The 141999-nt window shown below is 50.8% G+C and overlaps 3 protein-coding genes, 1 long non-coding RNA gene and 1 pseudogene across 7 annotated transcripts; 4 read left to right on the top strand and 1 right to left on the bottom strand.

The window, feature by feature from the left end:
• Positions 1-39096: 39096 nt before the first annotated feature.
• On the top strand, positions 39097-92859 carry LOC122467219 (neuroendocrine secretory protein 55). Its single transcript, XM_043553575.1, has 2 exons — positions 39097-40337; positions 92805-92859. Exon 1 carries the CDS (start codon positions 39546-39548, stop codon positions 40293-40295), a length of 750 nt encoding a protein of 249 aa, XP_043409510.1. The 5' UTR covers positions 39097-39545; the 3' UTR covers positions 40296-40337; positions 92805-92859.
• Positions 41149-50536, bottom strand: LOC122467220. Its single transcript, XR_006292861.1, has 4 exons — positions 49835-50536; positions 48081-48261; positions 43659-43741; positions 41149-41310 (listed from the first exon to the last, which is right to left on the bottom strand). It is a non-coding gene; the product is annotated as an uncharacterized LOC122467220 (long non-coding RNA).
• LOC122467217 (protein ALEX-like) lies at positions 52613-100412 on the top strand (the record flags this gene model as incomplete). Its single annotated transcript, XM_043553569.1, has 3 exons — positions 52613-54487; positions 92805-92877; positions 100374-100412. A coding segment is annotated over one exon (1875 nt), but the record flags the coding sequence as incomplete, so codon positions are not given.
• On the top strand, positions 88831-107741 carry LOC122467218 (guanine nucleotide-binding protein G(s) subunit alpha). 4 transcript variants are annotated; one of them, XM_043553572.1, is made up of 13 exons: positions 88831-89040; positions 92805-92877; positions 96040-96084; positions 100377-100431; positions 100522-100641; positions 102532-102629; positions 105786-105840; positions 105974-106047; positions 106164-106222; positions 106329-106449; positions 106596-106726; positions 107042-107109; positions 107336-107741. In XM_043553572.1, exons 1-13 carry the CDS (start codon positions 88902-88904, stop codon positions 107480-107482), a joined length of 1185 nt encoding a protein of 394 aa, XP_043409507.1. In that variant the 5' UTR covers positions 88831-88901; the 3' UTR covers positions 107483-107741. The 4 variants fall into 4 exon arrangements, with proteins under 4 accessions (XP_043409507.1, XP_043409509.1, XP_043409506.1 ...); XM_043553571.1 differs by having other exon boundaries at positions 88848-89040; positions 100374-100431; XM_043553574.1 differs by lacking the exon at positions 96040-96084.
• A 1590-nt stretch (positions 107742-109331) lies between these two features.
• On the top strand, positions 109332-117518 carry LOC122466901 (annotated as a pseudogene).
• The last annotated feature ends 24481 nt before the right edge of the window (positions 117519-141999 follow it).

Raw genomic sequence — 141999 nt, 5'->3', positions numbered from 1 at the left:
TTTCTGGCCTTCCGCAAGTTTGCAAAAGCTGGCGTGTGTTTTGCTCTGACGCCACATTGCAGTTTGGGACGCTCAATTTGCCTTTGGAAGTACTTGACGTGGATTGACGATTTCGGAAAATGTGAAGCCGAAAACACAGATAGACGCACCCGGGTTGTTCCAAACAAACTTCACAGTTGTCCAATAACTGAGCCAAGTGTTAGTTTTAAAATGTTCATTTTAATGAAGTAAAATGAAACATCTGTTCTTCAGTCGCATGAGCCACATTTCAAGTGCTCACAAGCCACACGTGGCTGGTGGCGGCTGATGGGACGGATAAAGAGCGGCTGCTCCAACATCACAGGGAGTTCTGCTCACTGGGCGGAGCTGCTCTAGAACAGTGGGGGGGGGGGGGCTGTGTAGATGCGGACAGGCCTGTGCCACCAGTTCCACGATCCAGACAGAATTTCAGAGCAGGGACTCTGGGGACAGCCATGCACCCAGTTCTGGCCCTGCGCCTCCCATCAAAGCAGCCTACCCTCCTCGCTCCCCTGGGGCTCCCCTGGAGTTCCCTGGGGCTCCTGTTCAACCCAGTGAACAGCTATAATTCCTTACCGTTTCTTGCACAATAAACTGAAACTTGCCTCTTTGTACCTTACACCTTCCCACCTTCCTTCTGTTCCCTGGAACTGAGTAGAGTAGAGACAAGCTCACTGCCTCAGACGCACCACAAGCCTTCAAACATTCCAAAGCACCTATCGCATCTCCTTAATCTTCTCATCCTGTATTCTAAACCATCACACCCTCTCTGGTTAGTGCCATGGGAGGAGAAACCTAGTAATCAACTGTCAGTCATTCACACTTTAGTGAGAATTTGCTCATCAGCTTGCTTTCCTCTGTAGGAGCAGGCGGTTCCACGACTCAGGGGACAACTTACCCATGGGGTAAGGCCATGGGGGGCCCAGCGTTAGAGCAGGAGGACCAATGTATAGTAAGACAGCTACGGAATTAGAAGGTTCACAATCTCTGGCCATTTGAGGCCTGGATGGAGTGGAGCTTCCAGAACTCTGTATGGTTGGTTCCGATGAGTGCAATCATTCCCAGCAGGCTGCATCCCAGAAAGCCAACCGGGAAGCCACAAGATGCTGCCACGGAGGCCCCACATGTGGCCCCTTTAGCTTAGCCTTCTCTGCTCCAACCAGCCCTTTGCTTGGAGGGTAGAGCACCAGACTCGGAGCGGGGCATGAAGACAGTCAAGGGCATGCCACGGGCCCTCCCCTGCCGCTGCCTCAGACCAAACCCTTCTTAGATGGCCTTTCTTCCCTCCTATGCCCCCAGGGTCAACGGCAGGGGCTTCCCACGTGCATTCCCACGGCCCCCTGCCCTTTCCCTGCTGTGGTAATGTGACACCATCCAGCTACTCATCTGTCTCCCCTGTCAGACACTGAGACCCCATCTGTCTCGGTTATTGTCCTCGGTGCCCGCCGCCTAATTGTTCGTCAGTTTCCCCGCAGAAGGGCATCGGAAGCCAGTCTGCGGGTAGAAAACCCGAAAGGAGGCTATGTCTTTCCCGCTCGTCCCTCTTTCCCCTGGGCCAGTGTCTGCAGTATCATCAGATCTTAATTAAGGCTCGTTGAACGAATGACATGACATGACAGCAGGTGAACCAGAAATGGAGGCAGGCGGGGACGCCGGTCCTGTGTGGACACAGAGCCACAAGTCTCCGTCAGCCCAGTGCCCCTCTGGGATCCCTCCCAGGGACGGATGGCCCAGGTGGGTTCAAGCACACCCCCCCCCAGCCTGCATCAACTGGGGGGGTTATAAGATTCTAAACTGGGGACATGTCAGGTAACTGGGCAGGTAGGGTTCATCTGTCCAAAGAGAGGTCTGCCTTTTGCCCAGGCTTCTGGGAGGAGGCCTCTAAGCCTTAGGAATGTCCTGCCTGATAGGGTGTCTTTGTTTACCTGGGGGCCTTGGGCCACACCAGGCAGTCTGTGCCGACAACATGATTTAGTGTGGGCGCCTTGGGCCACCCAGTATCAGCCTGACCTCTAGAGTGCCTGGAGACCGAGGTCAGCCAATGGGCCGTCAATCATGTCCACATGACCAAGCTCCTCCAAATACCCTGAGCGTTGGAGGCGTGGGGGGGCACCCGAGTGGGCAGGGCTCGTGCATGTGGGGATAGGAGCGGGCGCTGTCCGTGGTCCCAGCGGAGAGCCCCGCTGAGGCTCCTGCCCCTTTGCCATCCCGGCCCTGCCCCTTTGCCGAACCACCTGTGCCTCTTTCAAGGGGATAAACCAAGAGCGTGAGGTTAAAGGCTTGCTGAGTTCTGACAGGACTTCTAGCAGATGATTGAACTTGGAGGTGGCCTTGTGGAGCCCTCTAGTATAGTGCGGTGACTTTGCACAAATTCACTGTCCGTCTGGGCCTATGTTTCCACCTCGAACCGAGGAGACGGGCAAAGAGTTTCTCTGGTCCTTCCAGGGGTACCTGCATTGAGAGCACGTGTGTGCACGCACACGCGTGTGTTTGAGAGGCAGGGATGAAGGGCTCGCCATGGAACCCAGGCACCGGTGGGCCTGCCCCCAGTGTGCCCCCTAAGTCTGTGCCCCAGAGAGTGGGCACAGCCACAGCTGACTCCGAGCCACATGTGCAGGGCTGGCTTCTACCGAGCAGCTATTTGGGCCTGGCCTCGTCCAGGTGACATTGCTGCCCACAGGACCCACGCTCTCCGGGCCGGGGAGGTCCTGAGGCCTGTCTGGAAGAGGAAGAGGCTGTGGTCCCAGGGGGGGCCTCACCAGCTTGGGACTCAGCCTGGAGGTGACAGGGCCACCCAGGAGCGGGAGACACATGACACCTTGTGTCCACCCAGCTGAGCCTGAGGGGAGGGGTGTGCAGCGAGTGTGGGGAGTGTCCGGCCTGGTGCCCGCCCCTCCCACCCACCCTCCCCACCTTCTAGATCTTTCCTCGCATCTCAGAAGGGCCAACCACCATTCCGCCTGCCCTGGGGGCTGTCTCCTCAACTCCTTCCTCACATCACTGAGCCTCTATCTCCTCCACAGAGGGGGGGACGTGACGGAACCTTCCTCCTGTGGGAGGGGCGGGAATCTCATCTCAAGATTAGCATTATCGACCTATTATTACTGCCAGCGTGACTATCAGACTACTTTGTGCTAAGTACGGCGAACCGGCCCAGCATGTGGCCAAGAGCCGGGCCCCCGGTGTCCGCGTGTTGAACTCCCAACTCCGCCATTTATCAGCCGTGGGACAGGTGAGCTACCTGCTCCATGTGCGCGGCACCTTCCTCATCTCGAGGGCTGTTGTGAGATTCAACGGGTGAACGTATGTGGATTCATTTGTTATGTGGATCACGTGGACGGGGCCACAGCCCAGTGGGTGCTGGCCGCGTGTTTTCTGTGTCGTGGCCGTCCCCCGCTGACCCTTCGGCAGCCCTTCTCTGTCCTCTGTTAGAGCCTCTGTGCCTCGGCTGTCTGCCCGCTGTCCACCCTGGGGGTCTGCTCCATCGCGGGTCCGGCCTCTGCAGGGGAGAGACCAGCCCTCGCGCTGCCCTGTGCGCAGGGGCCTCACCTCCGTGTTGGCATCCGAAGGCTCCTCGGTAAACGGGGGCCAGAGGATCTGAATTTACCCCCAAACGCTACCCCCCCCCACTCCCTGGGCCACGTCGCCTAATGACTCCACGATGCTCGATGACCCCCTCCCAAATGGCGCCTGCAGAAGAGGCAGCAGCCAAGGCCAAGGGCGGGTCGAGGGCAGGGCTGCTGCTTCCCCTTCAGTGCTGGCGCTCGGCAGACACAAGGGCACTGTTGGAACAAAAGCAGGTTGCACGGAGCAGTAGGGGCGTGATGTGAGCTCTGTCTCAGGTCCAAGTCGAGAGGGGCGGGAGGTGCCGCAGCAGGGAGGGGAGAGGGGCTGAGGTGGCCCTGGGCAGATGGGGTCCCAGGGACACGGACAGCTCCTCCGGGAGAAGAGCTGGGCTCTGAGGACCCCAGTGAGTAGCGTCCCAGACAGAAGCAGCCGCAGAGACACGTTGCTCAGCACCTGGAGAGGAAAGCACTGGAAGGGCAGCGTAGGGGCCCAAGGGCACAGAGACCGAGGCCTTTCTCTTCCTAAGCGTTCACAAGCCTTGGGCTTTAAGATCACACACGTGCGGGGGGCCTGGGTGGCTCAGTCGGTTGACCGTCCGACTTCAGTCAGGTCATGATCTCGCGGTCTGTGGGTTCGAGCCCCGCGTCGGGCCGTGTGCTGACAGCTCAGAGCCTGGAGACTGCTTCGGATTCTGTGTCTCCCTCTCTCTCTGCCCCTCCCCCACTCACACTCTGTCTCTCTCTCAAAAAGAAATAAATGTAAAAAAAAAATTTTTTTTTAAAAAAGATCACATGCATGCATTACTTTGCTGAAAAAGAAAACGTTGGAGCAGTACTCCACTTCCTTCTGGAATGGCTTATGCCAGGTTTGTCTGTAGGTCGCGATGGTGAAGCCGTCAAGTGGGAGGGGCTCGGCAGCTAAAGGGCACCAGGTGGAAGGACGTCTATGTCCATCAGGACACGGAGAGGCCAGCACCGCAGATGTGCTCGGACGGACGCAGGCCTCGGCACAGGCAAGAAGGACACATAGGACGTCGGCCCCTCACAGTTTGCGGCTGGCGGCCGGCGGCCAGATCGCGGGTACTTTGCCTTCATTTCTAAGGACTTCGCTTCTTCCAATGAGCATGGATTTCTATTATAATCGCAAGAGTTTATGCCATAAAAATATGTAAAAATCGATGTTGAGAGAATAAATGTAACTTCACATTCTTGCTAAACCACTACACCGCTCAAGAAACCCGGGAGGGAGGAGCGGGGAGGGGGGGGGGTGGGAAACAAAGGAGGGAAGGGGGGTCTGCTAGGGAGCAAGAGTGGGGCCAGGAGAAGGGGACCCTCACCAGCTGGCCATCTCACTCTTCTGGTCATGGACTTTCACGTAACATAGAATTTCTGATGTATGGAATTTGAAATGCATAGAATTTGAGATGCATGGAAGTTCAGATAACAAAGATAATTGTTTTAGGACAATTCTGTCCCACAAAATATTTGGGACAGACTTATACTCTCAAAGTGTCCGTTGTTCCTCTGAAACCCCAGTGTGACCAGGGGTTCAGTGTTTGAGTTTGCTTACTGGCAGCCCTGTGTTGGGGAGACCTGGGCCCCTTTGAGAGCTTGATAGAAGCCGTGGTCCTTCTGGAAAAGTGCCCTGACCCCACTCTGCAAACAATTCCAGGGAAGTCATGGAACCCTCTGAATGTCTATCCCTGGGTTTAGCCCGGGGCTCGGCAAACTTCTTCCGCAAAGGTCCGGGTAGTAAATGTCTTTAACAAAGGCAGCCACGGGCAATACACACACACAGGCTGTACCACCAGTAAAACGTTACGGGAAAGTCACATTTCAGTTCCCATAAATAATTTCCGCGTGTCAAGGAAAATCTTCTTCTGATTCTTTTTTTTTTTCAAACCATTTAAAAATGTAACCACCGTCCCTAGCTGGGCGGGTCATAGTGTGCCCATGACTGCTCTCAAGCTCCCAGCGGGGTCTCCTCTTGCTCCCCATACACTCCTTCTCCCCATTCCTGCTGCAGCCCCCTTAGGACGAGGCGTGAACAGTTTGGGTGCTGGGGTTTTTTTTTTGAGAAAATGGTTGTCAGGGAAGGAAGGAGGGCAGGTCCCCATCTTTCTCTGATGACCGAACGACAGATGCACCCTCAGCCTTGGGCCTCCAGCATCAGTGCTATAGAGGAGGAAGGCAGAAGTGGTCTTCACCATTGAGTGGCCCTTCGCAGCTGGCGGGAGAGGACACGGGTGTCCCGTGTGGCTCATAGGACGTTCTTGGTGCTTCCTGGAAGGAGGAAGGGGCAGAGACAGATGGCCAGGGGGTCCGGCGCCATGGCAGGTCACAGGCAACTCTCCTTCTGATGCCAGACCCTGCCCTCGGCACTAGCTGGGTCCCTGGGGACACGCCTCCAACTGGGTGGTGGCTTTCTTGGGGTGTCCAGGAGGACAGATTAAGTGGGCCACCTCTTCTGCCTCTTTCTTGCCACTCAGCTGTCCTTGAGATGTTTGCTGACTGGCCGCCCTTCTGGTAGAACACACCAGCCACCGGCCATCCAGCCCGCTGTGTCAGACCCAAGGCTGGGGCCGTGTTGGAGCTGTGGCACAGGTGCCCCACACCCACACAAGGGGTGCGACGTCCCAATTCAGGGGGAAACACAGACTAGCTTGGCAAAGGGCCAGCGGGAGTAGCATGGCCTCTTTCAAGTTCGGTGCACCTCCGGGGGGAAGGAGGGTCAGAAAGGGACAGGGAGTGAGGTTCTCACGAGGCTGGACGCCCTGAATTCAAAGGGCGGTGTGTGCCGCAGGACCTGGTTTACCCCCGTGTCCCGGGGGCCTGGACTGCTGCTGACCCAGGGGAGGTGCTCAGCACATGTTGGTTGAATGAATACACGACATCATCGGCTCCAACATTCTGTCCTTGGCTGTGTTGCCCTTAGAAAGTCTAAAAGCTCTTCCTGGGGTGCCTGGTTGGCTCAGTTGGTTAAGCTTCCATGAGCTCTAGCCCTGAGTTGGGCTCTGTGCTGTGTGGAGCCTGCTTGGGATTCTCTCTCTCTCTCTCTCTCTCTCTCTCTCTCTCTCCCCAAAGAAATAAGCTTTAAAAAATAAATAAATAAATGCTCTTCCTTTCACAAGACTTCGCCTTGGAAGGTGGTTCCCTTCTAAAGCCCTTTCTGGGTAAGATACAAAGTGGCTATTTCCCCTCTAATTATTCTTTTTTTTTTTTTTTTTTTCACTGCCCTATCAAATCCCATATCTGGAGACCAATCTCTCAGTGTGTTCATTGCCTGGACCGGAGTATCGGCGCAGCACCTGGAAATGGCCCGTATTTACGTCTCCCCTATAAACTACAAAAGGTTTTTTCCACACAGGATGTTTCCGCCCTCCTCCGCCAGCTCTGGAAAACCAAGGCTCTGCGAAGTATTTCACGTCGACCCCAAGGAAGACACAGAGGACACTTTGGCTCAAGCCAACAAGTGAGAAGAGGCTAGCTTTGCCTTGCTTTGTTTTGAAGGCTGCACGACGGAATCTACAACTTCGGCGTATGTTTTTGTTCACTCCCCCAAATCCCCCGGAAGGAGGCGTTCCGCGTGGGGTTGGCCGACCCGGAGGGATGGGGAATAGTGGAATCCATTACACCCGAATCACACAGCTGGAGGAATGAAAAGCGAGCCCGGCCCGAAGTACCCTGGGTAGCCAGGCAGGAGAATGAGTGGCGAACAGATGTGCTGAAATTTCATTAAAGAGGGTCTTGAAAATCAACCTGTCAGGATTAGACGCTTGTTCTTTCCGAGTGATTTTTGAATTTTCAGGGGTTTTTCTTTCCCCCCCGAAAGGAAATAATTCTATAGGTTCTTCTCCCCAATCAGTGGCCTGCCTTTGAAATTAACCATTTGTCTGGCTTTCACTCTGATTGGGATCATGTTCCTCCTCAGTCTCTCTGAAGTGCTATTTTTCTGGGTGTTACTCGCTTAGCCACACACAATGTAACTTCGAACGGTGATGGAAAAAAAATTGGCATTGCCAGTGAACGGGAAAGAATGCATCTGATTTCAAAACGTGTACTTAAGAAAGAAAAAGTGCAACCAAATTGATTCTCCCAAAAGGGACAACTTTATTTATGATTCTTTGGAGGAAGGAAATATGAAGATCCAGGCACAGGAAGGGGAAAAAAAAAAAAAAAGCATCTTGAGGATTTAATATAGCTTGGATTAATCAAAGCGCCTGCTTTTAAGCTGTGTGCCCCCACAGAGGAGTGAATTAATGAGCAATTTATGCAATGAATATATTTTTTTCTTTAATTATCTAGGTATTTCAGACGAGCGTGCTTCTTCTGACTTGAATTCTCCAGATACTTCTCTGAAATTTTAGCTTCACTTTGCATGGATAATTACCGCCTCCAGCTGTTCGGAGAGCAAATCTCAAGGAAGTGGAAACCTCTCCCAACCCCGACCCTCATGCAAATCAAGTGGGTTTGCTCGCCAGTCATCCTCAACTGTAGCCTGAATCCTTTTGAATGAAGAATCCATTTTGGAATTATCTGTAGGCCAGTGTCTCCTAGGTCGGCTTGGGGGAGAGGGGTTTTTTAAATGAGAACGCGGATCCGGGACCCCGACCCTGGAGAGTCGGAACCAGCAGGTCTGGGGTGGGGCCCAGGAGCCTGTACTTTTTTTAAAGGTCCGTGAACAGCGAGGCTAAGCCCCCCCCCCCTCCCCGCTCTCCCCACTCACGCCCGTTCAGTTAGGCAGGTTAGCCAGACGTTAGCAGGTTGGACGGCCTGCCCAGGGTCACCTCCAGACCCACGGCTGAACCCCAAAGGCTGAAATTACGGGAGCAGTGAGAAGCCGGACTTTCCTTTCTGGCAGCACAATCCAGACCCCCAAGAAATGTGGGGGGGGGCCCTGGAGACAAGTCAACTTTGAGGTCTGTGTTGCTTCACAGGCCCCTGACCAGGCTGGCCCCAGCTCTCAGGTTCCATGATTGTCCCCGCTTCCAGGAAATGGGGAGGGGACAGGGGACACTGGGTGGGTGGAACCCAGGCTGTGGCCTGCAGCACGTCAAGGTCAGTCTTATCTCCCCCCTGCAGCTTTACCAAAATGGACAGTCAGGTTTCCAGAAACAATAGGTGGGCACCACCAAGAAGCCGGGAGCAATCGAAAGCTCTGGGCGGCAGATATCTGTTGGTGGTTGCCCCTTCCGCTCACGAAAACAATCCTGGATCTTACCTGAGTGTGGGGGCAGGGCAGCGGGACTCCGACAGGGGGTGGGGGGGTGGGAGGGGGGCCAGAGGTCGCATCTGAAGCCAGGGCCTCCAGGCCACCCAGCCGGCCACCCTGGTGTGGGTTTCGGGCACTCTGGTCTTTGGACGGCCCCTGCCCGTCCTCTCCCGGGCCCGTCCCCGACCAACACCTCTTCTGAAGCCACAGGAGGGGACTCGGGGACCTGACCACCAGGGCAAGATGGGTGGAAAGACTGGATCCCTTTGGGGCCCTTCTCCCCTCTTGCCCAGCCCCTCTGGGTCTGAGGAGTCAGGACGTTCCAACAGGATCCCAGGTTCACGCCTTCCCACCGCACCCCCCCACTTGGGAGTAAAGGAGGGAGCCTGCTTCTGATGCAGGCTGCGACAGCCCCACGGCGGCATCTCATCTCCCCCACGAGAACTTTCGGGAAGCAGAAACCTCAAGTTCAGGAAAGTACGAGAGTGGCCTCGCTTCCGGCCACCCCTCCCCTTTGCCACATTTCCATTAGCACCAAAATCACAGCCTCCAGGGCCTCGGAGGCTTCCCGGCTTGGATAATTGTTTCCTCATCTCCATTCACATTCACCTGCAACCTGCATTAGACCCTGCTGTATAAAACGGCGTCTTTGGGTACGCACGGCCAACTGAGTCCGGTGCCTGCCTCCCGGACCTCCACCCCGTGCCCATTCCTTCCTGTGTGTGCTGGGCCCACGCCATTGTGACAGGGGGCCTGAGGAAGGCGGCCTCATAGCCTCCCTGAGAATACGCTCCTGCTGCCTCGATGTCCCCACGTAGACAGGTGCTGATCTGGGTTAAGAATCGCCATCTTCTTACCTTTCCCAAGCTCGGGCCTAATCAAAGTTGGACAGAAGGGTTCACTAGGCTTTCTAGGAGAAAATAACAACGCGGGAGGTGTGTGAGGTCTCTGGCACAGGAACCCAGGAGATAACCAGTCCCAAATAGCAGGCACCCTGGGTAGAGAGCTAGGGACCTGTGAAATACCGCCTCTGTGCAGCTGTGGCTACACCCAGGCCCTCAGCCTACTCTGCTAGGATTCTCTTTGCCCCAGCCAGGAGCAATCATCATGCCCTTCTCCACCGGAGCCGCTGCCGTGCGTTTCTGACACGTAATTCAGAGGTCACTTTTGGTTAAGTGCCCCATAAAGCAGTATCCCATCTCATCTATCAGCCAGTTTTAGACCATACATCTTCTGAGGGGAGTTTTATCCCAGGACCCATTTCTGGTGCTGTCTGCAACGTATCTGAGATGGGCTGCAGGCAGGGGTTGATCCAGCCAAACCGCGGGGTTCATCAGGCTTCCCTTATCAGCTTAGGAATCGCGGCACTTCGGGCATTAGTTGACCCTGGAGAACGTGAACAACGCATCCCACAAATAGGAAGTACACATAAAGACACATCTGTACCTTATCAAACGTAATAACAGAAACTCTCACCAGCTTGCTTGGGGAACTGGGGACCACGGAGGCAAGAGCCCACGACCAGACGGTGTTGGTGGATGTGTTACAGTGTGGAAGGCACCAAAGTAATACAGAATATTAGCAACACACACACACACACACACACACACAAAATCCTTAGAAAACTATCGCACATTTTGGCAAAATTCCGAGGTCCAGAGAGGGGCCTGGATCTCCCCAAGGCGACACGCTTGAGCCCCTCATAGCAATTCCCTATGCCTTCCCCCTGATGTGTTTTTCAGAACAAATTAGCACGGTGTGTGGTTGGCTTGTGTTTTCTCGTAAAGGAAATGTAATTTTATATATTTATTTCTGAGCGCTTATTCCTGGTTCAAAAACCAAAACATACAAAAGGGCGTGCAAGGGAGGCGTCCTGTGGCCTCTCTCTCTCTCTCTCTCTGGCCTCCCCATCCCCCTCCTGGGAGCCAGCCAGCCTAGGGACACACTAGGTATATACAAGCTGATGCATACGTGTATATTTTTTCCTTTTTTTTATAAACACAGATGGTAGCATGCACTATAAACATTGTTCCCCCGCCGTGGCTTCAACAATGTGGTGACGCATCTCCTCTCGCTGCACAATGAGCCTCCGGGTTCTGTTTTTAGTGCCACACGGTAACTCCGTTGCAAGGAAGGAACGGGGCTTATTTAACCAGCCGTCCGCGGCAGGCATCTACGTTGTTACCAGTCTGTTTCTATTACCAACCACTCGGCAATGAATAAACCTGTGTATTCATCATCCCCGGCCCCATACAGGACATCGGAAGGATAAATTCCTGGCAGTGCAATTAGCAAGGGTTTTAGAATGCTGTTCACATGTGTTTGTGATGTTCCTGTCCCAAGGGGATGGAGGTCTGGGCCAAGAAGGTCAACGTCAGGGGACATGAGCTCCAAAGAGTTGCCTTCTATTTTCTCTGCTTCAAGAAAATGCCTCTCCCCCGTCTCGATCTTTGGGAAAACAAAACAACCCAAAAAACAAAAACCGGTAATTCAGCTGAGCTGCACACCCCCTGCCTGGGTTCTCCGTGAATTATGGATTTTTAAAAAGATGGGAAGGGCGGTGAGATATTGAATTTCCAAACTGGTTTTATCTTACTTCACTGGAAGTTCACCTGCCCCGGCGGCTGCTTGAGGCGCTGGCGTGCGAAGCGGCATCCGGGGCACGTCCCCGGGCCTCCTCGCCATCGGCCGGTGGGTTTATGCGCTCCTGAGAAACACGAGCTCTCCGTGCTTCCTGCTGACGGGGCCGCTGGGGCACACAGCCTGCCTTCGTGTCGCTGTTTGTAGGAAAACAGGAGGCCCCGCCTCAGGCCCCACCACCGCCTAGTGGGAGCTGGAGTTGCCCAAAAGACCCAGGGGCTCCTGGACCCCCCGGGGTCCTGCTGTCGCGAGGTGCTGTCCTGGGCCGGGTAGCCACAAAGGAAACACTTCAAAATATATATACATTTTTTTAACGTTTATTCATTTTTGAGAGACAAAGTGTGAGCGGGGAAGGGGCAGAGAGAGGGAGACCCAGGATCCGAAGCGGGCTCCAGGCTCCAAGCCATCCGCACAGAGCTCGACGTGGGGCCCGAACTCACGAAGCGCGAGATCGTGACCTGAGCCGAAGTCAGACGCTCAACCGACTGAGCCACCCAGGCGCCCCTCAAAGGGAACACTTTTGAAGATGGAAAACATGGGCAGTGACTCAGAAATGCAGCAGGTCTGCGCCCCGATTCAGAAGCCGGAACCATCTCTAGGAGGCCGTCACGTTAAGCCACCAAGCATGTCCACGCAGGGGTTCTGCGCAGCCCACGGTCTTGAGACTCACGCACTGGGCCATTTGGCCTTGACCGGAGACGTTTCGGGTCGTCAAGACTTGGGGGGAGGAGGGGAGCTGTTAGCGTCCTGTTGGGTAGAGGCCAGAGAAGCTCTATACACCCTACAATGCCCCCCCCCAACAGAGAATTACCCCGCCCCAATTACCAATAGTGCCTTGCTTGAGAAAGCTAGCCTCACCCCGGCACTGAGACGAAATCAAGATGGTCGGGGGACCAAATGCTATCTTTGAAAGGTGGAAGCATCTGGTCCTCTCCCCTGAGGGCGGGAGGCATCCTGGACCCACCAGAAGGCCCCCACCGAGCACCCCCACCCCCATCTCCTAAATGTCTGTGCTGCGAAAAACATACACATCAGCTCAGAGGGGAAATATATGAGAGAAACAGTATCTCCGTATTCTTAACAATTTTTCTCCTCTGAGCTCAGAGAGCTTTTCCAGGACAACGTTACTTTATATTCCTATAATATAATGCAAGAAAGATTGCTCTTCTCACTTTCCAGATAGACATATTTTCCAGAGAGCTGTTCCTGACAGCTAGTTAGTGGGAGAACTGCATCAGAATCGATAAGTCCTGAATCCCCTTTTTTTTTTATTTTTACAAAATGAAAACAGCCCTTCTTTTTCCGATTATAAAAATGATACATGCACATTGTTCCTTAAAAAATTCAAACAGTACAGAAAAACATAAGGAAGAAAAATAAAAAATTACCCAAATCCTTTCACCAAGAGATAAACAAACGTAGACATTCTGATACTTATCTTTCCAGCCCTGTCTGCGGGAGGGTGTGCCTGCATTTTACACACATCATTTCTCCTGTTCCAGGCTGCCTCCACCTGCCACTGACATTCTGGGCTGGATCATTCCCTGCCGTGAGGCCGTCCTGGGCACTGAAGGGTGTTCACCGGCATCCCCGGCCTCTACCCATTAGATGCTAAGAGCATCTCCCCACCCCTGAACTGTGAGAGCCAGAATGTCCCCAGACATGGCCCAATGTCCCTGGGGCGGGGGAGGGGGGGGCAAGGCTGAGCCTAGTTGAGAATCCCTGAGATAAACGGTATCATGCACCTACAGCTCTGTGTATACCCAGTGTTTGGAGGGAGAGAAAAAAGGTTATGACTTTTGTGTCCTTTGGTATTTAGCATTAAAGGGGTGGGGGGTGGGGGAGGTCTGGACCAGCCTGATATTTACGAGGTCAGGGCTTCAGGTAGATTACTTGACTTCTCCCGGCCTCCCTTTTTGTCGTCTACAGAAACAGCGATAGGGCGCCTGTGTCAGGAATGACCCCAAGGTTCCATCCAAAGTTGTCCTTTGGGTGGTCTCGCTGTGTACCTAGCTCTGTGCATCCTGCGGCAGGAACACCCCCCCCCCCACCTCCCCCGGACCGGAAGGAGGTTGGCCCCTTCCCAGGGAGGACAGGCCGGCTGCAGGGTGATTTATTCCAGGCACCGAGGCAAGAGGGGCAGCAGGTGCCTGGTGCAGACAGTGTCGTGAGCTTCTGTTTGTGGGCTTTGTTTTTAATTCAATTCTTTTGGAAAACAGATAAGCACACGTCTGCTTCAATCTACTGTGCTAGGTTTTTTCTTCTCTTGTAAACTTTGGTTTCTTTTGAGCTTTAGATATTAAAAAAAAAAAAAAGACAAATGTATGAGATCAGTTGGAGGTTTAAGCAAATTGGTTTATTCCACTGCCGGGGGAATTGGGGTGGATGAGTCACAGTCCTCCGCTAGTCGGATTTTTACAGAGTAGCGTATGGTTTCAACGCTGGTGAAAAGCCTCTGGGTCCTTGCTCTCCCCGCCCCCACGCATGCCCTTCCCCCACCTCTGCGCGCACTCCCCTCCCCTCGTCCTGGAAATGCAGAGCCCAGCACTGGGCGGTCAGGGCCATGTCTGCAGACGGAAGCGCCCCTCCCCCCCTCACCCATCCCAGCGGGATTTGGCTGAGCCGCTGACTGCTTCACAGAATGACCCCCACTCCTTCAAACATCAGTGCAACCCCCTGGCCTCAGGATAACAAGCACAATTCTTTCCAGGGCCCACAAGCCCTGCCTGGACTCCTCTTTCCCCCCTGCTCACCTGGCCTTCCTTGGGTCCTGCCTGCTCCCTCGGTCCCCTCCCACAGGGCCTTTGCACATGCAGTCCCGCCTCTTTGCCTGGTAATGCCTCCCTGTCCTTTGGGCCTCAGCCCCACGTGGCGTCCTCTGGGAAGGAAGGGACCAGCCCCTCTGTTGCACATCGTTGTTGGTGGCGATCTGACATGTGCTTCTGTGTTTATCCAATGAGTCCTGTTGGGCCACAAGCGCTTTGAGGGCGGAGGCCCTAATTTTGCTCAGTACTGTATTGCCAGTGTCAGTGTTTCACACAACGCTGGGCACAGTCAGTGAGCATTTGAAGGAAGGCAGGCAGGACGAAGGGAAGGCGGGAGGGGAGACCCCTCCATCTTTAAAAGCGTCATTTTTTTTTCTCTTACCTTTAACATCCCAACCTTCCACATTCAAGTGGCTCACGAATATCTTCGCTCTCTGCCTGACCCCTCCACCCCTCCTGGGGGCCCGAGGTGAACATCTCCCATGTGGGCTGGTGGGGGGGGGGGCACGTCCATTAAGCCACCTGCGATGGCCGTCCGCCATCCAGCACGTGGGAGGAGGAACAAGTCAGCGTGTCCCCGGCACGAGGGACCGAATGGCCCGCTCCAGCCTTTCCGAGGGGCCGTCCCCCACCCGTAATGGAGAAATTATGTGAGGCGTAATTTATAGTAAAAATCAAATGAACGTTAATTCTGGTGAGTCACCCATGCAGAAAGGGCACCCGGTGGCTGTGGACATGGGCTGCGGCTGAGGACAGCTAACTGTTTAATCAAAGGCAGAGAGGACCACAGTGTACGTTGTGGTGCCTGAAGTTTGGGCTGGCGGGTGGGTGCTGCTGTCCGAGCCCCTTTCAGAACTCTTCCCAGAAGGAAGCTGGGCCTCAGGAAAGCGGTGGGCGGGGGGGGGGGGGGTGGTGCCCCCCACAAGCTCCCCAGTCTGGGTAGTGGACGGCAGGCACCGCCCTCACAGCCCCGGCCCGGGCCACAGGCATCACAGCTCGTTGTGAAGGACCAGGCCGCAGATGGCTCCCCGTTCGCAGGGGAGTGCGAATGCCCAGGACGCGGGCACGTTCTCTTTCTGAGAAGATGGCATCGGTCCCAATTCACCTCGGATTATGAGAACATCTTGCCTTTTGAGAAAGTGAACCACGTCAGGGGAGTATGGAGAGATAATGTGGGGGCAGACGGGGCCTCCCCTGTATCTCCTTCTGCCCACAGAGCGCCCTGGGTTTTCTTCAACTTCTGCAAGCCACTGCCAGCGGCTGGGCAGGCCGGGCCCCACGGACACTCAGGGCCACGGGGACAGGGAGGCTCTGGAACCAGCAGTTCCAGTCCGAGGAGGCCTGGGCCTTTCACCCGAGCGGGGTGTCCCGGGTGCACACACTGGGAGCGGGGGCTCTTCCGGGGCAAGAAAGCCCAGCCGCCCTCCTGGGCCCTGCCTCCGTCCCAACACTGCCCCTCTGGCCCACACCCTGTGTGGTCACAGCCAGGGCCCCGGGCGCCTCCCAGACACCAACTCTCCTGCCTCACCGTGCGTCCCGCCCGCCAACCTCCTCCCTCCCGTCCATCTCACCCACATGAGGGTGAACCTGGACACTGGCCAGGACGGGGACGACCCCGGCAGGCAGAGGGGAGCAGCCCCCACCATGCAGCCTGCATTCAGGCAGAAGAGGAACCGCATACATCGTAAACACGCACATGCTGGGAGTCACGGCACAGAGAGAAGATCGGGATGGGGGGTGGGGGTGGGGGGGATCCAGGGCCCATGTGGGCGTGCGGTCAGGGCGCATTTGGCCTCAGTTCTCCGTGTAGCCCAGAGCTGCATACAGGAGGGCCTGGGGCCTTGCTTTCTGTTTCTCGGCGGCTGGGCCACACACACCTGTATTTTATTTATTTACTTTTTTTAATTTTTTTTTTTCTCAACGTTTATTTATTTTTGGGGGGACAGAGAGAGCCAGAGCATGAACGGGGGAGGGGCAGAGAGAGAGGGAGACACAGAATCGGAAACTCACGCCTGTATTTTAAATAAACTTTCGGTGCGCCTGGGTGGCTCAGTCCATTAAGCATCTGACTTCCACTCAGGTCATGATCCCGTGGTTCGTAGGTTCGAGCCCCGCGTTGGGCTCTGTGCTGACGGCTCGGAGCCTGGAGCCTGCTTCGGATTCTGTGTCTCCCTCTCTCTCTGCCCCTCCCCTACTTGTGCATGCCCTCTCTCTCTCTCAAAAGTGAATAAACGTTTTTAAAAAGTAAGTAGGTTTTTAATTACATTTACAATTAATTAATTAATTTACAATTAATTAGATTTACAAAAAAGTTATGAAGATGGGGCAGAGTTTCTGTGTGCTCAGCACCCGGTTTCTACTACCGTTATGCTGCTGTGGTCATTCGTCACAATTCATGAACCAACATTGACACGTTATTAACTGATCTCAACTCCACGTGTTATTCGGAACATGGGTGGTTTTTACCGAATGCCCTTTTTTTCTGTTCCAGGATCCCACCCGGGACACGTTACACGCAGCTGTTACGTCTCCTCTTGGCTGGGAGTGTCTCAGATTTCTCCGGTTTTTGATGACCTTGACCATTTTGAAGGGTGCTGGTAGGTATTCTATAAAATGTCCCTGATGTTTGGTTGACGCTCGTATTGGGGTGACGGATGTGGGAGGAAGCTCACAGACGTGAAGGTCTTCTTGTCCTGTCTGGGGCTGTGCGGGCAACGGGACTGTCACAGACCACGTGAGCCTTGGCCCCGGCGGGTGTGTGGTGCCCACTGTGGCCAAGGTTCTACTCTGCAGACTAAAGGGACGTATAGTTACGTCCCCGCTTCTTGAGGGGCATTTGCCTGAATTCTTTGGAATTCTCCACACAAGGGATTGGTCTCTCGCACCCATTTCTCTGGTTTCCGTTATTGACAACCGTGTAGACTCATGCATATTTATAGTATACACCGGGATCATAATCCAGGGCTAGCTTGTGAGTCAGACTCTGCCCCTCGGGGCGACTGGGAGCACTTCCGGGGGCTCCCGTGTCCTTTGCCGTGCCGCCATTTTGGTTTTGGAGCACTTCCTCGCCTTCCTGCCGCGACACTCTCCCCGGCTCGTCCGCAGCCCTTGCCTCAGCAGGCCCAGCAACAAGCTCTCGTTAACAAGAAGCCACAAGGGCATGTGGGGGAAACGCAGGTGGTCAAGGCTTCTACTGGACAAAGGCGTCAGAGACCAAAGTCTGAGGGTGGGACACGCCTGCTGCTGGGGGAGTTGTCCTAGGGCTTCCAGGGCCCCGAACAGAGAGCTAAGGAGCCGTGTATGCGCACTTGCCCACGATGCCCACTGACCCGGAGCTACTCCTTGAACACCGAGCGGCCGCACTGGTGTGGGCAGGGCGGGGGCGGGGAGGATGCCGGCTGTGCCACCGTCTGGGTGCAGGGGAACACTCAGAAGCGGAGGGGGCCGGAGCTGGACCAGGACGCCCTGTACACACACCCCCAGACCGTCTCCAAAGCCACTGGCTTAGAGCCCTCCCTGTGGCACATGCTATCTGGTGGCAAAGGCCCCGTTCTTCCCTCCCTCCCTCCCTCCCGTCTCCGGGGGGCCTCCCACGGCGCCCTGGGCCTCCTCATCCCATTTGCCTAGGCCCCCTTCTCTGCCTGGTACCTCACTGGCGGGGGCCACCCAAGCCTGGCTGTTATAACCGGGGGTGGGGGGCAGAGCGGCCCAGGGGCCGAGTCTGTCACTAGAACACCCCCCCCCCCCCATTCCACGCTGATGCACACCTCGCGCCTCCCTGCAGAGCTGGGCTCCAGGGTGTCCTCAAGCCCAGAGGACTCCACATCGGCTCTGCTGTGATGGGGATGGGTGTCAGCTTCTCAAGGAGGTCTGTTCACCAGAACGCACTTCATCTACCGGGAAGGAGGCATCTGACTCCCAGCACGCTCTGGGCCACCTCTCACTCCCATGCCTGTCCCACGCCCAGAGTGTCCCCTCAACTGTCAGGAAGCCACTCTGCACTCGGGATCTTCTTCAGTTGCCTTTTTCATCTTTCTGCTCTGTCCATCCATCCGTCCAGCCAGCAATTATATCACCTAAATGCCTGCTCTGTTCCAAGTATGTGAGAAAGACAGGCCCTGCCCGTTGGGGTTCGGCCGGCCGGGGAAGCCAGGCGTTAGGAGGATAAGTTTTAAGTTCCACATTCTGGCAAATGCCATGGAGGCAAAGAGCAAACTGTAATGGGAGAAGATGGGCGGGGGGGGGGGGGGGGGGGGACCTGGTTTGGCCTGGGTGGAGGCAGGACATCGTGCTTCCCGAGAAGCCCCCCAGCAGCAACCAAGGGAAACTGAGGAAGGCAGGTGAGCCACAGCCCCGCGCCTGCCTCTAGGACACCAGCAGGTGCAGAGCAGAGCTCTGTGGAGAACGGACACAGAGAAGGATGTTCATCCTACTCATTCTCAAACATCTACTTTTTTGATCATTTTTTTAAAAATGTTTATTTATTTTTGAGACAGAGAGAGACAGAGCATCAGCAGGGCAGGGACAGAGACAGAGAGGGAGAGAGAGAATCCCAAGCAGGCTCTGTGCTGTCAGTGCTGAGCCCAAAGCGGGGTCTGATCTCACAAACTGAGATCATGACCTGAGCCGAAGTTGGACACTTAACCGACTGGGCCCCCCGGGCGCCCTTCAGTTTCACACATTGATTAGGCACCTACTGCATACCACGGGAGGAGACCAAGCTGGAGAACATAATAATCCTCAGGGCAGCTACAGCCCTCATCCTGCAAGCTCACAGACTCTATGAGGTGGGAGCATACACATTACTGGCAAAGGGACAGAGACGACAGGGGCTGTGATGCCAGTGACAGCTGGATGGCAGGGGGTGCTCCCTGCAGGCGGGAAGCCAGGGTGAGAGGGAGGCAGAACCCAAGGAGAGGGGGAGCAGGCCCAGGTCCAGGTCTTGAGGCAGCTGGGGCCAAACGGCATGTGGGGCATGTGGGGGAAACGCAGGTGGTCAAGGCCAAGCTCAGAGCGGGGTTGTATTCCAAGTAGCCACCGGAGGCTTGGAGCAGAACAACAACATGGTCAGTGGCCTCTGGCCACCACGTGGGGGACCCGCCAGTGGAGTTGGGCCTCTGTGGGGGGGGGGAGGGGGGACAGGCAGACGGCGTGGCCTTTCCCTTGTATGGCTCCCCGTGTCTCGCCTCCTGACCGCACAGCCCGTGGGTGCAGCACTCCTCCGAGCCTTTCAGGAAAGCCTCCACCCAACCCTCTGAATTGAGCACAACAGGATTGGGGGGGGCCCTCCGGAAGGACCCGCATCATCGCCTCCCACCCAGGGCTGTGCCTCACACACCCTTCCCTGACTTCATGACGTGGCCCCGGGGGCTCCTGCCGCCCCTCCTCCCGACCCTGCCCCACGTCGGAACCTAGGGTGCTCCCAGATGGACAAAGATGTCACAGGACTCCGGCGGCCCCTCTCTGCACCCCAAGGGCTTACGCGACCCATAAGCCAAAGACCCGCGTGACATCTTTCCTCGTGGACCCCATTCAAACACGCACACAGGGACCTGCCTTCCAGCCGGCTTCCCTTCCCGGTTCAAAGGCAGCGCTGTTTACTTTGAAGAAACGGCCTTCGAACGTGGGTTTGCCGGGGCCTTGGTGGCAGGCTCCGAGCACCACGGAAAAGAACTTCATCACAGCTCTGTCGTGGCCTCACGCGCTGACAGCCGGCCTCAACATTTCATCTTCTGAAGGCTTCTCCCAGAAGGTTCTGTCGCTACCTTGGTTTGAGTGGCAGCCACGCGCCATGGTGCTGTTGTGCATGGGGCCCCAGGAGAAGAGTCTGTGAATGATTGCCTAACTCGAGTGCTACGATGATGGGGGGCCCCCGCCCAGTTCTGAACAAAAGCTGCAAATCAGAAAGGGGCTGTCAGCTGGCTCCTGAGCCGAGCACGAGGCTGGTCCTTCTCAGCCATGGGAGACCGCGGGAGCGCCGCCTGCCTTCTGCCCTCGGCCTGCACCCTCTCGTGTCCTCCTCTGGGGCCAACAGCCTCCGGAGGTTCTGGCCCGACGGCGCTGGCGGATGAGAAACACCAGCGGGAGTGGACATGTCGCCTGGAATGTTCGCCGTGGCGCAGAGCAGACAGAAAATTCTGAATGTGGCCAGAGCTGGAAGAGGACATCCCCGCGTGGCCAGGAGAGGGGCCCTGTCAGGGGCTTGGGGCTCCCGAGTTCTCCTCCCGGGGGTGGGGGGGGGAATTGGGGGAGGGCAGAAGACTACAAACCTAACCGCCTGGCGCCCCAGACGAGCAGGGAGTGGGCAGCAAGCCCGTGGCTACCTCAACCAAGGTCACTGCATTCCACATTTATTATGCAGCAGTACAAAGTGTTTGCTCTATACGTGTTCCGTTATTTTTTTTTTAACAACAGATGGTCTGGAGGTTCCCGCTTTCACCTGATACAGCTCAGCGGTAACCCGGCAGGGTAAAAGTCCTCTCAGCTCAGGTGCTGTTGGGCGGGGGGGGGGGGGGGGGGGGGGGGGGGTGCGGGGAGCCGCCACCGTGAATTAATCTTCAAGAAGCCTGGGGGTGAACCCAAAGTAAGCTCGGGCAAGGTGTTTGGGAGGGGCCCCCTTGCTGGGCCGTTCCTCAAAGCTAAATAGGACTCAATTCCCAAGTGACATCTGCAGACAATGAGGCACAGAAACCCTTCCGAACAATGGTTCTGGTAAGAGGCGAAGGCTGATCTCACCTCGTTTGTACAGACCCGTGTCTCTTAGCAAAACCTCGTTTCAGAGCAAAGGTTAAACTCCCATCGAGAAGAGGCTGAAGCTTCAAGGAGCATCGACACACAGTGCTGCCAGAGCTTTAGCGGGGACACGGCTGCTGGAGGCTCCGAGGACACCCGAGAACAAAGAGGCTGGGGACGGAAAGGATGAGAAGAGGGGGAAGGAAGGGTTAACAGGACGAACAAACCAGACACACACACACACGTGCACACACACGACGACACCCCACGGCCACACTCGGGTGGCTCTTCAGCTTGATGTCTCTCTTCCAAAGAACAGCCATCAGCGCAACCCCTATTGAGGGGCCATCTTCGGACTGTTGTCTGTTGTGGACTTGAGAGAAGCAGTAATGGTTCTGGAAGTGTGGCCCCTCTTCTGATGAGAGAGACCCGGCGCTTAATGAGATCGCCTGGGAGTCACGATCTCCAAGGCCTTCTGGTGGGACCTTGGGCCAATCGCCGGCTCAGAGTTGACTTCAGAGCCTTGGTCGGTAAGAGCAGACCACAAGAAGTCAAGCTCACGGAAGCCTTTAGGAAGGAGACAGAACCACGGCGGTCCCGATGACGCCGCAGAGCAGGGACAGAGGCTGGGGAACAGAGGGAATGAGGCGGTTGGACCTGGGGCCTCATGCACCGCGAAATGACTGCGCTGGTGGAAACCCATCATCTCCGGACCCAACTGTCATTCCGGAAAGCCACGCAGGTGCCATCACTTACCCGAGACCACACGGCCAGGTCCAGAGCAGGTCCTGGAAGCGTCCAGGGCCAAGGGGACCACAGGAACCCCTACCCAGGGATTCTCCTGAGAAAGGGGCATCGAAAGCCCCGTCAACATCACCACTGCAGCTGCGCCACCTAGTGGTGAGGGACTGGGGCACTTTGTGCCACCCCCTGAGCCCCCAGAAACGTCCCTCACCCAAAGAGAGGACAAGGGCGGGGCTGCAGGAGAACCTAGGGGTGTCCACAAGACCCCTTCACGGTGCACCCACAGGGAGCACGGGCCACCCACACACCCAATCCAGCTGCCCATTTTCATCATGGGCCTGAGGAGGGGCTTCAGGCACAGACCTCTCAAGGCTCACTGTCCGCCAGAAAGTTACAATCAGAAAACTCCTATGACACCGTATCAACAGGTCCTACTGCTCCCTTCCAGAAGTGCTGGTGAGAGGGAAGGCACTGCTGGAAATCGGGTCACCACACGCACACTGGTGTCCGTCCGGCCTGTGGCTGGTCTTCCTAACCACGACTTCCCCCCCTACCACCCACACCCATCGGCTCTCCAAGGCTGCCTTGCCCTGAGGCCATGTCCGCTCCAGGCTGGAAGGAACCAGAGAGAGAGAGAGAGAGAGAGGCCTCAGAGAGAAAGCCTTCCCCAGATTGGGCCACCTCAGGAAGCAGGCCCCAGCTAACCCAGCTCAGACCCTGGTCAAATTAGAGTGACCTTTGACCTGTGGCACATCCACAGGCCGGGGCCGCGAGCCTTCCAAACGCATCGCAAACATACTCATCATGACCACTGGCGGGTCCAGCCGGGCCTCCTCGAGACCGGCTGGTCTCCTAGCCACTCCTCTGCCTCTGCCGACCCCTCTTCCATGGGGTAGCAGAAAAAAGCATTAGAAGATGTGGATTCAGACCACGGCTTAGACTCCTCGGCACTCCACACGCCCTCACCCACCCCCGCTCGTCTCCCTCTCAACTCCTGCAGCCGGGCTGGCGTCCCTCTGTCCCTGGAGCCCATGGCCCGCTCTCCGCGACCCAGGGCCTACCCCCAACTTGCTCCAGGGAGGGCTCCTGCCTCAGCCCAATCGTCATCCCAGACTCCTCCCTGGAGCACCCCCATATCTCCCAAGCAGCATTCAAAGGCAGTGGTTTAGAAGGTGGACTCTGGAGTTCAGACCCAGACTCTACTACTGTCTGGCTGGATGGCCTTGCACAAGTTATTTGACCTCCCTGAACCCCAGGTTCCCTGTAAAATCGCCGTGAAGATGAAATCAACGTATTTCCCAAACATCTGGGAAAGAGGAAGTCCAGCGAAGGAGCAGACAGACCAGGAGGAAGGTCTTCTCCGAGTCTGAGCCTGGCTGTGTGTACACAGGGAAGACTCCTCAGAAGAGGAGCGTCCCCCAAGCCCTCATACAGGTTGCCCCAGAGGCCCAGCTGGGTCACTGGTGCCACGGGGTCTTCCCAGGGGCCTGGACAAGGAAGAGGGAGTCTGAACCGCACAGGACAAGCAAGAGATTCTGCGCAGCAACAGGGATGAACTTGAGGGCCCCAAGACCCCTCCCCCCCCCGCCACCGAACACCCCCTTAGCCTTCCTTCCCGGTGCTAAGAAGCCACATCCAGGTTCCAGACCCACCCTGGCCCCCTCGAGCCTTCCCAAGCCCCATCCTCGTGACTGAGAGGCCCAGGGCCACAAGGGCGTTGGCATTGCCACAGTAACTGCCCTAACCCTGTTGTGTTTCTGCTCAGGTTACTAAGGGGCCACGGGGAGAAAAGCGGGCAGCGAGCTGCCTCCGGGGGCCTGGCAGGGGCCTTGGTGAAAGCCCGCCGCCCCTTCCTTTGCTTCCCCCGTCCCAGGCCGGGCCACCCAGCGCTCTTCCATGAGCCCAGGTCTCCCAAGACCAATGTCAGGGCAAAGTCAAGGAGGCCCCAGCCAGCAAGTCAGTGGCTAATTCTGATGGTCCTCGCCCCTTCTGAGATAATAATAGCTCCACTTGACTGCAGAGACAGCAAGTGCAAATGCCTACAGAGGCCAGGCCCTGCTCAGAGGTGAGTGATGGGACCAGGTGGCGCCCGGCGTGGTCTGCAGCTCGCCGACAGGGGGCAGCCGCCCCTCGGTTACGGCTGCCGGCGGACGAGTCCTGGCCGACCCGAGGCTCCCACAGGCAGGGAGAAGTCAACTCTCCAAAAGTTTTGGTAGCATCTCCCGGTATCCAAACGTTGGAGGCTACCAGAACTCCAACGTCAAAGACAATACTCTGTGCGGTTGAAACACAACATGTCTCCGGGTGGGATGGGCCTGGAGGGCGGTTTCCAAGCCATTCCACGATGGCGGTTTTCCACAGATTCGTGTTTGCTAGTAACAACAGCGGCCACCATTTAGGGGCTTGCTCCTGAGCGTCAGGTAGCTAACTCGTCCAGCTTAATCCTCCAGGAGCCCTGGTCCCTTCCCTCCGACTCGGGGGGGGGGGGGGGGGGGAACCACCCGGGCAGATCAATGAGTTGCCCCAAGGGAGTAGGGCGGGCACTGGGGTGCTGAGGTCAGCGCTCAGTTCTGTAGGACACCAAAGCCAGGAACCTTGACCACAGGGTTGATTCCCCGGCCCGTTCCCCCGTGAGCTCGGGGGCTCCACCCTGCTGACCTCCCAGCTCCAGATGAGTCCTTGGCGTTTCCACACATGTCCACCTGCCCCTGACCCCACCCGTCAGGCGCCTACTGCTTACTCAAATGACCCTCCCGCTCTTTCGTCGCTGAACCTCACGCGCTGGGCTTCTTCCCAGGCACTAATCCTCCCCCCGCTCTCCGGGCCATATCCAGCCACGGTGGTGCGGTGTCCTCCAAATCCCCCTGCCCCTCTGGCCGGTGCCAGCGGAGGTTCCATTTGGCCTGTGACATTTAAAAATATCTGTCCGGCCTTGGCATATAGAACCCAATACCCCCAGCTGTTTAAATACCACCGACTCGTTCGGCCGGCACATGCCTGTGCTTCCAGTAAAAGCGTAAGTTGACCCAGAACAACATGGGGCCACCCGAACCCTCTGTTCCAATCGTGCCCATCTTAATTTGGCTCCTCTGTCAAGTGCACCGTCCGCCGGAGCCCATTCCTGACCCTACAAGGAGAAGACAGGCACAGGCCTGGGGGGGCTTTGAGCGGCAGGGCAAGGTGTGGGCCATCTGTGTGCCCGTGACACGGGAGCACATGCCTGGAGCATGGTGTGATGTCCGCCACAGCTGTCCCTCCCCTCTCCCTGGCTTCCGACCCCATCGGGCCCCACGGCCCTGCTATTAATACAGCGCGAAGAGGCCCGGCAGCTGGCCGTGGCAAAATCTTTCCACACGGACAGTGACAACTGACATCACACTGATTTGGGCTCTGTATGTTCCAAATGTGCATTCTTTTAGAAAGAGCAGAGCCGGGATTTGCCTGGTCACCAAAAATGGGTCTGCGCTACTTTGGGAATCGGGAAAGTGTCCAGCGATCAATGTGGGGGCCTCTACCGGGGGACCCAGGAGAGGGGCGGTGGCTCCAGGAGGTTCCTGGGGCTCCAGGGGTTGGCGTCTCCTCCCCTCGCGAGGGTGCCCTAGATCCGTGCAGGGATGGAGTGCCTCAGGGGTTGTGGGGGGGGCCCAGGGAGCAGGCTCAGCTCCCTGACTTGCTCTCCTTGCGGGGAAGACACTGGCTTCCAGACCCCAGAAGAGTCCAGAAAGAGCTGGTGCAACGGTAGGATTTCCGGGCCAGGCCTTAAAAAGACACCCAAAGACGACGGAGGGGTGAAGGAGGCAGCAGTCGCTGACAGGCTACCGCAGCCGTGCGGGGCCCCGGGGTCTCACCTCCACCTGCGCACGCTTGGAAACCTCCGTAACGACAGGCTGACAAGTTTAAAAGTACGCACATGAGAAAGGAGTCAACCAAAACGCAACAAAATTTGAATTCGACGTTCAAAAATACCCAACACATATTCACAACACATGTGTGGAAAAAACCCCAACAAACTGCTGAGAACCTAGCACGTGCCAGGAACACTTCTCACTTGGTATGAAAGAAAGGGCGGGGGGGGGGGGGGGCGGGGGAGCGGAGCCCCGGTGCGCCGGCCGGTCACAGCCTGGCCCGAAAACCACGTCCTCGCCCGGGACACAACGGGTCCCCTCCCCGCATGCCCTGGATTCATTTCAACTGTCCCATTCCATTGACCCATGGAGACCGTCTCAACACATACTTTTTAAATTTAGGACTTACAAACACACAATGAGCCAACCCAAGCAAGACACAGCCGGGAACCGCATCTACTGGACGGCCTTCCTCCCCCCCTCCGCCCCAAATCCCCGGAAAAGCCCCTTGTGAGAGAAAAGGCCTCAGCACAAAGCGGGGGAGTGGGTGGGCCCCTGCGAGGCACGTCGGCAGGAAGTGGAAGGTGCCTGGGCTCGCGCTCCCGTTGTTTGGGACAGAGCTCTGCGGAGGCCAAGGGCATGGGTTAAAGCCTCACCGAGAAGCCTGTTTCTTGGCTGCGTCTGCAAACAAAAACACGTGAGGTGACGGCAAATGTCATGGTAAAGGCAGATCGAGACAACTACATCTGTCGATTTATTATTAGAAGGCAAATGTCATGGAAAGAAAATATGCCCCAAGTAATTCAGTCCTGTCGGAGCTCAACAGGCTTCAGCGGGTTGGAGGCAGAATTCTTCCTTCCCACCACCTCCTCAGCCAGGAGTTGCCTTCCTAGGTACCAGGGTCGAAATCTCCTCCGCCCCCCTCGATGGTAAATGTCTGTTGGCAAGAATACGGCACACAAGACGGGAAGTCCACCTGTCACGCTGTCTTCGCTAGGGTCCAGTCGGGGATTCTCCCCGGTGGACGAACGGGCTCAGCCCCTCACCGCGTGCTGAGGGGAAGACAGGGCCGCCCCGGACGAAGGCGGGGCCGAGGGGATTCCAAGGGGCCAAGAGCCAATGCTGTCCATTTTAAGAGCTATGCATTTATCTCCTTGCGCATTTAAAAAATTCTTAGCCAGGAGCCAAGTGATATTGGAATAATTTTCCTTTAAAACTAAATTCATTTACATAAATACAGCAAGTTGATTTAAAGAACACCGTGAAGCGTAGCTATAAAACGGGAATAAGGCAAAAATCATCCAGCTAGTACGGAAACAACCGAAGTTTGAGCAAGAATCTCAATACTTCTAAAGAACTATAGATTTTTTTCTAATTTCTGTAGTACTTTTGAACTCAGAAAGTTTTTGCCTACATTCTCTGCCTAAAAATGGCCGTTCCCTCCACACTCCAGGCCACCTCCCACCTTCTCTGTTCCAGGCAAGCCACGTGTTGGGCACTTCCAACGGCCCTGCTAGAGAGGGTACACTGGGCCCTCCGCATGGAGTGCGTGGGCTGGCGAGGGGGGGAGGGGAGCGGGGAGGAGGGGCCCAGAGTCCTGGCCGCTGATGCCGAACCAAGCCCCCAACAACCATGTGGCCACTTACCTCGGCTCTCCGGTCAGAAACCCCCAGGAAAGGTCTCAGAGAAAGTTCCTGTTTTCTTTCTCCCCAGTTTGCTCTTTTCCTTGTGTTTCCACCGTGACTTCAGAAACACAGTTGGGCAAATTTCCCTGTTCATGCAGAGAGTTCAACCAGTTTAACTAACAGGGGCTCCCAAGGCAGACCTTTCTCTCTTCAGAGAGAAGCCTATTTTAAAACTAGCTGGAGATAGGAAGTTACTCTTTTAAACATGCTAAAAGTAATATCAATGTTAATGTCATTAATTTTATGTATATATGTAACAGTGTTATCATATTAATAACAATACTAATATCACTATTAAGAAAAGCTAGGACGCCCCTACAACTCGGTTTGCAGGAAAGCCCTGGTTAACCCCTGTCACCCCAGCACCCCCCTCCAGTTACCACGGCTTTTCACACTCAAAAATGTCCGTGTTGGATGAGAAATCATAAGGGAACTCTGGTTATGCGCTGTGACTACCTCGTCTATGCCGGCAATGAGCCGGGCAGGAAGGAGGGCGGGGGACAGGGTCCTCGATCTCAAAGGCTGGCTGGAGGGCATTCTTTCAATCGTGGTCATTCCCAACCTACACTGTCTAGATCAGGGATCGGGGGAGGACGCCTACCAAGCAGGTCCAAAATGATCACGTGATCAGAGCACTGCTCAGAGTTCCCGAGGGGACACCGGCAAGAGCGGTGTGTCGATGCTGTGTCTCAGAGAACCCCGTCCCCCTCGTAAGAACTCGAAGAAACTGGGCGCAGAGCCTGTTCGGCCGCCTCTCGCCTCGTTTCCCTCAGTGAGGTCTCCCCCCACCTCCCCTGGTGGCAGGTCTGGGAAATCTATCTCACCGAAGTTCAACCGCCAAGGTCATGGCCCTCAGGACAACAGCTCCAGGATCTGGCTCCAAATTGGAGGGGGTCTGGCCACAGACCTGGTGTCACTGCTCTCTTGCCAGAGCAACTGGGTGGTGTGAGGACAGACACACACTGCTGGTGGGGACAGACTGGCAGTCTTGCACTAAAGGGAAAACTGAGTCAAAGCTCCGTGTGTACCTGTGGCCTACCAGTCCTACCGCTTAAGACTGACCCTAGAGAAACCCCTGTAAACGTGTGCGCAGAAGAACGTGCCAGGACAGGGGGACCGAGTGGAAATAAGCCAAAGTGGACATCAATTGGGAAGTGACCGTCAACGGTCTCCTACCGGGACCAGAGATGACAGGGTGACGACTGGAAAGAACAAGGGAGATCCTGGGTGAACCAACCAAGGGCCTCCAAGCTGACTCTGCCAAGTGACAGAAACGTGACTTGTGGTTTTTGCACCAAGGCATTTTTCTACGTGAAGCTGGTAGCCTCGGGGGAATTTGAGAGGTGGAGTATGGAGACCATGGCTGGTGGGGGCAGGCCATTAAAGCCGACGTTGGCCTAGCCCCAGTCTGTATTATTAACTTATTTATGATAAACCGAACCCACACGCTCCACGTGTAATTAAACACTGCATTTTTTTTTTTTTTTTAAAGTAACAGCCAGGAGAAGCTGCTGACACCTCACCGGTCTCACAGAGGAGGCATCTTGAAAAAGGGTCCTGAGAACGACGGATTTGCCTTTCTTGTACGTAATCCCCATATTCTGGGGACCAGCTTTAAGTAATAACCGGTGCTCTGGGACTTGGCCGGATTTTTGAATAACCAGCAGGAAAAGAGTGTCGCCAAATGATCTTAGCTTTAACCTTGCCCGAGTCCTTCCCGGCTGCCGTGTGGGCCTTGCCAGGCTTGAGAATTAAGGGCATGGTATAGTTCTATTTCGAGCTTTGAAACCACTCCCAGCCAGCTCTTGCTTTGCTCTTTCTTTAATAAGGAGCCGGCAGAATGTCAGTTCTAAAGTGATCAAGAGGAGAAGGCGAAGCTGTGAGCTGTCCGTTTGGATGCTAACAAAAAATAGATCTGCTATCAAGGGGGTGGACATCCGAGCCCTCGGTTCACGTTCTGTGTCTACGTGAAGATACTCCACTCGGTGTGCCGCACGGGGACCGAAGCAGGACGGTGAAGAATCCAGTCTAGGAGGGCTTCTGCCACAAACCAGCAGGGCCGCCTTCTCCGAGCCTCCGTTTCCTCATCTCAACGACCAAGGGGCTAGGACTCGATCTCCAGTCCCTCGCAGCACCGGACAGCTTCTATCCCCAACGACTCTGGCTGGAAACTCAACTTGGGGGCCTCTCCTGTACTGCCCTTCCCACGAGACTCCCCCGCTCCCACTCCAGCGCCTCCCCCGGGCTCTCGACCCGCCCCATCCTTCTGCCTGGTGGATTCCTCCTCACAGGTCGTGCGGCGCACTTCTAACTCAACGAGGCAGGGACAGAACTCACCCCACTCCCCACCCCTGCCCCTTCAGCGAAAGGCACGGGCTTCCCTCTGGTTCTGGCCAGGCATCCTTCCTCACACAGCGGACTCCCTGAATCCATGCGGCTGCCAAGCCTTGCTAGTCAACTTCCCAAGTGACTCTCAAGGCCACTCTCACTACCACTGGTTTTATGCATTTACAGAACCATCGACCTTCCGTAGACCCAACTACTCCCATCACCTCTAGCTTCCTTCAAATTCCAGCCCCCGAGCCCATGGCCAGAGAGTTTTTTGAAACAGACGGCTTGACTGTGGCGCCTCCCAGCCATCAGGACAAGGGTTTCCCACCATCCTAAGGGCGTTCAACACACAAGACTACACGTCGTCCTGGCGGGCCAGAGGCCCGACATGGCGGCCCCCGTCCAGCCCCCAGACTCACTTCACTCTGTACCCCATGTTCACGCTGACCTTCTGCAGGTTCCCCTCACGCGTCCGGTCCCTCCCAGCAGAGGGCCCGCGGACACGCTATTCCTGCCCTGGAACTGCACCCCCCCCCCGCCACCACATGCTCATCCTTCAGTTCACGGCTCAAGTGTGCACGTATCATTTTCTCAGGGAAGTATTCCCTGACATGCCCAAATCTAGGACAGCTTCCTCTCCCGTACACTCTGAAAAAAGAAAACACGTTTCTTTTCCAGTGCCCTTAGCTCGGGCTGCAACAACACTCTCCTTAATATGATGATTCATTATTTCCAGATCCCCCACTGAATGCACCAAGTGGACAGAACGAGTCTGATCCAGCTCGCCAGCATATTCCTGGTGCCCGGCGCGTCCGTAGCGGGTCCTCGGTGCCTTTCTGGACCTCAAACCAGGTACAGAAGCCACCACAGGGGAACTGGAAACGTATACGGACAAAACCCGATGTCATTGGCCTCTCCAACTTTCCAGCAGGTGCTTTCTCACTGGGCTCCTTCCCATCTTTACCATCGCTCTCCTGCCTACCGGCCTTTGCCACCACCTTCACCACCACCATCATCCCGGCCACCACCGTCAGTGACAGCTGCCACCAGTCGAACTACTAGTCAAACTACTGGTTCGGAGTTTGCTCTTTACAGACCACTGCTAGGCACTCTCTCTTTCCTCATTGATCCTCTCTGTAACCCTGGAAGGCAGGGGTTTGGGGACCTTTAAAAGGCCATTTTTGCAACTGAGGAGACAGAAAGCCAGACAGGTTAATGCCACTGGTCAGCTATGAAGCAAAGGGGTACAAGACGCACACCCAGGGCCATCTGGTCCCCAGTCTGGTTTCTCACCTCTTACCCCTCTCCGCCTCTCTGTTGGGGCCCTCTCAGGAGATGCCACCTTGTTTCCCCTTAAAAGTCACCTAAATACTGTCAAAGAAAGGACATTGAGAGAAAACCCCTTTAAAAACAGAAACACCACGAGGATGTCCCCATCCCGTCCCCTCTTTAGTAAAGGAGTAAGGACTCTACTCTGCCGTCAGAGAGCACGGAGAGGCACTAGGGAGGGTGAGAAGACCTAAAACACCAACCTGACGAAATGACATGACTAACCAGAAGAATACACCCAATTTATTTTTAAATAAAAACAGAAGCCCAGGGGCACCTGGGTGGCTCAGTCGGTTGAGCGCCTGACTTTGGCTCAGGTCATGATCTCACGGTTCCTGGCTTCGAGCCCCGCATCGGGCTCTGTGCTGACAGCTCAGAGCCTGGAGCCTGCTTCGGGAGCCTGCCCCTCCCTCCCTCCCTCCCTCTCTCTCTCAAAAATAATACACGTTTTAAAAGACCTTTAAAAAAAAAAAAAGCCCAGAATGACCAAATATTACAAACTATACAGTCCAAGAGGACATGGGCTGGAAGTTCCTGATTTAGAGATTTCAGACAATGCTAAAATTTCAAAGAAATGTGAGCTTCCAACCCCAAATAAGCTGGGGTTGCCAACTTATTTTTTTTAATGTTAAGTAAAATCGTTTAAAAAAATGAAATGAAAACAAAATTTTGGAAAAAAACCTAAAAAAATCTCAAAAATCTTAAAACAAAAAACTCAAATTACTATCTATTGTGATTCAAGAAGAGAGGACAGTGAAATACTAAGAGGAAGGAAGCTTATGTAGATTCCATTATCAAGAACAGTCGGGGGGGGGGGGGGGGGGGCCTGGCTGGCTCAGTCAGGAAGCGTGGGATTCTTGATCTTGGGGTGGGAGTTCAAGCCCCACTTTGGGCGTAGAGATTCGTTAAAATCTTGGAAGGAAGGAAGGAAGGAAGGAAGGAAGGAAGGAAGGAAGGATCACTGACTTCACCTCTCTCCCTCACGCAGGAATCCCTTCGACAAAATCCTCTGCACCCTTCGCTGAGGGTTTGCTTGAGCAGGCTGCTGGCTGCCTCATAAACCAACCAATTCTAAAAGTCGCCGAATCTGAGAAAAACGCCCCCAAATCAATACTGTCCCTATAAACACATAATAAACAGCCCGAAGATATAATAAAAAAAGAGAGCCCTTTCACAATGGCAACACAAGTAGCAAATGCTTGGGAGATACAGGATATATTTTCACATCTCAGACTCTACATGTGATATACCAGAATCACGTCAAGAAAACACAAATCCTTAATGAGAGAGACAGAAACTCAAGTAAATGAAGAGTGAGGTCATACTGGGGCCTAAGGCTAAATGCAGAAAAGATGACAGTCTTCCCCAACTTAATTTATAGACTGAATGCAGTTCCAGTCAAAATATCACCAAGGTCATTACAGAACTTGATAAAAATGGTTCTTAAATTCTAGAGGAAAATAAATGGCCAAAACGATCAGAGGGTTCTGAGATAGTATGCCGTAAGAAGGCATTTGCCCCAGCAGATCTTAAAATACAGTATAAAACGATGATCATTAAGGCTGTAAACCAATCACAGCAAAACACTGGGGAAAGATGTTACGATCTAACAAACGGAGCAGGAATAAACTAGCTATCAGCTTTAAAAAAAAAAAAAAAATACACAAGCCACATTATGCCACGATAGTCTGGCTGGATGTTTTTCAAAACCCTCTTATCTCAAGTGTGGACAGGAAGTTTTAGGTTTAACTAATTGAGCAACATCAGGAAATTTCAAAGCGGCAAAGATGAAGGTTTCCGACAATCGGAAAAAAGAAAAACAAAACACCTTTCTGCTTCCTCTGTGTTTTCCCACGGCCATCTCAAGCCCCACTGTCTCCTTGCTGGCGTGTTTATTAATGACATCCTCTTGTCGGACTCTAAGCGCGAGTGTGGGTGAGGGAGATGCGAGAGGCGGACGGACACGGCTCTTCCGGCCGGGCTCCCTGGCCAGGGCCCTGCGCCCCGTGTCACCCAGCAGGCCCCACGCGGCCCGGGTTACCTGCTGGTTAGCTTCCTAATGACAAGGACTGTTCTCAAGGGCAATTGGGATTGAAGGCTGCACTGGCCTCAAAGCGAAAGAGACCCCTGCGCGTTGGAAAAACACGAGTCTTCTCTCTCTAGTTCTGTGAGGGAAGAGACGGCTGGCCGTGAGGCCGCGTCTAGACCAGCAAAGGGAAGAACTCCCAACGGACAATGCTTTGCAGCCAAAACCATGAGTGGAAGGGGAAGAAGCCACGGCCGGGCGAGGAGTTTTTGTTTCTGATTTTGCTCCCTTCTGCTGTGTTATTCTCCTGAGTTTTAGGACATTGTCTTTAGCACGTGCGGCGTGGTGTCCCAACCGTGGGCCCCGCTGGAATCTGTACGGTCCCCGCACGGGGACGGGCCTGGAGATCGCCGGGGCCGCGTGTCTCGGGAGGAGGGAAGGGCCGGGGAGAAAAGACAAGGCGAACCCAGGGCCGCCTCCACCGGAAGCGGAGGTGGGCGCTGTTGATCGCATGCAGTGCCGCCTCACTCTCCCCCACGTCCGCCTGGGCCACGGCGCCCCGCAAAACCAAAGGGAGCCACACACCCCGACACCTGTGCCGGGCCGGATGCAGCCTCACCAGACCGACCGACCGACCGACCGCCTTTTGGAGAAACAAAGCCCGGCTCAAACAACAAACAATGCCTCGAATCCTCTTGAACTCAAAGCAGCGCTACAGTGAATGAGGCTGATTCCCCCCGTTACCAGGACGGCCTGATTACAGAGCCCAGAGCCATTTGCCTGAAGATAATTGCCTCAATTCCCCACTTCACTTCGCACGTATAGAAACAGTCCCAATCTGCCAGAGCCTCAGTGACTAGATGTGTAAAATTGGTCTAATCATATTTTGAAGAGCTCGAGCGGAAAGGGCTTCTATGAGCGTGAGCCTGAACCACGACACCAACTAAGAGTTTCTCCCCTCTGGGCTCGCTGCTCGCTTGCTCACTCCCCCACCAAGTCTGAAGGGGTGAGTCAGAGTCTCGGCGGATGGGAGAAAAACAACGTTGAGGCTCCGTGTCAGTGCTGCTGGCTGGAGGAAGAGGTGGGGTGGCCAGGAGAGCGGGACGCAAGGTAAAACGCACCGGAGGACGTTCCGGGTGGCCCAGTCCTCTGCAAGCAGCAGCCCACCAGCCACAGGACGAGCCTGGTGTGCAGGGCAGGGGGCACGTCTGAGACTAGAACCACCCGGACTGCGGGCGACTTGGGACACTGAGGTGTCAGCCGGCCGTGGGAAAGAACCAGACGAGCTACAGTGTCAGTTGGGGGTGGGCAGATGGGCAGAACCCGACCCGATTTCGACAGGACGAAGGCCAGGCAAATGGCCAGAGTCCAGAGTGCGAACCAGGGACCATATGGAAGCGGAGCGCTAGGGCCAAAGCAGGGCAAGGCAGGCACCATGACCAACAAGAACCTGCAGGCCCAAGCTTATGCTCTGTCTCCATGAGGGAGCTTCCAGACCCTTCCCGTTGGATCAGGAGCCTAGAAATCGCTCCTGTGGCGGAGGAGGGTGGGCAGGGAGGCTGGTGGGTGGGTGTTGGATTGGCGAGAGAACCTTGGTAGAGCACAAACCCAAGGGACGGCAAGGCCACTCTGGGAAGACACCTCCTAACGGCTCTGTACACGGGAACAGGGTTCACTTCTGATCCTGGCTCCCTGTAAAAACAAAGGACATACATAGGGTGCCATAACCCCACCGATGGCCCGGACACAAGCCCGACGGGTCAAAAAGAAGGTTATTTTCCCCCTATCATTTGCTTGAAGCTCCAGATGGCATTCCCCCCAAATCACAAAATCAGGAGCTTGGGGCTGCCACGGTTTCTACTGGTGAGAGCCCATCGATACCACTGCAGTCTGAATAACAGCAAAACAGCGCCCCAGAGACATGAGCCAAATGCTTCTGTACTGTACCCAGACCTCTTTGGGGGCCAGGTGGGAGGGGCAGCACCAGATTCTCAGCGGGCCTGAGCCTCTGCGGCTCACTGCCACGGGGCAGGGGTGGGGGATACTTTAAACTCCCTGAATTCATTTCTACCCAAAAGAAAGTTTGTAAAGCTCTCCATCTTGACAAGCAGTCCTTTCCAACGGTTGTCCAAAAAAAAAAAAAAAACAAAACAAAAAACACCACACAATACATTCAAGCGTGACTATACCCGCTCCCCTGGCAGAACAGAACCAATCTTTTACCTCATGTCTCATCTCGGAAGCTGTGTTGGTGTCTAGGGGACCCATGACAATAGCCTGTCAAGCCTTTTGAGAACCCCTGTACTCCATCTCGGTCTCCCCCAGAGCGACAGCTCGTGCACGGTAGGCACACAGAACAGATGGACTGAGAGCAAGCCTCTCACGGCTTCTTAAAAAACAAGAAAATCTCCAAAGTCAGACGAGGGGGGAAAAAAAAACCCCACCTTTTTCAGAAACCCACCAGATGAACTCCCCCCTCTGCTCGCATAAACACTTCCTCAGCCTCTTCCCTCAGCAGCTTATGTACCTCGTGTAGGATTTGTTATTTCGGCACCTGTTGGCAGCCCCCTTTTTAGAATTTGGGGGCACCTTGCGCTGCACGCGTGTCGGGGGGGGTGGTGAGACCGCGGCTCATCCTCGATTACTACTGTCTCCACCCCCCCCCCCGCCCCCCACGGTGCCTGCGACAGCATCCCGCTCACGGAAGTGACTCAACTCCTCATGGCTGAAGAGTCAATTTCATTCCTAATTTCCGGGACGGCTCTGGGAGACAGAGGAGGAGTACAGTTAATAGACTTCACTCATTTCTTTGCTCCGACAAGTGAGTTGTGGAGCCAAGCGCCTCAGAGCCCGGACCCGGCTATGAAAGCTGTGCACAGCGGACAGCCGCTTCCATCGCATACACCTGTTTGCTCATGTCCCGAAACTGCCACCCGAACATTCCTTCCTGTCACTGAGCCGCACGCACTTTCAAATGCTTCTAAAATAGAAGCAGACTCGGAAGGGCATGTCCATCAGTAGAGCCCCCAGCCCCTCTCCCAAGGTCTCCAAATGCCTCTCATGGAATCAGAATCCGAGTTGAAAAGAACTTTGGCACGCATCAAGTTCCAACTCTGCCCGGCTCATGAGTCCCATGGAAAACATCTCCAATATGTGCTCATCTGTCCTTTGATTTAACACCGCTTCTGACAAAGAGCCAACTGCTTCCTGACAGCCGTTCCATTTCAGGGCCCTAATTGTTAGAATATTCTTCCTGGGGTTGAGCTGAAATCTGCCTGTTGTAACTACTACCCATAGCTTATAATTTTGCCCTCTGGAGCCACATAAAATACATCTCAGTGCCCGTTCCACAGGACAATCCTTTAAGGGGCTGAAGACAATGTTCTCCGCAATTCATCCCAATCAGAACCTTATTGTATGATGCTCTGATGGCCCGGGAACCACGCTTTCCTGTCCGACAGGTTGAGGAGCCTCCCTCCGGCAGAGCGCGAAGGTGACATATGACCACACTTTATTTACCGGCAGACAGACAGAGCCCCTCGCTCCTTAGCCTGCTAACAACACGAGGTCGTTCATCACTGGCTTGCTCCTTTTTGAAATTCACTCTGCAGCAAGCACTTTTTAAAGTCATGCACGTAATGCATTTTAAACAGCATTTTCTGCCCAGATCCATTTGCTCGACCTCGGCCCTAAGTGCGAGATGGAACAGTATTTCAGTGCGGTCCTGCTGCTCCAGGAGCCCGTGCGGAATGCGTACCGAAATGTATTTGTAACCGTACAGGACTGGGGCTCTAAAATGCAGTGTTTTGTTAAATGTTCATTTGCTGATTAAAATGCATCTTGCAAAGAAAGTGCATTACTAATGCAGAATCTAGTCCAAAAATACGTATTATGTAACGCACATTTGTTAATAACGCAGGCAATCTCCGTGTATCTGTATTAGTGGATCAGCTCGCGGCTGCCATCTCCATTACAGGCATAGAGCACTCCTTCTGAAAAACGGAGTACTTTCTTATGAACCCTAAAGAATCATAATCCACCTCGTTGCTGACAGCTGGCATTCGTCTCCATTGAAAGGGCATTCACCGGCACCCACATATTCCTGATTTTTTTTTTTTTTTCCCAGCGTGCCTTGAAAAACCACTTGAACGATGTCTTTATGTTCCTTACGCCGTCAGGGAGGCTGCGCTAATTGAAACGAATAAAGCAGGTGGGTCAACGTGAGTAAAACCTTTAGAGCCGTCCCTCCTCACCGGGGGCCGAGCGAGAAGGATTTGAGCTGGGCGGCTCCAAACAGCCCGTCCGGCGTCCCACACTAATTTCCACATGATGGTGGCAGCCAGGCACTTGTGACAGTAAAACGCTTTCAGTTTCTCTGCAGAGTGTGAGAGTGGGGCACAGCTAGACTACAGACACGTGTCCTTGTATGGGGTTTGCCAAATCAATGCCACTTGATTAGACCAATCAGTACTTGAATGCCACAAACTAACTCGAAGAACACAAGATGCAAGAGAGACACAGCCAAGAAGCCAGGTCAGGAACATTCTAGAATGTCCCCAGCCAAGATGCAGAAACAAACAAAAAAACCTCAACATGGCACCAGCGGTGGCTGGAATCTTGCTAAGGTCTATACTCTGGATTTGACAGCTGTATGCGGGCATGGTGCTGGCGATATGAGGATGAGTTCCACCAGGCCGCCTAACCGCTGTAGAGAGAGGCAGGACTCTTTAGACACCAAGGAGGGAGCACCAGGAGGGAAAGCCTGGTAGACAAGCTCGAAAGGGAAACCAGAATTAACGAGAGGTCATGCTTCTCCAAAGCTCCCCCACATTGAGTCAAAGACAAAAACAAAACAAACCAGCAAAACCCCACCTGTCCCACGCAGAGCAACTTTGTTGACACATCCAGGGCCTCTAGGAAGACGATTTGGCTCTGAATTACACCACTGTGGTCCACACCTCACCAGGGAAGCCATCGTGCACAACCCAGAAGAGGCGGTCGGATCACAGAGGGAGCTCAAAAGCTTCCGGAGGACCATCCTTTCCTGAGCAAAGATATAATAACTCCAAGGATCCCCCTTCAGGAGGACGCATTTGATTTTGCAGGGCTGAGAAAGAGATGTATTCATTTCCTCCAACCTTTTAGCCGTCGGGGTTCAACAGGGTCTGGGGTGGGTAGCCACCACCCAGCCCCAAGACTCTGATTACCCGATAGTTTTCTCCTGCAGAACCCGAGCTGGATCAAGCATTGGTGCGCAAGGAGGGATTCTGAGTCGTTTAACGTTCTGATTACCAGCAGATTAGTCCTAACTAGCCTTTCCTTAATTAATGTAAGTTTTCGTTTTTCTTTCTTTCTTTTTTTTTTTTTTAACTCCAGCACCTGGAGCAGAGCCTGGCGCATGCTAGGCAGTCAATAAATATTCGCCGAATGAATTAGCTTTGTTGAAAACCTATCTCTGTATGAAACGAAAGAGCTTTAAGGGGTACCCCATGAGATCTGCTTGATAGCTGACCAGCCTGCAGCGCCCCACAGGGGCAGAGAACTGACTAGACCTGCTGAATATCAGCTCGGAACGACTTCTCTTAACTAGTGGTTCCAGCTAATTAAAGTCTGTCTTCCAGCGCCCGATCTCAGCCAGAGCTCATGGCGGTCCACTGATGGGTTTGTGGACTTGCAACCCATCACCCCGCCTGTGGGGGCCCTTCCTTGGAAAGATGCTTGTTTGTCCATGAGGTAATTAACCAGTTGAGACTGGGGGGGGGGGGGGGGGGCGAGTATTTTTCCCAAACGCTCTTAATTACAGTCTCTGTAACAGATCCGCCAAAGGTGGTTTCCTGATTAATGACTGCCTGAGGTTACCATCCTCAAACTATTAAGCCCTTGGAAATCGCCTGTGGCTGGATCATTAATACCCACGCATAGACCCTCATTTCATTCCGCCGAGTATCTGCAACTTAGCGGTCTGGTTTTCAGCTTTATTTTACCGAGGATGCTGCGGCCGAGGAGGGGTATGGACCCCTCGGAGAACCCATACCCACCCTAACCTGTGGCTAGCTCGCTCACTCGTTTTGCTCCTTGGCACCCGCCAGGGCCCCCGCCCCTCGCTTCGCCCCAATCCTTCCAAACAAGGTTCCCTCCTGCCACCTGCCGGCCCACTAGGGTCTGCGCCACGGGCTCGGCGCCACAGCGCAGCTCGCGGGGAGGCGCCCCCGCCTCCTTACTGCACATGCCCGGCTGAAGTCCGGGCGCGCAACTTTGCAGAACCTCTCCGCCGCGTCCCTCCCCGCCTCAGTCTCCTCATTCCTCTCCCAGGCGAGAGGACCAGCGGAGGCACCTCTCCCGGGTCTTAGACCGCAGAGGCTGAGACTTAGAGAGAGGAGCCTGGGAGGAGACAGACTCTCTCTTCCCCCTTTTCCCATCCCTTCTTCTTGCTCAGAGAGGCGAGCGGAGGCGCGGAGCTTTAGAAAGTTGAGTGGTCAGGAAGGTAGGTGCTTCCCTTTTCCCCCCTCACGCCGAGGTGGGGCTGGGACCTCCGGACCCAGCTTCTCACCTCGTGGGGTGCACCTTTTTCGGCTCCAGCAGCCGATGCGCATCGGAGCCGCTCTCTGCAGAGCCAGAGGGCGGGTGGGCTTCTCGGTGTGCGCCTAAGAGAATGGATCGTAGGTCCCGGGCTCAGCAGTGGCGCCGAGCTCGCCACAACTACAACGATCTGTGCCCACCTATCGGCCGCCGGGCAGCCACCGCGCTCCTCTGGCTCTCCTGCTCCATTGCGCTCCTCCGCGCCCTTGCCACCTCCAACGCCCGCGCCCAGCAGCGCGCGGCCGCCCAGCAGCGCCGGAGCTTCCTTAACGCCCACCACCGCTCCGGCGCCCAGGTGTTCCCCGAGCCCCCCGAATCTGACCACGAGCACGAGGAGGCAGACCTCGAGCTGTCCCTCCCCGAGTGCCTAGAGTACGAGGAAGAGTTTGACTACGAATCCGAGAGCGAGACCGAGACAGAGTCTGAAATCGAATCCGAGACCGACTTCGAGACCGAGCCTGAGACCGCCCCCGCCACTGAGCCCGAGACCGAGCCCGAGGACGAGCGCGGCCCCGTGGTGCCCAAGCACACCACCTTCGGCCAATCTCTCACCGAGCGTCTGCACGCTCTGAGATTGCGGAGCCCCGACGCCTCCCCGAGTCGCGCGCAGCCCAGCACTCAGGAGCCCCAGAACCCCAGGCAGGGGGAGGAGCCCGAGCGCGAGCCCGAGGACAAGGATCCGAGGGACCCCGAGGAGTCCGAGGAGCCAAAGGAGGAGGAGAAGAAGCAGCAGCGCCGCTGCAAGCCGAAGAAGCCCACCCGCCGCGACCCATCCCCGGAGTCCCCTTCCAAGAGGGGACCCATCCCCATCCGGCGTCACTAATGGAGGACGCCGTCCAGATTCTCCTTGTTTTCTTTGACTCAGGTTAGTTGCCCACCGCTAAACTGGGGAAGCCTGGGGTCGGTGTGGGAGCCCGCGGGAGGAGAGGAGGGAGAAGGAGAGGCAGGTTAGGAGGAAGGCGGGAAGACAGCAGGCTCAGCTAGCCAGCCCGGGAGGTGGGTGGGGGTGCCGCCGGCAGGCTGGGAAAGGCTCCCCTGGGCGCCGGGACGGCGCCGGGGGCGCCCAGGTGGCCAAAGGCTTGTTGCACGACGGTGCGCTCCTGGCGCCGGGCTGGAGACAGCCTGAGGTCTCCGAGCTGGTGTCCAGGACGCGCGCCCAGAATCCCCGGCGCGCCCCAGGTTTCCAGCTGCACACCGAAAAGGCACGGGTAAGTCACTTGTTTCATGCGCTCTTTTCCCCCCTCTTAAACACTGGCCTCAAACCGGTTGGCCTTGGCAGGCGCCCGAAACGTGGTTCGGAGGTGCGCGCGCCAACTTTCACCGTGCGAGAGCGGCCGCGCTGTAGCGACACTGTTGCAATGTGCCAAAAGTAATCACACCGGGACTGGGCGAGAACTCCGGAGACTGCCGGCGCCGGGAAAAGTCGCGCCCGGCGCTTTAAGACACTCCGAGCCTGGAGCCCAGGTCCCAGCGCTGCCAATTTGGAGCCGCGGGACCTCGGCGCCAGTGCGCCCCGCGGCTGTGCGCTAGTCCTGGCCGCCACCACCCCTCTCCGGGCGCTCACGGGGCGGGGAGTCCGCTGCAAAGAGCGTGCGCACCTGCCCGCGCGCTCCAGAGCCGACCTCCTCGGGACCGCCCGCGGTTCCCCACGAATCACGCGTACTTGGAGGGCTGGCAGAGAAGGTACGGGAGTCTTAGGGGATGCCCCTACCGGCTACCAGGGTTAGTGGCGCGGGCTTGGTCACGTCGGGGCATCGCTAACCTTTTGGCGCAGCTGATCTGGCGGCGGGGCCGGGTGCAGCCTGGCTGGAGAGGTCTGGGGCTGTTTGCGCACGGACCTGGGGATAGAAGAGAGGGGCTAAGAGGCCCGCGAGGCGGTGCCGAGCGGAAAGGTAAAGCGGCACAAGAACGGGGCTGGAGAGGGGATCGCGTCTTTCAGCGGGGTACCCTACAATGCGTCCCCAAAGAGCACGGCACTACCGCACCGGGGAAAGGTGTTGGATCCGATCCGACGCAAGTCCTTGGGGGATCGGTCAAGAGGGGGCAGGGGCCGGCGGCGGCTTCGGCAGCCTCGGGGAGGGGAGGCGGCGCACCGGCCATTTTCGGCTCGGGTGGAGCTAAGTTTGGAATCCATAACCTGGAGGTGAAACCGCCCTGGTGTCCGAGCACAAAAACGGCTGCAATCCGGTAACGCGTCTTCGGTGCGTAAAGTGTGTCTTACTTGCCAATCCTGGAGGAAAAGACTGACAAATGAAATGTATTTTACAAAACCTCACCCGGTATGGAAATTGATGTTTTCTTGGTGCGCGCGTGCGTCTCGCTTTGCGCGGGTTTGGGCTAGTCTGCGGAGAAGGATTTGGGGGGACGGGGGAGTGAACCGTGTTTAGGCTCGAAAGGAAAGGATCAGTCGGGTTCTTAAACTCCTAGGGGAAGGATGCGGCCGGAAGGAACACACTTTTCTTGGTCCTCCTTCCAGGTCTCCTCTCGGGGAAAGGAGTCGCGGCGCGCCAGAACTTAGTTATGCTGGCTGCGGCGCAAATGGCTGCTGGGTGCCTGTGTGTCTTCACTAGTATGGACGCGGAGGGCGGTTTGGTAGCAGGGGGCTTCCCTGGGCCGCGGGGAGGGGTCAGGAGTCCGGAGGCTGCCGAGGTGGCGCAGCAGGGCCAGGCGCGCGCTGCCTTTGGCTTACCAGTGTGAAATTGCCTAAGTGAGATGGAGCTCTCCGAAGTTGAAATTTCTACTTCAGGTCACCAGTGGGCATATGGCTCCTTCTGTGGCATTACGTGTTATTTTTTTCCTGTGGTAACGTCTTAGCAGCCTGTGTTCACCAAGTGCCACGTCTTTGGTGAATCTGCACAAGAAGCCAGGGTTTGCTTGGCTGGTTTTTGGTGTGCTTTTCCGTGCGGGAGCTGTCTTCCCAGACCGGGTAGTGGGGGGGGGGGGGGGTCTGCTTGGCCTGCAGAGCTAGGTTTTTCATTGGAGGAATTAGCATGTTGCCGTGTCGCAGGGAGAATACACGAGGTTTTTAGGAAGTCCTCAGTGCCCAAGCCCACAATGTTCACCTCGGTCTTGGTCTGTTTTTGAACAAAAGCCTGGATGTTGAGACACTTGCTTTCCTGACTGTCAGCAATACACATCAAGCTCATTATTGGGGGGTGGAAGTCCCCGTCTAGGAACACAGATAGTCTGCCCTCTTTCCTAAAGTGCCTCCGGTTGTGAAACCCCGTGACCCACCCACACGCCCCTCACCCACCCTCCCCCCCCTCCCCCCCTCCAGCCCTGTGTCAGGGTGGAACAGCCATCAGAGATGATCCAGAACAGCTGAGAAATATGCCAGCTTTCCCCCCCCCCCCCGCCCCACCCCCGAGGAAGTGCCCTGGACCCCCCCCCCCCCCCCCCAGGGAAGAGATTTTGCCCTACAGACACTTCAAACCCTCTAACTACCTGAGACACTGGGGCTCCACTACCTTTTTTCTTTTCCCCAGAGGCGTTTCTGGCAAGTTCTCCCAAGCATTCCCGACTCACTAGGCTCCAAATTGGCCCTTTGTCTCACCCAGTAGAACTGGGATTAGCATTTGAATGGGCTCACTTGGCTCTTTCAGTTTAGGTGGGGTGTGTCTGGTGAGGAAATTCGCTCAAAACAAAACCCCTGCTAGTTGACCCCGTAAGTGAATTACCAGTCAGTTGTAGTTATTTCTCGGGTGGGGGTGGGGGGGGAGAGAATAAAGCTACCTAAATGTGATGGTCTGCTCTGGCATTCGGATTTTCCTTTGCTCCGTGAATCATTTACTTAATAGAAATTTGCTTTTTCTTGGACAGAGGTCCTCTTAAAACTCAACTTTCTGAGTTGGAAAATTAGAGCAGTGTTCACATGCTGTGTGCTGTCCAGCCATCTGGCCCAGGTTGACCTCGAAAGTTTGGCAAACAAAACTTTTCATTTATGTTTATCAGAATTCAAGAACCGGGAAGTGTAAAGTTTGGAATTGTTTTAAGAGGATGTTTCTTTAATGCACTCGAAGCTGGTTTTCGCCCCCTGGAACTGCTTACAGCCATTTCACTCTTTAGCCCTCACTTCTAGCAGCTGGGATGGAAGATTTCATGAGGAAGCTGAAACTTCCATGTGGGTAAGAATGAGGTCTTTTTTTTTTTTTTTTTTAATAATCTGAATGGAGTTTACTTAATTTACCTGTGTTATCGCCGCTCTTCCTGCAGACGGAAGCTATTGAGAGGAAACTGAGCAGAAACCATGGTGTAGGGGAAAGCATGTATCTGTAACAACAACAACAACAACAAAAAACAAATTACTAAAATCAAATTAAGCATCCAGAGGTGAGACGCAGGCTCAAGTGCTGCCCTGCTCTTAGAAATTGCCCAGCAAGAGGGATCAGGCTCTCACATTATATCTTTAATCCCCCTGTTCCAGAATGAGGGATGGGACACCTCGCCCTCCCTTCGGGGTTTTGACATTCATGACCATTTCCTTGATCTTGCTGCCCCACGAGTGGACAGCAGGACCTGTAAGCCCCAAGGACCTCTAGGCCTGGGCCAGCCCCAGCACCTCACTGCCTCAGTTTCCTCACACGGACAATGGAAGGAACTGAATGAGATGTTCACAGTATCCCCTTCAGCTCCAAATGCGTGCAGGCCGATAAAGCCCAGGCTTGCCCAGTCTCACTCCGTCGGTGACTTTAACGCTAACGGAGCCAAAAAAAAAAAAAAAAAAGTTGTTCAAGGGTGACCAAATAAAAAGCACCAGTTGTGAAGGAATCTGTTTTGCGTTGTTCTCATTTTGATTTTATCTGATCTGTTTTTGAATGGGTGGCAAAAAAATGGTTCAACAGGCAAGTCAGGGAATACAGAATCCCCGCTGGGTTCTGTCACTGGCCTGAGGGGGAAAAATGGCCATCCTTCGGAGCAGATCTTTAAGTGTTTGTCTTGTGCCTGCTTGGTCCCCTCACCTGCTCTCCCCGATCTTCGTCTGTGAAAACAAGCTTTTCCGAGTGGGAGCAGGGGCCCTGAAGCCAGCGTTACTGCAGCCTGGAGATGATGCTACCTGCTCTGGGAGAGAGCGGTCTGACAGCAATGAGTCGTGTCAAGTGACCACGAGTGCTTGAATGTATTATTCAGTCACTCGTAAGTGTCCTGATTAGGCCAGACCTGCCAACGCAGCTCCGAGGCTGCAGCTAGTTAGGATAAACCCATTTCCTTAGCTCCTGTGTTTGTTTTTATTATCCTTCCCTCCCAAGAGCTTTTTCAGACTTTTTTTTTTCCTTAATTGCTTCTCTCCCATGAAATTTTAATACCATAGTTATAGAAATGTACTGTATATCTGTTTCTATACTGCAGGACCTTGTAATGGCTAAGATTTTTTTTTTTTTTTTTTTGCACTTCCCCCTAAACCAATTTTCCTCCATGGCAAATGCACGGGCTAGCGGAGCAAATGGAGTTAAAAAGAAAAGGAAAAAAAAAAAAGTAATGGTTGAACATCCCAGTTTTGGTTTTTTTTTTTTTTTTTTTTTTGGCTGCACATTACAAGGCTACATATAAGATAAATCTTACTAATGTTTGGTTTTCCCTTTTTAAAAAATCTCACATCCCCCCCCCCCCCCCCGCCCCGAACCCCTGGTACCTATCCTGGTGCTGGTGCCCAGTCGATTCACATAGCAGAGAAGCCAGAGTAAACAGCCTAGTGACTTAGTTCTCCCAAGGCCAAGAGTCTGCAGTGCAGGGCCCCTGTCACCTGTTGACAACGCTCAGCCAGTAAAGGCAGGGCATCCAAGATCCAAGAGGAGCTGGCGCCACAGCCCCCGCCTGCCAGCAGACTCCCCACTGCAAGGTAGAATTGGGGGGGCCGCTTTCCTGGCTTTGCATGTGGACACGGCCTATTTTTATTCTATGAGCTTATTTTAGGGTAGGCACGCCGCAAAGTAACTGGGGGGGGGGGGTCAGCGTGCACAGAAGGTAGTGGTGCCTGTTAACGTGCGGGAAGGTTTGCGAACAACAAAGGGAAAGGAAGGTGTTGGGGGATCACGGAAAAAACTGGAAGGTAGTGGGAGACGCGAACAGTAGGGAAGGAACAGAAGAGAAGATTTGGAGACAGGAATCACAAAGCCCGTCCGTGTTAGAGCTATAAAGACTAGCACGCACAAATAAGGGGAGATTCAGGGATGAAGAGATTCAGGGGCAACTCCGTGGCCGTCTTCAAAAATCTGGTGGCAGCAGAGGCAGTATCAGGAACAGCATTTTTAATAGCCAGGCATAGCGGTGGAGGGCCACCCTGGGGCTCGCAGCTTAGGTACCCTTAAGGTCACCTCTCCCTGGAGGGTCTCTACGGTCTCAATTCCATAGGTACAGGGGAGTTTTTGTCCACGTGCCTCAGTGGCTTCAACCAAAAGGAAAGATTTACAACCTAGGAAATGTCGTTTTATAGCTCAAGTCCTAAATCCTGGATCTCAGTTCAGGGAGAGGCCCCGACTCTCACACTGGCCAAGGACGGCGGCCAGCTGAAGACAAGTTTCTCCTCCCCCAGGCGAGAGCCGGTTGCTGAATACTCTGGCTTATGTTGCTGTCTCCATTAGAGTTCAAGAGGAGAACGCACCCTGGGAAATTGAGGCTCTGCGCTAACATGAGACCCACCACTCCCCTTAAATGCGGTTACGGTGCCCAGATGCTCCCAGAGTGCCTGGAAGTCCCGCCATGATTTCCCGGAATTTTAAACAGAGCTCCCGCTAAAGCCAGATTTATCTTCTGGGATTCCCTCTTGCCCTTCTAGTCCCCACTTTTACCCCTTTCTTAGTCCCCTTCCCGGGGCACTGTTCATCTTTTCTCCCCTCCACATTCTCTGCTGCATCACCAGCTAGCCTGGAGAAGGAATCCACGGCCCAGTCCAAGCGACTGTCGAGAATGTGCGGGCCCACCGCGCTAGCACAGGCCGTCAGAGGACGGCCATGTGCCTGGCCGCAGCAGAAATGGTAACCCTTCCAGGTCGAGGGCTGCTGAGTTTAGCTAGCGAGCTGAATGAAGGGGTCTGAATTCCCGGGAGGAGACCCTCCGCCCCTGGGGCTGCAGCACGGGGTTTGTTAATCTGAGCGGATCAAGTGTCTCCCTAAGTCTGGTTCGGCCCATCTGTAATCTCAGCCGTGCACCTGCCCCTGACCTCCATCTGAGGCGTTTTCTCTCCGGCTGGCGTTTGCCTGAAACAGCCTGGTCACGCAGACCCTTCTGCAGACAGGAGGCTGCTGCCTCCACCGGCCGAGGCTGGCAGAGGAGATGCTAGAACGGAGAGAGATGAGCACGGCAGGTCTTAACTGAACGGTGATTAACCGAACAGGCTTCAAAGTCTTCTCGCACTCAGAAAACACTGGTCACCGGGAGGTGGAAAAACAGAACAGTTGCCGGAATCCTCTTGCCCGGGTTCTCTCTCCTTTTGGCTTTGGCTTTTTCCTCCCAGCTGGTGAAAGGATTCTCCTTTTCTGCGTTCCAAAGAAATCCACAGACAGACAGCAGTGACGGGAGTGGTCTGCAGAGTGCTCTTCTGCAGACGGCCCCCACCCCAAACGCTAGGCTAGGAGGAAATACCACTGCCAAAAAAAAAAAAGATCATTTTGCCTGGTTTCTGCTCCTTTCCCTCTCGACCACCTCCTTGTCTGCCTGCTTTGCTTTCTCTTTCTTGGATACGGGGATGAAATGAGAACGCTGACAGGCAGCTACTTAAACTCTGGATGCGCCTTGTGCTTTTGACAACGAGTAAGAATCCCCCAATGTAAGCGTACTAACGGCCATTTGCGGAGTGTGACGTGTGCTGGTGCAGGTGTCAATATAGCAGGAAGATGGGAGTTTGGGAAGCCCAGGGCGCCACACGGGGTCACCGAGGCAGGGGGCCATGTCCCTACAGATGGCGACGGTGCTGTTCAGAGAGCCAAGAGTGAAGAAATACCTGCTTTCCGCTGGGGGTTACTCGCTTACAAAGAGCCGAGCCTACCTGAGGGACCTGGGCCTTCTGGTGAACGGGCGGACTTTCCTCAGAAATGCGGGTTAACTGAAACATAAGCAGTGTTTCCTCTCTTGACTCGTGGAGTGTAGACAATCTATATTCTTTTTAAGTAGCAGTTTTAAGGATCTTTTTAAGGATACGCGGTTTCCCACAGACCTTCACCTGGACTTGACAGCCCGCCCTTTCCTTCTCTGATGGATACACCCGTCTCACTGCACGCCTTTGCTCCCGCTCGCTCCCTGTGGGGACAGGGCCCAGACCCTGGCACACAGTTTTTGCCCTTGACCCCAGCACCCCCTTCTCTCGGGCACCCTGTGACTAGCCTATCTTGCCTTCCTCTTCGTCATCGGTGTGAACTCATTCACTGACCTTCCTTCCTTGTTCCTGCTTATTCCTACCAGATACAGACTCCTTTCTCTGCTAGAAATCCATCCAGAATTGGCAATCTGGCCTAGGCTACCCACTACCACCTGTCACTGGCCAATCTGCATCCAGGGCCAGGCCCCATTTCTGTCTTGAGCCAGAAAGCTCACCAGTCTAGAGTATGCTCACCAGACAGCACCTCCCCCCACCCGCCCCCAGTCAACCCACCAGCTAATCGCCCCCAGCTCTTACCATAGCGGGGTCCTCAGGTCCCCGTGGCCAGGCCCGCCAGCTGCCGTTCACGTTGGCCAGCTCCTCAAACATCTGGACGCACTTCTGAGGCGTCTCAAGTCCCACTGCTGATCTGTGATGCTTTCAGCTTTGAACCCCCTCACGTGAGTGATTTGAGGTTTCAGATTCTGGTGGCCAGTCCCTACGGAAGAAAAAAAAATAGTAAGAGTAGACAATAGGGAGCATCGCAGTTAAACAACGTAATGTTTTCTCCCTGGTCCTAATTTACCTTTCAGTGACAATGATTCCTACTCCAATCTGAGGGTCCTTTCTCAGCCTACAGCAGTGGTTTCATCCAGGGGCGATATTTTGCCTCCCAGAGGACATTTGGCAAAATCTAACAGATTTTTGGTTGCTACAACTAAGGGGCTGCTACTGGCATCTAGTGGGTAGAGGCCAGGGATGCTGCTAACACCCTACAGTGCCCAGGACAGTCCACAGCAGAGAATGATCTGGCCCCTATGTCTACAGCACAGAGGCTAAGAAACCACAATCCTGATTAGGTACGTGGCGCTTCTTAGATCCTCCCCTCCCGTGTACCCCCGCCAGTCCTTCCTAGCCCACTGCTCTCTCCTGAGGCAGCTTTTCTTCTCCTCTAGTGCGCTAAGTGCTCCAGATTCTGTCACCAGATATATTCCTCCCCTTGAGGGTGGTATCTGACCCACTGATTCCATATCCTATAAGGATGGTTGTCACTTTGAACTTGAGGTCTCACGCTTCCTTCGAAACTTCAGGCCCACGCTCTTAATTAACAGGCCGTGAAAAACTCCACTGCGACTCCCATCCTTCCTTCACCTCTGCCAAGTCCAAACCCAAATTGGCTCCGCCACCATGCCACCTCTCCCCGAGATCCTCCCCACTTCCCTGTGTCACCTGTGTCCCACCGTCCAGGCGCCACACTTTGGCTTCTCCACCTTTTGTGCCTTGGGAGCACAGGAGATGCTCGAGGGCCCTTTGGGATCCCTCTTGAGTCCCCTCATTCAGCCTTCCTGCTTCCTTCACTGCACGTGGGTCTCCCCACCTTAAAGGTCAAGGCCAGCTACGGCGTCCTTTGTTCGCTCCGGTGGGACCATCCTCCACACTCCCTCCATCTTTACTAAAACTAAGCGCAAAGCCTCCCTTGCAGCACAATTAACATTCATCATCTCCATTTCCTACCAGAACAGCCTCAAGAGTGCTTGCCCTGAAACTTCCTGGTATCCTCAGAGAGATCTTACCTCATTCGTCCCTCTTTACTCCCACTGCGCCTCCAAGACTCTGCGCTGTGGCCTGTCCTCTTTACCCAGCTTCCCCCTTTTGCTCCTGGTGGGCCCACACCTATCATTCCACCCGCCCCTCCCCCCCCCATTGGCAGCCAAGGGCCCTAGCCATCCACGGAGGCCCATTTGAAACGCCATTTTCCCCACCAACACTTTCGAGTCCCCCCCCCCCCCCACCACCACCAGTAGAGGTCTTTCCTCTCATTTTTATGTTGCTTATCCTTTAGGATGGAGTGTTGGTATCTACCCGGCCTTTATCCCCTCAGTGTGTGGGCTCCCCAGGCAAAGAACCAAAGACACCAAAGAGTGCTGAACAAAGGGGGTCCCAGACGCCCCTGAGGATGTCAAACAAAGAGACCCTGTACCCATTCCTTGATGAACAGTGTTTTGGGGAAGCAAGGCCCGGAACGAGGGCAACCCGTCCCTTTGGGGCTCCAAACCCCAATGTCTACTGACCTTCTACTTCGGCAGGGCGCAGCATCCCTGGGGCCTCAACTCCTTTTCCGTCTGGGACTGCTCCTCTGCATCGGGGCAGTGAGCCCTCTCCCTCCTCAGGGTCCTGGCCCTCTACCTCCAGGCCCTGAACATTTTCCTCCTTCTCGCCTGGTCTCAGCAGCGGTTCCCCCGGACGGGAGGGTTGGCCCACCGCCACCTGCGAGACCTAGGGTTGACCCCTGTCAGCCCCCAACCTTCCCTTCCAGCCTTTGTGACTTGTGGCATCAGGAAGAGTGACCCCACGGCGCCAGCCGGCCTCGAGGCGTCCCAGGCCTGGCCGCCATACGCCCGCCCACCAACCGCTTCCAACCACCCCAGCGGCACAACCTCTTAGGGCGTTCCAACGCGGCGCCCCCTATTGGACCTCCCATTCATATCCGGTTTCCGGTCGGACGCCCCCTGCTCATTCGCCAGGCAACCTTGATTGGCGTGACCCCAGCCCAATGGCTGACCCGGCACTGGGGTCGGAGGGGAGTGAGTGGACGGTCGCGACCCAGTTGGCCCATTCAGTTGGATGCTCAGAGGGTTGAGCCATCGCCCACGGGGATAGTTGGACAAAGTTTGAGCCAAAGTTCAGTGTTGGCATTTCCAAGTGTGTAGACCCATGGAGCTGACCTGTCACGCCTTTGGGGGGCCCCACACGTTGCCCAGAGTCCGACTTGGTCAGCTTTCTCCCGCAGCACGGCCACGTGGGTGGCGGATGCGGGACAGTGGTGCGCCGTGGCTGTGGTCCCATCGTTCTAAGAGGGATGCGTTGGACTTAACGAGATCGGACCGTGCGTGGTTCACCCGCCTGCGGCTCGTAGATACAGCCACCCAAGCGGTGTTCCCGCTCGCCGCCGCCCACCCTCGTGAAACTCTTCCTGCCATCTCTCCCCCGCCCGCACGCCAGGCGACCACCTGCCTCGTGCCCAGCTGCCTTGCACCTAAAGGTAGCTGGCAGGTCCGTGTCACCCGCTGGCGAGACAGCCCTCATGCCCACGTCCCGGGTCGTACGTGACCCGCGAGCAGCAATTCCCGCCCGCCTCCCCGCGACTCAAATCCTTCCGCAGACACCAGACCCTAGACCCAGAGCAGTGCGCGTGCACGCGCCAAGCCCACCCCGCCGGTGCGGGTATTTACCCCAGCCGGCTCCAAACCCACACGAGCTTCGGCGACAGGAGCACAGCCAGGCGACCGCTACACTTGTGGCCGGGCTTAATGCCGCGCCTCTGGGGGCTCTAGCAGTGGAAAAGTAAAGCGACTGCCCTGGGATACCCATAGCGAAAGGAGAGGGGCCGGAGGGGGGCCGGCGAGGGGCTGGAGAGGAACTGGGGCGGCGGACCGACCGACCCTGCAGCCGGCGCCCGCGGCCGAGAGCGGCACATCACAGCCGCTGCTGCCGGCGCGGCACAGTGTGTATCTTTGGGTTCTGCGCGCACAGGGTTGTCCAGTCTCCGAGACCACGCTAAGCCAGCCGCAGGTCCCAACACAAATCCCGCTAACCCTTCCCCAGAACAGTAGGAACCCCCCAGAACTCTGAGGCCTGCACCGGATGGGGGTCTCCGCGTGTGTCCCGCGCCCACCCCACCCCCCCGTTCCGTGCCGCGGCAACTACCGCTTAGAGGGTCTCCGTGGTGCGCGCCCAAGACCCTCTTATTCCCCTGCATCATCGTCCAAATAATCGGGGGGAAAACCCTGCCTGCGCCACTCTAGACTACCGCAGGGACCCCCAGAGTGTGATGGGGATGGGGGACATTGAGTGTTTTTACAGGAGCCAGCCTGGGCAAACCGGCAAACAAACGCTGCAGAAGCGGTGGAAAGTACCCTAAGGCGTTTTAAAAACGAACTGTGGGCGCACACGCGGCAGCCCCTCGCCCCTCGCCTCTCTCCGCTCTGCCGGTGGGCTTACGACCACCTGTCGCATCCCCGCGCGCGCCCGCGCCCCCTTCCCACGCGCCCAAAGGCTTGTACTCCGGACTTGGAGCTCAAGATTGGAGGCTGCCCAGGTCTGGGGGCTGCGGCTCAGGGGTTCAGGGGTATCCTGGGGTGATGAAACCCTCCTGCGGTTCCCCCCTCCCCCGAGGAGAGTCATTTGGGTCTGGGAGGGAGGGTTTTCAGCTCCTGCGCTCAAGCAGCCCGGGCCCACGTCTTGCGTCACGTGTCCCGCAACGCAGGAGAGCTCTCTCTCTCTCTGGCCAGGGGATAAGAGAGGAGAAAGACTCCAAATCAGTCAGGGAGAGGAGTGGAAGGAGCCAAAACATCCCTGCGAGGCCTGCGCTCATCGGCCCCCTTACCCAAAGTCCGGGGCTGCCGGCGCCAGGATCCGGCTCCCGGAGCTGCCTTGGCACCGGGGCCGGCGTCCTCTGGTGGCAGACAGCGAGCACTACGAGCGATTTTCGGACCGAATCGGCACGCTCCTCAGATCCAAGCAGGCGGGGCTGGCCTGGAGCAGAGAGACAGAAAGAGAGAGAGAGAGAAAGAGAGAGAGAGGAGGGGACAAGGGCAGGCCAAGAGGGGCGCCGAGGGGCAGCCTGAGGGGATAAAAAGTGGCCAGGAAGGAGCCAAAACTGCACCGGCAACAATAGACTTGCTTCCGCTTTGGTCTTGGGTTTGAGGCCCTCAAGCCCCAGACCTCAAGAGGGTTGGAAAGTGAGGTTGGAGAACTTTCTAGCTGATACTTTGAATTTTTTCGAAGATATTTTTTTCACCCTAGTTCGGTTGGGTGCTCCGTCTCACGGGGCCCCAAGTTTATTTTAAGAGTCCGCCACCGTGTTATGGGCGTGCGCAACTGCCTCGACGGCAATAATATGTCAGGACAACGCGATATCCCCCTTGAACTCGGGGAACAGCCCGAGCAACCACCTTTGGAGGCCCCAGGGGCAGCTGCCCCCAGTCCTGGGCCTGGCGCAGCCGAAGAGATGGAGACCGAACCGCCTCACAGCGAGCCCGTCCCCCTCGAGATTGAAGGCGAGGCCTGTGGACCCCCTGAGGTCTCCGGACCCAACTGCCAGGACCTGGGCCAGGCCATCGAGGAAACCAGAGCCCTCGGAGGCTACAGCCCACCTCCTGAGGAAGCCATGCCCTTCGAGGTCGAGCAGCCCAGCCCAGGAGGCTTCTGGCCTACCCTGGAGCAGCCCGGAGACACCACTGGGGCCCAGGCAGGCCCTGAGGTCTTCAGCCCAACGGTCATGGAGCCCGGAGCCTTCGATGATGCCAGACCCGGCCTGGGAGGCTACAGCCCTCCACCTGAAGAAGCCATGCCCTTTGAGTTTGAGCAGCCTGCACAGGGAGGTTGCAGCCAGCCTCTCCTGCAGGTCTCAGACCTCGCTCCAGGAGGCCCAGGTGCAGGGGTCTTCAGCACTCCTCCCCAGGAGCCCGGAGCCCTCAAGCCTGCAACCACAGGCTTCAGAGGAGACTGTAGTCCTCCCCCTGAGGAGGCTATGCCATTTGAGTTTGATGGAGCAGCCTTTGGGGACGACAGCCCACCCCCCGGGCTCCCCCGAGCTATCCCACAAATCGACGGCGGCAGCATCGGCCAGCCCGCGGCAGTCGCGGTCCCGAGTGCGGTCCTCCTCGCTCCCGCCGCGAACGAGCCCCCCCTCTGGGTCCCCGGCGCCATCGGCAGCCCATCCCGAGAGGCTGTCAGATCTCCTCCACACTTCGCGGGCGACAGCCCCCCGATGGAGATCTCCGGACCCCCGCTCGAGATTGGCAGCGCCCCCGTTGGGGTCGACGACGCTCCCGTCAACATGGACAGCCCCCCAATCGCGCTTGACGGCCCGCCCATCGAGGTCTCCGGAGCCCCAGTTAAGAGAGAGCGAGCAGAGGGAGAGAGACCCCCAGTTGAGGGAGAAGCAGCCGAGATGGAAGGAGGCTCAGCCGCCGCCTCTGCTGCGGGGAGAGGAGAAGTCCCCTCTCCCGGGGACGGAGCCCCAGCGGCCGGGGCCGCCCCTGCCTCTCCAGCCGCCCCTGCCGCTCCGGCCGCCGGGGCAGCCGCTGCCGCCCCTGCCGCTCCTGCCGCTCCGGCCGCCGGGGCAGCAGCTCCGGCCGCCAGGGCAGCTCCTGCCGCCCCTGCCGCTCCGGCCGCCGGGGCAGCTCCTGCCGCCCGGGCAGCCCCTGCCGCCCCTGCGTCTGGAGCCCGACCCAAGCTCCGCTTCCTCCGACCCCCCAGCCCCGAGATCCAGGCTGCCGATCCACCTACTCCGCAGCCTACTCGCGCATTTGCCTGGCGGGGCAGGTCTGGCCGCGGCCGCGACGACGACGAGAGGTCGGTCAGCAGCGACGACGACCACAGCAGCGATGAATCCGACGATGGGACCTCCGGATGCCGCCGCTGGCTGCAGCCCCGGCGAAATCGCCGCCGCCGAAAGCCCCGGCGCAACTTGCTCCGCAAGTTCCTCATGCAGGCCTTCGGGGGCTGCTTCGGCCGATCCGAGAGCCCCCAGCCCAAAGCCGCCCCCAGCCCCAAGGTCAAGAAGATTCCCCTGGCAGAGAAGCGCAGACAGATGCGCAAGGAAGCCCTGGAGAAGCGCGCCCAGAAGCGCGCAGAGAAGAAACGCAGCCAGCTCATCGACAAACAACTCCAGGAAGAAAAGATGGGGTACATGTGTACGCACCGCCTGCTGCTTCTAGGTAATGCGGCGGACTCTGCCCGCGGGGAGCAGGGCTGCCCGGTGGGGCTCGGGGCCTGGCAGCGGGAGGAGGGGGGTGTCCAGGCCGAGGCGGGAAGAGACTGCTAGAAAGTTCCAGCGAGGGGCCCGAACTTTGCCCTGGGAGCGGGAGGGGGCCTCGGCTGGGTGTGGGTGGTCGAAGTATGTGCCCTCCAGGGAGAAAAGTGGTGCCGAGCAACACTGAGGGTCGTTTCCGGCTGGACAAGCCAGCGCCAGCGACCGTAAGATGCCCCCGAGTCCTGGGGTGGGGGCCGGCAAGGAAGGCGGGGGCTTCAGGTGAGCCAGGAACTGCCGGGGAGGGGCCCCGGGGTCCCCCGGGCTGAGCCGGTTTGGGGCCGCGGGCAGGGGGTGGGGGTGGGGGGGGCTGGGGTCGTTGGGGAAAGGTGCGCCCCCGCCTCGCCTGGCCCTGCTGCTTGGACGCAGACAGCTTGTCGTTGGTGTCTGTTGGTGTCCATATTGTGTCCGCCTGTGCATGATATGCTCACGTGTCCCCCAGTTCCCATCGCTGGCACCCCCAAATTACCCGCCGACCGTGTACTTGTACTGGGGAACGGGCTGTCTTGTGTTTTGCGCCATGGCGCGGGCAAAAACTTTCCGTGTTTGCACTCACTCTGGAGGTACCTGAGCGCTGGCGCTCTGCGGCGGGCGGCGCGAAGAATGCGGAGGCGAAGGTGGTGGGGCATCTCGGGGAATGAGTTGGGCCCCTGGCGCGGGGGACAGGGGGCCGCCTCTCGCCGGCCTCCATAACCTTTTCTCTGTGTGTCTTTCTCTCTTTTTTCCCTTTGCGCTAAGCGTTTCCTCACTTCTCATTCGTTCGCCAAACCCTCCCGCCTTTACGGTTGAAAAACCAGACACGCAGGTATCTGGGGCGTCGGGGGCGACACACATTAAGTTCGATATTCTGCACACACTCAGCTCACCCGGGGTGGGGGGGATGGAGGGAGGAGGGGGAAGAAAAGAAACCAACCAACAAACAACAACCAAAACCCCCACTTAATCTGCTAAAGGCAGGTCTGGATCCAAACCTACACGGGGCTGGTTCCAAGAGGGTGGGCGTGGCTGTGTTTAAAAAATATGAAATGATTTTTTTTTTCCTAGGGAAGAGCCCGAGGTAAGCCAATCATTTACGCTTTTACAAAGCACAGTAGGAGGGGCTTGGTTTAAAAAGAGTATTAGGCGTTGGGAGTGAAATGTTGTCTTGTCTCTGAAATGCAATTAAAATTAAAAAAAATTTGTTTTTAAATGCTTCGACTGTATTTTAAGCATGTGGACGAAGTGTGGTAAAAACTGTGAATATGACTTGTGAACTATGTAAATGTGAATCTTTCCAAGCAGCTTTAGCTGGGGGCAAAGAGGATCAAAGGTAACATCCTCTGCCAATGGACTTGGGATACCAAGAAATGTAAAAAGGTCTTGTGTTCTTTAAGCACATCGGGTATGTCCCGCCCCCCCTCCGCCTTCCCCTCCTTCTTCCCCTCCTTCTCTTCATCTTTGCCACCTCTCCGAGCCCCCTCCCCTCTCTAGGGCCCTCCCCCCCCACCTCCCTCCCTCCCTTGCCCTCCCCCCTCCCCCTTCCCCTCCCCTCCTCTCCTTCCCCTCTTCCAGCCTCACCTCAGCTCCCGTCTGAGACATGGGCTTCTCCTGTCACACGGGTCATTAGAGCAGTCGTTAGCGGTGGTCTGCATGTGTGGCTTGAATGAAAATTTCCCAAGTGAAGCGCACAGTCTGAATTTCTTTATTGTGTTCTCTAAGACCTTTCAAGGGATTTGAAGATCACAATCTAAAGCCGTGCTCCATTTGTTTGTTACCTATCATATAACGTGTGATGGTTTTTTAGTAATGACATCAGGCACGTGACTGTTTGCTTTTGTGACACGTGTGCCTTTCACACATCACAGTTTTAAATGCAGTGGTCATTAGCTGTGCCCACCCAGGGATATCACGACATCATCATTTTCCCAAACACCAAGAGAAGGGAAGCAGCTTTAAACGTGGGATGTCCCAACTCCGCTGAAGCCACAGACAGAGCCCTTAAATGACAAGGCTCTGTGTTTCTGCGGACGACTGGTTTTGCCATCACAGTCTCATTGCAGTATTCCAAGCATAGCCCCGAGAAGCTGGCCTCTGGTGAGGAGGGGACACAAGGGGGTACAGACGGGAAGCCAGGTGACCGTGTCCACCTGGCCCCTAGTTGGCGCGTCCCTGACACGCTGGGGCCTCAGTTGCCTTGTTTGTGCAGTGAAGCATTCCCAGCAGACCTCCATGTGTGGAGACCCCTATTCTGGGGGCGGGGTGGGGGGTGGGGGTGTCAGCACGGTCCCCTCAAACCAGGACTGTTGGCTTCAACCACAGATTATGCAAATGCCAGTCCTGCCGCAAACCGTCCATGTCTGGGGCCAGGTCTTAAGAATATTAGAAGCTTAATTTGCTCACCCTTGTTTTGTATCCAGGGTGAAAAATTCACCTTAACGAAAAGAAATTTGCTGGAGTCATCCTACGATTGCCCTGACTCTGCTCTCAGGGTGCCACGGGTCCAGAAGCCCTGACCTCAGGCTACATCAGACATGAGCCTGAACTAGGCAGCCAGGGTCACCTGCTGCAGTAAATGCCATTTGTCCAACCAGGCTCATTTCCCGCCAGGCTTCATTCGGCCAAAGTGACGAGAGAGGCCCCCATCTCGGTGAGGAGGAGGGTGGGGGACGAAGGATGAGGACTTCCTTACCTTTAGGACAAGAGTTCTCACGAACAGTCAAATCCTAGAATCCTAACCTAAAACAAGACACCCATATAGTCCTGCCACTGAAAATGCAGGTCAAAAGACCATTCTTTGATATGGGTCCTGATTTGTGACGTGCTTAACAATTGTGTGTGTGTGTGTGTGTGTGTCTGTGTGTCTGTGTGTGTATAGATACCATTTCCATTTTTCCTGCCCAAACACTTTAACCACATTATAGGGAACTTTTTAGAGGAGATAGGTAGGTAGGTAGATCATCAATAACATGACTAAAATTCTAGAATATGTAAGAGAGGAAGCTTTTTTCTTATCTGACAGTATTCAATAATAGACTATTTCCATGTTTTTGGAAACCCAACTTGGGTATGAATCCCCCATTTTTTAAGAATTGAGGGGCTTGTAGATGAGAATTTTGTAGTATCTGCTACGTTTATTAAAAGTGTTTGGGTAAATGCTGTATGTAATAATGGCCATCCTGCCATGACACTTTATTTATACGGCGAATCTCAATTAATTGTATGATAATTTATGGCACCAGGTGCAACAAGGCTACATTGCGTCCCATCATGCAGGAGCGCCTGCCCCCCACCTCGCCCCCAGCACAGACATTTTTCTGGATTCAGAATGCCTCCACTGAACTCTTTGGTGCAGTGGGAAGGACATAGCTTATCAGGCCACCAAATCTGTAGAATTGAGAGAGACTTTTACGATTTTCTCTGTCTCCCACTAGTATTTCATGCTTCTCAGAGGCCAAAATTCTTCCTTGCCTTTCAAAATCCAATTTCCCATAGACTTCTTGCAAAAAAAAAAAAAAAAAAAAAAAAAAAAAAAAAGAGTTTTCTATACAGGTAGGTTCCTCTTTATAATTTGCCCACATCATGTGTATCGTGGGAACCTGGAATCAGGCAAAGAAAAGTTGGGTTCCTGGGCCTTTTGCATACCCCCTCCTGGCTTGAAAGGATAGCCTCCCTGCCTTCAGGTATTAGTAAGCAGTAATAGTAATGATCACATAGCCATGATACCACCTTCTTTCTGTATTTTTAAAAGCCTTTCATCTAAGTCACATTTGCCCTTTGAAACAGCCTTGGGCAATAAAAATGTGATAGGACCCCATTTCATAGGCAAATAAACCAAAAGCTCAGAGATTAAAATGTCAGGGACTTTTGCTCAAAGACTGCAAGGTAAGTGAAGGAAGCAAAAGTTCCTAATTCGGATAAGACAGTGCTTAACACGAGCTGTGGTCATAAGCGATAACGCGTTGTGTAAATGTAAAGCATGATTGTTAAGAGTGCTGTGTGCTCTTCAGATCCCTTGTCAAACGACAGGTGCCTAGTAGGTCTGCTTTCTGAAGTGTAGCCAAGCCCGACAGATCCTGGGTTATAAACGTCCATTGAGTGTACGTGAACCGTGAGCTCCCCCATTTCTGAGATAACCTGTCATCGCTATGGTGATCTTTGGTTTCCACATTTGCTTTAACTCATCTGCCAACACTGCAGTCTTTGTTTGTTGGGCTTTTTTTTTTTTTTTTTTTTTTTTTTTCTGTTTTCACTGCAGGTTTTCTTAGGAATCTTGTTTAAATCCTCTGTGGTTTCCTTCACTGGGGTCTAAAGCTTTCCTTCTTACTCAGAGTTCCAATAATAATAATAATAATAATACAACAACAAAATAGATGTACTTTTATGCATAGGTGCCCTACATTTTTAGTGTTAGACTAAGAGACTGTTTAAAATCATCTTGGCCTGGATCTAATAACCCTATTACAATAATTCTTGTTTAATAGTCTTCCTGGTGATTTTTTTTTTTTAAAGTAGTCCTTACTTTTAGTTGGGGCTAATTCCTACTTACCAAGAGTCAGTACATAGCCTTAGAATGATCACCTTTGACTTTTATGCAGGGATGCTGGTATTAAGCAAAAAGTAAATGAATATATGTATACCTTTTTTAAGAGAAGGTAGCCTAATTGCCTAGACTTCTCATACCGTCATGCCTCTCCTTTTCAGAGTCAGTTTTCCCACCAAATAAAACTGACCCTCACCCCCAGCAAAGCTGTGTCACTTCCCATGCCTCTACCTAAAGTAACTTTCAGGAGGTACAGAGACAGCCCTTCACTCAACAGAATTAAAGTTGGCTTCTACACTTGGTTTCTTTAACTGGTGGCGAAGGGGTTCTTTCCAGACCCACCTCGTGCCTCCTGGGGTTCCTGGTGGAATGTGAAATTAACATGCCATTTGTCCATTTCAAAGTCCCCTTTTGCGGGAAGATTAGGAATTTTCAAAATAGGAGGGGCAGGGCCAATTGGTAAGAGAGGGTCGCCCCCTACCAAGTGAAACAGTCAAGCCCCGGTCAGCCTCATTAACCCTCTCCAGCCCTGGTGGTCCCGCAGTAACAGGAACTCTGAGACCGTGGCCCTGCTGCGCTCTCCTTTAACAGACTTCATTGGGTTATACCAAAAGGGACTTTGTCCCATCAAGTTCCTATTCTGGCCTGTGGTCCCCTTGGGCAGGAGACCCTGACCTCTTCAGGGAAGGAGACTCAGCCTGAGTCTGTCCCTCTTTGGAGAGATTCTCCTACCGGAGAATCAGCAAATCCTCAGTGGCCTTTCCCAAAATGAAGAGGAGAGGTGGGGTACCCCAGATACAAACTACCACGGAGGCCAGGGAGCCTCGGAATGAGGGAGGAGAGGGCCATTGCCAGAAGCCGAGGAAGAGACGTTATTCTTCCTGGATTCTTCTAAAGAGAGGACCAGATACTACAAGTGAAGTTTTCCCTCTAGAAATTGTCAACCCAGTGCCACATGTAAGTGCCCAATAAATGGTAACCATTGTTTTTAGAAATTTACTTCTCAGACTTTTCTCTCCCTGCTCCAGGTAAGATTTTTTTTGGGGGGGAGGGGGTTCTGTTTTCTATACTCCCCACGAGACGGCTACTTGTAAGTTCTAAAAGTACTAGGCGCCCATTCTTTCTGTCTCTACCTTTCAGAGTACGCTCTTTGTCCACATTTTATAAGTAAAGGTCAACTCAAGCAGGAGACAGACGACACCTGCCAAATTTATGACTGCGTGAAGTCACTCTCAGGCGAGTGACCTGGCCAAAAGATGAGGGGAGATTTTTTTTTTTTTTTTGCTTGTCCTGAAAAAGTTTCCCCCACCCCCCACCCCCCACCCTTCTCTTTTTATTATTTATATTATCCTCCTCTCTATAAACCAATTCCAGACTGTGGTTGAACCCAGGGACCTGAGCACAGATTGTTCTATGTTTACCATAAATGCAAAAAAAAAAAAAAAAAAAAGATTGTTTTTAGTTTTCCTTCCCGACAGCCAGATGATGAAGCAGGCCGGCCAGTGGGGATTGAAGAAGAGACCTCCGACAATGAGGTAGGAACCACAAGAAAAAGCAATGTTTGACTTTTAATTCTTGTCGATCAACACACACTCCATTGAGACGTAGGATGCTCTCTGGTCCCTGACAAACGGCACCCAGGTGCTCCCCCTGCAAGTTAGAGTTACGGTTGCCCCCCCCCCCGTGGAAAGCGGGGGGCTGTGGCACAGGCAGAATGTTCAGGAACCGATCTGTGACAGAGCAGTGAAGATGAAGAGAAAGTGTGCCTCTCTCGTACTCTCTTAGAGGGAAAATCCCAAATTGCTTTGTAGAGTAATTTGTTAAACCTCAGGAGAATTCGGGAGCCTTTGACTCGTGGAGCTCTGCCCACAGAACTTGAACATTAGATCTTACTAAATGCTTCCTAATGATTCAATTTGGGGCGAGGAAAGAGGTGTAAAGGTATAAATTGTTATCTGATCCCCAATTTATTATGAGTCAGTCAGCGTTTCCCACATCTCACACATTTGGTGTGTGGGACAGAGTTAAGTACCTGAAGCTTCCTTCAGTGCGTTAAAAAAGGGAAGGAAAATGTCTTGTACCCACTCTCTAAGGAGTGCCATGATCCGGCCCCGTGTCACCAGGAGACCACAGTCGCGTCTCCCCGGGAGGTCATCGGGGCGAGAGGCTCGCCCTTGATTACCACGGCCCTTGCCTCCCCCCGGCCGACAAGCCTCGTAGCCTCCCCCCTCGTTCCATTTTGAACAGTTTTTCCTTTCATCAAACTGATTGCTAGCGTGTAGATGACTGTGAGATTTTTTTTTACAGGGAGCCCAGATTCAGGTAAGTTGGCAGGATTTTTGCAAAGAAGCAATAACGCTTATGTTGATGGCCCAAAAGTAAAGCCAGGCGGCATGATGGAGGCCGAGGCCGAGGCGGGGCCTGTTTCACCGGCCTTGGCCCAATTGCAAAAGGGAAATAAAAACCCCAACCTGTCCAGAGTAGATGGCATTACTCAGGAAGGATAATGGGTATTGAGATTCCTGGGCATGTGAACACGTTGTTCTCACCAGGTGTCATCTTGTCTATGGTCACTCCTGAGTGTCCAAAGGACTTAAGCAAAAGTCTCTGAGGTCCTCGTTTATAACGAGTCAGACATTTGTCATCAGTCCCCGAGCTTTTTGGCCTTGGGCTTCTCGAATCTTAGAAAGTGTCCATTTTAATTCCTTAACAGCCCTGTCTGTATAGGTACCTCAGGCCTGCAAGGTGCTGAATTAACACGAACGAAATCACATCCGTCATTCAGGGGTCTTTCTGTCCACTGCCCCCACAGGGATGAGTTTTTCAAGGAGTGACTTTAGTAGGGCCCAGAGATGGCGAAGGTGAGTTGATATTTCAGGTGGCCACTAGATGGTGAGGCGGCGTAAGGCAGAAGAAAGGTGTCACACATCTATGATTAAATGAGAGGGGAAGGGGACAGGCTGCGGGGGATGGGGGAGGGTCCTGCCCTGCTGTCACCCCCATCCGGCAAAGCCACATCTAATAGGCCCCAAAGCTTCGGTCAAACCCGGCCTTTTGTTTTTAAGCTGTGACATCTCCCTGTTGGCTCTGCCCTAGGGTTTTCCGAGCATTTTAGGGGCAGTGTCTTACCGGAGGGTCCTCATAGCAGTCGAATTGATATTCTGTCACGAAGGCTGCCTGTTGGAGGCACCGTAGGATGTCTAGCAGCATCCCTGACCTCTGCCTACTGGATGCCCACCTCTCTCTGTCTCTGTCTCTCTCTGTCTTTCTCTCTCTCTCACCCACGCACGCACACCCACGCACACCAACACCCCCAACCCCACTACATACGGACACATTGTGACAATCAGAACTGTCTCCAGTCATTGCCAGTGGGCTCTGGGGGACAATATCATCCCCAGTTGATAACAGACCGCCCTAACGTTATCAATATCCAATTCTGGGGAAGACAGAGATCATACATATCATAACCTGAACACCTTAAAAAGAGAAGATACCGTCAGGGAAAAGGTTGTTGACTTCAGTTACTAATAACCAGTCCGAAATGTTTACTGCGACGGTAGCAATCCTGCATTCTTGGGTGGAAGTCATTTCCAAAAAAATCTCAGAAAAGAAGGTGACCCAGATGACCCGACACAGAACAGGAAAGGGAATGATTCCAGGGAAGAAAGTAATGAATTGGTCTAAGACGCTGATTAACGAGGTCAGTCCCATAGCTAATCAATGGGCCGGGATAAATCAAGGCTTAAATAGATTTTAACCCTTCCATGATCACTCCTGCCGCTCAGAGGTTCTTTCGGGGGCCTCTGTCTGTCGCAGGCTGGGAATCTCCCTCTGTCTTGTGTCTACGAAATGAACTCCCTCTGCAGCCTAGAGAAGGATGCCAGGGTAATCAGGACTGGTACCCAGATGTAATATATCCGCGCTGGGATGGCTGGGTCCCACGTTGGCGTATGTCTCCCGCAGAACATTAGTGGAATCTTAAACTGGGAGTGCACACGCACACACGAGAATGTAGACTGTCAGCCGGGTCGCCTCAGTCCCGGGTCCACAGGGAGCCAGCCCACCGCACGGAGGTGACCCATAACCTTTAGCCACTGATACTTCAAGGCAGGAAGTTACCTTTGCAGGGAGCTGGGGGGCAGTGGAAGAAATGCCTCTGAATGACTCCCTACGGAAGGTAAGATAGGATCTTCTAGAAGTAAAACCGTACTCGTGCCAATGGAAGTGATAACCCAAGGACGTTTCCTGATGGAGAGTCTTGTACTTGGTCTTTGATAAGACGGTTGACGCCCCCTGGGCCACGCTAGGGCCGGTTCCATAAGCAGTATCTCTTGTAATAATCGTAACGAGACTAGATCATAATTTTATTTTTGAACAGCGGCCCGACACCCCCCTCCCCCACTACCTTGCACCTAAACAGCCTCTCCCCCAGGTAGTTGTAATGGAAGAAGACTTTATTGCTTCTTTATTATATTTCGAGCCCAACGCATTTACATTCTTGCCCCGGTCTGGTCTTTTGACAGAACTTTTAGATGTTACAGATTCACCAGAAACTTAATTTTTCTTAAGCAAAGTGGTTTTTTTTCTTTTTTTTTTTTTTTCTTAGAGTGTTTGGAATTTGTGGTCTTTAAGTTAGTTGCAAAGTCCAGGGGGGGGGGGGGAGTAAGAGAATAACTACTCTCCCCCCACAGACGTCTGTACGAATTGAAACGCTTTTGCCTTTAGTATAAGGGTTACTTTCGGGGGAGGGGCGGAAAGTGGTAGTTTGATAAATTATGTATTGGACATGTAAATTTAAAGATATCCTTTTTTTTAGATATTTCGAGTTTAGCTAAGTGAAGTGCTCCCCTAACTAACACATCCTTATTACAGAATCCTCGAAATATTATCCAAGGCGTGTTTTTTGAATGTTGATCTTGACATCTTGCCTGGGACCAAGTACAATATCTTTCCAAGGAAATGCTTAGAAGGCTCCGGGCAGAACCCAGAAACCAATGCCAGACATTAGGGGAAAATTTTTAAAAGTTGGGCTGCCAGAAAACTAATAGCTACTTATAATTAAACATTTCTGTGATTTCACGTCTTCCTTTTTAGCTGCTAAGAGGGAAGCGTATTAGATCATTTTGTCTTACAAACAAATGGCCGGGGCTGGTTTTAAGATGGGCACTGGCAGGAGGGTTTCCCCTTTCCGAGTGGGAGTTTGGGGAACTTTTCCTGGTGGGATCCAGTCGTTTTGGAGCACTCTTAGGAAATCCTTTATCGTGGGGTGGTTTGGCATCGGTGATGGTTCTTTGCGCGGTTGCTCTGATGGGGGGGAGGGAGTCTGATCTGATGGGGGAGGGGGTGGGCAGAGGATCCTCAACTTTTCTTGGAGGGCCCTAGGAGAGTGGAAAGAGAGCACTGGCTGAGGCGTTAGGGGATTCTCATTCCTGGGACCTTGGTTGTTTCTAGCGCTCTATTCCAGGATTCCATGAATTTGCCAAGTGACATCCAGAAAGGGCCAAAGTCTGATTCTGAAAAGTGTTGACAAGGCTTCGTTTTGTGATGATTCTGCCTAGTAGTCCTGGGGTCCTGCCATGGTCAAGGGAGGGACTTAAGTTTGACGGGTGGTCCAAGAGAAAACCAGGCGGTATCTCTGGGTTCGTTTTATGTGTAACGAGGTGGGCAGGTGGGCAGGGCTGGGGAAAAGGATTCTGGGTACAGGACATCAGAACCCTTGCAGACGTCTTCACCTGACAGTTGAGCTGACAGGGGGCGGAGGGCTCTCTTTTCTTTTGCTTTCTGGCCCTGAAACCTTGACTCCCCAGAGATGGGGTCTGACTTCGCAGATGAGGGCAGGCTCAAACCTGGGAGCTGACCTTTCATCCTGGAGGAGGAAGGGGTCAAGAAAAGACCATCGGGGCTAATCCTGTTTCCCACCCCCCCGAGATCTGCCCAGCTCAGAAATGGGAGCAGAAATCAGCCTTCTGGGGAGATTCTCTGACTGCTTTCTTGCTTTCCTTTCACTTCTCCTCTCTTTTGCGATTTCTTAAAACATGAGATTCTTGTTTTAGGGGCGTTTCTGAGCAGCAGAGAGCTGGGCCTCGAGGGAAAGAGGTGAGAGCCCCCAGTATTTGGGGCTGGGAAGTACAATAAACAGTAAAATGGAGCAAAACTGTTCAGAGCTGGCCGGCAGATGGCACTCGGCTTTTACTGTTGGGAGCCTGGCTTTTCAAAACTCCCCGTGTGCTCTGCCCCAGGCGGGCCTCGGTGACCCCTTCCCTAATCCTCTTTCTCAGGGCCTAGGGATAGTCGTCAAGACTTTTTCAGCTGGACCCTTGGTATCTGAGGACAAATTCCTGTCACTTTCAACTAGCGGCTCCGGAGACCTGAGCCAAGGGCCGGAAAAAACCACTGTCACCGTGACCTCCACATTCCCAGCCCCCGCATGTGCCCTGGTTCTTCTAGGCACGGGCTCTGAGACCTTGAGCAAATGGCTTTATCTTCTGGGTCCCAGTTTTCCTCATCTGAACAATTAGACGTGTGTCCTCCTCACGGCGAAACTTTATTTCTCTGGTATAAAAAGTTTCACTAGAACAGGTATGCTGCCCCCCCCCCCAAAGTGTCCTTTCCAAAATGGCAGATGGTACAGGAAAGTTTAGGCCAATCCGTTGTCCTTCGGTAAATAATTAGCAACGTCTGGGTACCCATTGCTAGGAGAATCTTTGCAGGAAGCAGCGGTGAGTGGCGTGTCTTTCCCACCCCGGTCGAGGGCTAGAGAAGAGATTCGGAGGTGGGCAGAGTCCCTTTTCTAGCAGGGAAACCCAGGGATCCTTCCTGGAGGAGTTAGCGTTTGAGACAGTATAGGAAGATTCAATATTGTCTCTCTTACGAGAGAAGGTGCTGGCTGAGGGTGAATTCCCACTGTTCTTTCAGTCGCCGGGGAGTCACCGGGGTTTTCAGAGCCTCTGAGATTTCAGGGCCAGTTTTAATTTTTTCATTTCAGCCCCTCTCTACTTCTCAGTGCCACAAACCCACAAGGCACCGAGGGCATTCTTATTGACTGAGGCTTTCCTGCCTCGGGATGGGACCCCATCTTCTACTTCAGGATGTGGGGCAGGCCCTGTCTGCCTTCTTCCGGCCAAGATTCCATGGAGGGGAAGCTGGCCCTGACAGCATCTGGGGCCAGGTTTCCTGGTTCCAAAAAGAACAGGCACCCTTTGGCCAGTTCTTTCCGCCCCCCCCCCTTCCCTCCCTGCCCGCAGCGGCTATAAAATCATGAGGTCATCCGTTTGAGAAGGGCCATGTGAGCTTCTCACGCGAGGGCTTACGAAGTCTTGTAATGGGAATTCGTTCCTTTCCAACGAAACTTATCCTCTGCACACGTGCCTGGATACTTTCCCTCACTCTTTTATCGTTGAAAAGTCAAAGGAACTGAACAAAATGTATTAATTTCAGGCATAAGCTTCCCCCACCCTGCTATTAAAATTCTTCTAAGTTAACAAACTTGGTTCTAACATTCCTGCCTTAAGCCCATAATCTTCTGGGACCTTCTTTAAAGCCTTGTTTGCTCAGTTCGCTCCCCACACCTCCCAACTTCTAGCCCTGAACCTTGGCCAGGGCTAGTGACCACGGTCACCCCTGGGGGTGTTACTCCGGATGGTGGGGGTCCTGGGGAACAGGACAGGTGGGCTGCCCCTGTTGGGAAACACCTTTTCTGGGCCGTGAGAGCTCCTCTCCCACCAGAGGTCAGCAAAGAGCTCAGAATGGCTAAGCCCGCTGGCAGGAAGTGGGATCACTTAGAATTCTCTAGATGGAATGTAGGAAGCCCAGACGCAAAACAGCCCCACCTTTCAGGGATATCTTAGGTTGGGGTCTCATTCTGTCCTGGGTCCCTGGGGGGATCAGTGTTAACGCCGATCCCGCCGTTCTGTGCTTTGAGGGGAACAGGGGGCTCTGGTCTGTTCATTTGGTGGGTTTCTTTGCCAGTGTGTGCAGCCCCCCCCCCACTACATACACACACAGACACCCCTTTTCCTTATAGGGGACCTCGCCCTCTAGAGCTCAGAGCCTCCCCATGTGACCACGCTGCCCACTTGGGTTGCCCACAGGACTGGGAATCTGCACCCCATACTTTCCCTGGCCCCTTTCCCTTTCTCTTCCAGAGGGTTGTATTTACTGTAAAAATGACATTATAATGTTCCAGGAAATCCCCCTACCCCGCCCTTATCCTGCCATGATTTTACTTTATCTTTATCTCCTGTTTTTCAGCCAAATGTATGGATATTTCTAGAGAGGGTATTAAGCACAGTATACAAACCATTCTGTGTCTGTTCACCCCCCCAACACACACACACACACACACACACACACACACACACACACTGATTTCCTCAGATGTTTCCCCACGTTCTCCATTGCGCCTTCCACATCTTCTGCTCGCCTGCCTAGTCCTTCTAGTCCTTTCTCCGGGGTGGGAAAAGGGGAAAGGAATCTGAACTCCCTTCCTTTGTGTTTACTCCTCTGAACTTGTAAAATCCCAGAATGCTTGTGAACTACTCACCAGTTAAAAACCCAACTCCCCTTAGCCTGATCTTTACTGTTGAAAGAGCGAGAGAAAAAAAGAAGGGGCAGAAGGAAGTTAAGGGTCAAATACAGAGACTAAATGACATTTTTTTAAAAAGCGAGAAAAAGAAAAGGCACCTCTCCTAAATTTAGCTCTAAGCCTCAGACAGACGGGGTCCCTGCCCTCTGGGAACTTCTAGTCGAGAAGGGCGGAGAAGGGAAGATCTGATTCCAAGTGCAGGCTGTGCCAGCAGGCAGAGTGGATGGAAGGCGGCCAACCCCCGGGAGTGGCCAGCAGAGCTGAGGGCCTGACCCGGGGCAGGAGTGGGGAGGCACCATCACTCCCCGTCCCTCTGCACCCCCAGGGTCCCACATTGGTGCCAGGAGCTCACTGAGAGAAACAGGGGCTGTGTGTGTGTGTGTGTGTGTGTGTGTGTGCGCGCGCGCACACCTGCGTGAGCGGGCCAGGGACAGCGACTCTGACCCTCACCTCCATTGCACACAGTAGGCCCTTTCCACCTCCCCGGTTTCCTTTCCCCATCCTATGGTGATTGTCCAATTTTTGGCTTTTTTTTTTTTTAATTAGTAACAAGCCCCTTCTAACACAACCTGATTTTCCAAGCCGTTTTTCACATGCCTACCCCACCCGGTGGCTTGGTTTTTTGCTTTAAGAAATCTGGCGCGCGGTGGACCTTTTTGTCCTTCCAAAAAAATCCAGTCTTCACGAGTTCTTTGATTCGATAATTAGTCCAAGCGAAACAAAGCAAATCATAAGTTAAAAGCAAACGCCCTGTACGTTACGTATACGTCTCGGATGTTGAGGAAATCCTTAGAAGTTTACAGGTTGCTGTCCTCGAGAATTTGGCTTCAGCCAGACCGAGTATAGGCATTGTTTTCTTTTTTTTTTTTCCTTCCTTCCTCCCTTCCTTCCTTTCTTCCCGCCGCCCCCCCCCCCTTTGGAAAAACAAGTTTTATTCTCCTGGGTATGTTCATTAGAGAGGGGAGACATTCTATTCAGTAAGGAAGAATGGGGGGAGGAAGGGGGGAGCAGGGCTGTGTGCTACAGGAGACTCACAAGATTGATCGCTCTGTCTGGGGCGGTCAAGAGTGACCACCACACCCAGGTGCTCATCTCTCTGGCCGTACCGAGGAGCAACAGAACTTCAGCTTCCTGGAGTTGGTGGGGAAAATATTCTGTCAGCTGCCTCTCTATCCTGGGCTTTATTCATTAACTCAAGTGAGAAAAAAAAAAAAATCAAAGTCTTGTCCTAATCTGTTGTGGCGGGACCCCAGTGTCCTAAGTTTTTGCCTTTTTTTTTTTTTTTTTTTAAAGCACAGCCCACGGAGGCAGAAGGCATTTGCTGGGTTGACCTTGCTGGAGTCTGCTCTCAAGGGTTAGCTTCTCTCCATCAGGAAAAGTTCACACTCTTCCCAAGTGCCAAGAGTTACAAATGTGTTACTAATTGATTTGACCTAAATTTGTATTGCTTTGAGACTTAGCAAATGGTCGATTAGGGGCCAGTGGGGGGGGGGCGGGGGGCGATTGCTGTTCTAATGGCCAAGAAAAGGGACTCGCCTCGAATATGTTTATAAAATGGGCCTTCTATGACATTTAGGAATTGTTGGGGGGAGAAGGGGGTCGTGGTTGTTCTTCAGAAAAAGAGAAGGGTGGCTGGGAAATGTTTAATGGGAATTGAGCACAAACTGGTATGCCTAGTTGAAGAAGATCGTGGTTCCAAATGAAAACAGTTGTCACAAATTAATTTTTCAAATCCTCGACTATTGGCAGATCTGAGGTTTACCTCATAGGCAGATTGTGTCCAACTTGGCAAAGAACATGGAATGTTGCCTGGTTCGTGGGGCAGATGCACCCATTTTCCCTCGCTGATAAGTTATCTCCTAATTTGAGGGTTAACTTGAATGTTGAAACAGCTTTGTTTCCTTTTTGCCTTTCTAGTAGCATCTCTTAGCTTGCAGTAGCCGAGGGTGTGTCTGCCAAGCCTCTCAGAAGGATGAACTCCTTGCCGGGTCGGTGAGTTTGCCTTAATTTGGGCATTTTCATTCATTCGTTCATTCATTCATTCAGTTGTTCAATACACATGTATTGAGTGCCTAAGGTGTGCCCTTCCCCATGGGGAAGACAAAGGTATAAGACTGCGGCTCCTTTGATGGTCTTAGAAGCAGAACAAACCCAAGTCTCTCCTGACGAATTAAATGGTGCACGGATAGAACAGTTAAGATCAGATGGAAAGACTCAAAAAACTGACTTCAGAAACCTTCTCCAAGCTGGTTGAGCAAACCTAATCAGGGCTCACGTAAATGATTGCTCCCCGCTAACTAAAACGCAGGGAACCTGCAAGGTCTGCTTGGGTCAAAACAAACAACAGAGTCTCCATGTTGGACAGGCACCACCATTGGGATTTCAGGCTGAGGCTGAAACTTCGTACCCTGGCAGGGATGGAGCCTTCTATAGTGGGTCACAGTGCGGGCCCCATGGGTGATGGGGCATCCTCCCTGGTTCTGAAACAAGGCCTTCCTCCCCAGGTGTAACCAGGGGGCGGCTGGCGTGCTGGGGGGACAGGCTTGCTTTCTCAAGGGCTGCAGAGGCCTGGCTGGGGCTGGTGCAGGGAAATGCCCCTAATCAGCCTCTCTCTCTTTTCTGCTCTGTCTGGAACCAAGCTGTGCCTTCCAGAATCTTCTAGGACTGAAAACTCTCTTAGGGGATGGGCCCAGTCTTTCACCCAACCTTAGAGTCCTCTTTGAGATTCCTCTCTGAGAGCGGGCTGGGGAAAGTGCTCAGAGTGTGCTGCCACAGGTCCTGATGGACAGTGGAGTGCTTTCATTTTAGCTTCTAGGCTGCCCTTTATGTTAGCTCCAGGCCTCCATCTTGGACCCTGACTTTGCGCCTCTTCTCTCTGTTCTCTGATGCAGATGGAAATACTCTATAGTCAAGTAGTATAATTAATTCCCAGTCATTGTGGAAGGAAAACACACCTTGGATTCCAGAATTAATTTCCAGCTCTCTTTTAACAAATACCTTTATCTATTCATTACCCTTGGAATAGTGTCTTACCCATAGGCTTCCTGTAATGCTCACCACATACGTGATCTTTCTATAAAGAAAAAAAAAATGTTTTGTTTTGTTTTTAATATGTGGGTATCTGCAGATAGAGATGCTTTACTTTAGATCTAAGGCCAGGGAAACGCTTTAGTGAAGACCACCGGACTGAAGGAGCTCCCGGATGACAGATTGGATTTGTTCCATGCGTGCATTTCAGGTTTACAGAATTAAGTTTCAGCCCCCCTACCCCACCCCTGCCCCCCCCGACCTTGTTTGCACCCGAGGGAGGGGCTCACTGAGCCATCAACGCGACCAAAAACTTGTTTTCAGGACATAAACCGAAGCTTGTTTGCCAGATCAGAAAAATCAGTCGCCCAAGTTCCTTTGAAAGCGTCCTTTATTACAAGTGGCCGCCTCCATAAATGAATTAGTTCTGTGCAATTGCTTTCCCACTGCCAGCCTGATGCTACTCTGCTAATCCCGACCGAGCTGTCGGGATACTTGCAAAGCGGCGTCTGTCCTCAGGGAATTGATTGAAAGAGAGGAGGACGCCAAGGCCCAGAGACTTTCAGTGAGCCCCCGATCCTACAGCTGGGACTTGGGCCCTGGTTTCAGAGTCCCCTTTCAGAGAGACCTGAAGCAGGGATGGGTGCCTGTGTTTTGCGTTCTGGGCGCCCTAAGATGAGCCTGCGACAAAGACAAATTTGAGACGCGGAGATTTGACCCCAAGCCCCCTTACCTCCCTGCAGGTGGCTGTGTTCGGTTCAGTTAATCCCATTAGCTGGCAAAGGCTTACAGGGCTACCCTTAAGGGAAATTTGCATTTTAATAAAGAGCTCTCTGAGGCCCAAAAAGCAGAGAGCCACATTTTTTTTTAATGTTTATTTATTTTTGAGAAAGAGAGAGAGAGAGAGAGAGAGAGACAGAGCATGAGTGGGGGAGGGGCAGAGAGAGAGGGAGACACAGAATCCGAAGCAGGCTGCAGGCTCCCAGCTGTCAGCACGGAGCCCGACACAGGGCTCGAACTCACGAACCGTGAGATCGTGACCTGAGCTGAAGTCAGACACTTAACCGAGCTGAAGTCGGATGATTAACCGACTGAGCCACCCAGGCGCCCCCAGAGAGCCACATTTTTAATGATGGAGCCCCAAAAAGTAGAATTCTAACTGGAGGCATTAGGAAAGGCTAGGGGAGGGGGCTCTTGGACAGTGGGCTTCCCTCCTCACTCCTTGTCCCGGTTGTACCCCCATTCCCCCCAGCCCAGCACCCCCAATGCAGTGGATTCACTGAATTGGCTTTTTCCCTTGTGACCCTCTAGGATTTGGGGGTCCCTCCCCCCCCCTCCCAGCTCGCCAGGTACAACCACACGACCTTACTGGTTTCCGCTTGGCAGCTGGGGGGGAGGGTGCACGCGGGGCGGGGGGCATCTGAGTGGCAGTCAGGTTCAGATCGAAGGCTTCAGGTGCCTGACTCATTTCAGCTCAGATCGATAAGAACAAGCCCGTGTTTTTTCCTCTAGCGTCCACGGCTATGACACACAGAACAGTCAGGAAATAAAAGGCTCGAGTGCTATATGGTTGTTTGCCTTTCTTTAAAAAAGAAGGGGGAGAAAAAATGTCGGGGGTGGCGGGGAAGAGGAGCAAAGAGGCAGGAGGCCAGGCCAGGACAATAACCCGGCTGGCTGCCGAACCAGCCTTGTTGCCGAGATGCGACATCAACAGCCCCCCCAACTGTCCTGCCTTACAGCCTCGGGAAAAACTGGTGCTTAGTGACACTCGGGTTGATTTCACACCTTAGCTTCCAGTTACTCAGAGATGCATTAACAACTAATGATTCAACGGAGGGAGGCCTGGATTGCCATTTTGACTTGCCGGATATTAGCATACCCTCATAGAAACCCGGAAGCCTGCCAGTTAAGCTCCCCAGTGTAACTCAAAAGGGGCCCTTCCAAGATGTGTGATCTTTAGGAAAAGGAAATTAAGCTCATTTTGAAAGCTCCTGACATCCGAGTTTCCTTAAAATGAAAGTAGTTGAAGGCTAGGATGAATATTATGATTTCCTCACGTAACACGTATTTGAACATATGTCATGGGTTCCAACGGCAGAGCTCAAAGCTACTCAGGGCCGTGGGTTCTCTCTTCTGGCTGCTTTTTCCTTTTTTCTGGTCTTCCTCATTGTTTCCTTCTTTGCCCTCTTTTGTTTTCTCACACGCCGACGCGTGCCCTACCTGAAATGCTCTTTTCGGAAAGTTCTGTGAGGGCCGACGGGATCAGAGTGACGTTCTCACAAAATGACATGAGACGCCATTGCCAGGACTTTAGCAAGAGCCCTGAACACTGCAGTGTCCGTGACAGGCAAGGAGTGTCACCCAGCGGCTCAGTGGCGCTCAGCTAGGAGGAGGAGGGCATTTAATTATGCGTGTAAGTTACAGCTTTATTTCAAACACAAACACGCAGGCCGAGGACGGTATTAAATACGCAGTCACGCTTTCCGTGTGAGCGTGAAAGGCATTTGGATTTTATCTTCCCAGATCCAGAACCTATTACCTTCCTCCCAAACAGCTTCCTCCTGCCCCTTAGATAAGTCAACGGGGAGAATCAGCCTCCAAATGCGGCTGGATTGTGCACCCTGACAATGACTGGTAATTAGGGAGCCCGCGTGGATGGGAGCCCAGAGGTAGCCGCGGCCGCCAGTCCTGCCCGTTAAGATGGCTTCGCCAGCACCTTGCCGCAGAGAGAGGCCGCTCCAAACATCGATTCTCTCCCCCCCCCCCCAAGGTTAGGATTCTGCTTCGAACTCTGTGCTTCCAGCTAAAATTTCCATCCCCGAAGGGTCTGATTTCTGGCGGAGAAAGGACCACTTTAGCAAATGAGAGAAGAGAAATGAGGGGGTCATTTCAACTGCGGCAAAAATCAGCCATGCCATTTTCCCTGACAGCACTTTAATTATGATGAAAGAACAAGATGGTTTTTGGTTTTTACAGAGGAGGCTGGGGGCGGGGGGAAGGGAAGGGGCCTCTGGAAGAGGTGCCGGCTGCAGAGCCTGTCACCCAGTGATGGATGCTCCGGGAGGGGGAGCGCCCCCCTGCCCTTGGCCCCCGGGCCCCTCCCCAGCCCCCCGGTCACGCCTTGCTGTGAAGTGTGAATAGGAAGGGCCCACAGGACAGAGCTCAGCAAGCTGCTGGGGGGTGGCCTCTGCCTTCCCTTCCATGCGGGTGAGCTGTGACTTTCACCCCGAGGAGCCTGTCTTCTCCACCGGCTTTGAAAGCCGGGGAGGGATTTTGAGCGGTCACACACCCCATTGCTGAAAATAATGTTTTTCTTTAAAGTCAGGTGCGTGACTCGGATGGACGAGCAAGGGCCTTGGCGCCGCAGGGAGGGCCGGGGACCGATGCTCTCTGATGGGCAGAGAGGCCGTGTTTTGGAGTGAGGAGAGAGTTAGCAAAGCAGGTGTTGGCCTTCATTTGGCTCAGGCAAGAATCAGGGAAGGAGCCCCGTTTCCCCCCCTCCCACCCTCCTGGGCTTGTCTGTAATCCCCGCCCTGACCTTAGGCATTGAGCCCATAGGGAGCCCCCCCGCCCAAGTGGGTTGCTGCACCCCCTGAAGGTGGCCCTGGGACTCCAGTCTGGCAGCGTTTAGAGAGAAACAAAAGTGAAAAGGAGCCTCTCTCAGCTGCATACGGCCTCGGCTCCTGTGAATGAGGACGTAGGCTAGAGAAGAGCAAAACACATCCAGGTTAGCTGCGGGGTCCCCAGGGATGAAGGGAGCAGAGGAAAGAGAAAACAGACCCGGAAGGTGCATGATTTCCTGCCACCTTTCACCTCCCTCCTCCCTTTTAGGGCTCTTTCATGCCCTGCAACATACAGAGCAGACAGCTTCCTGAGCCTCCAGCACAGAATCACACAGAACAGGAGAGATGATTTGAACCTGCTCATCTAGGCTGCTTTTGTGTAACTGAATTACACAGTGTCTCCGCTCAAAGTGATGTCGCTGCCGAAAGCGCCCCTCGGCCTTGAATTAAACACCGATGGGCATTATTTCCCTCCCAGGAGGCACCCTCTGCGGTCACGTCCCCCAAACAATTTGCGATTTTTCTGGGCTCCTTATCCCCCTCACTAAAAACTGGCATGCTGCTGGAGACACTTCCGATGTTGACGATAATTAACGGGCAGCAGATAACGAAACAGCGCGGACTTAGGGCTTTGTGGTGGATGAATTATGGACATTTACAAGTAACCCCACTTTATTTCTTGCACTTAACAAGAGGATTAACAAGCGAAATGCAACATGTGCAGAATCTTAGAGGAGGGGCCAGCGGTCTGGAAATGGTGAGGCGGCACTGCAGGCTGGGCTGAGATGCCTCCTTCCCCTAGAACAAGCGCAGTCTCCCCAAGCCGAGATGCAAATCCTTGCTCTAGCTAGACACGCGGCGCTTCTGCCCGCTGCAGAGATGGATCGTGGAGGCGCCATGATCCTGCTGATTTCAATGGGCCAGTTGAGGGGAGAAAGAACGTTAGAAAAATATGCTGAAACCCATTCCCCTCCCTTTTTTGCTTGGAAAATAATATTAGGAGCCGGCAGTTTCGTCTGCAAGGAGAAACATTCCAGGACAGCATCTTGACTTACAAACCTTGGGGTAGTTTGATATTTTATTTTATGGCTTGGAGGAGAAAAAGAAAACAGAGAAGATACAGAAGCTGGCGGGGGGGGGGGGGTGGGGGGGGGCGGTCCAGGCTAGCCCACCGTAGGAGACTGTGCCTTTCCAACGTCAGAAGAGGGACAGAGTGAGGATTTCATCCCCTCTTTGAAAGAAATGGGCCCTTCAGAAAAGGAAAACATCCCATTCTTTTGAGAAGCACAGTGAAGTGATCGGTTAACGTCAAGCCATGGTGGTCGTATTCCTATCTGGAGAATTGGTCTTGTTTTTCACGTCAGAATTAATATTGGTTGGGATTAGATGGCTTCTTAAGTTAGACCATTTACATTTTATACAGTGCTAAAAAGGAGGGCTCGAGCCACTTTCTGGCCACAGCAACACCAAATAAACAGGAACAATGTAAGCCTTAAAAACATCCATTCTTTCTGCTATGGCTTTGTTCTGGCAAATTCTGAGTCACTCGCCACAATCTGAAAACTCGGATTTTCATTGCTAGGAAAATGGGACGCCTTCCACCATCCTATGACTTCTTACTGCCCCCAAATGTCTCTTCTGGTGACCTTCTTGACTTTTGAGTTTTTGCCTTCTTCACACTGAAGCGTCCAAAGGATTTGGTCAAAAATGGAATTGTGAAAAGGCATCTGGTTGTTTCGTCTACAGACAGCCAGTTTGCCTGAATATTTCAGGGGAACAGCTCATCCAACCACCTACCCTGACTTCACCCCAACACAGCCCAAATGCCGTAGATCAACTTATTTTTTGGAACCAGAGGGAAGAGACCGTAGAAGCGAGGCTGCGCGCTGAGGGACGAGGAAGACAGGGCATGAACAAGGTGTTGGAGGGTCCTGCTTTCTCTGCCATGGCCATCTGAAGTCTGCAGAGGGACGCTGGGGGTGCAGTGGCAAGCCGGTCCTTACAGCCCGGCTCGGGGAGGCAGGCTGGTGCAAGAGACATCTTTATGACTTGGCTCTCGGCAACATCACCATCGAGGTCAAGATTTGTCTGGTGCCTGCAGCCATCTTAGAATTTAGAGGAAGCTGAAGTCACGCCTGCCCCTGTTTTGCCTTAGGTTACAACCAGCTCAGTCCCACCAGGAAAAAAAATAATAATAATAAGGATGAGAAATGTAGCTTTTATGGAAAAAGAAAAAAATGTCCATGATTCAGTTTCTCAAAAAAGCTGACACCCCCCCCCCTCCTTTTATCTCACGGTCCCCCAAACCAGAACAAGATCATCAATCTTCTCTCCTTTTCTTTCTTTCTCCTGTAGGATAGCAAATTTAGACTCTCCAGGCTACGTTGTTGTTGGTTTTTTTTCCCCCGGATCTTTCAATGCGGTAAACAGCCAGGCAGGTGGAGGAGGAAGGGGATGAGGAGAGGCAGGGGAAGGGTACCGGCTGCCTTGTCACACCTCCCTTGTGTGCTGCAGCCTTGTGGATTTCATTTCTATTTGCAGACAGCTCAGCCCAGAGCGGAGCATTGCTATTACCCCCAGATACTGTCTCTAACCCGTCTTTCTTCCTTTCCCTCCGGGGTGCACGCAGGACAGAGCCCAGATGTGCTCAAACCCCCAGAACCACCCAGCCTTGATCCTTTATTTTTATGTCAGAGTTACAGAACCTTGAAAATGTGTTTTCAGCAGTTTACCACATACCGCGAATTTCAGGAGAAAAAGGTCAAAAATTGATGACTTAGATTTATTAGTAGCCCCATTAGGCAGACCTCAGAATTCTAATAATGGGTGTTTGCCGGACAAATCAATGTCACGTTTCTGAAAGGAAGAGAGTGACAGCTGGGTGATTTCACAGAATTACCAGGTATTGGAAGGAAGGTTAAGCAAGGGTTCAATTACGATAAATGAGAGTGATTTTTCTCGTTTGTTTCCCTGGGGTTTGCGTGCCGCTATAGCTTTTAAAAATTTTTTCCTTTGCAAGACGTGCTGTTTGGCTTTACATGTTTTAGAAGCGACGCGTGTTTTCTCTCCCCAGATCTCCTGCCTTTGGCATCCATTTTAGAGACGAGATTTTTTGCGGCAGGCTTCCCTCCTTTGCTCCTTTTTCCTCTTTCTTTTTACCGAGTCCCCTCTCTGCATTCTGTACCGTCAGTAAATCTCGCAGATAACGTGGTGACGTTACGCCAGGTTGAGGAAAACACGTTTGTTTAACACATTTAAGAACGTGTAAGGTAAAGGGAATACACAGGTATTTTGTATCTAAGATTCCAACATTAAGTGTCCTTGGGGATCACGTCAGTCAACAATTTGGTTTTCCCACATTTTGCATTCAGCCAGCTCATTGAAATGATGTGTTTAGAGTGCTTGCTGACCTAATTAATAGCAAACCATCCAAGAGACTCTCTTTTAAGGCTGAGAATGATTTTCAGTTACCCTGCTCTGGGGCGCCCCCCTGAGGCACTGGGTTAATAACATCATAGTAGGAATTGGGGGTCAGTTAGGTTTTCCTAGACTTGGGGATGCTTTTAGTGGCTGTGAGTAAACGAAGTGTCCATTTAACTTGCGGATTAGAGGTCTTTGGGTCCCAACTAAGTTTTATATCAGCTTCCTTGGAAAGGTTCTTTCACGGCTCTGCTCTGTGGGATCCAGCTCTGGGGAGCCAATTATGAAGGGAATCCTGGTGCTCACGAGGCAGAGATTACCTGTGAAGGGTAGGAAGCAAAAAAGCCTGACGCTGCTTTCAGCCGCTCGACACCTTCCACCATCTTCTTAGAAGCAGCGTTACTAGAACCAGTCTCCAAAGTGGCAGCATCTGGAGCTGGTCCCCTACCATCAGCCCCATCTTGCCAAGAGACAGGGGCCCAGTGCACACGGGGGACGGACCAAGGAAAGCCTTGTGAAGGATCCATGTCGGCTCGACAAAAAGTCTGGCCGCCTTCCTTCCCTCTGTAGACCGGGACACCCCGTGGGAGTAGTCAACTGTGCCCAGGCCAGACTGACATTCCAGAGTGGCCCTCTAACCAGCATGCTGACATCAGCCCAGAACGCCCAAGGTTTGGTCTAGAGCCTTACTTGGCTTCCTCCACTGCTGCCAAGTTCCCATGAAAATCCGCTGCCTTTGCAGGTGACCGCTGACTTCTCACCCCAGAGGGGACCCACGGACTCCGTGGAGCCGATGCCCCGCGGCCCCCACCCCCAAGGTGTTTGCGTCTCGTACACGTGAAGGGCTAGTTTTCTAGAGATTTCACTTCTTGGCGTTAGGTCACTGCAACCCTGGGGTAAAAATAGGTATAATTAGTATGTTGCAGATTAGGCTCCGTGTTTCTAGCTTGGTGCCACTTCCTCTAATAATACCAATTTTGGTGACACGTCTCCTAGAATCCCGGGCTCGCTTCGGTTGCTAAAACCCTCCAAGAGGCGGTTATAGGGACAGACCCGTTTGCTTGAAAACCTGGAAGGGTTTGGTCCTGATCAGTTCTCTCGGCTCCCACCTGGTCTTTCCCCACCTTCCAGGGTCCGGATTTTCTTGTTTTATGTTCAGGGAGCAATGCCTCCATTTTCCGTGCGCCACCCCCCCGCCACCCCGAGGCTGGCGTTTTTGTTGATGGCTGAGCACACATGGTCTTCTGTGTCTGTGGCGAAAGGCACTTTCCTGGCTGGCTCCAGAGTCCCCTACCAATTAATCGGTGGGGAAAATCTGAGTGGGGCACCACTTCAGCCAAGCTGGGCATTCATTAAGTACACCTGTCACTCGAGCCGGTGTCCAAAATCCAGCCCTGCGGGGCACAGCTGTGGCATTATTTCAGCCTGAGCAATTCAGTATTTAATGTTCCTTAGAAAAATAAATCATTCCAAGCTGCTACTGTTCACCTATTAACCCTTAGGGGATTTCAGAGCGGGGGGTGGGGGGGCGGTCTAACCCATAGCTCCCTTGGCTTTGCAGGGATAGCTCGTCCTTCCCAATGCTGGCTTGTACAAGACGCTTCCCACATAGGGGAGAACAGGGGCAGTGCAACCCGCATCCTCTCGCTGTGCCACAGCCACCGCCTTCCCCCGGGGTGGGGAGGGGGGAGAAGTTAGACTTTCATTTCATTGATGTCTTTACCTGCATAGTACAGGTATTGCTTTCTCCAGGTGGCCAACTTCCTTTCTTTCCATGGTTGCTTCCATTAGCCTGCCATCGTTGTTGGCAAGTCATAATTTACAATTAAGGAAGTGGGGGGGGGGGGCTCATCAATAATCCGATCTTCTCATTTTATGTAAATGGACCCCCAAAGCAGTTTGTCCTCCCGATCGCTGGGCCCTTCTGTCACCTGGGTCTTAATAAATGAACCGGCCATCTGCAATTAATCCACGCGGTACAAGTCGTGAAAGCTGAGTTGTGCGCCTCCTGAAAGAAATCGGCTATATTTAGGTTTTAAGGCAATCCTGCTTTGTGTTCTTTGTAAAGTCAGCGACATTCTTTCAATTTTTTCAGTGTAATTAGCACAAAAGGGGCCCGTAATCTGAGAAGGTAGTAGGGACTCAGGCAACGGAGAGGCAGGAATGTTCAAGAAAGCTGCCCAGCAGCTTTCACAGCCCGGGTGGCGTGCAGAGACCCCCGAGACGCGGCTGTGGGTAGATCTGAGGTCTGGAGCTCGTGGAAACCTCTCCTTTTCATCTGATCCCCAGACCGGGGGCAAATGGCCGATGCTTTGGCCAAACGGTTTTCTCCTCCTAACTTGCAGTGGTCGGCAAAGACCTGGGGAAGCCACCGTGCCAATAGGGCTGTGCTGCTGTTGAGCGGGCTCCCGCCAGGCCGGCGGGGCGCGGTGCACCCCTGCAGACCCCAGCACCCGAGGGAGGGTGTCGGGGGGGGTGGTGCAGCCTGGGCATCTCACCAAATGGTGGCTGAATGGAGACTGGGGGGAAGGGGAGGGGGGCGGCCGGGAGGAGAGCTGGGGCTTGCTTGGAGCCTCAGTGCAGAGCAGAAGGCCGCCTTCCCCGTCTGGGAGCCAGGCTGTTTGTGCCCCCTCAAAATAAAAACCCGGGCAGATAGGGGGACCTGAAGTATAATTACACATTTTTTCTAATTCAGTCTCAACGTGTGTGGGCAAACACAAGAAGATGAAAAGATAGACCCATTCCTAGATGAAGTAGACACGTGACTAATTATGTGCCATTAATTGCTTAATTCAGGGTTTACCAACAGCAGGTAGAAGTGAGCCTCGGGAGGGGTTCCAGCGGGGAAGGCCAGCGCCCAGGCCTGGCCGGAACCTCGGGCATCTGAAACACAGGCTGGTCAGTAGTTGCAAGGCTGTTTGAAAGGGGTCGCCGACGTTCCGTTGGTAGGTCGATCAAGTAAAACCCGAGATGGAAAACTTGTATCTCGAAGTCGTTGCATTGGTACGTAGGTAAAGCCAAAGCAGCATTTAATGAAAGGAAACTTATTACCCGGTGAAGCCAGAGCGTTTGACTGTCTAAACTCTTAATAATAGGGGGCTAAATTTGAAGAATTGAACGTGATGGCAAAAACCTAAAATCTTTAAAATCTGAGGAGGTCTTATTAGGATGCCACTCTATCGATTGGGCCAACTGGCTTTTTGTTTCTTCCTGTCGATACTTGTTTAGTAAGATGTTGGATCAAAATGTCACTTAAATAAGGCACCTCGAAAATGAAAACAGAAGTTAGCCGGCCCTCCTTCCATCACTCCCCATCCTGGATGAGTCTCCATCCTCATGGCCAACGCAAAAGCTCTAAGCCACAGGCGTTGCCATTACCTTGGCCCTCAAGAAAAAATTTCCCCCCACGGGGAGTTAAAAATATTTTAAGTTTAGGGGAATTAATTTTCCTGCTCTCAAGCAGTTAACACTTGTACAGCTCTTTTTTTTTTTTTTTTTAAACCCAATGACAAACTCCAGTCAGTGGATCCATGGGTCTCTGTTTGATGTCATTGTGCCCCAAGTCCAAAGCGTGTCCCTCTAGAATCTTCAGTCAAGGCTACCATGGGTATCATTTTATTTAGATATAAGTTTAAAATTTTTTTTAATGTTTATTTATTTGAGAGAGAGAGAGTGAGAACGAGTTGGGGAGGGGCAGAGAAAGAGGGAGACACAGAGTCCAAAGCAGGCTCCAGGCTCGGGGCTGTCAGCACAGAGCCCGACGCAGGGCTTAAACCCACCAACAGTGAGATCATGACCTGAGCTGAAGTCCGGTGCTTAACCGACTGAGCCACCCAGGAGCCCCCTAGATTTAAGTTTTAAAATTTTTTTTTTTTTCAACGTTTATTTATTTTTGGGACAGAGAGAGACAGAGCATGAACGGGGGAGGGGCAGAGAGAGAGGGAGACACAGAATCGGAAACAGGCTCCAGGCTCTGAGCCCTCAGCCCAGAGCCCGACGCGGGGCTCGAACTCCCGGACCGCGAGATCGTGACCTGGCTGAAGTCGGACGCTTAACCGACTGCGCCACCCAGGCGCCCCGTAAGTTTTAAAAGGAACAGAGGAGGGGGGGGCATCCTCTGATTTGAGCTCAGGTCATATCTCGCAGTTCGCGGGATCAAGTCCCATGTGGTGCTCCGTGGCTCACTGTCTGCCTCTCCCTTGCTCATGCTTGATATCTCTCTCTCTCTCTCAAAATAAATAAATAAACTTAAAAAAATAAAAGGAACAGAGTAAAGCATATAGTCTCCTTTTGACCGGTTCTGCCTTTTAAGGTCGGTGGTGGCTTTGTTAAAAGTCTACTCCCAACCACTCTGGGACTCTTGGGGATGTTGGGAGGAAGGCACTAACAGCCTTGGCGACTGGGCATCCGTGGAGACCAGAAAGCTCCCCTCACAAATGGGGCCCACTCATCAAGAGTCCAAAAAGTTCCATGAAGGTGCAGAAAATCCCAGGTGCCTTCACAGTTGTGCACCGTGGTCTACCATAGATGCTTGAATGGCGTCTTAACGCACTGGCTCGAGGAATTGGGTCCAAACACTTTGGCCAGGGTGCTCCCCACAGTCCGTTTGGATTAGCTGTGTTTTACATTTGAAACAGATCGTTTTGGAATTAGTCAACGGAAACTAAAGAGGGAAAGTTCATGTGGCAGGTAGTTAATTCTTTGACTTCGAATCTTCTGAGATGAAGTTTTACTAACTTGAACGTCATGTGTCATCTAGAACGCAGGTTGAGAAGTACACTGTGATTGAAGTCACTAACTAGGGAATATGACAAGAAAAAATGCCCTGGGTCATCGCTAGGTTAGATTTTAAGAACTTTGTGGCCATAAGCGATAGAACCTCTTTAGCAGGGATTCCCTGGGTCTTGTGTGGCACTTTCAACATCTGTACGGCACAGGCTTCACGTCACATCCATTTGCAACAATTCCATTCTACTTAAAGCGCAGAAGGTGCCTTAAAGACCGAAAAAACACTGTGTGGAGGCATTAAATGCTATTAAAATCTTATAGCTGAGGTTTCTGTTTCAGTGGAAACCTATTTATTGTTTCCTAGGCTATTAAAATATTATTATATTTTCTCTGGGCTCTTTCCATGACCCCAGCTGACGAAAGGCCAAGAACACCCTTGTCCAAAAACTGAATTACATCATTAAGTGTAACAATATTTTCACGATTCCGAGCTATAGTGAGTCTGTTGCTTCTAAAAGCAGACAAGGCATTCTTGCTCAGACAGGAAAATGTAAAGGAGCCAAGGAACACATCCATCCGTAAATACGAAGCTTACAAGACCACAAAACTCAAACTCGGACACGTGAATTCGCCGTCAAATGTGGCGTTGGAAGGACCTGTCGCTAGGCCGTCGCTCTGGGTAGCATGTGACAGCGTCTGTCTCACCCAGTTGTATCATTAGGAGACCTCGTGTTTTAGGTTAAGGGTGCGTCATCCCAATTTGCTGGCTTTGGAAGGAAGCAGGTCACCTGAGCCAGGGACCTGTGCCCTCCCTGGACGTTTGATGCCCGGGACATTCTGGCCCTTTGCTCCTCTCTGGAGCCTGAAGTTTCCACGACCTCCATCTCTCCCTGAGCCAAACGAGAGGCCCCCTCCATTAAAACAAAACAAAACAAAACAAAACAAAACAAAACAAAACTCTAGTCTGAGCTGTTCCAAGAATTATGCTAATGGATGGCTTGTACTTTCAAAGCGTAAACCAGGTCCTTAAAATGGCAACGACCTATTAGAATAAATTACTAATTCATATGAAAAGGTCATGCATGGTGGCCTCCAAATGTGAAAGCCCTTTTTAAAAATTAAAACTTTTAAGGCCAGGGGTAGGTCAAATGCGAGACGGAAAACTATAGCCGGTGTCAGCTCACCACACCAATTAAGTAAAATCTCGTCTTTCCGTTTGTGTTGGGTGAAAACAGAAAGCCGGACAGACCACAACGAGCTTGTGTTTCAGGGCGCTCGGTGCCATTTGCTTACCTGTAAACCCTTGATTCCACCTGCTGTCATTTATTTACAAAGTAAATGCCTTGTGTGTCCGCCAGCGGCCGCAACGCCATATAGGTGAAGCCTATGCCGAAACAAAACAAAAACCCCTGGAGGGTGGCCTGCTGGGTTAGAAGTCGAAATGAGTGAAGCCCTGACCTTGCTGGATACGTTTCCGGGACAATAGCCCCCATTGTGCCTTTGCCTGGAATATGTGTCTGTGTGTGACACGGGACAGCTTCACCCCTTTCAGAGTTCAGGTGTGATGTTGATCGAGAAGGGGGGAGACGGTAACCCAGCTCCAGGATTTCCAAATAAGAAGACTGAGCAGTAGAGTCACCCCAGTGATGTGTAGCTATTGGCAGAGGTATGGAGGCCGTCTGTATTGGTTACCCTTTAGCTTGTTCCTCTTAAATACAGTGTATTTGTGTTTTGCCACATCAGAAGCAGGAAGGAAGATGCTTTTGAACAAATGGAGCGTAACAGAAACTTCTGGCCTGTTCCTCCTCCTTATCCGTCTTTGCCAGTTTGCAAAAATGACGATCAGTTCGTCGAATTCAATCAAGAAGTTTTTATTGACTAGGGGAAGATAACCAGTCGTGTCGGGGCTAGTCGGTGAATGATTGTGAGTGAGCCGTGACCCCTTCAAAAAGCCGCGGAATCCTTGCCCGTGAGGCCTTCCCGTCCAAGCGGCCTCTAGGCGCATTTGGGTCTATCCCTTTACCATCTTCATCCACTTGGGTTTAGGGGAAAAGCATTCACCTCCAACATATCTCTTTGGACCTCTTTTCAGAAGAAGGTGCATTTGGGGGTGGAAGGGAGGCCAGGCCGCAGCCGGAAGTGTCATGGGAGACGTGGCTCCGTCTGCGTGCGTGGGCGGTGGGAAGGCGCGCTCAGCAGTTCGCGGAGGTTGGAGAAGGTCGGAGGCCCTCGGAGGCCTAGCAGCTGCAGGTTTTGAGGGTCCGGAGCGTCTTTTGCTTCCTGTTCTTCGTGCCCAGGGCCTTTAGCGACTTTGCGTTGCCCTCCGTTGTCTTTCAGAGCCATAAAAAAAAAAAGGGGGGGGGGGCTTGTAGAGCAGGGATAGAGGTGTTACCTGACGGGGCCAAGAGAAATAATAGGTAACCTCTCCTTCTCTCCACCTCTTCTTACTTTTCGGCAAAGGGGGATTTCAGTAGTTCAGTTGAATGGTTAACAGTGTCCTTCTGCTTTTAAAGAAAACTTAGAATGTTACAGACAGTGTACTCAAGGCCTCTGGAAGGATCCACAGCCCCCACCCCTCCCGGTACCCCTAGGTATGGTAAGCGTGTTTCCGTTTACAGGTGGGCTTCCTTCCTTCCTTTTTCCCTAGCCACCCCACGCTTTCCTGACTGTTGAGAAAGTCAGATAAGGCCAAAAGTAAGGGAGACAGTTTCATGACCACTTTGCCCGTCTGGGTTTCCTGGCAGGTAGGCCGGCCACGCACCCAAGGCAGTCGCCGAGTCTTATTAGCCTTATCACCTGGGCGCCAGGTGGGCCACATGGCCCGACCACCTGTTGAATGGATGAATGAATGAATGAAAGAATGAACTGTACCCAAGCAGACACCCGTGTGGCAGCAAGTGACTCATCCAGGGTCCCAGGAAAAGTGAGCGACGGCTCTGAGGAACTTTAGCGTCGCTGCCCTGAACCCCAGTGCGCTCCTACCACGTCCTGGGGTGGGGACACTTGAGAGTTTTCCAACAAATTCGTGGTCAATAAACTACTTCTCCGTCTGTTGCAGGGGCTCCCCCGCAGTGCCCGGGCCGGGCCGCGGGCCTCCAGGACACCCCTCGGCCCTCCACCCCTCCGGCCTGGGAGGACGCCGCCGCCGCGCACCAACTCTGCGGCCTCCCGCCACCGCCGCTCAGGCTCTCGCGCGCTCGTCGCCGGCGCGCCGCCCGCCTCCTGCTCCTTGGCGGTAGGGCTGGCTTTGCGCTCGCACAGCGCCTCTCACCGCAAGAGCGAAACCCTTTCCAGGCGTCGCGATTAATTAGTCTTGCCGACACCTAGCTCCACGGGCACGCGCCGCCGGGGAAGGGAGGGGTGGGGTGGCGGTCCCCGCGCGCGCTAACCGGGAAACTGGAGGTAAGGAGGCGCGCAACAGGGGTAAGCGCCGCCGTCGCACACTTTGTACGCCGCCCAGGGCTACACCACTCACCGAAAATTGGGAGGCAGGTCTGGGAGGCGGGGTCCGGCGCCCACCGCCTTGGGCGGCCCCGCGCCCTGCGCCGCCGCGCCCCCCGCGCCCCCCGCCCACACCCGCACCACCCGCACGGTGGCCCGCACCCCCTGGGTGCGCGGCGGCCCGTTTGGGCGCGTCCCCGGCGGGCCGATTTTTCGGCTTCCCCTTCGCTTTATAGGGGCCGCCGCTGTGGGTCCGTCCTCTGAAGAGGCTGGGGCGTCATCGGGCTGGTTAGGAGCGCCGGTCTTCGGCGGGGACACTCAGTCGCGTCGGCACCGCGGAGCGGGCTGCGTCAGGTGGCTGGCCCGGCGCGGCACTCGCCCGCCCGCTCGCTCGCTCGCTCGCCCGCTCGCTCGCCGGCTCTCCGGCTCTCCGGCTCGGGGCTGCGGCGCCGGCTGGAGCGAACCCCTGTCCCGGCGCGGGGCGGCGGCGGGCGGCCGGCCGGCAGGCAGGCAGGCAGGCAGGCACTGCCTTGCGTGTGAGTGCATCTCACTCACATGTAAGTCCGGGTGCACCGTGGCCTCCCGCGGAAGTGCGAGTCGCCCGGCGCGGGGCAAGAGCCGCCGGGGCCGGGACGGGGCAGGGGCGCCCCGGCGCCGCCGCCCTGCCCCGCGCCTGCCGGGCACCCCCCAATTCTCTCTTTTCTCTTTTCTCCTCTCCATTGGCGTGCCCAAGAGCCAAACCGAGGAGCGCCTGAGGGTAACAGCAAACTCGTGCCATCGCGCCTCTGCACTTTTCTTTTTTGAGTTGTTTGACATTTCTCGGTGCTTTTTGGTTTCTCGCTGTTGTTGGGTGCTTTTTGGTTTGTTCTCACCCCTTTTTTTCGTTTGCTCATCCTTTTTGGCGCTAACTCTTAGGCAGCCAGCCCAGCAGCCCGAAGCCCGGGCCAGCCGCGCTCCGCGGCCCCGGGGGCAGCGCAGCGGCGGGGATCGCAGCCGACTCCCCCCCGACACGGGGCGCACGGGGTCCGGCCAGGCCGAGGCCGGGGGCAAGCAGGGCGCCCGGGCCAGGCGCGAGCCCGGCACCCCGAGGTGGCCGAGCCACCATGCTGAAGATGGCCATGAAGATCAAAGCCCGAGCGGCGGAGAGCGAGAAGAAGACGGCGGCGGCTGCGGCCGAGGTGGCTGCCGAAGCTGCGGCGGCGGCTGCGGCGCTGGCCGAGCCGAGAGAGCCGCTCGCGCCGCGGAAGAGCGGGGACTCCGAGAGGACCCCGAAGAGCGCGGCGCGGGAGGCGCCCCCCGAGAAGTTCCTGACCGAAAAGGAGCGCAGGAAGATGGAGAAGAAGCTGCTGGAGCAGCGAAGAAAAGAGGAGAAGAAGAAGGAGAAGGAGAGGAAGAAGCTGGAGAAGATGCAGAAGAAGAAGAAGAAGAAGACGGCGCCCGAAGAAGCCCGGGAGGAGGCCCGAGGCCCGGAGGCCGCCGCCGCTGCCGCCGCCGCCGCCGCCGACGAGGGCGCCGCGGAGGGCGCCGGCGGGGTCGGCGAGGGCGCCGGCGGCGGGGGCACGAGTAGGGCCTGGGCCGCGTGGGACACGGACTCGGGCGACGAGGACGACGCCTACTACACGGCGCCGCGCGTGGGGGGCGTCGTGTGGCGGCCCGGGCCGCTGAAGGCCGGCGCGCTGAGCGCCCACCTGCCGCTCGTGGTCTTCCTGGTCTTCTCGGTGCGCAGCCCCTCGTGGGTGCTCAACTTCCTGCTGCAGAAGCGCACGGAGCAGGGCCGCGGCTGCGGCTTCGTGTTCGGCGCGACCTGCTGCTTCCGAGTGTTCCTGGGCTGCGCCTTCTTCTCCTACTTGGGCGGCCGCGCCAAGCGCAGAGGCCGCGGGCGCTCGGGGGCCAGCGGCGCCTTCGGCCCGGGCAGTGGCGCCCGGCGCCGGGGGCGCGACGAGCGGCTCATCTAGTCAGACCCCCGCCCCCCGCCCCCCGCCACCGCCGCCCCCACCAGAAACCACCATCGCTGTGTCGTGTGGATTTTTATTCAGTATTTGTGTGTGTGTTTGGACACATTTTCCTTTTCGGTTGCTCTGTCCTTTGGTTCGTGCTCGCCTCGCTTTTTCCACACTCCCTGCTCTCTGGTTCTCTCTGTGTCTCTCTCTCTCTCTCTTTTCGAAAATTTTCCGAAGTCCGGGCTCGGGCTGGCGCTCCCTCCCCTTCCGCCCACCCCGGCCCCTCGGCGGCGCCCGCGGGAGGAGGGGGGGGGGGCTCGGCCTTGGGGGCCGCAAGGGCTACGCGGCCCGGGGGGTGGAGCGTTGGCGTCGTGCGAGGGGTCGTCACTGGCTCGGGGCCGCCCCCTCTCCCCCCCCCCTTTCCCGTGGCCGGGCCCTCCCGGGGCCCGAGCCAGGGAGGGGGGCAGGGGGGGCGGCTCCCCGGGCCGGCCCGTCCCGGGCCGGGCGCGGGCGGAGGGACCCCCCTTCCCGGGCACCCGGGGAGTGGGGGGGGGGGGACGCCTCCCTCCGCCAGCTCCCGCCCTCCCCGCCGCCGCGGCCGCTGCCGCGGCTGCTCCTCATCCCTCCTCCTCCTCCTCCTCCTCCTCCTTCCACCCCCCTCGCCGCCGCCGCCTCCTCCTCCTCCCCCCGCCTCCCCCCGCCCGCTGCAAAGCTTTGGGTCGGGGCGGCGGCGGGCCCGGGCCGAGGCAATAAGAGCGGCGGCGGCGGCAGCGGCGGCAGCAGCTCCCGCAGCTCCTGCTCTGGTCCGCCTCGGCCCGGCGGCGGCCATCAGCCCCCTCGGCCTCGGCTCGAGGGGCGGGGAGCGACGCGCTCCCCTCGGTCCGACCGCCACCACCCTCCCCGCGCGCTCCGCGGCCCGCGCCCCGTAGTCCGCCCCGCGCGCTCCTCCCCGAGGAGCCGAGCCCGCGCCCGGCCCGCCCGCCCGGCGCTGCCCCGGCCCTCCCGGCCCCGCGTGAGGCCGCCCGCGCCCGGCCCCGCCGCCGCCGCCGCCGCCGCAGCAGCCCGGCCGCGCCCCGCGCCCCGCCGCCGCCGCCGCCATGGGCTGCCTCGGAAACAGTAAGACCGAGGACCAGCGCAACGAGGAGAAGGCGCAGCGCGAGGCCAACAAAAAGATCGAGAAACAGCTGCAGAAGGACAAGCAGGTCTACCGGGCCACGCACCGCCTGCTGCTGCTGGGTAAGGGCGGGGCGGGGGGCGCCGGCCCCGGCCCGGCCCGGGGGCCCCTCGGGGCGCCCCGCAGGCCGCGCGCGCCGAGCCCGCCCCCCGCCCCGGGCGCGCGCTCCCGAGCCCGCCGCCCGCTCGCGGGCTCTGTCTCTGGGGGGCGAGGCCGGAAGGGGGACCCCGGGGCGCAGATTCGGCCGGGCGGGGGGGGCGGGGGGGCTCAAAATGGGGCGGGGGGCCGCGGCGGCGCGGGCGCGGGGCCCCCTCCCCCGGCCCGCCCGTTCTCCGTCTCTGTTTCTCTCTCTCTCGCCCTCCCCCTTGCTCTTTTTCCTCTCTCTGTTTTCCGCGAGGCCTACACGACGCCGGGGGTTTGGGTGCATGTTGCGGAGGGGGAGGGGGAGCCCCACAGGGCTCGGGAGACTGCGACAAAAAGAGGGTTTCGGGGACAGGAAATGGGGTGGCGGGCAGAGGGAGGGGGACCCGCCTCCGTGGGGTGTGTGATTTGTTGGGAGAGGGAGAAGAAAAGAGGGGCCAGAGAGGAGGGGGTGACGTGGGGGGGGGGCCGCCGCGGTGGCGGAGGGGACCTCGCCGAGGGGAGGCTGTGGCGAGGGAAGTGGCCGAGGAGAGTGGGGGGGGCGGGTGACATCAGCCCCTCGGAAGGGATCGGAGTGGTAAAGGTGGTGCAGTGAGGGGGAGGGGGCGCGGGCGAGTCGTGGCGCCGGAGTGGGGGGGGGGGCGGGGAGGAGGGAGCGCGGCGGCCGCTGGGCGCGACTCGGTGCGTTTCGGGCAGGACACACTGTGTGCGCGGAGCAGACGTGTCCCGGGCCGGGGCCGGCCGTGGAAGGAAGAGAAGGAGAATCAAATAAAATGAGACCAAAAAAAAAAAAAAAAAAAAGAAAAAAAAAATGGAGTTAGTACGCTAAGTGCCCAGTGAAACCAAATGACACGTCATTTTTACAGTATGACCTTTTTTTCCCCTTCCAGACATGCAGGCTTTTTGAAAAGCAAAGAATTAATTGTAGCACAGCCCCCTCCCGCCCCCCCCCCCACCACACACACACACACACACACACACACACACACACACACACACCATTAACACACGCGCACACACACATTTTCCTGTTGGTTGGCCACATTGAGAGTGCTTTGTGAAAAAGAAAAAAAAAGACATTCATAAATCAGAACTGGAAAATGACATTTGTCTGTAAATGGCTTCTTGGTCTGCAAATGGCGTGGGGTTTTTTTTGTTTGTTTTTTTGTGTTTGTTTTGGTTTTTTGTCCTTCTCAAGGTGGGAGGGGGCATTGAGAGCGCTTTAAGGAGAAGACTTTTTTTCCAGGTGGAAGGAGATGGGCAGACGTTAATTAGTTGTTTGTCAAGTGACATTTGGTTGTTTGGTTTTGGGTTTTCTCTTGATTGCGGTTTTTCCTCTTTGGCCAAAAAAAAAAAAAAAAAAAAAAAGGCGGGGAGGTGGGGGTTGTTAACTATAAGGACATGGCCTCTCCTTTTTTCTTAAAGGTGCTGATGGGGGTGGGGGGAGGCAAAGTGAAACATAAGCACAAAAGAAATTGTTGAAATGACCACAAGAATGACACAAACATTAATTAGCATGGAAGTTTTCCACTTCCTTAGTAATTTGGCTATCTGAGTTAATTTGTGAATTTGCGAGGTTAAACCCTAGTTCATGGTCGCACTTCAAAACAGTTTGACTATAAAGAATAAAAACGTAAAAGGCCGATTTTTTCCTTTGTGGTGGTGCTTGGTTTGCTGTTTCTGGATGGGTCACCTCTTTGTTCTCCTGGGTCCAGATTTATATAAAGCAGAAAATTATTAATTAAGTGGAAACAAGTCTGGTGTTCTATGCATTTGCAATGTCAATAATTAAATGATACATATGTTGAAGTCTTGCCTACAGCTTCTGAACGTAGAATTATGCTATGTGAATATTAATATGCATATAACTTGATTTCAAAGTATCGGCTTGGAAAAGTCTAGAATCTTTTCCTGGGAATGCCATCTTGTTACCTGAATACTAATTAGAAACAAGTGTGACACTTAACAGTGCCTTAAATTTCTAACACCTTTGCTCTGTGAACACAGTCTCCACTTAATTTGAGACTGTTACTCTGAATACACCTTTTACATCCCTGTGGGCTCATTTACCCCAGGTGTCCTAGTCTATATGGCTACATATTACCATGATTGATTGATAGCCTCTGGCAGGGGGGGGGGGGTCTGCAACCAAACTAATAAGCACCCCCCAAGAGGAAACCTCATGATGCCCAAAATGCATCTTAATGACATAAATGTGGAAACTGAGGCACAAATCTGTGCCTGTAAGAGAGACGTGGTGCACATTTTAACACTTCTGACAGAAGAATTTGGAGGTTCTGATTAATGCCTTGTATTCTCTGCACGGAATCTCTTAATAGTGCCTTTAATATTTTAATTTATTAGACTTGGGCTCATTAAGATAGAGCGTTTGCTTTGAAATCAATGTTTCTGTGGAAACTAATTTTAACTTTTATAGATATTGATTACAGCCTTGTGACAAAGCAAGAGAAGGAGGAATGCTTTGCCCTCTGGGCAGTAAAACAAAAACAATTAATAAAATTAAAACTGAAAAAGGGGGGGGGTAAAAAAAAAAAAAAACAAACAGATTTGTGTGGGAGGAGGGCCAAAAATTTTTCACATACACAGTACTTGTTCAAGAGAGTATACGTTTGCAAAAAAAAAAAAGAATGAAAAAAATAGCAATCCTCCTCCTTGCTGGGTGGAACTGTGCTTTTTCCATAAAATATATGTTTACAAATGAAAGGTGATTTAAAATGGAGGCATGTGCTCCTTTTTACTGTTTAGTTGAGAAGGGCTCGAGGAATCTGAAAATCCAGTGGCTCCCTCATGATTAAAGTCATGTCCTTTTAACAGTACTTTTCATAGTTGTTGCTGCATGCGAATGTGGTCGTTTTCAAGCACTATATTTGATACCAAAATGTATTTTTCGAGAAGATGACATAAACTGGATGGTCTTCCATTTTCCACCCCCCCACCCCCACCCCCCGCAACATGGTGGTTGTATCCGAAGAGAATTTATCTTTAGGAAGATACCCTTTGCGGAAAAGGAGGATAAATGGAAAATTGCGGGTTGGGGTTGATTTCTGAGTAGCCCGAGGGGAGAAAAGCTGTCCATTAAAGAAGCTGAATTGTGAAAATTTGCGGGAGGGAAATGCTGCGTCAGTCCGTGAGCTGAAGACAGCGGTGTCTGGGCATTGTTTGTGAATCCTGGGTGTTTTAACCGTGAAACCTCTGACAAACCGGGAATTCTGTGGCTATCTACATGTATGTGTATGTTTCACCAGTGAATGCTATTCAGTTTCAGTTTTGACTTCCAAGTTTCTCCCCCCCACCCCCTCAAATGACAAAATTGCGTCATCCTGTCTTGGCCCCCCCCTTGCTTTCCCACCCCACAAATTTGAAAACAACCAAAAGAAAACAAAACCCTGAAAACAGCAAGCCCTTTAATTCTTGTTACTGTGATGGTGAAAACACTCTAGGTAGACACAGAGTTGGACACGTTACTTCGTTTTCTCTGCGTCGAAATGTCAAGGAAGATTGCAAGTCTGTTGTTTTGTTTGTTTGGTGTTTTTGTGTTTCCTGTTGTTGTTGTGTTGTTTGTTTTTTTGCGTGCTGCTTCTGTGGAAAACGCGGCAGCCCTCTTCCCTGCCCAAAGTGTGTAAAATGCCTCCCTCATAACCTGAGACTTACTTTCATTTTCTAGGTGCTGGAGAATCTGGTAAAAGCACCATTGTGAAGCAAATGAGGATTCTGCATGTTAATGGGTTTAATGGAGAGTAAGTGTCAACTCTGTGCTGGGGCACAATGAGATTAACACGTTTTATACTAACCTTTAGGAAGTTTAGGTAGATTTTGGGGGCTGGGCAGCCAATTTTCACTTAATTTTTTCAGCCTACATAGGAGAAAATCCAGGGAAGAGCTCTTTGGAGATTCCCCCCCCCCCCCTTAGACTCTTTGGTGCAGCAATAAATAAAGTAATAATAAAGCACCAGTGTTGTAAAACTATCCCCCCCCCCCCACCCACCAGGGAGAGAGCACCTGGCTGGCCCCATGACAGGTCTGCTGCAGACCTGCCCAAATTTTGGTGCAGTGGGTCTCTGACATAGCTGACACCTGCTGTGACCACCCCCCTTTTCAGGCAACCTGACCACTGCAGAGAAGCGCCCCCCCCCCCCCAGCAGATTTCAGCGCAATGCGCCATTGCGGGATGTATTAAACTATTAGGGAGGACATTTTTTCAGTAATATTCTCACATGAAAACAAAGTTGAAGGAGACAGCCCTTGTTAATAATTCCTCATTCCCTCACCGTCCTCCCCCCCCCCCCCCGGAAATTAACATTATGGGCAAATCATTGTTTCCCTTTCTAAAAATCAGTAGTCTTGCCTAGAGAAAGAAGATGGAGACTGGGAGTTAGGTACTTCCGGCTGGGTCAAGGGGCATTTTTGCCTTTGAAAAGTCCTTCGAGGCATCTTGGTACAGGACAATGTGACAATACCACAGTGAGAATAAAGATGAAGAGAGAGTGCGTGTACTAGGGATGTAAGAAATGGGGGGTCACGCTTGCCATGAAAAACATGCAAACAGAGGGGAGCGTTCAATACACTCAGAATTTGCTTTTTCTGCCCGGACCCCAGATGGGCCCTTCCCATGTGAAACAGAAGGAGCTAAATCTGCCCGCCTCTGTTCTCACTGGATGACAGCGGTTAACCTTACAAACACCTGAAGACACTAGTTTACAATTACTAGCTGGTTAGCAATCCCATTCCCTTTCTTAAACCTGGATTCAGTTGAAAACTTGTCTCAGTTTGGTGTCATGGGGGAGGGGGGGGGGCATTGAGTCAAGGTCGCATAGTTTAATTCAGTTACAAGCCAAAAGCCCCCAAAACAGACCAATAAAGAGGCAGTTACTGACACCTACTATGCACCAAGCACCAGGCAAACAAAGATGAATTTTCTCACCTTTCAGAGGTACAAGGACTGCGCCTGAAGGCAGCTCTTTATGGAACATTCTAGAATTTCTTAGGTCACATAATCGGGGCTAAGGCTGATGTCACACATACAAATGGACGGTTTCGTTTAGGATGCTCTTTATCCTTGAACCTCGAATTCAGAAGGATGGGCTGTTTTACCAGTTTTATGAATGGCTCGTTATCAATATGGATATACAGGCGGTTAATTGAATAGCTCGCTCGCAGCTCTTAATTCCTGACACACCCTTCAATAAAGCCCTCTTTCCAGAGATTGCCATCGGTTGATAAACAAAAAGCCAGAAACCGACTTTTTAGCTATGTGAATTTGTAATTTAAAGAAAAACCTTGCATAATTATTTCCCTTGCATCTTGCCGGGGAGTGCTTCTTCATGAGGCTAGTTAAGCAAAAATGATTTGACCATGTACCCTCTAGATAAATATTTTGATTAAAACTGGACATGGCTAGCATTTTTAAAAGGATGCAGCAGCCACTGTTTACCTTAGCTCGAGTCCAGTAGAAGATAGGACATCCTTGCAATAATTTACTTAAGGTTTTATTACTCTACAGACTGCCCTACGGTTTTTTTAATTTTTAGAGCAAGGATTCTCCTCCCTTAGCGAGCCAGTCTGTAATGCACATGAGGCATTTAAACCAGAACTTCTCTTTTCTATTTTCTTTTTAAAAAGAGGAAGCGACATTCCCAGTTTGCCTGCCTTGTAGAGGAAGCCATAGGTAATCTCTGAGGACGTTAAATTTAGCCCGTGGAAGTGACATACAGGGGAATTCTTCGTGTGAGTCTAGAAACCTTATTTTTATCTCCTTCAACTGAGCCTCCTTTTTTCTTTTTCCTCACTGCGGTATTGCAACAAAAGCGGTTTCCTTCTTCACTAGGAATTCCCTATGAAATGGTGACATCCATCCACTAAAGGGTGTTCTGCGTGGTGCAGGGGCCTTCTCCTCCTCGCTCCCGTAAATGTGCGCTTTGTTAGGGCTGGGCTAAGCTATGAGATTTGCCTTAACTATCCGCAGACTGCCGTGCTGGTTACATTTTGAGAGTAAGGTGTACTATTAATCTGACCTTCAGAAATACAGAGGTCAAGTGCGGATTTTCCTAACTCAAAGCTAACTCTTCCTTACATTTAGTGCCAGGGCAGGGGTGGGGGGGGGCGGGGGGAAGGAGTGCCATTAACACTGGTTGAGCTAATAAGCTAATCAATTAAAAAACTCTGTAGAACGCTTAGCCGTCCTGCCCTTCCTACCTTCAAGGAGAAATTCCTACCACTTAGGAAGATTGGGTTTTGTTTTGTTTTGTTGGGTTTTGTTTGGTTTTTGGAGGTGTAGTGAGTTTTGTTCTTTTAATTTTTTTTTCTTTTTTTCTTTTTTTTTGTTTTTTGTTTTTTTGTTTTTTGCTGTCTCACAGTTCAGACATAGTTTTAATTGATGACAGTTATCAGGAACGAGTCTATATAAATAAAAACATTTCCTAGGTAGTTTCCCTGACCTCAAGAAGGGAGGAAATTAATACTGCACCAGGAAATCATGGGCAAAAATCACCCGTATCTCTGCCTTTGTGTGTTCAGATACAACACGGTGAAAGATTGAGATCTGGGAGAATCCAGGAGCCTCATGCGCGGCTCTGTTCTCCAAAGAATTGTGAGATAAATCACTGCTTTATCTCCCTGATGCATGTACATTTAGTGAAAGCACAAGAAAATAATTATCCGTCCCTTCTGTATACCCTACCGGAGAGTCTCCAGAGGGCTCGGCTAATCCTGCGGCAGAGGTGTGGTGTTCTTTCCTCCACGGCCTGCAGTCTCAGTGGACATTGCAACTTAGCCAGAAAGGCGGCTAAGAATTAACGGGAGGATGGTGACCGTTTGTTTAGGAATGTAGAGAGGCTGTGTGGGGTTTTTGGGAAATTGCGGTGCCTTGCAGATTAGGTGAGCTTTCAATCTCTCTTTAAAAGGGGCGGCGAAGAGGACCCGCAGGCTGCCAGGAGCAACAGCGATGGGTAGGCACATTCAAAACCACAACAACTTTGTAACAAACAAACAAACATGAAGATCATCCTGGGAAACTGAGGGCAGAGCCCCGGGGAGAAAACAAAACTCATCTCAGGGCCATCAGCCATCTTGGTATACATGTTTGCACATGACACATAAACTCTTCACATTTCGGAGCAAGTGCAGTGCAAAACATAATTTTTTTTTTTTCCTGGCCATCCTTTAAATGTAATTACATCCAGGTGGGGGAAAGTTAACCGATTTCAGCTTTAGACGATCAGTTTAAGATTTCGAGTATTGATGCTTTTCCATATGATTTGTTTCTCCACCCACCCCACCCCCCAGCTCTCCATTTGAATTGGCTACTCGTTTTTAAAACTAGACTAAATTCCATCCACCCGCTGCTTGGTCTGATGTTAAAATTTCAGACTTTTCGGAGAGGAAGAAAATATCTTTTTCCTCTTAAGATACATGGTGCTGCACCGTCTATAATTTGGGGAGGGGGGAAAAAACACCTCGGCACCTTGAGGAGGTCATTGTTAAGAATGGTCTCGAAAAACCTCTGATCTTTTAAAACTTCTTAAATGTATGTTAACCAGAGGCACTTTGCGTTAGCCAGTGGATAGGTAATTCACGATGGCATCCGCTTTTTATTTTTTTTTTCCCCATTCATTATCAGTTTTGTTTTTCTTCACTTCCTACATCCCCGCTGCCCATCACACGCCGACATGCACACGCATGCCAGGTAGCCATCGCAGCTCAGCTATTTCTCATGAGAACACGCAGAGCCGACTGACCCAGCCTAGGGCATCTCAAAGAAATAGCTTCTGTGGCCGGGGGTGGGGCGGGGCAAAGGATACCGGGGTGGACAAAGTGACTTACACATGTCTGTTCATCTGTTTCTTTTAGAATGTATTATCCCTAGATGGTGGCTACAGTTTCTCCTCTTCCCGGCTATGCTATCCCACTTTGCATGCTGGAATTGCCTGGTCTTAGGAACCTCTAATAAGAATACTATTCTGTTGTGGGGGGGAGGGGGATGGGGCCCTACCACCTAACCTCTAAAAATAACTGAAAACAAAACAAAACAAGAACAAAAAAAAAAAGCACAAAAACCCACAAAACCACAAAAAAAAAATGGAATGAAATCCTTAATTGGCACAAATGTAGTGTAACAGCAATCAAAAAAAGGCATCTACATAAAAGTGACTAATTGACAGTTTACTGTACCAAAAGTTGGCATCTGAGAACTATGACAAGCCCATATTGACCCCCCGACTCTGTACTAGATGCTGTGCTAGACCCCTGAACCCTACTAACACCTGCCTGCACTTCTATCTGTGACTCTGTTCTGCAAGTAAATAGAAGTATTAACATACGTGATAAATAAAAATTCTCTGCATGTTTCAGCAATCCCTGTATCCTGCGTCTGTCTTCTGTCTTTCTTTCTTCTTTTGTCTGTCCTTTCCCACAAATGCACAAAGAGAAAGGTGTAGGACCAAAAGAAACTTAATATAGCATAGCCTTCCCCCACCACTTGGTTAGCTGAGGGGGGGGGGGGAGGGAAGGGACTTTTAAAATAAAACCCCAGGCGACAGGCTTCATGGACCTACTGGGGGAGGGAGGGGGCCACGTCCCCAAAGCATTTCCAGCCCCACCCAGTGTTTGAGTCCATCAGATCAAAACTGTAGCGGTTGATACATAACTTGGCTTTGTTAAGTAGTTTAGAGACATCTGAGGAATTCTCTCTGAATTTCACCATCAACGTTAAATTCATTAAGCGATAGTAAAAATGATAAACCTGCCAGCCCCAGGATAATGTCTCCATCTACATAGTAATTGCTTCAATGGAAGAATTTTATGTTTTAGTATTACACACCCGAATTAGATTTTAGATTTCTCTTTTAGCTGTTTTATACTTGATCTACTCCCACACCTATTCACATACGTAGATGAATACTGAACACGTTCTCAAAATATCCGTATTTAAGACTGGAAGTTTTCCAATTATCATACTACTACTTAGACCAAAATATCAAACTGAATGAAAGAACCTCCTTTCTGGAAGTACTCTCCTCTTGCTCCATGTACATCTGGGTAGTTAATACCCGGACATCTCTAATTTTAACCACTGTGGGACCTTGAAAGCTAGGGTGACGTAATGGCTCTCATTACCATGGAAATGGAGCCCATTTTTAATGAATGGGATTTGTCCTGTGGGGTTCTAGGTAAACCTGGGCCTGTGTGCGAACATTAGGGGCAAACACGCATCCTTTCAACGTTTCTGACGTCTACGTAACCGACTCAGACTCTAGCACCGAGTCTGGACATGGTTCCTGATTTCAGAAATGAGCTTCAGGGGTGCGCACACACGAGCAGAAAGGTCCCACAGGGCTCAGGGCTCCCGTCCCTTTCCATGGAGGGTGGCAGCAGTAAGCAGGAGTCTGGGGGCCAGGGGCACCCTTGCCATCGGGGCGGGGATGCCACGCTCCTGCTCTGCAGGACCCCTCTTGCTGTCCTGCCTGTTCCTCAAATTCTCCTGACTCCCAGCACTTGTAAGTGGCCGTGAGGGGGTTCCTGGTACGGTCTTTTACCCCCAGCCTCCCCCACTGATAAGAACACCTGTAAACCAGCTTTTTAGTCTGACGTTAAAAGCAGTTGCTCCAAAGCCAGTTTAACAGAAAGCGGGCTGACCCTGCCTGGGAGACGGGGGGAAATGAAATCAGGAAGTGTGGACCCACCCCTCAGATCAATAGGCAGATCTGTATTTTGGTAAGAATGAAATACTTAATGCTAGCTATTACAGCTCCTTGAAAAAAGTCACGAGCGGGATCTTCGGAGGCGGGGGCAGAGCTGTTGGCAGGCGAGCACACGGCCGCCCCCCTCCCCCTTCGAGAGCTCTCTCCTCCACTCCGCACTCCTAACCACGCTGCCAGGCTGCGGTTGCTGCCACTCCCCCTCCGCGTCTTCCCTACACTAACACACTGTCGCGTTCTGCTCCTGAGGGGCCACGGGTTTAATCTCTACCTCCATGCCGGGACTCCTGGTGAAATCAACCAAGTGAAAGCGTCAAAAATGAGGAATTTTGACATTTTCTTTAAAAATTATACACAGCAAGGAAAAGTGAGCCCCGTCCCCTCTCCTCCTGCCTCTGTGGCGCACTTTTCAGCCTCAGTTTCCTCTGGGAGGGGGGAGCACCTTAACCTCCCCGTGACCGTGCTGTCTTGTCCCGGGGCTCAGTACACCATACGTATGTCCTGAATATTGGTTCCACGCTCCCCACCCAGCACCACAAGGTTGAGGCAATGGGTGTATTAAGATTTATACTCCGAGCAAGAGGTCCTTTTTATCCCCTGAAGACACAAACTCTAGAATGTTCTTTGGTCGTGTCTCCAATGAAGGACAGTTGCCGGAAGACCCCTACAGCACTTGAGTTGATGTAACTGGGTGTAAACATTCCTCCAGGGGACCCCAGAAGCCAAAGGGTGTGACCTTTACTTATGGTCCCAGTGACCCTGAATAAAGATCACCATGTCCTATATGACTTACATTCGGGTCATAATTAAAAGGCCACTAAACCTCTAACCTCCAACCCCCCCACCCCAGCACACGAGTCCCAGACCACAGACTTCTGGGGGGCAGAATCTCATTTTATCCCTATTTACATTGAGGGACCAATGTATATTATCACCTAGGAATGTCGTTGCTGGCTGACTGACATGATGACTTAATAAAAATGGCCTCAAAGCCTCAGAATCTGTAATCTCACCATCTGCATTCACTGGTTCTCTGTATACTAAGCCAGTGACCAAGTAAGCCCCAAGAAGAACCATGAAACTTTTTCTCCTCCCTAGTATGTGATGGACATCACCCTCTTCCCCCCCAACACAAACACACGCACGCACGCACGCACGCACACACAGGGATGTTGATAAGGGCCAGGAGGAGCCTTTTAGGAAGTGTTGGTGTGCAATGGGGGCTTCAAAAAAAAAAAACAAAAAAACTGGAACCACATCTGAAATAGTCCATGAACCAGGTCTGACTTCTGGTACAGTAGCCTTGATTCCTATCTCGATGCCAATCTGCTAATCTGCCCCAATCGGGCGTGTCCTCGGGACACATTTGGGAGGTTATAATTTGAAACCACCTTTATTCAGGAACCTCCAATCTGTACAGATCTGAATCCGCAGGTCTTTCAAGAACAGAATACTATGCTTTTAGTTGGAATATCTTGACTAAAGAGGCGCCGTTTGCCAATGTGATGCAATATGACTTCTTTTTCTTTTCAATCCCACTGTAGTGAGAAGGCAACCAAAGTGCAGGACATCAAAAACAACCTGAAAGAGGCCATCGAAGTATGTGTTTGGGTCCTTTGTCTCGTTCTTCTCTTAGCTCCCCTTTCAGACAGTGCTGTCCCCCTGACTGCTTTGCTAAATCATTTTCAGACCATCGTGGCCGCCATGAGCAACCTGGTCCCCCCCGTGGAGCTGGCCAACCCCGAGAACCAGTTCAGAGTGGACTACATTCTGAGCGTGATGAACGTGCCCGACTTTGATTTCCCTCCCGTAAGCTAAGCTCTTGAATCATTCCTTTGCCCCCTCCCCTGTACAGTGGGCGGCACAGGGTGATGAGCTCTGGTGACCGGTCACCTGTGCGTCGCAAATCGGCACACCTGTGTCAGAGCCACAGTTCGGGCCGAACACATTTCTGTGACGCTGATTCTTACAAACAAGTGAATTCCGTGAGGGCTCAAAATCCTAATCATCATTAGGGCTTTGCTCAAGATGGGTGAGTGGAATTCTGTCGCCCCTTGTAAATCTTCCCCCCCCCCCTCCACAAGTAAGCATCACACTTCATTCTCACGACGTTAGATTGTAGGTTTTTATAAAGGAAAACGTCGTGAGCTGTGGCAGCCTGAATTATTCCCTCGTACACGTCTTGTGACAAACAAAACTGTATGTTAAATATGGCACACAAATGCTAATTGTCCAGTTAAATGAAAGTATCCAAAGATACCAAGGAATGCAGAAGTGAAGTGTGAGCCCTGGGTTTTATAAATGGAAGACATTCTCCTTTTAAACAGTTTACTATTTGACCTTTATTAAGGTTTTTTTTTTTTTTCTTTTTCTTTTTCTCTAAAATCTGCTTGCCTTGGGGCAGATGAAACCTTTTTCTTTTCTTTTTTTTTTTTTTTTTTTCCTTTGAAAAAAAGAAAAGAAAGGACTTTCACCTAAATTATAACTTGGGAGAGTTTCTTCTGCCCATCCTGGTTGATGTGCAGGACCCTGTTTACAAAGGTTCTCTGTTCCATAAAGAACTATTTTTAGGGAACACAGAAGGAGCCATACCCAAACATACGTTTTGACCCCTCTGTAGGGGAAGAGTAGTTTATAAGAGGGGGACGGGAAACAAGATGGGAAGATGCACCAGTTTATAAGGCCCAGAAGGAAAAGACTTGTCTACAGTTAGAACAATGAGTTATTGTTGCCTTTTGTCAGGCTTTCCTGGGAATTTGTGTTTGTGTATTTTAAATGGGCTTGGCTGCAAACTTACGCTAGCAGGGAAGCAGTATTAATAAGTATGGCTAGGTGAAATTTTTTTTTAAATAGCGTGTTTGAAGAAAACTCCAGCAGTAAGAACAACATACGTAATGCATGTTTCTAATAGAGGGGAAAATGGCAGCCTACTGAAAATGCACCAGAACAGCAACCTTTTATCAGTCGTGCCGACATCTGAACTTTGTGTCCCCTACCTACTTTTAATCCTTCTCTTGGCTGAATTCACACTGAAGAAAAACCCTCTCTTGCCTTGGAAGGGAAGACTGCCCCCATAGAATTAAAAATGCGTTCAAATGACACGTGAATCATAACCGATTGCAATTTAAAACGACACAGTTTATTTGCTCCTTTGTTCCCATTAGGACCCTTCCCAAAGGACAGGCACTGACAGGGCCACATTTGCCAGTGGTTCCCAACCATATTACTTTTTTGGTAAAATTCAAATTTTCCTGGAAGGGAACTTCATCCCAAGCACATCTTACAAATGAAATATCTTGTTTTCACAACACTGAATCATTTCTTGGCATATTCTCCTAATGCAGATTAATGTATATCTTTCCCATATAAGCAATTGTGTAAAGAAGCAAAATTATTCGGTAGGTGACTATGTCCCGCACCACCACCCCCGCCCCCCCCAAAAAAAAAACCCACACCTAGGAGAACTACCCAAGACCCGTAATTCACAAGAAGAGACAGCAGGAATTAATTACTCTGGCTTTTAATTACGTTTCGCAAATTGAGTGAAAATCCTTTTGAGCATGAAGTCGTTAACTTGGCTCTCAACTGGGAATCCCACCCCGTGCTGGTCACACCGTGGACCGTGGTGTGGGGGTTAGGGGGGCGGCGCGGTGACGGCCTGGGCATAAGCTCATCGGTGCTCTCTCTCGTGTGTCTCAGGAGTTCTATGAGCACGCCAAGGCTCTGTGGGAGGACGAAGGAGTGCGTGCCTGCTATGAGCGCTCCAACGAGTACCAGCTGATTGACTGCGCCCAGTAGTGAGTAACCTCTCTCCTGCCTCCGCACACGGGACGGGCGCGCCTTGAGAAAGTGCTAGAAGCCTCTACTCCCGCTGGTCAAGTTCTTTGCGGAAGAGTTGCGTTCACAGAGGCCAGCCAGTCATTCTCACCTGCACTTAGAAAGTTCTAGTTGGAGTCATTTGTTCTATAAAGCCCTTAATTACACTTTTTTAGTGCAGCGACATTATTTTATATAAACAATTAGTGCCTTTTAGAGCAAAATGATAATTACTTGCAAAGAGGTGACGCTCGGAATTAATTAGCTTGAGGTAATTAATTGGATTGACCTCCAAGCTTTTAGAAAGAGCGGGCAGCTCTCGTACTTTGAATAACGTAAAAATGCTGTATTTTATTGCTATAATTTAAAAACCTAGGGAAATGGTGAGGACAAAAACATACCTCCCCCCTCCTCGGTAGCTAGCGGTTGCCTTGCTATTTCTGCCATCAGGTAAGTGACTACAGTTAGTCGAGTTAGGTTTTGTGTTGAATTCCATGTCCTACCCTTATCCATCCACACTGGGCTTCGATTCAAGGATGCTTCCCCCTATGGGGGGGGGGGGTGCTTCTCTGTCCCCCCTTCCAGTGGACATGATAATACATACCTGGAAAGTTGCCTTTTAAATAGCTTACCACCTCCCTCATCCTGTACATGTTAGATAGCGAATACGTGATGGTCAGAGGCGTAAAAAAATGCTTAACATTGCTTGTTGGCTGCTGTTGCACAAACATGCTGAGGGGTCGCAGTTAAAATATTCGGAAGCTGGAGTGTCTTGTGACCGGGCAGGTGGGGGGTGGGGGAGGCAAAAGACATTTGTGGGGTTTCAACCTTTCTTCTATAGGTAGCTGAAACTCAGAAATGGCTTTGCTGTTATGTAGAAAATACTAAGTACTCAGGACCAGGGTTCCAGGCTGGCTCACCAGAAGCTGAAATTGCATTACTGAGGAATTTATTGTGAATACCAGTTGAATAAATAGGAGGCAGGAAGAGGTAGCAGCAAACAAACAGCAAGTTCCCTAGAATCCTGTTATCTGCAAATCACAGAGACATTTGGTAGGGTCTGTGAAACCTATCAATTTATCTTTCCCTGGTCCCGCCTTCCCATAGGAAGTGCACAGTGGATTATTTCCACTTGTCACATAGAGGGCTATTTCATGGCTGGGTATGCAGGCAAATCTGTGTATTTTCTCAAGGACAGAAAAACAGTCCATCTTGGCCAGTCCCTGTGACCCCAACCCCCTACCACTTCTTCAACAAAGTCCCTGATTTTCTCAAAAGTTTGAACTGAAAGCTGGAAGTGCTAATTATAGTAACTCAAAACAAATGGAAATCCTGGAATTGTTTGCGTTTTGTATTTTGGATCCAAGTCAGAAGTACAGGTACAACATTAGGAGGGTTTAACCCTCCCAGCTTTCAGTGTTCTGGAAGGGGCAGGGCGTGACAGTTTCATTAACAGTCATTTAGCCGGCATTTTTTTTGTTTTGTTTTTATTTCACACCATTGCAAAGTTTTCTTTTAAAGCAACGTTAAACTGCTCCTGCAAGTTTATCAGAAAATGGCAACATTTGCACCGTTTATGGAAAGTTTTAAGGAAACTGGTGGGGGGGTGGGGGGGGGTTGTGGAATGAACATGGCTTAAAACTTTTAAAATGTCTTCCCTGGCGGGATGATTGGAACAGCCCTCTGTGCACACTGACCAGCATGTTTCTGGTTGAACTGCCTTTATGTTCAGGTTGCCATACGGGTACCTTGACTATTTCTTAAGCTGCCTATTTTTATTTGTTGAGCTGGGGTTTGGCTGGCCCGGCTCCAGATGTCTCTCTCACAAGATTTGGTGCTGATGATCTATTTATAGAACTGTGGTTCTGTTGCCATGGCAACGTGCTGGAGGCCAGGGCGGCTGGGGAGCTATTTCTGGACTGGTGCTCTAATGTAGGACTGATTGGGCAAGTTAGTATATCCTCTAAGCCAGACTAACTCTAAAGTGGTAAAAAGGAAGGGGGGAAAAAAACTTACAGAATTTTGTTAAGTAGATTTTTCTCTCTCGGGGATTTTCTTTTCTGATTACCCCACTTTTAAAACAAATTCCAAGCCCCCTTCCCTCTCCCCCTCCCCCCCAAAAATAACCCCCTGGTTTTAAACTTAATTTTCCATATTAATTAAATGACCCCAATCTTTCCAGAGTTAGTTTTCCTAATGGTGTGCCCAGTGAAGCAACACGGGCAGGACCATCCTTGCTTTGGGAAGAAAGTTATGGCCACTGCCTGCTCCTCACGGAGAGCCTCCTTAGCGTGCATGATGGGCTCTGGGGCTCTGAGCCCCTCTTCTGTGCAGGAGCCTTGCCATGGGAAGATCCATAACCTGGATGGCTGTGAGGTTTCTGAAAAACGCAAAGTCCCCTATCTGGAGTGTTGTATTTCATGGACCCAACAGAACGGAAGGGCACTGTGTGCTTATTTCCTGTTCGGTGTGGTTAGGGCAGAAAGGGGCCCTTTGTGTCCGCCTCCTTTGTTCTCTTTTAATAAGCGAGATTCTTAAAAAGTAGGAGGAAGGGATACCCATTCTGAGTAATTCAAACAATCTCATTTTCATGAGTCCCTGGAGGGGAAAATCCTTGCTGCTTTTAAGTGTGCCATTTTACTCTTTACCCAAAAAAAGTGGAATGCAGTGGGGCAGCATACAGTTTTTGAATTACTTGTCATTTTAGTCAAGGCCAGATAACTTGAAAATTTTAAATTTTTAGTCCTTATCAACGGCACGAGCTCAGATAGGCCTGATTTCGGGCCCTCTGCCGGTGGCCGGGCGCGGAACTGAGACCAGAGCCAGCCCTGCGCTCGTCCCGTGCTCTCCCTGTAGGCTGGGCCCGCCCCCCGCCCCCCACCCCGCCCAGCGAGAGTCCATTTTCCCGGTCCCTAGATCTACCAGCCAGATAGGTTGACCTTAAACGCTGCCCGCGCTAACCCCTCATAGGCATCGAGGCCTAAGCGTGAACGACGAAGCCCCCACTGACTTCCTGCGCCTAACTACGACACCGTCGTTTCCACTGAGCTCAACTAACTGTACAGCGAGGCGGGAATTGCGGGCAAATGCGGCTTGAGCTCTTGGAACACCCCGGTGTGTCTGTCTTTTCCTCCCAGCTTCCTGGACAAGATCGATGTCATCAAGCAGGCTGACTACGTGCCCAGTGACCAGGTACGCAGAGTTCTCAGAATCAGAGGACTGGGAGCCCCCTTTCCAAGCTCGTCGGGATCTCTGCGCCCAGTGGGCGGTTGTTAATATTCCAGTTGGATTCGGTGAGATCCACTGACCCGGGTTTCGTTTTTAGGATCTGCTTCGCTGCCGCGTCCTGACTTCTGGAATCTTTGAGACCAAGTTCCAGGTGGACAAAGTCAACTTCCAGTAAGTGAGCGATCCCCTTCTCAGAACGGACGCGTTTTCCTTCGGCCCCGCCAGCAGCAGAGTGGCGGGACGGTGTCAGCCCTGTGGGGTGACCGGGTGTCCTCTGTCTCCCGCAGCATGTTCGACGTGGGTGGCCAGCGTGACGAGCGCCGCAAGTGGATCCAGTGCTTCAACGGTACGCAGGCCGCGAGGAGCTCTGCTCTGGGGACACTCCGCTCTCTTGACTGTTAAAGGTCATTGTCGCCTCTAACCCACACTGCTTCTGCTTTCTTGGGCCGCAGATGTGACTGCCATTATCTTCGTGGTGGCCAGCAGCAGCTACAACATGGTCATTCGGGAGGACAATCAGACCAACCGCCTGCAGGAGGCTCTGAACCTCTTCAAGAGCATCTGGAACAACAGGTGTGTGGTGCCCCCCCCCCCCCCCCGGCTTCTCCCAGTTCTCTCACCCCGGGGTCCTGTCCCCGATCTCCAGGCCCCGTGCAAGCGCGTCAACCCCTTAGTGCGTCCTTTTCCCGGACCTTAAACCTGCACTCTCTCTCTGCCAGATGGCTGCGCACCATCTCTGTGATCCTGTTCCTCAACAAGCAAGACCTGCTCGCTGAGAAAGTCCTCGCTGGAAAATCGAAAATTGAGGACTACTTTCCAGAATTTGCTCGCTACACTACTCCCGAGGATGGTACGTACGACCTCCTGCCGAGGGCCGGGCCCTTCTCGGGTTCACGGGGCCTGTGTGCTCCCGAATATGCCGGACGTGTCCGTTCCCGGAGGGTTTTCATGCCAGTGGAGTTTAAGAGTCCCCTCAATGAACAACCTCTAGAAGAAAGGAAGCCTCTCCGCGTTCCCGCCCCCAGACTCTAAGGGAGCTTGTAGGGAAGCAAGAGAAGCTTCTTTCTGCCTGTTTGCCTATGGAGAAATGAAGGGGCCCTGGTGATGCCAGCTCTCTGGCTCTGCTCGCTGAATGACCTTACCCCGATTTTTCTGTTCTTCGTAGCTACTCCCGAGCCCGGAGAGGACCCACGCGTGACCCGGGCCAAGTACTTCATCCGCGACGAATTTCTGGTGAGTAGAGACCCTTCTCTGGTTCTCTCTTGTTCTTTTTCTCAGCGGTGTGAATTGACTGACTTAAATGTGGGGACTGACCTCTCCAGTTCCCTTTTGTTTCACCAAGGACCGGTGTGAACTTTAGCGGAACCTCGGTAGCCGGTCGATAGTCTGTGGTAGGTGCCCCGCGGGCGACGGGGGGGACGGTGTGGTCTGACTGTGTCGTCTTGTGTTTGTGCCACAGAGAATCAGCACTGCCAGTGGAGACGGGCGTCACTACTGCTATCCCCACTTCACTTGCGCCGTGGACACCGAGAACATCCGCCGTGTGTTCAACGACTGCCGTGACATCATTCAGCGCATGCACCTTCGTCAGTACGAGCTGCTCTAAGAAGGGAACACCCAAATTTAAGTCAAGCCTTAAGCACAATTAAGAGTGAAACGTAATTGTACACGCAGTTGATCACCCACCATAGGGCATGATTAACAATGCAGCCTTTCCTTTTCCCCCCAAGTGATTTTGCGAAACCCCCTCTTCCCTTCAGCTTGCTTAAATATTCCAAATTTAGAAAGCTTAAGGCGGCCTACAGAGAAAAAGAAAAAAAAAAACAAAGGCCACAAAAGTTCCCTCTCTCTTTCAGTAAATAAAATAACAGCAGCGAACAGAAATAATGAAATAAAAGAAATAAATGAAATAAAAGAAATAAATGAAATAAATGAAATAAATATTGTCTTGTGCAGCATTAAAAAAAATCAAAATAAAAATTAAATGTGAGCAAAAGGATGTGAGTCCTGCCAGTTATTTACGGTTTCGAGCAAAAGCCCCCTCGTTCGTGGTCTTAACCACGTATCAGAAGTCGTTAACCTAACGTGGGTTTCTGAAAACAATTTGCAGATAAAGTCCACCCCTGCCCTGGACCCAAGCCCGGGCCCCACACAAAACCATTAGCCAGTGTAAAGAATTCGGCATTGACCATCGACGGCCGCCTTCTCGGTTCGATCAGCCTCCCTTGTACACGTCTTCACAGTGTGCCTGCTGGACCTGGAGTCTCCCCCAAATGGGTGTCAGGTCTGGGGCTCCCCGGCTAGCTGGAGGATATGGACTCAGTTATGTGCGGGGAAATGGGAGGAAGTCAGTGTTGCCAATGCACAAGGGAAGGTGGGGTTACTCGTGAGACGGTGTGCGACGTGGGCCCGGAGCCAGTCACCCCGTCGTGCACTTTACATATCTTACGATTCTGTCGGTTATCCCTCGAAGCTGGGGACACGATGGAACGGGAGCCATCGAATAGAAAGACACGGTTTTGAAACAAATGGTTAAACATTTGGGGGGAAACTTAAGCTGGATCCCTACCTTGTTCCATACACCAGGGAATTTTATGTGGCTCAATCATATGATTAAATACAAACAAGTACTTGAAAAAGGGTATTTTTACAGTTAAAATACTGGTTTGTAGAAGGCCTAGGCATGACCTAATATCCAAAAGCCACAGGGGTGGGGTGGACTATACGATACGAAGATCACATGAAACAAAATATGAGGGGGGTGGAGACTGGGTGAAGATCTCTAACAAAGAGTTGATTTCCCTAATAAGCACAATACTCTTAAAAGCTAATCAACAGTCGTAGAAGTGCAAAGTATGCGAACATACAGTTTAAAAAAGAAGACACAACATCAGGAAAAATGGGGAGTCTCCTAATGCACGACAAAGTTGCATTGTTGGGGGGGGGTGGTCAGCCTTCATAGGCCCCACATGGAACTCATTAAAGCTATAATGAACCCTGGCTTGAACCTGGGGTCTACTGGAGCCCCCTTGATCTTCATCCCCGGGCTCATCCCTTAAGCTTGTGGTCCCCCCGGCACTGCTTCCTGGAGCAGCGGGAGGAAGTGCACCACCAACCACCGCACCCTCTGAAACTGGTCAAATGAAATATTTAGTTGATTCTGTAAATCAGACCAAAACTCCACTTATTTTCCAGGTAAAGTTAATCCGAACCAAATTAATCCTCTAGCATACATAGCTCATCAGAAGTGAGTGAAATCTAAGCCCCAAGGAGGGAAGAGAAAGTAGCAAATAACCTATTTCCATAAACCCTTCGAAAGCTTCCTATGTAATACTCCGTCCACATAAAAACTGTGTGTATGCTATGCAGATTTAATCGCAAAACAACCCTTAAAAGCCCCCCCAAATACACACTCCCCCAAATTAATAGCAGTCTACGTAAGAGTTTATGCAAATATGGCCACAGACCAGCCCACCAATCCCCATCATCCTCCAAAGTACTCCAAATACATAACTAAAACCTGTGTACCAGCCATCAAGACCACGGCCCACCAAGATGACCGACTCTTCCAAAATGGCTGCCTGTATGCCCCCTCCGTAGAAATCCCAGAACCTTCTCTGAATAATCCACATAAGATTACGGTAACACTAGCCACAGATCCATCAAAATTAGCAAACAAATCCTCAGGCCATAGAGCAGTCACACCAAGAACATGATACCCCAGAACCCTACCCCCCTTGCTGGTCCACACTGGCAGACACTTTATAATGACCTCCAGAGGAAGGGTCATAAAAGCCACAATTATCCAGTACCTGTTATGTGCCAACCACTGCCCAATGAGCTTGTTTTGGCCATCACCACCATTTTACCAAGGAGTCAACAGAGGCCTAGAGAGGCCAAAGCACCTTGCTACAAGAAACATGGCTAGTAAACAGGGAAAATGGGCTTCAAACTCAGGTAGCCAAACCCCACTGCTTGACTACCACACCATACTGTCCTTCTAGAAGATACAGAAAAAAGAGGGAAAGGTCTCCTTTGTTCTTTCCAGGATGCCAGCTGTCAGGAGTCCATGACTTGTGACCCCAAAGGGAAATCCTGCAGGGCTCTCCTGGATTCCAGAGCCAGTCAGGTGGTCATGGGACAGATGGGTTGGTGATGGAGCGGGGAGGGGGTCCTGTTCCCTCAGACAGTGGCGTTGGACATACTCCTGCCCTCCCACCAGTTCAGAGGTTTGCTGTGGGGCCACTGTCGGTCACTCAAATGTGTCTGAGGGTTCCTTCTATTCCTCAGGACTTACTCCTACTTAAAACATTCCCATTTCTGTTTTCCCTCTGAGCTGGCCCCAAACATAACTTGTAGAGGGCTACTTTAAAATCTAAAATCTCAGATCTTCAGAAAGCCAAATAGTTATGAAGAATTTCATTTAAATCTTCGATTACAAGTAGCCTTTAGTTTTTAAAATTTCAGCTGAATTTTACATCTCTGTTTGAATGCAGAACAACCTATTTTTCTACAGGTAACAGTTTGTTAATCACAATGTTTTAGGTATCACTTTTGTTACTCACGGTGTTTTAGATACCACTTCCCAAAGGTACATAGACTACATATAACTACAGACCTTTTAGAGAATAAATAAAAACATAGTAATAAACCACCAAGCCCCCAGTAAGGCCTAATATGAGGAGGGTCTAGAATTGAGCATAATCTTTTTTTTATTATTTTTTTAATGTTTTATTTATTTTTGAGACAGAGAGAGACAGAGCATGAATGGGGGAGGGGCAGAGAGAGGGAGACACAGAACCCGAACAGGCTCCAGGCTCTGAGCCTTCAGCACAGAGCCCGACGTGGGGCTCGAACTCTCGAACCGCAAGATCACGACTTGAGCCGAAGTCAGACACTCAACCGACTGAGCCACCCAGGCGCCCCGAGCGTAATCTTTATCCATCTTCACTTTTATTTAAACGTGGGCAAAATCACACCCCCAAAATGACCACCACTGCAAAACCCTTCTATGTCAAATGGCATTCTCTTCTAATGGTTTCTTGGACATCTGGTCATCTCTTTATACAACAAATGTATGGGGATCCCGTGTGGGACCTCAGCCAGCCACTGAGAGTTTTGCTCTCGTGGGGTTTCTATTCTATCAGGGGAGGCATACATTTACTAAATAAATAATCAAAAGAATTCCAGATGGTGACAACATCTCTGAGCTAACGACAAGACTAGGGCAATGGGGAACGGGGAATGGGAAGTATTTACGGAGGGATTCCACTTGAGGTAGAAGAGCCAGAGAGGGCCTCTCGAGGGAGGTGACTTTTCTTATGGGAATGCAAAAGATGAGAGGGGGCTAGCCATCCATATAGGAGTAGCTAACATCAGTATTTTTTATTAATATTGATTATTAAAGCATTATAATTGGGGCATCTGGCTGGCTCGGTCGGTGGAGCATGCATTTCTTGATCTTGGGGTCATGAGTTCAAGCCCACGTTGGGTGTAGCGATTATTTAAATAAATAAAAAACTAAAAAAAACACACATTATAATTAATTCTTATGGGTTACTTTACCACGGGATTAAGTGCTGTCCTAGGCCCTTTTTGTGGACTATCTCATTTAACCTCTTTGAAACCCTTTGAGGATGCGTCCTATCATCTGTACAAGATGTACCCAATCTGTACCCCACTGTATAAAATTGTGAAAAGTGGTATCTAAACACTCTGAATAATTTATGCAAATTATGCTTTTAACAACAGTTACACTAAAAACGCCACCGCAGTAAGCACTTAATTTGAGGGATTGCTACCCAGGTTCCTATTTTCGAGTTAGGGGATTTGGTGTCTCTGTGATAATCTTTCTGTGCTTAATTAAACACTCATATACTATGAACAACTCAAGTTTTCTGGTTTTGTCTCATTTATCCTCTGTATCGGTTAAGAATGTGTCCGGCTGCACATAACAGACCCCTGACCTGGAGTGGCACAGGTGAAAAGAGGCTTGTAAGTCACCTCACAAGAATCCTGAAGAATTCTGAGGGTGGTTTCTGATGTTACTGAAGCAGCTCATCAATGGCAGGCCGAGGCCTCCACGATTCTCTTGGCTTCTCTCGCAGGCTCACAAGACGGTATCACATCTTAGCCCAAGGCAGAGAGGACAGGGACAGACAGTCCAGCCAACTCCCTCTTTTATCAGGAATGCAAATGCTTTGTAGCTGCCCTTCCATTTTCTCCACCATGTGAAATACACACAGATGCCTGGATAGCAAGATACTTAGATGACTAGATAAGTAGCTAGGTAGCTGGGCAGACAGAAAAATATATATTTAATAACAGTATCTCTCTCTCTCTCTCTCTCTCTCTCACACACACACACACACACACACACACACACACACGATTAATAATTTTCTGTGGCACAGACCTTGAAGGAACATCTAGAAAGATATATCGAGTTCCTGCAGTTTTTAAGGACTGGGGAAGAAGACAGGAAGAAACTTTCAAATCATAAGAGATTAATTTGTAGCATTCTATGTAAATCAGTTTGAAAGCCTAGATGAAATAGACGGTTGTCCAGAAAAAACGCTGTATCTCAAAACTGACCCCAGGGGAGACTAAATAAATAAATAAATAAATTCTAAGCAAATCAGTTACCAGAATACAGAGCCTAGTGAAGCACCATGACAAGAAGGCTCGGGGCTCTTGCTGGAGTGGGGAGGCAGTGAGTGGAAGGAAACATGAGGGAGGCTTTGGGGGCATCTGTTTCTAGACCTAACTGCTGATTAAACAACTGTGAGAAAATTTATTGAGCTATACACCTATGATTCATGCAGATTTCAGTCTGCATACTTAACAAATGTATACTTTGAAATGAGAGAAAGGAAGAAGGCACCAGACCCAGGTCGTTTCGCAGAGAATTCTACGAAACAGTTAAAGATCAAATAATTCTAATGCTGCTTAAATTATTGCAGAGTATAACCAAAGGAAAATTTCAAAGTTATTATTGTAAAGCAAGTATAACATGGATTCTAAGACATGCCAAACACTGCATCCGAAAATAAAATTATAGACCAATCTCACTTATGGTATCAGTGTGAAAATCTTAAAATAGAAGCAAACAGAATCCAGTATTACACTTAAAAAATAATACATCCTGGGGCGCCTGGGTGTCTCAGTCGGTTGGGCGTCCAACTTTGGCTCAGGTCACGGTCTCATGGTTTGTGAGTTCAAGCCCCACGTCAGGCTCTGTGCTGACAGCTCGGAGCCTGGAGCCTGCTTCGGATTCTGTGTCTCCTTCTCTCTCTGCCCCTCCCCCACTTATGCTCTGTCTCTATCAAAAATAAATAAACTTAAAAAAATTAAAAAAAATAATAAGACATCATGCCTAGGGGAGATGTATTCTACAAATGCAAGGTTGGTTCAATATTAGCAGAACAGCAATATGTGCCAAAATTTAATACCCATTTATATTTTTGGAAATCCAACAAAACAGTAATCAATGGGTGCCTTCTTAATGTAATGACTACATGTATACTATATATATATATATATATATATAAAGTATATACATATCTCTGTATAATATACGTAGTACACCGTATATGCGCATATATAGTACCTAAAATATACTTTATCTCCTACATGTTTTATATATTAATATACTAAATATTATAAATATATTAATTATATTTAAATATATTATTTATATTAATAATTGATTATGCAACCAATTACTATAGACATATTAAATATCTATAAAATTTTTTTCTCCCCAAACCAACATTTTACTTAATGAGAAACCTCTAAAAGCAGGAACAAGCAGGAACCTCTAATGTCAGGAACAAGAAACAAAAAAGACAAGGATGCCATATTGCCATACTATTTATCATTGTATTGGAAATATACACTAATTCAATTAGACAAAAGAAAGCAATTAAAGGCTTGAGAACTCGAAAGAAAGAAGTAAAACTTCTATTTTTATCTTTCACTGCAAATGATGTAAGTATCAGGAGTCCCCCAAAAAAATCCACAGAAAAATTACTAAAAAGTAAGAATGTAGTAAAGAACAGGTTTATGAGATCAACATGAAAAATCAGTAGTCTTTCAACAACAGATAGAACATCCAGACAGGAAGTCAATAAACAGCTGACATGAACAATACTATCGACCAAGTGGACCTAACAGATATATACAGAACTTTCTTCTGAGCAGGAACAGGATAAATCAACGTTAGGTCACAAAACAAATCTTAACAAATTTAAGAAGACCAAAATTATTCTAAGTAGACGTCTTTCCCATCCAAAATGAAATAAAACTAGAAATCACTAAGTAACAGTAAGAAATGAGAAAATTCAAATATGTAGAAACTAAACAATACATTCTTGAATGACTTTGGGGTCAAAGAGGAAATTAAAAGGAATTTTAAGATTTTTATTTATTGTTTGTTTAAAAAAATTTTTTTAGGTTTATTGATTTGTTTTGGGAGAGACAGAGACAGTGCAAGTGGGGGAGGGACAGAGAGAGGAGGAGACAGAGAACCCCGAGCAGGCTCCACGCTGCCAGCCCAGAGCCCGATGTGGGGACCAAACCCACGAAACTGCGAGATCATGACCTGTACCAGAACCAAGAGTTGGACGCCTAGCCAACTGAGCCACCCAGGTCAGGTGGCCCAGATTTTCTTTTTAAGTAACCTCTACACCCAACACGGAGCTCAAACCCACAACCCTGAGATCAAGAGTCACGTGCTCCACCAACTGAGCCAGCCAGGCACCCCGAGGGGAATTTTAGAAGTACCTTGAGACAGACAAAAATGAAGATACAACACACCGAAACCTAAGGGATGCAGCGAACAGAGTACTAAGGGGGACGTTTATAGTGATCAACACCTACATTAAACAAGAGGAAAGATCTCAAAATAAACAACCTAACTTTACACCTCAAGGAACTAGAGAAAACAAACTAAGCATAAAGCTAGCAAAAGAAAGGAAATAATAAGATATGGGCAGACATATATCAAATATAAAAACAACAGGAAAGAAACCCCAGAAGTTGGTTCTTTGAGAAGATAAACAAAAGCAACAAACCCTTAGCCAGAGTAAGAAAAAAAGGGAGAAGACTCGGGAGCATGTGGCTGGCTCAGTCTGTGGAGCAAGTGACTTTTGATCTCGAGGTCCTGGGTTTGAGTCCCAACTTGGGTGCAGAAATTGCTTAAAAATAATTTTTATTTATTTTTATTTATTTTTATTTTTTATTATTTTTTTTTTTAAAGAGAAAAGACTCAAATTTAAAAAATCAGAAATGGGGGCACCTGGGTGGCTCAGTCGGTTAAGCGTCCGACTTCGGCTCGGGTCATGATCTCGTGATTCGTGAGTTCGAGCCCCGCATCCGGCTCTGTGCTGACAGACCAGAGCCTGGAGCCTAGAGCCTGCTTCGGATTCTGTGTCTCCCCCTCTCTCTGTCCCTCCCATGCTCTGTCTCTCTCTCTGGTCTCTCAATAATAAACATTAAAAAATTTAAAAAAAAAAAGAAATAAGAGTTATAAGGGAATATTATGAACAATTCTATGCCAACAAACTGGATAACGCAGAAGTAGATAAATTCTTAGAAACATATAACCTACCAAAACCGAGTAAGAAGAAACAGAAAGCCTGAACAAACCAATAACAATGCAGGAGATTGTATCAGTAATCAAAACTGTCCCAACAAAGAAAAGCCCAAGACCAGATGGCTTCATGGGTGAATTCTACCAAACATTCAAAGAAGATTTAATACCAATTCTTCTTAAACTCTTTGAAAATAACAGAGAAAGAGGGAAGACATCCAAACTCATTTTATGAATCCAGTATCACCCTGACACCAAAGCCAGATAAAGATACCACAAGAAAAGAAAACTATAGGCCAATATCTCTGATGAACACAGATGCAGAAATCCTCAGTGAAATACTAACAAACCAAACTTAACAGCACGTTAAAAGGATCATACACCATGACCCAGTGGGATTTACCCCTTAAGATGCAAAGATAATTCAATATATGCAAATCAATCAATGTGATACAATACATTAACAAAATGAAGGATAAAAAATTACATGAGCATCTCAACTGATGCAGAAAAACATTTGACAAAGTTCAATATCCACTCACGGTAAAAACTCTCAACAAAATAGGTACAGAAGGAACTCACCTCAACCCGGTAAAGGTCAACATGAAAAAAGTCCACAGCTAATACCATAATCAATGGGGGGAAACTCAAAGCTTTGTCCTCCAAGATCTAGTACAAGGCAAGAATGCTAACTCTTGCCACTTCTGTTCAACATAGTACTGGAAACTGTAGCCAGAACAATTAGACAAGAAAAAGAAGTAAAAGGCATTCAAATCGGAAAGGAAGAAGCAGACGTATCTCTGTTTGCAGGTGACTGGATTCACGTATGTGGAAAACTCTAAAGACTCAAAAACAAAAACTGTTAGAATAAATGAATTCAGCAAACTTGCAAAATTAAAAATCAACACATAAAAATTAGTCACGTTTCTCTACACGAACAACAAACTATCCAAAGAGGAAGTTAATTTTTTTGTCAATTTTTTTAACGTTTATTTATTTTTGACAGAGAGAGAGAGACAGAGAGAGACAGAGAGAGACAGAGCATGAGAAAGGGAGGGACAGAGAGGGAGACACAGAATCGGAAGCCGGCTCCAGGCTCCGAGCTGTCAGCACAGAGCCCGACGTGGGGCCCGAACGCACAAACCGCGAGATCATGACCTGAGCCGCAGTCGGACGCTCAACCGACTGAGCCCCCCAGGCGCCCCGGCAACAGAAATGTTTTAACTCTCCTCCCACACCAGAGGCCTTTTCAGTTTGGCCTCAGAAGCCAGAAACCAGCTGTTCCTGGAGGAAAGAAGGTTAATAACAACACAGGGGGTGCTGTGCTACAAGAATAGACTCAAGATGCGGTGGCCACTGAACTTGGGATCTTGGGAACGGGGACTGCTACTGTCAGAGGCAGACAATCAGAGACCTACAACTACTTGCTTGCTAAGAAACTGAAGAGGAAATCTCAAGAACATACACAAAAGAATTAGACAAACATGTAGATGAATATATGCATGGTGGCAAAAAAAAGGGGTGGGGTCAAAGGAAGAGGAAAATGGGCAAGGTCATCTCACACAGAAACAACCTGCTAAAGAGAGTCTGGGGGACAGACTAGAAATGAACTGTCAAGGCCGGTAGGAGATCGCAGAGGACGATCTGCAAGAGAAAGTGGCTGATGAAATTTCATTCAGGTTGCAGAAACCAAAGAGAGATCTGATAAGCAGTGAGGCTGACTGGGGAACAAAGGGTCAGCTGAACTTCTGATGGAAACCGCTGGGGTCGCCTCCATGGCGGCCCTTCCACAATGCACGCTGGTTGAAGACCAGCTGGCGTTTTCCTGAATCTCCTGAAACCCATTCCTAGTGTCGATGAGGAACAAATTAAGGACGTTTTCTGCGCTGGAAATCAAAAGGAGTATGAACATAAAAAGGCTGCTCGGAAGAGAGGAACACAAGCGTTGGGGGGAAAAAGATGAAACAAGCTATTTAAGGATCTAGATGTTCAACAAGTTGACAAGACATGATGAGAAACTTCTGCAAGTGATATGAATGAGGGGCTGGCCTCTCTCTCTCTTTTTAATGTTTATTTCTGAGAGAGAGAGAGAGAGAGAGAGAGCGCGCGCACGCGCACGCGCGTGTGCAAGCGGGGGAGGGGCAGAGAGAGAGGGAGACGCAGAATCCAAAGCAGGGCTCCAGGCTCTGAGCTGCCGGCACAGAGCTCGACGCGGGGCTTGAACTCATACACTGCGAGATATGACCTGAGCTGAAGTCAGACGCTTGCTTAACCGACTGAGCCACCCAGGCGCCCCTGGGGCTGGCCTCTCTTGACAAGCCCCTGGGAGGCCGGGGAGAGACAAAGGTGGCCGCAGAGAAGCCATCAAGGTGATGATTCTCACGATTTGGACTGGGTATCTTTCAGTACATTTTGAAGCATAAGCCTTTCTAAAATCACATTTCAACGTTTATTTATTTTTGGGACAGAGAGAGACAGAGCATGAACGGGGGAGGGGCAGAGAGAGGGGGAGACACAGAATCGGAAACAGGCTCCAGGCTCTGAGCCGTCAGCCCAGAGCCCGACGCGGGGCTGGAAATCACGGGCCGCGAGATCGTGACCTGGCTGAAGTCGGACGCTCAACCGACTGCGCCACCCAGGCGCCCCTAAAATAACATTGTAATAAGCCATTTCTACTGAGATTGCTTTGTTTCACTTTGCACTGATAAACAAAAAAATCTGGAGAGAAAGAACTGTTTTCTTGTTTAAAAAAGAATTGCATTTGTGGGGAAATGAATGTTATTGACAGAAACATTTCTCAAGTCTGACAAAATACTTAAAAGTATATAGCAGAGGATTTAATTTCTCAATCTGTTGTATGTGTTGTTACTAATCGATAATTACTTTTGGCCAGGCCATAGTAACATGCCGTTTAAAAATGCTTCCTTTTTCTGATTTATCATTGCAGTGAATTATGATTGATTTCAAAACATTCAATTAAAGGATCTTAATATAAGGCACATAAATTGCTAAGCTATTACAAATGCATTCAAATTTAGTTTTTCTGTGTTCTAAGAACTTTTAGGCAATTTTAAGGATAGAGACTAAAATTAAAATAGGTTCCTACTGATGGCTTTTCCCACTTATTTGTCCAGAAGTAAATTAACATCAGAAGCTTTTCAAAGCAGTATTGTTTCTTAACTTTAACTTTGTTTTCGACTTCTTTTTAATTAGCTTGACCATACGCTAAATACTACATGTGATCCGTACCTGTGTAATCACCATGGATATTTAAAATTTTTGCAGTGGTTGCCTGCCTAAGACTATTTTGCCTTATGTTTAAAAAGTTGAGGGGCGCCTGGGTGGCACAGTCGGTTAAGAGTCCGACTTCAGCCAGGTCACGATCTCGTGGTCCGTGAGTTCGAGCCCCGCATCGGGCTCTGGGCTGATGGCTCGGCGCCTGGAGCCTGTTTCCGATTCTGTGTCTCCCTCTCTCTCTGCCCCTCCCCCGTTCATGCTGTGTCTCTCTCTGTCCCAAAAATAAATAAACGTTGAAAAAAAAATTAAAAAAAAAAAAAAAGTTGGGTATAGGGGTGCCTGGGTGGCTCAGTTGGTTGGGCGGCCGACTTCGGCTCAGGTCATGATCTCGCGGTCCATGAGTTCGAGCCCCGCATCGGGCTCTGTGCTGACAGCTCGGAGCCTGGAGCCTGTTTCAGATTCTGTGTCTCCCTCTCTCTGACCCTCCCCCGTTCATGCTCTGTCTCTCTCTGTCTCAAAAATAAACATTTAAAAAAATTTTAATTAAAAAAATAAAAAATTAAAAAAATTAAAAAAAAATTAAAAGTTGGGTATTAAAAATGTTACATTGGCAAAAAAGAAAAGAAAAGAAAAGAAAAGAAAAGAAAAAGAAAGAAAGCAAGAAAGCAAGCAAGAAAGCAAGCAAGAAAGCAAGCAAGAAAGCAAGCAAGAAAGCAAGCAAGCAAGCAAGAAAGAAAGAAAGAAAGAAAGAAAAAAGAAAAGAAAAGGAAGGAATTCCCATTCACAACAGCAACAACAAAAAAAATAAAATACTTATGTATAAACTTAACCAAAGAGGTGAAAGACTGGTACACTGAAATTATAAAATGTTAATGAAGGAAATTAAAGACAACACAGGTGAATGGAAAGACATCCCATGTTCATGGACTGGGAAATAAATATTGTTAAAATGTCTGTACTACCCCAAATTATCTACAAATTCAATGTACTCTCTAGCAAAATCCCAAAGGCATTTTTTACAGAAATAGAAAAAAAGTTCTAAAATTATTGTGGAACAAAACACTTCAAAATAATCAAAGCTATCATGAATAAGAAGAAAAACACTAAAGGCATCACACTTTAAAATATATTTCAAAACATATTACAAAGCTACTGTAATCAAAACACTATGGTGTTGACATAAAAATGGACATATAGACCAATGGAACAGAATAGAGAGCCCCAAAATAAATCCTCACATCTATGGCCAATTGATTTCTGACAAGAGTACTAATGAAGAACAGGACAATCTCTTTACTAAAGAGTATAGGGAAAACGGGATATCCACATGCCAAAGAATGAAATTGGACTCTTATCTCACACCATATACACAAATCAACTTAAAATGGATTGAAGGCATAAATGTAAGAGCAATTCTAATTAATGGAAGAAAACATAGTGGAACAGCTTATAGACTGGTTTGGACAATGATTTTTTGGATGTCGCCAAAAGCAGAGGCAGCAAAAGCACAAAAGAGACAAACAGGATGACATCAAACTAAAAGCCTTCTGCAGAGCAACAGAAACCATGAACAGAGTGAAAAGGCAACCAACCTATGGAATGGGAGAATGTATGTGCAAACCATACATCTGATAAGGGGTTAATACCCAAAATATATATCCAAAAGCATAGCAAAAACCCCAAATAACCCAATTACAAAACAGACAAAGGACCTGAATAGATATTTCTCAAAAGAAGAAACACAAATGACCGAAAGGTATATAAAAGGTGTTCAATATCACTGATCACCAGAGAAATGCAAATCAAAACTTCCATAAGACATCACCTTACACCTATCAGAACGGCTGTTGTCAAAAAGGCAAAAAGGTAAGTGTTGATGAGGATGTGTGGAAGAGGAAATCCTTGTACGCTGCTGATGGCAATGTAAATTGGTACAGCCGTTACGGAAAACCTCAAAAATTAAAACAGAACGAACTCATGATCCAGCAACCCCACTTCTAGGCAGAGAGCCAAAAGGAATGTAATCAGTATCTTGAAGAGAGATTTACTCTCCCGTGTTCACTGGTGTTACAATAACCACGACAAGGAAACAACCTAAGTCTGTCTAGAGATGAACGGATAAAGAAAATGTTGCACAGACGCACAATAGAATACTACTCAGTCTTAAAAAAGAAGGAAGTCCTTGGGGCTCCTGGGGGGCTCTGTCGGTTGAGCGTCTGACTTCAGCTCAGGTCATGATCTCCCGGTTGGTGAGTTCGAGCCCCACGTCGGGCTCTGTGCTGACAGCTCAGAGCCTGGAGCCTGCTTCGGATTCCGTGTCTCCCTGTCTCTCTGCCCCTCCCCTGCTCATCCTCAGTCTTTCTGTCTCCCTCCCTCTCTCTCTCTCTCTGTCTCTCTCAAAATAAATAAAACATTCTAAAAAAAAAATGAACTCTTTTATGTGTGACAGGGAATTAGAGTTAAAGGTCTGAAGGAATTCTAATCTTTTAGGTGTACCCACTGAAAGAAAATAACGATGCTCCCAGATAATCTAGCCGGGTGGAGGGCAGGGTGGGAGAGGGAGCAAGGGCGTGCCGCTAACGGCCCAACGGCAGGCTCCCTGGCACGGGGGGGGCGGCGGCAGGGGAGTCCTGGTCTGAAGTATTTGCCAATTTCCGCGACGTAAGCACGCCCATCGCTCCCAGTAGTACACCCCCCCAGCACGGAGTTGGGAAGGGAGGAGCTCTTGGCAGACGGGGCGACCCAGCTACAGCACGTCACCCACGGGGGCAGAGGTGAAACGGGACGGGCTGGGACTGGATATGTGCTGAAACCGAGTGACGCAGATGGGGGTTCGTTACACTATTCTCTCGAAATTTGTTTACTGAGCTGTCACAGACATAACATTGTATTCGTTTTAGGTGCACCACATAATGATTGGATATACGTGTATATATCCCAAAACCATCATCAGAGGAAGTTTAGTCAACATCCAACACCACTCATAGTTACAAAACCTTTCTTTTCCTGTGATGACCACTTTTAAGACCTACCCTCTCAGGAGCTTCCAAACACACAATACAGGACAGTAAACTATCTTCACCATGCTGTACATTACAATCCCATGTCATCCTGTATATTCTTGACATTTCAACCAAAAATTTAAAAAGAAAAATCCTTGGGATACCTGGGTGGCTCAGTCGGTTAAGGGTCTGACTCTCGATTTCGGCTCAGGTCATGATCTCAGGGTTCGTGAGTTTGAGCCCCGCATCAGGTTCTGTGCTGACAGCGTGGAGCCTGCTTGGGATCTCTGTCTCCCTCTCTCTGCCCCGCCCCCACTCACTCTCTCGCTCTCAAAACAAGTATTTTTTATTTAAAAAAAAATTTTTTAACGTTTATTTATTTTTGAGACAGAGAGAGTCAGAGCATGAACGGGGGAGGGGCAGAGAGAGAGAGGGAGACACAGAATCTGAAGCAGGCTCCAGGCTCTGAACCATCAGCCCAGAGCCCGACGCGGGGCTCGAACTCACGGACCGGGAGATCGTGACCCGAGCTGAAGTCGGACGCTTAACCAACTGAGCCACCCAGGTGCCCCACAAGTATTTTTTAAAAAACAAGAAATCTCCCAAAAAAATGAAAACCCCTAAATTTCAAGATTAAAATGTTTAAATCTTTTTTTTTTTTTAACGTTTATTTATCATTGAAAGACAGAGAGAGTCAGAGCGTGAACAGGGGAGGGGCAGAGGGAGAGGGAGACAAAGAATCCGAAGCAGGTTCAAGGCTCTGAGCTGTCAGCACAGAGCCCGACGCGGGGCTCGAACTCACCAACCGCGAGCTCATGACCTGAGCCGAGGTTGGACGCTTCACCAAGTGAGCCACCCAGGCGCCCCTAAAATTTTTAAATCTTTTAATGTTACAATCGGTCATTGCAAACAATTATGACTAGGAACTGCATGAGCAACATCAGTGGTCCGTGACTGCAGTAACAGCTACTATGCTACCTGCTCCACCCTGGTTTAAGTGTTTTTCAAGGAATAATGCAAGGGGCTATTCGTATCCTGTTTTACAGATGAAGAAACCGAGGAGTAAAAAGCCAAACAATTTCTTTGGTTTATGTTCACGCAGCCAAAAATGCAGACTCGGAATTCAAATCCAGGCAGTCAGGCTCCAGAACTTGCAAAAAATACATATACATTATATATATATATTATTGTTTATATATATATATATATATATATATATATATATATATATATATACACATATGTTTATTTTTGAGAGAGAGAGCACGAGCAAGGGAGGGGCAGAGAGGGAGACACAGAATCGGAAGCAGGCTCCAGGCTCCACACTGACAGCACAGAGCCCCACAGAGTGGGGCTCAAACTCACGAACTGTGAGATCATGACCTGAGCCAAGTCGGATGCTTAACCGACTGAGCCACTCAGGAGCCCCCAGAACCTGCAATTTTAAAGTCTGACCCAAGACACTTTATTTGTTTTTATTTATAATTTTTTTATTTCCTTAACTAATCTCTAAGACCAACGTGGGGCTCGAACTCACGACCCCAAGGTCAAGAGTCACATGCTCTACTGAGCCAGCCAGGTACCCCGCTTAATTTAAAAAACCACCCCAAATTGGTAGATTGGAAATAAACTCTGTGATGCAGCCCACTGACAAAACACTGTTTGGAACTGTTTTCTCATCGCAGACTTGGTGAGTGCCTCCTGTAGACCAGAACCAGAGCAGATCACGGTGACCAAGGCAGATGTGGCTCCCGTCTTCACGAAGCACGCCTCTGGAGGAAGGCAAAGTACTTTCCTAACGTGGTATTTCACTGTTACGGGGCTCAGTGAAGCAGGCTCAAGGGGACTGTTGATATCAAGTTTGGGGTTAGTCTTTTATCAACACAGTATTCTGGTAGTTCCTCTGCATAAATCTGTTAAGAGTAATTTTTTCTATAGCTTAAAAACACAACACAAGAAACAACAGGTGTCGGTGAGGATGCAGAGAAACGGGGACCCTCTTGCACTGTTGGTGAAGGCAACGCGGGGCAGCCGCTCTGGAGCACAGTCTGGGGTGGCTCAAAAAAGTTAAAAAGAGAACTTCCCCATGATCCAGCACGGCACTGCTAGGTTTTTACACAACGGATACGAAAACGCTAGTTCAAGGGAATACGTGCTCCTCCAGGTTTACAGCAGCACTGTTGACAGTTGGCAAATTATGCAAACGGCCCCAATGTCCATCGGCTGATGAATCGATAAAGGAGATGTGGTTCACACACACACCAACACACAGGGATAGCATTCAGCCACAAAAAAGAAAGAACGCTTGCCATTTGCAAGGACACGGATGGGGCTAGTAATTAGCGTGCGAAAGCAAAATAAGCCAGAGAAGGGCAATTACCGTACGATTTCACTCATGGGCGGAATTTAAAAAGCAAAAGCGAGGGCGCCTGGGTGGCTCAGTTGGTTGAACGTCTGACTCTTGGTTTTGGCTCAGGTCGTGACCTCAGGGTCGTGGGATAAAGCCCCATGTCAGGCTCCAAGCTGAGAGTGGGGCCTGCTTGGGATTCCCACTCTCTTTTCCTCTGTCCCTCTCCCCTGTGCGCGCACGCGCTCTCTCTCTAAAATAAATAAATAAATGGAACAAAACAAAGAAGCAAAGGGGGAAAAGAGAGAGAGAAAGAGAGAGAGATGCAAAGCAAGAAACAGACTCTGACTACAGAGAACACACTGATGGTCGCCAGAGGGGAGGCGGGCAGGGGTCGGGGTTTTAAGGAGCGCGTTTGCGGGACGACCACCGGGTGACGGATGGAGGTGCTGAATCGCTGTATCGCACACCTGATACTACACTGCGTGTTAACCATTTGGATTGAATAGAAACTTAAAAAGATGCTTTCCCTGTCTGCCACAGCGCAGACCATTTCACCCGCTCGGCAAATGGTTACTGGGCACTTACTATCTGCCCGGCGCTGTGTAGGCACCGCTGGCCGCAAACAGGGCAGGGAAAGCCTTCTCGTTCTAGAGAGAGAACTCAGACAGTAAAAGGGTAACGTAATAAATAATCAAGGTGACTCGGCGGGTCACCAGGTCCACCTGAAGCCCTGCGATGTGGTGGTGGCTGCATCACTTTAGAAGGTGTGATCAGGGAAAAATCAAATAAAATACGGGGGGCCCGGGTGGCTCGGTCAGTTAAGCATCTGACTCTCGATTTCAGCTCAGGTCAAGATCTCACAGTTTGGGAGTTCGAGCCCCGTATCCGGCTCTGTGCTGCTGACAGTGTGGAGCCTGCTTGGGATTCTCTCCCCCAGCCACCCCCCCCCCCCGCCCCTCCCCACCACTTTCTCTCTCTCTCAAAATAAATAAATAAACTTAAAAAAATTTTTTTAATTTAAAAAATAAAAAAAGAAGGTGTGGTCAGGGAAGTGTGTCTGAGGGGGTGACACTGGCCTGAGCCCAGAAATGTGGGCAGAGGGTGGGGGCTGAGAGGGGAGCTCAGGCACAGGGCACAGCCCCCAGCAAGGCCCTGGTGCACCCCATGTCCCCGAAGCACACATCTTGAGACCCAAATGTGTGCTTGTAATTCAGGACTTTTACGACAACGCCTGGGACCTCTGGCCTTGCACCTCGGTCCTTCCTTTCCAAACTGAGGTTCTCCAGAAACACAAACCAAAAGTGAAGAGTTTGGCTGGGAGGGGTGGCCTCGGGGGTGGGATTAGCAGGAGCGTGAATGATGATGGAAAGACTACCTGTTGGAATGACAGTTGTGGAATGAACCCACTGGAGAAACAGGACGGCATTTCAATCAACTTTCTGGTGAAACGAATAAGCTCGTCAACGTGACGCTCTTGATATCGGGGAGGCGAGCATAGGACTTCCCTGACCCCCACTTACCTAGACCGTTCACACACACACACACACACACACACACACACACACGGCTGCTTCAGAGATGAAGTTCAAGTTTGAGAACAACTGAGTTCAGCTGTCAGAAGGATCCATGAGCCACAGATAAGAATCGGTTCCTCACCTTTTTCCAAAAGGGTAGAAATTAAAAAAAAAAAAATGCTGTGCGGTACCAAGGTTGGGGTACCTCAAAAGAAAGAGAGAGAGTCTCCATTAAATTGGGTTTCCGTGAACAAAGACTTTAAGAAATGGATAACTGCACACAGGGCTGGGATTACTAAATAGCCCCTCAAACTAGGGATCCTTCGACATTGTACTAAGTGGCCAGTGAGGGCATATGAAACTACATTCTTTAGGGTTTTATAATTTAATAGTGCTTAGCAAACATCTGAAGACCCATTAAAAATCACACTGCAAAAACAAAATCACACTGTATTTGGTAAATCTGCAATTATTCAGTACTCCTCCCACTGTTCTGTGTTTCTCAATTATTAAGCAGCCTCTGTTGGCAGTGTCCACAATGACGTTTTTTCTGATGCCTCTCAAGTGTGAAATGTCTCAGACTCCTAAAGTTCAAGGAGCCCTCAATATAGTTTCATTTGGGTAATTTGGTGCTACAATTTTTTCCTTAGTTTCAAACTGAAAACACAGGTCACAAATAGATTGGCCATACAAAGATGTGGATCAAGGAAACAGAGGCTCCTAAAGACAAATGGTTAACAGGTAAGGCAGAAACCAGACTGTTAATACAGAAAGTTTTAAGGGAAAATTCACATTTTCTTGCCTTCACACAGAAAGGAATTATTGTCACTGGAATAGCTAGAATAATTCTTATTTGTCTCCTGGAACACGAGTCCAACACAGAAATGAATACGTTTCACAAGAGAAGAGGTCTTTCCTTAATTAGTAAGTGAAAATCTAAAAATCAGTAGGTAATACAGGTTAAATTCAAAACGACAGTACATGGTAACAAAGCATTAAACCTTTACCCATAAAATTATAGCTTATTATACAACCAATTGAGAAATTCCCCATATAGAATTCTATAATTGCTTCCATCCACAACTACAAACATTTCCATTATCTTCATATAGAGGTTCAAATATTCTTATAATAGTTTCAGCATTAAATTGAAGTTGTAATAGTAGCTTATCATTTGCCTTAAGGCTTTTACTCTTATTAAGTAGTAACACTAATATGGAAGCCACAGGAGTCCCAAGTGTGTGCCTGTGACAATAAGAGTCCACGTGACCAAGGTTCAATCCTCAATGAAACCCGCTGATGTGCTGAAATCAACAGCTCAGTCTTGCGTTTCTTTCTACCCAACAAAGACAGAAACAAAGACAGAAACAAAAACCCAGGATTTGCTTTATACCTACCTACCTCAAATAAAAATTCTACTTAAGGGCCACCTGCTTCTTCTTCAGTTAGGAATTTTAAGTTTGCACGTAGAATTAACTCACCTACACACGTGATCAAGGCAAGGGCTTTTTCAGGTATAGTTCAGTGCATCTTCGGAAACCCGAACCTTCAATGTAAGAGTTTAAATTTAGATGAGCTTTCAGATGCATTTAGGTTTCCACCCATGCCCGCTTGTAGAAAAAGCAATTCTGACCGTTGTTCTTTTGCATTCCACTGCTGCTTTGCGTTTGTCAAAGCTGCTTCAACAACTTGGCAACATTTAGAAGGATGCTGTCATGTTAGGCTTGCTTCTTGCCCATTTAGTTCTTCCTAAAATGATAGTGAGGCTTTGTCTTCTGACCCTGATGCTTGACACACTACTTATAAAGTGAGAGATGGATTACATAGAGACAATGGGATCCAGACAACAGCCAGAGGGGTTTACAGGACCGGATCACAGGATCACAAAACTGGCCAATGGGATTCTCCATATCAATGGGTCCAAAAAGCAGACACATCACGCTGCTCAATGAAGGTTCAAAAGGCATCTGAGTTTGGTAAGTTCTTTGTAGATTTTGGATGCTAACCCTTTATCCGATAGGTCATTTGCAAATATCTTCTCCCATTCAGTCTGTTGCCTCTTAGTTTTGTTGATTGTTTCCTTTGCAGTGGAGGAGCTTTTTATCTTGATGAGGTCCCAGTAGGTCATTTTTGCTTTTATTTCCCTTGCTTTCAGAGATATGTCGGGCAAGAAATTGCCGCGGCTGAGGTCAAAGAGGTTGCTGCCTGTTTTCTCCTGTAGGGTTTTGATGGTTTCCTGTCTCACATTTAGGTCTTTCATCCATTTTGAGTTTATTTTTGTGTCTGGTGTGAGAAAGTGGTCTAGTTTCATTCTTCTGCATGTTGCTGTCCAGTTCTCCCAGCACCATTTGCTAAAGAGAATGTCATTTTGTCATTGGACACTCTTTCCTGCTTGTCAAAGGTTAGTTGGCCATATATTTGTGGGTCCAATTCCGGGTTCTCTATTCTATTCCATTGGTCTGTGTGTCTGTTCTTGTGCCAGAACCATACTGTCTTGATGACTACACTAGTAATGTAATGATGTAAAGTAATGATGTAGTGGAGGCTAAACTCCACACCCGAAAAACAAATAATCCAGTGGAGAAATGGGCAAAAGACATGAATAGACACTTCTCCAAAGAAGAGACCCAGATGGCCAACAGACACATGACAAGATGCCCGACATCACTCATCATCAGGCAAATACAAATCAAAACCACACGAGATACCACCTCACACTGGTCAGAGTGGCTACAATTAATTCAGGAAACAACAGATGTTGGCGACTATGTGGAGAAACAGGAACCCTCTTGCACTGTTGGTGGGAATGCAAACCGATGCGGCTGCTCTGGAAAAGTGTGGAGGTTCCTCAAAAAATTAAAAATAGAACTACCCTACAACCCAGCAATACCACTACTAGGAATTTATCCAAAGGATACAGAAGTGCTGATTCACAGGGGCATATGTACCCCAATGTTTATAGCAGCGCTTTCAACAATAGCCAAATCATGGAAAGAGCCCACATGTCCATCAACTGATGAATGGATAAAGAAGATGTGGTTTATATACACAATGGCATACTACTTGACAATGGGAAAGAATGAAATCATGCCATTTGTAGCAACGTGGATGGAACTGGAGGGTATTATGCTGAGTGAAATAAGTCAGGCAGAGAAAGACAGATATCATATGCTCTCACTCATATGTGAAACTTGAGAAACTTAACAGAAGACCATGGGGGAAGGGAAGGGGAAAAAATAGTTTCAAACAGAGAGGGAGGCAAACCGTAAGAGACTCTTAAATACAGAGAATAAATAGGGTTGATTGGGGGGGGGGGGGCGCGCGAGGGAGAGGGGAAAATGGGGGATGGGCACCTGTTGGGATGAGCACTGGGTGTTGTACGTAAGTCATGAATCACAGGAATCTACTCCCGAAACCAAGAGCACACTGTATACGCTGTGTGTTAGCTAACCTGACAATTAATTTTATATATATATATATATATATATATATATTTTTTTTTTTTTTTTTTTTTTTTTTTTTTTTAAAGACATTGGAGAACTTTGGGTCCCTTCCTGGTTGTTTTTTAAAGCCCTTGGCAGGAGAGTAATAAAAGGGATATCTCCTTCACGTCATGTATACATCTCCCAAGTGAGCATGGGTCCAGCAGCCAGTGATATGCGCACCATTCTTGAAGTCAGGAGCAACGAAAACAGTGCCTGCTCTCATCACTGCTATTTGATTCCACTCTGGAAGGTCTGGTTACACTTCCAGTACGATTCCACAAACATAATAATTACTATTGGAATTAAAAACCTGAGGAAGTAGAAGGAAATACCATCATTACCTGTGGATGATATGATCGTACAGCTCAGGAAAACCCCAAAGAATAGTCGCTGCGTGTACTGTAATTAGACTTAACACCTACTGAGTCAGCACTGTGCTAAGGACTCACATAGGTACGACTGTGTGATACAAGCCACGACTGACAGAGGACTTACCATGTGCCAGTACCGTTCAGTATTTTGCTACTCGTATACATACAACTGTAATAGTAAAACTTTGTATTTCCTGAGTGTTTACAATGGGCCAAATACTTTTTAATACTTTTATCGATTTTCAGAGATTTTAAATACTATTTGTGCCATGTCGCAAGATAGTATAAATTATAACACATTGCTACGGATGTAGTTCTGTAATATGGTTTGTATGTAATTATACATTAATTTATACGCTATGCTACATCATAAATTTCATCTTACTGTAGATTAAATTGTGTTATATTGTGATGTTGTTACATATTTACATAGCTCATATAATGACACATGTATAAGATGCTATATTATGTATTAAAGTATATATAACTTATCATTCTACACTACACTAGATTTATGATATAAACTCCCTAACAGGATACACAGTAAACAAAGCATGATTAGATGGTTTCAGGAGGGGGTTCCAAGGGGGAAGTCTTTTTCCCTTTAGTGGAACTCGGGAGAAGAGTTGAGCCAACTGTCACCCCAGGTCCCGGCCAGGCCCTCATTGGCCTGTGCAAGGTCACGTGTTTCGGTGATTTACTCGTGCCCCCTTGGCTGTATCTCCCTTCCCACCATCAGCAGCAATTCTAGTATGTTCGAGGCATAGCCTTTTGTGTGTTACGTGTTCTGGGAAAAATGCGTAAATTGTTTGGGGCACATTATTTTTAACTGATGTAAATGGTGTTGTGGGAGAGATCTCATTCAGCTTCTCCCCTACCCAGAACTCTTTCCAAGACCTATGCACACTGCTGTGTGTGCCCTAGTGCACAGCTTCCAACGTCTACCTGTGGCCACTGTACCCGTCAGCGTCGCTTACACGACGGCAACAAATACGCCCCAGAATGAAATGGCTGAAAGCCACAAAGATTACTTCTCATTCATACTGCCTGCCCACTACAGACCGCAGGAGGGCTTTGCTCACTGAATCGCCCAGAGACCGACGCATCAGCTCTGTCGCTGCCAGGTGCCATGCCGGAGGTAAAAGAACATAGCAAAGCAGGCACTGACTTGAGTCCCGTCCGGAGGTGACACACATCCCCTCTGCCAGTATTCCGATGGCCAGAGCGTGTCACGTGGTTCTACCTGTTAACGGCGGGGAAGTTCAGTCCTACCAGGCAACTATAGAAAGAGAGTCGAAACAGTCACGGACGGTCCCGGCGAGTGGTCCCACATGCCCTGATGCTGCCTTCACCCCCCTGCCAACCTTGATGAACACTTCCGTACGTGTCCCCCACAGGCCCACTGGACCACCGCTTCGGATGTGCGCCCAGGAGTGGGGCTTCTGGGCAGGCAGGCACGTATTTAATTTCACTAAGAGGACCAGATCATTCTCCACAACGGCTGCTCCATCATACGCTACGGGCATTTGTACCCACATCTTGCCGATGCTTGACAATAACCAGTTTTGAAAATGTTGCCAAATAGGTGTAAAATGAGAGCTATTACTGCTCTAAATTGTAGTTCTCTGACTTCTAATGAGTTTAAGTATCTCTCTGTATGTTTATTGATTTTAGGTTTCTTCTTCTCTAAATTGCTTGTTCATATTTTTTCTATTAGGGTTTCCATATCTTTCTTATTGATTTTCAAGAGTTGCTTGTAGAGATTTTTACTGCATATCCGTTAGTATCTTTTGGATGTGGACAAATACGTATATATTCCTGTTCTGCCAGAAAGTAATCGATTATTTTAATGGACTGCATCTCATCTCCCAACTCTTTGGGGAAAAAAAACCTCAAGAATGGAAGATAGGCCAGGCTTGAATCAGGAGCCTTTCCTGGACCAATCAAAGGTGAGTGGGAAGGTGGACCTATAAAATGACAGCTTTTACTTTATTCCATTCCATTCCATTTCATTTCAGACAAAGTGAGCATGAGTGGGGGAGAGGCGCAGAGAGAGAAAATAGATTAAGCTGGCTCCATGCTCAAAAAGGAGACCAACGTGGGGCTCAATCCCATGATCCTACGATTATGACATGAGCTGAAATCAAGAGTCGGTCACTCAGCCAGTTGGATGCTCAACCAACTGAGCCACCTAGATACCCCCGACAGCTTCTATTCAAACCACAAGGCAGGAATAGAAGAAAAAACTTTCCCAGAACAAGTTGGGAGGAAGTGGGCAGAGAGGAAGGAACGGACACTCTTCTGGGCAGACAAAGCAAGAGATTAGTCTAATCTATTAGACTAATAGTCTAATATTAGTCTAACCTAATCTAAACACTAATCTCTAGCTTAGTGTTTGATGTAAAAAGTAAGGTCATATATCCAGGATGCTTCTGACTGTAAGTGACAGACACTCAGTTGAGGCTAATTTTTTGGGGGGAAAAAAAGGAACGCTTTGGGGGCACCTGGGTGGCTCAGTCAGTTGAGCTTCTGACTCTTGATTTCTGCTCAGGTCATGATCTCACAGTGGGAAGACCAAGCCCCCATTAGGCTCCATGCTGAGCATGCAGCCTGGTTGGGATTCTTGCTCTCTCCCTCTGCTCACTCACACCCACTCTGGAAGGAAGGAAGGAAGGAAGGAAGGAAGGAAGGAAGGAAGGAAGGAAGGAGAAAAGAAAGAACGGAAGGAAGGAAGGAATGAACGAACGAACGAACATACTGGTTCCAGTAACTCAAAAGTCTAGTGGATAGTAGGACAGTTGGATCTAGGTGCTCAGATAATGTCATCAGATCTCCATCTTTCTTTCCGTGTCTCCCAGAAGCTCTCCCAATGTGTGTGTGGTAACTTCCAATAACCAACACACATAGCACCTTGAAGATTTAAGCCTAAAGACAGTGGTTCTTTCCTAATCGTTGTGGTAGGAGAGAAAAAAATGCAATCGTAGGCAGAGATTCTGATTGGCCCAACCTGTACGACGAGCCCTTCCCTGGACCAATCACTGTGGCTGGAGAGACGGAACAGTCTGATGGATCAGACGTGGATCAAGCATGCGTGCTACATGGGCTCAGCCCACCCGACACTGCAATGACGGGTCGCCCCACAGGGACGTGAAAGAGAGAAAACACAATGGACAGGCAGGACCCAGAAATGCCAGATTTCTGCCTCATTCCTTACGTTAGTATGTATTCTATATGGACAAGGATTTAAGGGGGGGGGGGAGGAAACCATTCAAGAGCTGGCAAAAAATATTGGCGACTGAAAGAATTAGAGAGTTGGCAAATGCCTTTCCAACCGTGACACTACAATTCAACGTCATAAATAAAGACACAGGCACATACTAAACGTCCACAGCGCAAAAATAAGCTGAACCACCAGAATCCCTCCAAGCAAGATCAAGGGACTAATGACAGGTGGGGGCGGGGGGACTTGTAACCCCCAGGTCACACAGAGCACTGGTACCCCATTTATGCTAAAGAGTTCTTAGAGATGAATACAAGGTGGACACCCTGATGGAAGTCTGAAAAAATGACGTAAACAAACAATTCTGAAAAGATAGGACAATGGAAGTGTGACACATGTGTGAAGGACGTGCATACCAAAGATTTTAAAAGACTGAATTCCCAGTAGAAAAGTCAGCGTGCTCAGGCATGGCTGCTCGAAGTGTCAATCGGCCCAACCTTTCCAGAAGACAGGTTGGCTCTAGGTATCATTCACTGGTTCATTCAGCAACTATGACTCGAGCGTTCCATGTTACGAGACACGACTCCAAGCGCCCGAGAAGACAAGTGAACAAGCAGACACAGTCCCGGCCCACTTGGAGTCCACATTCTACAGGGAAGGTAAAGGCTAAAAACCAATTGACAAGAGGGGCGCCTGGGTGGCTCAGTCGGTTCAGCGTCCGGCTTTGGCTCAGGTCACGATCTCCCGGTTTGTGGGTTCGAGCCCCGCATGGGGCTCTGCGCTGACAGCTCGGATTCTGTGTCTTCCTCTCTCTCTGCCCTTCCCCCACTCATGCTCTGCCTCTGTCTCTCTCAAAACTAAATGAACGTCAAAAAGAAATTGTTTCTTAAAAAAAAGAGAGAGAGAGAAAAGGACGAGGAATACCTAAAGGCAAAAAAAAAAGAAAAAGAAAAACTTGGAAGAGACAGAGCATCAGAACCAGACACAGCAGGGATGTTGGAACTGTCAGACAGGAAATTTTAAGCAATTAAGAAAACACACAGGCATACCTCACCTCCTTTTATTGTGCTTTGTGGACACTGCTTTTTTTTTTTTTTTTAAACAAACCAAAGGTTTGTGGCAACCCTGTGTCGAGCAAGTGTATCAGTGCCATTTTCACCAACAGCATTTGCTCACTTTGTGTCTCTGTGTCACATGTTGGTAACTCTTGCAATTATTTTGAGCTCTTTCATTATTATTATGTTTGTTACGGTAATCTACGATCAGTGGTCACAACTTGCTGAAAGCTCAGATTATGGTTAGCTTTTTAGCATGAAGTATTTTACTTATTTACATGTTTTAATGTTTATTTTTGAGAGGCGGAGACAGAGCACAAACAGGGGAGGGGCAGAGAGAGAGGGAGACACAGAATCCGAAGCAGGCTCCGGGCTCCGAGCCGTCAGCACAGAGCCCGACGCGGGGCTCGAACCCACGAACCGTGAGATCGTGACCTGAGCTGAAAATGGATGCTTAACCGACTGAGCCACCCAGGCGCCCCAGCATGACGTATTTTAAATTAAGGTATGTGCATCGTTTTTGCAGAAGTGATGCTCTTCTCGCACACTTAATAGACTAGGTCATACCGTAAACGTAAGTTTTATATGCACTGGGAAACCAACACATTCATTTCACTCGCTTTACTGGTGGTCTGTTTGGAACCAGCCCCACAAGGCCTCTGACGTGTGCCCATGCTACGGGCACTATCAGATTAAGTAGGCAGTGCACAAGAACAGGTAGGCAGTGTGGCAGGGATGGAAATCCTAAGGAAGAACCAAAAGAAATGGTAGAGATTAAAAAAACACCGGAACGAAGAGCGTCTCTGTTGGGCTTATGAGCTGACCGGGCACGACTGACGACAGTCTCCCAGCTGAGGACATCTCAGTAGGATCCTCAAAAACAGAAATGCAAAGAGAATTAACAGTGTAACGTGTGATGGGGATTCTAGACGCAGAAGAAAGAAACGGCAAAAATATTTGAAACAATGACGACTGAGAAGTTCCCCCAAATTAATGTCAGACAGAAAACCACACACTCAGGAAGCTCAGAGAACACTAAGCAGGATAAGTGCCAAACAAACAAAACAGAAAACTACACTTGGGCATATCATTTCAAATTCTGATTTTCAGAAAATCAAAGATGAATAGAAAAATCCTTAAAAGAGCTGGAGGTAAGCGTCCACCATCTTACCTATAGAGGCCAAAGGTAAGAATTATATTTGGGGAACGTAAACTGGTGCGGCCACTCTGGAAAACAGGATGGAGGGTCCTCAAAAAACTAAAAATAGAACCACCCTACGACCCAGCAATGGCACCACTAAGCATTTATCCACGGGATACAGGGGTGCCATTTCGAGGGGACACATGCACCCCCGTGTTTACAGCAGCACGATCAACAGTAGCCAAAGTATGGAAAGAGCCCAAATGTCCATCGATGGATGAATGGAGAAAGAAGATGTGGTCTATATATACAATGGAGTATTGCTCGGCCATCAAAAAGAATGAAATCTTGCCATTGGCAACTTCGTGGATGGAACTGGAGGGTATTATGCTAAGTGAAATGAGTCAGTCAGAGAAAGTCAAAAATCCTATGACTTCACTCGTATGAGGACTTGAAGAGACAAAACAGAGGAACACAAGGGAAGGGAAACAAAAATCATATAAAAACAGGGAGGGGGACGAAACAGAAGAGACTCACAAATATGGAGAACAAACTGAGGGCTGCTGGAGGGGCTGTGGGAGGGGGGACGGGCCAAATGGGGGAGGGGCACTGAGGCATCTACTCCTGAAACCAGCGTTGCGCTAGAGGCTAACTAACTTGGATGTGCATTTTAAAAAATAAAATAAAATAAAAATATATTTACCAAAGAGCTTACCACTCATAAAAAAAAAAAAAAAAAAGAATTAGATTTGACTTCTCAGAAACCACGCAAGCAAGAAGAGAATAAAACGAAATGTTGCAAAGTGTTGAGAGGCAAGAAACCCCACCGATCTACAAGTCTGTACTGTGTGAAGGAGAAATAAGGATCTTCTCAGACAGAAACACAACAGACAAACACGGGGGGGAGGGAAAGGAAAGTAAGATAAAAACAGAGAGGCAGGCAAACCATTAGAGACTCTTAAATACGGAGAACAAGCAGGGTTTGTGGAGGGGAGGAGGTGGGGGATGGGCACTCAGGAGGGCACATACGTGCTGGGACGAGCACTGGGTGTCATATGTAAGTGACGCATCACTGGGTTCTACTCCTGAAACCAATACCACTGTATGCTAACCAACTAGAATTTGAACAAATAAAATTTTTTTTAACGTTTATTCATTTTTGAAAGATAGAGACAGAGCACAAGCAGGGGAGGAGCAGAGAGAGAGGGGGACACAGAATCGGAAGCAGGCTCCAGGCTCCGAGCTGTCAGCACAGAGCCCAACACGGGGCTCGAACTCACGGACCGTGAGATCATGACCTGAGCTGAAGTCAGATGCTTACCGACCGAGCCACCCAGGCACCCCTGTACAAATACATTTTAAAAAATCTTCTCAGACCAACAAATCTTGAGGGAATTTGTTGCCAGTAGGCCTGCCCTGCAGGAAGTGCTAAAAGTTCTTTAAAGAGAAGAAAACCACTGTGCTCAGAGAGTCATACATGCCTACAGCAAAGTAGAGCGTCAGAATAGGATACTGAAGATCAGATAAAAACTTTGTATTTTATTTTTCATGTTCTTTTTATTAAAAAATTTTATTATGTTTATTTTTGAGAGACACAGAACGCAAGCGGGGGAGGGGCAGAGAGAGAGAGGGAGACACAGAATCTGAAGCAGGCTCCGGGGTCCAAGCTGTCAGCACAGAGCCCGATGTCGGGCTCGAACCCGTGAACCACGAGATCATGACCTGAGCTGAGGTCAGACACTTAATTGACTGAGCCACCCAGGCGTCCCTTATTTTTCATATTCTTAATAATAGATCTTAATACTTTGTTCAAAACAGTAACAGCAATAATGTATTCAGTTATGCATGTTAACGTATATGCATGTGCTTACTTACGATTGTGTAGAAGTGAAATGAATGGCATAGCAACACAAGGATGGGAGGAAAGATTAAGGAACAGTTTCTTGCACCACCTGTGATGGGGTAGAGCAGAACAGTGTTACTTAAAGTGGATCTGGATTCGTTGTAACCGTATGTTGCAAACTCTAGGTCAACTGTTAAAAATAGCCTACCCAATCCAATGATGGATAAAAAGAATTATACACTATGACCTGAGGGGGTTTATCCCAGGGGCGCAAGGAAACTTGGTTCATCATTTGAAAATCAATGGATGTGATGCAATCCCACGTGATCATATTAGTAGAGAAAAAAAATCACGTGACTGTATTAATAAGTGCGGAAGAGCCATGTGTCAAAATTCAGCACCGTTCATGATAAAAACTCTTAGTAGACCAGGGATGAAGGAGAACTTCCTCAACTTTATAAAGGATATCTGCAACCCATTCCTCCCACAGCTGACCTTGCACTGAATGGAGAGAAACTCAAAGCGTTTCCACTAAAATCGGGTATAACGGGGCATGGCCCTTCTCACCACTGCTTTTCAACACTCTACTGGAATTCCTAGTTAATGCAACACGATGAGAAAAGGAAATAAAAGGTACACGGATTGGGAAGGAAGACATAAAATTGTCTTTGTTTGCATCTAGATGACATGATCATGCATGTAGGAAATCCAAAAGAATGGGGGGAAAAAAACCACAAACTCTCAGAGCTAATGAGCAATCATAGCAAGCTTGCAGGACACACTTTTAAAATACAAAAAGTAAACTGCTTTACCCACGTCCCAGCAATGAATAAGTGGAGTGTGACAAACTCACACGTACACGCACACTCACAAGACTGTTTCCGTTAGCACTCCAAAGTACTATTTACGTCAGCGCTCCAAAATGAAATACTTGGGGTATAAATCTAACGAAATATGTACAAGATCTACGTGAGGAAAACTACGTGAGGAAACTTCTTTGGTCAAAATCGAAGAAGAACGAAGTGGAGAGCTCTCCATGTGCGTGAAGTAAGAGACTCACTATTGTCAGGTTGTCAGTTTCTACCAACTTGACCTCCCAACTTGATTCACTGCAGTCGTAATCAAAGCCTCGGCAATTATTCTGTGGATATCGACAAACAAATTCCAAAATTTATGTGCAGAAGCAAAAGACCCAGAGAAGCCAACCCAATATTAAACGAGAACAAAGCTGGAGGGCTGACGCTACGTAATTTTCAGACTTAACGGTAAAGTAGGGCTCCTGGGTGGCTCAGACGGTTAAGCGTCCGACTTCAGCTCAGGTCATGATCTCGCAGTTCGTGAGTTTGAGCCCCATGTTGGGCTCTGTGATGACAGCTCAGAACCTGGATCCTGTTTTGGATTCTCTCTCTCTCTGTCCTTCCTCTGCCTGTGCTCTCTCTCTCTCTCAAAAATAAACAAACATTAGAAAAAAAGACTTACTGGGGCACCTGGGTGGCGCAGTCAGTTAAGCGTCCGACTTCAGCCAGGTCACGATCTCGCGGTCCGTGAGTTCGAGCCCCGTGTCAGGCTCTGGGCTGATGGCTCAGAGCCTGGAGCCTGTTTCCGATTCTGTGTCTCCCTCTCTCTCTGCCCCTCCCCCGTTCATGCTCTGTCTCTCTCTGTCCCAAAAATAAATAAAAAAACGTTGAAAAAAAAAAAAGAAAAAAAGACTTACTGTAGAACTATAGTAATCGAGATTGGGAAGTGGCAAAAATACAGACAAATAGCTCAGAAATGGGCCCACATAGATACAGCCAACTAATTTTTAACAAATGCAGAGGCAGTTTGTTCAACAAATGGCGCTAGAACTACTTGAGGTCCATGCGCAGAAAAATGAATCTAGACCCAAACCTTACACCTGTCACAAAATTTAACTCAAAACGGATCATACATCTCAATGCAAAACACAAAACTCTAAAACTCCTATGAGATGACACTGGAGAAAACCAAGGTGACCTTGGACACAGGGACACATTTTTAGACAAAACACCAGGGACACAATCAATGGAAGAAATGACTGATGAGCTGGACTTCACTACAATTAAAAACTTTTTTTTTTTTTTTTTTTGTCGTTTTTAGCACAGAGAGAGAGTGAGAGAAAGCTAGTTAGAGCTCAAGCGGGGGAGAGGGTTGGGGGATGGGTGGGAATTTAAACAGGCTCCACTGCTCAGTGCAGAGCCCCATGCAGGGCTTGATCTCACCACCCTGAGATCATGACCTGAGTTGAAATCAAGAGTCAGATGCTTAACCGACTGAGCCACCCACGTGCCCCCCAAGTAAAAACTGCTGCTCAGCAAAACGCAGTGTCACAACAGCATGAGAAGCCAAGACACAGAACAGGAGAAAACATTTCCAAAAGACGTATCTGATAACAGACTGCTATCCAGAATACACCAAGAACTCTTAAAACTCGACAGGAAGAAACATGAAAACACATTTAAAATACGGGCCTAAGACCGTAACAGACAACTCAGCACAGAAGACGTGCAGGTGGCCGGGGCACCTGGGTGGCTCAGTCGGTTGGGTGAACGACTCATGATCTCTGCTCGGGTCATGGTCTCGAGGTTCGTGGGCTCGCGTCCTGCATCTGGCTCTGCACTGATGGCGTGGAGCCTGCTTGGAATGCTCTCTCTCCCTCTCTCTGCCCCTCCCCCACTTGCGTGCACAGGCTCGCTCTCTCTCGAAAAAAAACCCAAACCTAAGAAGATGTACAGGCAGCAAGCAAGCACAGGGAAAGATGCTCCACATCTTATCTCGCCAGGGAAACGCGAACTGAAACGACGATGGGATACATCACACACCTGTCAGGCCAGCCAAAATCCCGAACCCTACGACACCAGATCCTGGCGGGGATGCGAGCACCAGGAAGTCCATTTGTCGCCGGTGGGAATGCCACACGGCACAGCTGCTCCACAAGACAGTTCGGCCGGCTCTTCCGAAACGAAACACACTCTTGCCAAACGTTCCACCAGTCACGCTCCTTGGTATTTACCCCAAAGAGGTGAAAACTTATGTCCACACAAAAATCCGTACACAAGTATTTACAGCAGCTTTAGACATAACCGACACATGTTGGAAGCGAGCAAGATGTTCTTCAGTAGGTCAATGTGTACATCAACTGTGGGACCGCCCAGACAATGGAATGTTAGTCACTGCTAAAAAGAAAGGAGCTACCAAGCCACAAAAAGACATAGAGGAAACTTAAATGCATATTACTAAGTCAAAAGGCTACATATTGTAGGATTCCAGCTGTATGGCGTTCTGGAGAAGGCAACACCATGGAGATGGTAAAAGATCAGTTAAAAAAAAAAATCAGTGGTTGCCAGGCACCGTTGGGGGAGGGAATCAGTAAATGGAACAGAGAGGATTTCTAGGGCAGTGAAACTACTCGGATACCATAATTACAGATACATGTCATTATACGTCCGTCCGATTCCAATTCATCAGGGGCTGAAATACGGTCAAAAACGAATAGTAGCATCCCGTTTCCATGTATTCGCTGGAATGCTGCTTTAAAAAGAAACTTCTCTCTCTCCCTCTCTCTCTGCCCCTCCCCGGCTCACGCGTGCACCCTTTCTCACTCTCGCTCTCACAATAAGTAAACTTAAAAAAAAAAAAAAGAAAAGAAAAAGAAACCTCCTCTAGTCTATTATTTGGTTACCCAAATAGGGTTCAAAATGATGTGTTCATCCTCCAACAACCTCCATCTGCGGCTAACTAAGTAGGTTTCAGTGACTATCATCATTATCAATTCTAATTGCATCAATTCTAATCTATTTAGTATCCTATTAGTATTTTTTTCAAAGGAATTAAAGACCCTATTCTGGGGGAAGACTCAGGGTGATTACAGTTGCCCCCTGAACTATGCAGGAGTTTGGGGCATCAACCCCTCCACACAGTCAAAACTCTGCTTATAACTTTGGACTCCCCCAAACTTAACGACGAACAGCCTACCGTTGACTGGAAGCCTTACCGATAACACAAACGACATGTATTTTGTACATGCATCATCTGTTACATCCTTACAATAAAGTAAGCTAGAGAGAAAAAGCTTAAGCTTAAGAAAATCATAAGAGAAAATATATTTACGGTACTATGTTGCATGCATTGAAAAAAATCTGCGTGGATTCGCGGGGTTCACAGCCACATTGTTCTATGGTCAACGGTATTTCCGGGTATCAGAGAGACGAGCCCAGGGAAAGAAGAACAGGCCTCTGTGGTGTGTTGGGGGCAGAGGCCTGCACTTGTGTAGCGAAGGCACAGCAAGTAGCTGTTAGGTTCACCAAGCAAGATCTTCCTCCTCCTCCTCTTCTTCTCCTATCTTTACTTTTTTTTTTTTAATTTTTTATGTTTATTTATTTCTGAGACAGAGAGAGACAGAGCATGAGCGGGGGAGGGGCAGAGAGAGGGAGACACAGAATCTCAAACAGGCTCCAGGCTCTGAGCCGTCAGCCCAGAGCCCGATGCGGGGCTCGAACTCACAGGGTGCGAGATCATGACCTGAGACGAAGTCGGTCGCTCAACCCACTGAGCCACCCAGGCGCCCCTCTTAACTAGTTTTTTAAAAATTTGTTATGTTTATTTATTTTTGAGAGAGAGAAAGAGAGAGAGAGAGAGAGAGAGAGAGATCAGGGAAAGGGCAGGGAGAGAGGGAGACACAGAATCTGAAGTGGGCTCCGAGCTGTCAGCACAGAGTACTATCTGACTAGTGTTAAGTGTGCTCAGGTGTATTAAATACACTCATAACATTGGGCAACCAGCACCACCATCCATCTCTATAACTCTTTTTATCTTTTCTTTTTTAAAGTGTATTTATTTGGAGAGGGAGAGGGAGAGAGTGGGGGAGGGGCAGAGGAAGAGGGACAGACGGGAGAACCCCAAGCAGGTTCCGCACTGTCAGCATAGAGGCAACGTGGGGTTCAAACTCGTGAACCGCGAGATCATGACCTAAGTCAAAGGTGGAGACACAACGGACTGAGCCGCCCAGGTGTCCCTCTTTTTATCTTTTAAAACCAAAACTCCATGCCCTTTAAGCAATTAACTTCCTATTTCCCTTTCTCCCTAGCCCTACTGTCTGTCTCTATGATTTTGTCTACACTAACTCATGTTAAGTGGAGTCACACAGAATTTGTCTTTTTGCAACTAGCTTATTTCACATAGCGCAATATTCTCCAGGTTAACCATGTCGTAGCATATGTATCAGAATTTCCTTTTTAAAACTGAGGGATATTCCAATGTATGTATATATTACATTTTGTTTCTCCAATCCCACTG

This window comes from Prionailurus bengalensis, chromosome A3 (assembly GCF_016509475.1).
Source record: "Prionailurus bengalensis isolate Pbe53 chromosome A3, Fcat_Pben_1.1_paternal_pri, whole genome shotgun sequence".
Classification (NCBI taxonomy): domain Eukaryota; kingdom Metazoa; phylum Chordata; class Mammalia; order Carnivora; family Felidae; genus Prionailurus; species Prionailurus bengalensis.
Note: the sequence above shows the minus strand (reverse complement) of the source record. Positions and strands in the feature narration are given on the sequence as shown.

Coding starts and splice junctions, on each gene's coding strand:
- LOC122467219 (XM_043553575.1), top strand. CDS start 39,546: ATGGATCGTAGGTCCCGGGCTCAGCAGTGGCGCCGAGCTCGCCACAAC.
- LOC122467218 (XM_043553571.1), top strand. CDS start 88,902: ATGGGCTGCCTCGGAAACAGTAAGACCGAGGACCAGCGCAACGAGGAG. Junction 96,085..100,373: donor GCCAGGAGCAACAGCGATGG/GTAGGCACATTC, acceptor TCAATCCCACTG/TAGTGAGAAGGCAACCAAAG. Junction 106,727..107,041: donor CTACACTACTCCCGAGGATG/GTACGTACGACC, acceptor TGTTCTTCGTAG/CTACTCCCGAGCCCGGAGAG.